The sequence below is a fragment of the Macaca mulatta genome, chromosome 8 (genome assembly GCF_049350105.2).
Source record: "Macaca mulatta isolate MMU2019108-1 chromosome 8, T2T-MMU8v2.0, whole genome shotgun sequence".
NCBI lineage: Eukaryota > Metazoa > Chordata > Mammalia > Primates > Cercopithecidae > Macaca > Macaca mulatta.
The window spans coordinates 127,023,821-127,167,999 of record NC_133413.1 but is presented as its reverse complement, the minus strand read 5'-3'; the positions used below and the strand labels follow the sequence as shown (position 1 = coordinate 127,167,999).

Sequence of the window (144,179 nt, the reverse complement as noted above, 5' to 3'; positions counted from 1 at the left end):
AGAGCCACTGCATTTGGCCCTCCCTCTTTCACCTAAGATGGTGCAACTATTCTTCATACAAATAAATCATTGTAGTGGGCCAGCGTGATGTTGTGTAGAATGTCAAGATGATCAAGATCTCTGTAGACTATATTATGGCTGAGAGCCTATGAGCCAACATATGCATGAAGCAAGACTGTGAAGGTGTACTGTTGACCTTGTCAAAGAAAAACAAAGTTTTATTTATTTATTTATTTATTTATTTTTATTTATTCGAAACACAGTCTCGCTCTTGTCACCCAGGCTGGAGTGCAATGGCATGATCTCAGCTCACTGCAACCTCTGCCTCCTGGGTTCCAATGATTCTTCTGCCTCAGCCTCCTGAGTAGCTGGGATTACAGGTGCCCACCACCATGCCAAGCTAATTTTTGTATTTTTAGTAGAGACCAGGTTTCACCATGTGGGCCAGGCTGGTATTGAACTCCTGACCTCGTGATCCACCAGCCTTGGCCTCCCAAAGTGCTGGGATTAAAGGCGTGAGCTACTGCACCCAACTGAAAAACAAAGTTCTTTCAGTCATCCTAGCACATTGATAAAGAGCAGGATATGGGGAAGGGGCCGAGGAGGGTGGGGGTGGGGGAGTGGTGCACATTTTTGTATCAGGTGTCAAGAGCTGTATTTATTGTTCCAGTAAAGACATTACATCTGAAAAAACTGCTGGAAATAAACCATGCCTGATTAACATTAAATATTCCAGTCATTGGTTTTAAGATCATCTACCTTCTGCAGAGGCCCAATAGATGCATTAAATGGAGATGTAATAGGAATGAACACTTCTATCTCATTCTAGCATTAAATGATAGTAGTGTTAATAATCTCTGCAAAGCCGGGCGCGGTGGCTCAAGCCTGTAATCCCAGCACTTTGGGAGGCAGAGACGGGCGGATCACGAGGTCAGGAGATCGAGACCATCCTGGCTAACACGGTGAAACCCCGTCTCTACTTAAAATACAAAAAAATTAGCCGGGCGAGGTGGCGGCGCCTGTAGTCCCAGCTACTCGGGAGGCTGAGGCAGGAGAATGGCGCGAACCCGGGAGCCGGAGCTTGCAGTGAGCGGAGATCGCGCCACGGTACTCCAGCCTGGGCGACAGAGTGAGACTCCGTCTCAAAAAAAAAATAATCTCTGCAATTCCTCCAATGATGTCCTATCTTTTGGTTTATTATACAGGCAGAAAAGAGAAATTCCAACAGCTTCTATTTGACCCTTCCTATCCTAATGACCCTTAGTCCATAAATGAGAGCCAATATGGGGACATGACCAGTTACCAAGTATGTTTTTAACAACTATACATTCTGAATTAGGAATAAACAGGATGGGCTCAAGTACCTGCTGAGCCCACCGGACTCAAATTTGACCTATAACTCAATTTTTCTGTCACTTCACCACCATAAACTCCCACTCTAAATGGTGGTCCAGTGGCATTTTGAGACCCTAGCAATTAGCATCAATTCACAGCCAGAAATACTCCCAAAGGTCTGAGTATTTCTATTCCCCAATACACAGTCCCTCTAGAAAGTGGCCACAGGTCCCTTTGGGGAAGGGGTAGAGGAAAAATTTTTATATACTGGGTTCTTTCTCAAGAGAACCCAGCCTCTCTTTAAATTAAGGGGCTCTGGCCCTTGAACTGTTTTAGTCTGGAAATTGGATGAGAGGTCATGACTCTCCCTTCTGGTAGACCTGACCTTATTTCATTTTCTTTGTTTGTTGAGACAGGGTCTTGCTCTGTCGCCCAGGCTGTAGTGCAGTAGCATGATCAAGACTCACTGCAATGTCAACCTCCCAGGCTCAAGCGATTCTCCCACCTCACCCTTCCATGTAGTTAGGACCACAGGCACGTTCCACCACACCCGGCACTTTTTCCATTATTTGTAAAGATGAGATCTCCCTATGTTGCTGAGGCTGGTCTCAAACTCCTGGGCTCAAGTGGTCCTACCACCTTGGCCTACCAAAATGTTGGGATTACAGACATAAGCCACCACACTTGGCTTTTATTTTCGTTCATTCAACAAGTATGTATTGACACATCTTACTCTTAGTACAAATTCATGTATTATACATTCTATATTCTTATATGGAATATGTATTTTCATAGAATATATTATATGGAATATATAGAATATATTCCTGTATGGAATATACATATAGGGATAGTATTCACAAAAAACAAAACAAAACAAAACAAAAAAACCTGAAGTACAAGGATATGAGACTTTTGTTAAATTATCTTTTAATTTTACTGGCAAAATACATCAATGACTAATATATTCCCGTATATAATATATACAGTATATTCTTATATGGAATATATTCTTATATAGAATATGTATATATACATATGTGTATATACCAAATACATATATCTTGGAGATATAAAACTAATTGGGAATAATGTCATATATATATAGAGAGAGTAAGCAAACATTTATAAAAACATTTTAAATATTCCAAACTATTCATTCTATCCACCCACAAAAATACTAGTAATTAGGGTTAGGCCAGGCATGGTGGCTCACACCTGTAATCCCAGCACTTTGGGAGGCCAAGGCAGGTGGATCACGAAGTCAGGAGATCAAGACCAGCCTGGCTAACACGGTGAAACCCCATCTCTACTAAAAATACAAAAAATTAGCCGGGCATGGTGGCGCACGCCTGTAGTCCCGCTACTCAGGAGGCTGAGGCAGGAGAATGGCATGAACCCGGGAGGTGGAGTTTGCAGTGAGCCGAGATCATGCCACTGCACTATAGCCTGGGTGACACAGCGAGACTCCATCTCAAAAAACAAAACAAAACAAAACAAAAACTAGTAATTAAACCTGTCAAATGACAGTCATCCTGCTTTACCCAGATTCAGAAACATGAAATCCTTTTACCTTTGAAACTCTAGTTTCAAAGCTGTTCTAAAGTGACTTGGTTTTAATTTATATACTCACAGGGATGAGAAGTAGATGCAGGGCTATAAAAATGTAAGGAATACAGTATCGTGCCCATACATCGTGCCCATACACAACCGCAAACACTTAAAAATAAGTTTCTGGTCTTCAGAAACACCCTTTTTCAGACTGGCAAACTTTCAGAGTTCAAAAGTGAATGTATTACACTTCTATCCCCAACAAAGCTAGTAGCTACCCTCTAAAACAGAGGTTAACATTTTCTTTTTCCAAACCACAGAATGGATATCCCATGTGCATACTCCCATGGTTCCCCTCCCCAAGTTGTATGAAAAAATAAAGCAAATAATTATGAGGATTTTAGGGGTAGTGGTGTAGGAACAGTATTCACACACAAAAAAACTGAAGCACAAGGATATGAGACTTTTGTTAAAATATCTTTTAAAGTAATTTTACTGGCAAAATACACAAATGACTAATCAGTTTTAAAATATTAAACATACTTTTTTTTTTCTTGGGATGGAGTTTCACTCTCACCAGGCTGGAGCACAGTGGCAAGATCTTGGCTTACTGCCACCTCTGCCTCCTGGGTTCAAGTGATTCTCCTGCCTCAGCCTCCCAAGTAGCTGGGACTACAGGCGTGCACCACCACACCCAGCTAATTTTTGTATTTTTAGTAGAGACAGGGTTTTACCATGTTGGCCAGGATGGTCTTGATCTCTTGATTTTGTGATCTGCCAGCCTTAGCCCTCCAAAGTACTGGGATTACAGGTGTGAGCCACCATGCCCTACCAAAATATTAAACATACTTTCTAATACATTGTAATTTTTAGTACTTCTATAATTACTGCTTCATAAAAAAGTGAATTTTTCCAGCTCTCCAGTTCAGATGCTTATTAACAGGTAATCAGATAGCACTGATTAAGTAGAAATAGATTGAGTAATACCTAAAATTAATGTATTTTAGCATATTGAAATGAGTATCATCAGTGTGTATTTCATTTGCTTTATCACTTTGTCTACACTTTATTAGGTGGCCTTAACGCTTGTCATTATTGACAAATGTTAACTTTCCTCACAAAAACTACAGTATTCAGTTTTTTCCAGTATTTTTGCCTTCCTTATTAAAAATGTTTCTACTGTCAAGAATTTAAAACAGAATCATGACACTGCAATCCAAACACTACCTTGGCTTGCCAGATTGAATAGTCTACGTCTTACTCTTTGGTGTAAAGCTCTAATTCCAATTTCCAACGAAGAAGTATCTCTGAATTCAACTGAGAATGACATTTCTATGGGAATAAATGTGAATTTTCTCACACTTAACCATTAAGAACTTACTCATACCTCATCATGATAACCTAATGTTAGACTGAGAATCACTGCTCTAGGGCAACTCCAGAAGTTGCCAGTCAGGAACTGTCTTGTCCAATAATTTTATACTTCCATCTTGTAGTACAAAAACTTTTTAATTTTGGCCTGATAAATGACTAAAACAATTGCTGGGGGAATTGAGAGAGACAGGTTTGATTATTCAATTCCTAACCGAATTGACCTTCATTGATCCTCAGACTCATTTAGACACTTTCCAATAATATTCACAGTCAATCTTAAAGAAAATATTATTTCTGAATTCTTGCTATTGAAGTTAACATTTACATCTAAAAGAAAATCATCATCCTTATTGGACAAGTGGAACTCAAACAAACAAAAAAACCCTAGTCATAATAATGAAAATACTGAGTTTCTGATGTAGAAAGAGTAAAATACTCATGTACTAGAAAAAATGGTGCAGTATAAATGGGCAAAATTTCATTCTTTCTAGTAGGAAGTCAATAAATAATAGATGTATCAAAAAGTAGCAGTATGATCATATAATTTGGAAATATAAATTCTTCAACTACTAGAATTGAAAGAGGAAGTTTCTTCTGTCACTGTGAAAGACGGACTGCCTCTTTTTTGTCATAAGCCTTTTAGAACTAACTATATGATTTTTTAAAACTGTTTGCACATGTTTGAAGGTGGGAATGGGACCAGAGAGGCGACAATTTTACCTGGAAAAACAACCCCCCAAAACCATTTAGTAAGTAAAGTGAATACCATCATACCTAAACCCATTCACTGTTTTTATTTTTATTTTTTTTGAGACAGGTTCTCACTCTGTTGCCCAGGTTGGAGTGTAATGGTGCAAACTCGGCTCACTGCAACCTCTGCCTCCCAGGTTCAAGCGATTCTCATGCCTCAGCCTCCTGGGTAGCTGGAATTACAACTGTGCACCATCATGCCCAGCTAATTTTTGTATTTTAGTAGAGACAGGGTTTTGCCGTGCTGCCTAGACTGGTCACTGTTTTTATTTTATAATTAATTTTAGCTAAAACATATGGGTTCATTTACAAAAACAAGTTTGGCCTTCTTATACAAATACTTCTAGTTGTAAAAAATTCATTTGCACACTTGAATGTCCTTAAAAGTATCTAAAGGCTTCATTCTCCTTCTGCATTCTGCTTCTCAGAAAGTACTTTTGAGTTAGATCTGTTCCGAATTCTTTTTCTTTTTCTTTTCTTTTCAGAAGCAGATGACTGTGTGTCCGGTGCCTTTTTCTTTTTCTTCAAACAGCTAAGAGGATTGGGACCACTTATTTTCTTGCGCTTTTTTCTTCTTCTCTGTTCAGGGTTTTTTACTAAACCCTGTTCCTCTTTGAGATGTTTGATACTTTCTTTCTCATGCACTGAGACAAGCTGACCTGACTCCACCGCTTTTACAAAGGCAATTGTTTTGGGAGAAGGCTTGTCCAAAACCATAGTGTTCTGAATAATAAACATGAGAGGAACTCCAGGCTCCTTCTTTACTTTCATAGACAAATTCTGATCCTATTTAAAAGAAAACAGAATTATTTAGTTCAAATGTCAATTAAGGTACCTTAAATAGGTTTTCAAGAACTGTATTAAAAATAAAAGAGATCACAGATTTTTTTTTTTTCCAAATGAGTAAGCTTCACTTATTCATTTGAGTAATGGGGGTATATTTTATGATAAATGAAGAAAAACATAAAATCTGAGCACAGTGTTAGTAGCAGCTGTGTGAATTGGATTTACTGATACTCTAGAGCCACAAATTACAAACTAATGCAAAGGTAAATGTGTTAGGTGGGTTTCTCCTGTTTCCACTCTAAGATATTCTTTGGAAAGGGTCAAGAATGCTTGAAGAGGTTAAAGGAAAAGAAAGTGTGTAGTAATTAGCTACTCAGATTCTAAATTCAGCTCTGCCTCTGTGTAATTTTATAATTCTGATAATCAAATCTGTATGTATGTGAACTTAATATCACCCACGAAAGTCTCTCTTCTCCTGCCTTCAATAAGATGGGAATGTTTTTCTTTAAAAGCCTGAAATATTTCATAGTGTTGGTACAGTCTTAAGCAGTATGAACCATGACTTTGAGAAACAGTATGAAATCCAGGAATATGAACAAACATTAACAGAATATAGGAACTTTGCTCTACTTATCTTCCCTTCAAGAATCCTACAACAAATCATCACATCTCATGTCAACAATTTCTCGTCTTAAAAAAAGAAACTTCTGGCCGGGCGCGGTGGCTCAAGCCTGTAATCCCAGCACTTTGGGAGGCCGAGACGGGCGGATCACGAGGTCAGGAGATCGAGACCATCCTGGCTGACACGGTGAAACCCCGTCTCTACTTTAAAAATACAAAAAAACTAGCCGGGCGAGGTGGCAGCGCCTGTAGTCCCAGCTACTCGGGAGGCTGAGGCAGGAGAATGGCGTGAACCCGGGAGGCGGAGCTTGCAGTGAGCTGAGATCCGGCCACTGCACTCCAGCCTGGGCGGCAGAGCGAGACTCCGTCTCAAAAAAAAAAAAAAAAAAAAGAAACTTCTGCCAGTGTCCAGCATGATGGCAAACACCTGTAATCCCAGGTACTCAGGAGCTGAGGTGGAGGAAGGATCACTTTAGCCCAGGGGTTCGAGACCAGCCTAGCTAACATAGTGAGACCCTCAAAGTCTCAAGAAACAAGCAAACAAAAAAAGCAAAACAAAGGAATCATTTAAAAACAAAAAATCAACCTTCCACTACTAAAAAGAATATCACATGCTTAAAGTTTTCCTCAAATTATCAAATGACAATTGCTTTTACTGACTGCAAATTAACTTAGAAGCCTGTATTTTTAAACGTCTAATCACTCTAACTTTTTTCTGATTATAAATAGCTGCATATGAAGTATAAATAGAAATGGTTAAAATTGCCTGTGGTTTTAAAAGTAGTATCACCTGTGTTGCCACAAAATAATGATGAGGATTTCCCTCTTCAACCATAGAAAGCAGACATTCTGATCCGCTCACTGCATTCTTGAAATGAGGACAATTTCGAACTTGGCATTTTTGTGCAATCAATTTTGCCCCATATAAGTCATTTCCCAACGTTTCTAACTCTTTTAATACACACCTGAAAAGAAAAATTACAGCAGATACATTTCAGTTGTTTACATAAAGTGTAAAAAACAATAGTCAATTTTTTTGTTAAAATAAAACTATGCTGTTACAATCTAAATTTGTCACCTGGTAACCATTTACTTTAAAAGATGACTTGAAAAATGCATTTACCAAGTAGGAAGAACAACAGTTAAAATTTACTGAGCACTTATTATGCTCCATGCAGCATGCAAATTGCTCTTCACATAATTCTTGCTTAATCTCAAAATAACCCTACGAAGTTAGGTTGCTTACCTTGAAATTATCCTTATTTTAGAGCACCTCATTCTGAGATTTCAAGTCACATGCCAAAGTTCAAGTAACTAGTAAGTGGTACTGAGACTCGTAGTTTGACAACAGCTCCCTTGTCCCAACCATAGCGTAATAAGCTTCTGCTTCAAGTACAAATTGGTACACTTTCAAAATATTTTCAATTCAGAACAGTAAAACTTCTCACGTCATCAAGTTGTTTTTAAAAAAACATTTAGTCATAAGAGTTCCTTGACCCTAGCCAGCCTTTGCCAGATTCTTTCTCGCCTCATCTCCTTTATCATCTTTCTGTTTTAAGATTTTGCTGCTTTAGTCATTAGGCTTGACCTCTATTTTGAGTACTGCCAGCCTGTGGGCATCCCGCCATCAACTCTTCAAATTCACCATGTCTAAGATCAAACCACTTTCCTGCATCCAAATTTATCCTCCAAGACTTGCTATCTCTTTGAAATTATTATTTTTCCAGACACCCTAGACAGAAATCAGAAATCACATTTGACCTTCCTGCCCTTCTTCACCCATACTCCTACGCCATCAGTTGCTCGACCTATCTATCTCAGTAACGTAACGTTTCTTTGGAGAACCCTTGAGTTCCTGCCTTTCCTCTCCCAGGTTTAGGTTCCCCTTACTTCTTGATTGAACAACCGCAATTCATGCCTTTGCTCTCCTGTTTCTCCTATTTACCCTTCACATCACTGCAGTTACCTTTTCTAAAATAAAACCCAGGCCTGATGACATTCTCCTGTTCTACTTCATCAGTTAACTCTACATATCTTCAAACCTTCTACCTCTGTAGAGACCTAACTACTAGTGGCTAAGGAATATATTCCACTGAAAAACGAACGACCTGATTTCTTAAAAACATAAATTGCAACATGTAAAGGGAGAGAAAACTGTTAATATACTTAAAAACTGCCTGGCGTGATGGCTCAGGTCTGTAATCCCTTCGCTTTGAGGGGCCGAGATGGGTGGATCACCTGCGGTCAGGAGTTCAAGACCTGCCTGGCCAACATGGTGCAATTCTGTCTCTGCTAAAAAATACAAAAATTAGTAGGGCATGGTGTCACACATCTGTAATCTCAGCTACTTGGGAGGCTGATGCAGGAGAATCGCTTGAACTCGGGAGGCGGAGGCTGCAGTTAGCCATGACTGCACCACTGCACTCCAGCCTGGGCAATAAAGTGAGACTCCATCTCAAAAATAATTTTTAAAAAAAAACATAAGCGACATATAAATCAAATGTAATATATGTATTTAGTTTGAATCCTGATTTTTAAAAGGCTTCTTTCTCTTTTCAAGATACATGCCAAAGAACTGATAGAATAATACACTCCAAAGTAACCCATCAGTAAGGAGAGGTGAGGGATTCAACAAGATTGGCCATGTTAGTAACTGCAAAAGCTGGAGAGAGATTTCATTATATTATTCTACTTTTGAGTTGTCTGAAAAATTCCAGAGTTAAAATAAATTTGTTAGAAAAATTGCTGTAGAACATAATTTTATGTGGCACTTCTCAACCTTTTTAATATCATAGCACTGTATTTAAAATGTTAATATTTCTATGGCACACAGGAGTATATGGACAAATTGCTTGTAGACAAAAGCAATCAATTGAGGGGCAAAGACTACTGAAGGATTTGTTAGCCCTAAAGACTAAGAGGATCAAAACTTTGGGGGTATCTGTAACCCAGCTGAGACACTGCTTGAGAAATTCTGAACAAATACAGAAAGCTGTTCATTAAGTAGTGGTATGTGAGAAAAGGAGACTATTAACACTGTATACACAGAAAAAGCCCATACGTTGTTATGGTTGTAGTTAGAGATGGGGGTTTCCCTATGTTGCTCAGGCTTACCTCAAACTCCTAGACTCAGGCAACCCTCCTGTCTCAGCCTCCTGTGTAGCTGGGATTACAAGTGTGAGCCACCTTGCCTGGCTTAAAAGTCCATTCTTGTGCTTGTGTGAGTGTGTATAAATAACTGGCTGGATGACACTGCACATGTTAACAGTGATTATTCGTGAGTAGTGGCATTATGACTCATTTTAATTTTCTTTTTTTGCTTTTTAAAAAGTAAATATTCTACAATGAAAAAACTACTAAATTTCTTAATAGTTCTTCATGGTCTAGCCTCAATTTGCCTTCCTCCTAGTTTCATTCTCAAATATATTCTGTGCTGCAACCTCTTTCCCAGGCATTTCACAACTCCATTCTGTGTGAAGAGGTCTCCACAAGAAGAAGTGTCATTCTCTTCTGTCATTCAAAATAGTTCTTCCCCTCAGAATTGAACAAGTGAATGGGCTCAAATGTTATCTGAAATTTGTCACAATTCTCTCCTCCCCACTCTTCATCCCCACAAGCTTCCATCCCACATTTCAATGAAGTGGGGAAACATCAGACCTAGAGTGAAAACACATCCACTGCAGACTGACCTATGCACTTTACTGACCATGAGGGAGCAGTGTGTGGCATATAGGGGGTACTTAATAAAACCAGTTGAATAAACAAATGTCCTTGTGCAGATTCCTTAATCTCAAGTACTGACTTTTTGCCTTGGACATCAAAGATGGTAACTCATAGGTTCACTGTGAGGCTTGAAGAGTTTTGGTTTAAACTAAGAAATGTTATGCAAATGACGGCAACCATTTGAAGAGGGGTACACTTTGGATACCGAAAAACGCTCTAGTACGCTATACTCCTTTGAGCTTACAGCGATCTTACAAGCAGTTACGATCTCTATTTTACAAATGAGGAATCCGAGGCTCAGAGAGGCTATATAATCACAGAGCTGGTAGGACTGGGATTAACATTCGAAGTCAGATCTTTCTGCTATAATGTGCTCTCATTCACCAGGCTAACGACACGTGATATTCACAGGGCACTGTCCAATCTGCCTCTATTATAGGTATTCGCCGGACCACCTTCACCTCTCCACTTAACTGTCAACTCCACGTGGGCGGGGCGTTTTGCCCCTCCTGAGCTCTCAGTGAAGGTCTGTGGGCAATGGCCTCGTCTCTACAACACCCGACGGATCCCCTTTGCCTCCTCCCCGGCCCCCCGGGCCCACCTTGTGGTGCACAGCTGTGTCTCCCCCATGAGGTAGCGGGGCAGCTGCTCCCGCAGCTGGATGCGGCCCCGCAGCGCCGCCTGACAGAAGGTGCCGTCCAGCAGGATCTGGTACGGCTCGCGGACTCCGAAATTGTTGCGGAAGAAGCCAAGATACTTCTTGGCATGTTTCTGCCTTGTGATCTTCATGCCTGGCTTACCGGGACCGAGGCCACCGGACCAGGAAGCATCAGCAAACGCCCTCACGGACAACCCAGTAACCTCTATGCTAGTTTCGCCCGGAAATGAAGTGCCTTTGGCGCCGGAAGCAAACGCCCCTGTCTTCCGGGCCTGCCCACTGGCTTACGTCATGTCCAGACTAGCGCGCGCTTCCACCGCGGTGCCCGCGCTTAAAGGGGCGGTCCTAGGGCGGAACTTATGCGTACGCGGGAAAATCGCTGGGTTGAGCGATTCCGCATGGGGGCGCACATGCGCAGTCTGGGGCCGCGGTAGAAGAAAATTACAGAATACATTTAGTGTGTTACCTACGATTCAGAGACACGTATCAAGAGCTTCTCTGAAAGACTGACAGTATCGTAGTAGTCAGTGATAATATTGAACCTTAATATGTTCCAGACACTGTCCTAAGTGATTTACCTTACATTATTCCCTTGAATGTTTATAATTCCCAAGTGAAAGAAGGAAATGATATATTGGATAGCTATGAGTGGGGAGGTTTGTACTGGCTGCTTTCCCATAAAGAAATTAAGCTCGTTCACGAAGAGCACGTAGTTTGTTAGTGTTTGGAACACATTTTTCGTGCCTGAAGTCCAAATGTTCTTGCTACACCACCATAGAAACTAATGTCACTCAGGAACCATTTGTCAGGGCAAGGGGTGCCACCATTTTGTATTTCCTCCTGCCTTAGGACTATCCTAAATCATTCGCACGGAGTGTTTTGAAAGAACTCTCAAGAGCTTCGTTTGCCTAGAGTCAGAATTCCTAACCTTGAGTCCTGGTTCTGCCACAAACCCAAGCCGTTTGATCTTGGGCAACTCCCCAAGAAAGCTGGGTTCAACTTCCTCACTGTCAAACTGGTTATAGGTCTAGATGAGTTTCAAGGACTCTTTTTATGGCTAGAGTCTCTGACATAGGAAGACTACATACTGGGCCAGTAACAGGAAGGCACAAAGCTGACTAAAGGTTTAAAAATTACTTGGTCAATTTGATTAATGAGGAGAATGAATCAGAAAATTTCAAGTTCTCCCATGGCTAACTGTCGAGTCTCTACTTCAAGGCAAAATAATCAAAGAATGGGGAGTATGGAATTTTGCATTTTTGTCCTGGCCTGGAATCTGTCCCAGATCTAGTTTTGGCTAAAGATCGAAAGAACCAGCACAGAAAATGATTTACAACGTGATTGAATGCATTGTTTGCATTTGGGGTTTTATTTCAATATATAGGTTTATGAAATTGGAACTAAGATCTATAATGTTAGCCCTGCCCTGAGTCCCAGCACATCACTTAGATGGTTGCTTTCATTTAAACTTAAAATAAATTTAGGAATTGGAAGCCATGAAAACTTTTGCAGGGTTGGATTCATGGTCTTTGAGTGTAATTGCTCAGTACTTTTCAATTTGAATCCTCTTTTTATCCCTGTATGCCAACTCTCTACTCCAACTATGCGCCTACCACAGACAGAGAAACGAGATACCACCTGAGTCTTGCAAAACAGTTAAAACATTTTTTCTTAAATAGTCTCGGATTTATCTACCAGCTCCTTGGCCACTTTTCTGTACTAAGAAAAATGTGGTGCAGCACTAGGGATTTTAGTCTTATCTTAGTTTTTTGTTGTTGTTTTTTAATTTACCAAACTACAGCACATTTTCCCCCCCAAGCTCCATGTATATGACAGTGCCAGTTTGCACCCTATCTTTATTATGAAAACATGAAGATGGTCTATAATGGTGATTATCAAGTTTAAAACAAAGTTTTCGGCGGGGCGTGGTGGCTTATGCCTGTAATACCAGAACTTTGGGAGCCCGTGGCAGGAGGATCACTTGAGCCCAGGAGTTTGAAACCAGCCTGGGCAACATAGGGAGCCCCTGTCTCTACTAAATTAAAAAAAGACGAAATGAGAAAAAAAAAAAAATAGAGTTTTGTATTATGGCAGTGTTTCTCAAAACATGGTCCTGAGATATGCAGAAAAAGCTTCGTGTGCTTGTTTAAAATGCCCATTTCTGATTCAGAATAAGTATTGAGGGAGAGGGGTACTGTTCAGAGAGGAAGTGACATTTATTACCATCTCCCCAAGTCATTATTATGCTCATTAGTGTTCCTGAAGGACCTTTTTTGTAATAAAGCATCGTTTAGTCAATAAGATATTTTTATTAATTGGTCCACTTAATATACTTTTGTTTAGATGCCAAATGATCTGTAATGGAAAATCAATATTTAGCCACAACCAAGGCGGAAGACAAATACTGCCATTATTGAATAAACTATTTGAATATAAATTTAAATCTGAAATTTTATTTTGAAAATTATGTCATTATTAAAATATTTAATATTCGTTGAAAAATTTTTGACTTTATACTGAAGGAACAATAATTCATAACAGCATTGCTGGCTTTTAGCTTTTTTCTCAGGTCAGTCCACTGGCCATTTTCCATGCCAAATAGAAATCCACATTCAGCTGGAGTAAGCAGGCGATTAATTTATTTTTCTTTATTTTTTATGTTCTTCATTTTATTATGTCTGGATCAAATATAGTTTTACAATATTATGCTGTTGTACATGATTTTGAAGTTTTTTTCTTCATGAAATTTTGATGAAGCCAAGTTGACATGAGAATAATTTATTTTTGAAATGTGTGACTAATTCCCAAATAGGACTTTCTCATGAAAGATTCATGGCCTAAATGGAATTAAAGAGGTAAACATTAAACATAATTCATAAAGGTTACTTTGTTGAATTTCATCAATGTTAGTAAAATTTTGTTTAATTTCATAAATGTTAGACAATTTAGCTAACATATCTATTGTAGTATTCTGCCTTATATTCATACCTAAATATTTATAAACATTTGTTAACATTCATTAGCTCAAAAAAAAAAATTTCTTCCTGACATTATCTAACATACTGTCTAAATAAATAATTTAGCTAAATAAATATTTTAAGACAACTTAGGTAAAGCACTTTGTATTGAGGTCCTATGAGGTTCTTCGTTAAGATCCTCTAGGACAGGCGCTGTCATGGAATGCCTTACTGCGAAATTTCATATATGTCAGAAGGTGTTATGAAGGTCAGATATGGAGGCTGTCACCTTTTTAAACAATCTTTAAAATAAAATAAAATAACAAAAAACTTTATGTATTTCAAATTACAAAAATAACATATGCCTCTTAAAACAAGTGGAACAACACGAAGATAGTAATTTCTTCTCCCCTTCCCAGATAACACCTTGATGATCTATTATGTATCTCTCTGCAATGTTTCCATATTCACATATTGATATATCATATACATATATATACAATTTAATATTTATGTAGAGATACTCTGTTATGCAAAATTGAATCATATTTTACAATTCTATACATTTGCTTTTCTCACCTAACAATCCTGTAGAAATCCCTACACACATCTCCCCAAAGTCAATTGGCAGAGTTCTCATTCATTATTTTTCATGGCTGCATGACATTTCTCACAAAATCACAAAGTATAACATAATAGATATGACACAGACTATGAATTTTCACCCAATATCTCTTCTCTTCTTTGTAGGAATAGACTCCTGATTGTATTCTGGAGTGTAATGTGCCCAGATAAGCAAATCCATTCCCCAGAATTCTTTTTTTTTTTTTTTCTTTTCTTTTTGAGACGGAGTCTCGCTCTGTCGCGCATGGTGGAATGCAGTGGCAGAATCTTGGCTTACTGCAACCTCCACCCCCTGGGTTCGAGCAATTCACCTGCCTCAGCCTTCCAAGGAGCTGCGATTATAGGTACGGGCCCCCATGCCCGGCTAATTTTTGTATTTTTATGCAGGGACCAGGTTTCACTATGCTGGCCAGGCTGGTCTCAAACTCCTAACCTCAAGTAGTCCGCCCAACTTGGCCTCCCAAAGTGCTGGGATTACAGGCATGAGCCACAGCACCTAGCCCATTCCCCAGCATTCTGTGCAGTTAGGTAGAACCATGGGATTAAGTTCTAGCCAAAGATATGTAAGTGTAAGTGTTGCATGGAATTCTGGGAAGCCGGCTTAAAGGAAGTCAACTTAGCTTGGCAGTGGACACTTTTGTGTTTTATATCTCCTTCTTTCCTACTCCCCGGAATTTGGATGGGATAGACTTAACTCCAGCAACCTATTTTAGACCATGAGGTTTTGAGAATGGAGGTCATTCGCTTAACACTGGCAAAGCAGATAAGAGGAGCTTGGATCGCTCGCAACTGTGAAACTGTCTTTCCAAATGTAGACTTTCTACTTCTGGACTTCTTTTACATGAGAAGAAAGATAAACTTCTACCTTGGTTTTTTATTAAAAAATGTCATAAGTTTATTTTATATGTAGCCAAACTCAATGCTAACTGATAGAGGAAGTTAAAACTACTTGCCAGAATTAGATAATTTTATATGGGCAAATATGTTTGATGAAACCTTGATGTTAGTTCATGTTAGTCAATACAATTGCCGTTCCTTTGAACAGGTTCAAAATACTAGTTTATACGTTTCCTCTAAAAGGGAGAAAGTCTTCAAAGTTAAATAAACCACATCTTTCTTTACATAGTATAGAAACTGTCTTGACATTTGTTTCTCTTGGAAGTATAAACAATTTAATTTGAATTTGGTATGTCAGTGGGATATATCTCCTGTTGAGGAAAGTTAGTTAAATGTGAAGAGCCCCAGCTGCTTGGGTAAGGAATATCAAGGAAATGTTAGTGTCACCCAGTTGTCAATTAACGAAAGCAAGCAGAATTCATGTATGTCAGTCCTGCCAGTATCAGTGAGCTCTTCTTTCAGGTCAAATGACAAAGGAGAAGCTGTCTCTTAGAAAAAGATTTCAAGAGATTTCTGTTTCTCGAGGATATTTCTAAACTAGACAGTAAACAGGAAGTGCCCATCATTAGTTATCAGATGACTATTGTCAGATCACTATAAAATTAGACTAGCAAGTTTGCTTTCTGTAATAATGTATTTGGATGAAATCATACTTAGAACAAATACTGCCATGTTAGGTAAATTGAAATATATCTGTTTCTCTAACAGATATATGTATGTATGTATGTATGTATGTATTTATTTGAGACAGAGTGTCACTCTGTTGCCCCAGCTGAAGTGCAGTGGTGCAGTCTCGGCTCACTGCAAACTCTGTCTCTCAGATTCAAGCGATTCTCTTGCCTCAGCCTCCAGAGTAGCTGGGATTACAGGTGCCCACCACCACATCTGGCTGATTTTTGTATTTTTAGTAGAAACAGGTTTTTACCATGTTGACCATGTTGGTCTCAAACTCCTGACCTGAAGTGATCTGCCCACCTCGGCCTCCCAAAGTGCTGGGATTACAGGTGTGAGCCACCTCACCCAGCCTGTCTCTAACAGATTTAAATAGTGCTCTCCATTGGCATTTTACTACAAAATGTTTAATAGCATTAATTTAAATGGTTAAAAAATAAAAACTAGTAGAGCAGAGCAAAAAGTTAAGTAGTAGTACCAATGGCAAACATGTTTTAGTGTAATGCAAAGCAAACTGCCATTTGATATTTAATTACATTATTATTGAAACTGATAGAGAAGTTCACACTAAATGGGTCTTTCATTTTAATCTATCAAAGCACTTTAGAAGACTAATGAATCCTTACAAAATTACTGTAGGTAACCAAATATTATTACTGTTACTTAAAGAAGTTTAAAGATTAGAAATTATGTCAGATTACAGCTTTAAAAGGATTTTCTAAAAAACACTATTTATATTTAACAAAATGTTGAAGACAACTGTTTCACACATGGTTTTGTATATATTTTTAAGCAGCAGGAGGACTCAGGGCAGAAACTGAACTGATGGCAAGAAATTAAGCATGCTTTCAATGATTCAATAGAATATTATTTCAAAATCTAGTACTTATAATTGAATTACACCAATATGAAGTATTAATTGCATGATATTATACAAAATAAAAGTAACTCTTAGAATCCTCTCAAATTGCTTTTTTTTTTTTTACTGCAAGATTATTTTGTCTAAATATTAGTTGGTAAGTGATGAATCAAAATACTGGGATGAAAAGTCCAATGTCATTTTAAAAATTATTATTATTTTAGCAAACATATAGAAAATGCCCACATGCTAATTCTTATGTCTAAATGAATATTATTTTCTTTTTATTGGCTCCGACTTTATACTCTCTATTGTTTCTTTCATAACATTGAACAAATTACTTAGCTCTTCAAAGTATAACCTCCCATAGTCTCGTTTCACATGTGTACACAAAAGGACGCCTATGACTTAAATTGATCTCAATAAGGCTAATGAGAAAGACCTTTTTTCTATGGCTGGGGGAGAAGTTTTCTTGAAATAAACAAAACAAAAAGTGTATTGTTTCCATTGCTACTGAGAGCTTGAGATTATAGTGGTAGCCAGTCTGCGGTCAGCACCCAAACATGGCAGGAGACAGAGTCCAGAGAGTCATCAAGTAATAAACTGGAGTCTTTATGCTGCTTCACTTGGAATATGCCCTTCTCTAGACATCCAGATCCATGATAGCATATATTTCCCTCTTGTTTAAAATAATTAAAATTGGCAGGCTGAGCATGATGGCTCACACCTATAATCCTAGCACTTTGGGAAACCAAGGCAGGAGGATCACTTGAGCCCAGGAGTTTGAGGCCAGCCTGAGCAACATTGAGGAACTGGTTCTCTACAAAAAGTATAAAAATTATTCAAGTATGGTGCTCTGTGCCTGGAGTCCCAGCTATTTGAAAGGCTGAGGTGGGAAGATCACCTGAGCCCGGGGAGGTTGAGGCTGCTGTGAGCCGAGATCGTGTCATTGCACTCCAGCCTGGGCAACAGAGTAAGACACGGCAAGCGCTTACACACACACACACACACACACACACACACACACACATCTTTTGGCTCATCTGAATATAGAACGAGACAGATGAACCCCCAAATTTATATTCTCTGTTGTAAGTGAACGCTCTGTATCATAATAAAATGACATTTAACAACATTTAGGGGTTCATCTTTGGTGTCCTGACTCTCATTTTACTGCATTGAAAGGGGTTTAAGTGTCTTAGCCAAGTGAGGGAAAGCAGCTCCAATACTGGGTGGTTCTGAGGCATGGAATGGTCACAGCCTGACTTTTACTGGGCTGTGTTTTTCTAGTGGGTAGAGTTATTATGCCACAAAAGCTGAACTAGTTAGACTGTTTATTTTTTATTTGCTCACTCAGGTGTGACAGGCTGTCCTCTGCTTCCTGTCCTCATGCAGTAATCACACATGGGCAGCACACACAGCTTAGTTTGGAAGGCCCTCATCAGCCTCTCTTTTTGCCTGTAACTAAATTAGAAATATTTCCAGCAATTGGAGAAGTATGCTAAAAACATTAGTTTCTGTGACAAAGAGAATGAAGAACATCTTGTTGTGAATACAGGATAAATTTATTTTATATAATAAATAAATGTCCACAATGAAATTAATATCTACAATATTGAACTTCCTTATGGGAGGCCAGAAAGACAATTTTATGGTTGTGACCAACCATCTTTAAGTGATTAAATATATTTAGTTTCTTCTACAATCTGTTATTTACTTTCTTATGCATACTTCAGGTTTATTTTGTTCTTATTTGTCTAGGATGTTAGAGAGTTTAGATGATGGATTTGACACATTTCCTTTTTCTAATGTGGGCAGGTAGCTATAAACTTCTTTCTCAGCACTGATGTATCTGTGCCCCACACATTTTAATATTTTATATTTTCATATTCATCTAGTTCAGTTTGTGTGTATGTTTTAAAATTTTCCTGGAGACTTCCTCTTTGATCTGTGGATTAATATTACTAGAAGTATGTTGTTTAGTTTCCAAATACTCAGAAAATTTTGTTATCCTATGTTTTAATTCCCTGTTTAAATATATTGTGATTTGAGAACATACTATGAATAATTTCAATTCAGAAATCATTAAATTTGGTGAGGTTTAAGCTTGCTGAGGTTTGTTTATGGTTCAGGATATGACCTATATGTTCCATGGACACTCGAAAAAAGTATGTATTTTGTACTTTGAGGGTTCCATAAATACTGATTCGATCCTGTTGGTTGATAGTATTGTTGAGATCCTTATATCCTTATTGATTTTCTCCATAGTTGCTCTATCCATTGTTGACAGAGGGAGTTGACATCTCCAACTATAATTATGGATTTGCCCATTTTTTCCTTTCAGCTCTATGAGATTTTTCTTCACATAAGTTCTGATTTCTGTAGGGGCATACACATTGAGAATTCTCAAGTGTTGTTTGTGATTGACCATTCAATTATTGTTTGTTGTCTCCTTCTGTCTCTGATTATTTTCTTTTTTCTGAATTTTGCCTTATTTGATATTAATATAGCCACTCCTGCTTTCTTTTGATTAGTGGTTACATGATGTATTTTTTCCATCGTTTTACTTTCTTTGTACTTATATTACTATGTTTGAAGTGAATTTCTTATAGACAGCCTACAGATAGATCATGTTTTTATCCGTTTATTCATTCATTCAATTGTTTTCCTTTTACTAGTATATTTAAAACATTTATATTGGCTGGGCGCGGTGGCTCATGCCTATAATCCCAGCACTTTGGGAAGCTGAGGTGGGCAGATCACCTGAGGTCAGGAGTTCGAAACCAACCTGGCCAACATGGCAAAAGACTGTCTCTACTAAAAATACAAAAATTAGCTGGGTGGGGTGGTAGGTGCCTGAAATCCCAGCTACTCGAGAGGCTGAGGCAAGAGAATCGCTTGAACCCAGGAGGTGGAGGTTGCAGTGAGCCAAGATCACGCCATTGCACTCCAAGCCTGGGTGACAGAGGGAGACTCTGTCCCCCCCAAAAAAAGAAAAAAATTAACATAACTATTAATATATTTGGGCTTAAGATTGCCATTTAAGTTATTTTTTATTCATTCTCTCTGTTTTCATTTCTCTCTTTGCTTTTTCTTCATTCTTCTGGGTTATTTGAACATTTTAAATCATATATTGATTTATTTATGTTATTTTGAGTGTATCTCTTTGTAAAGCTTTTTAGTGGTTTCTCTAGAGTTTACATTATATTTAAATAATTTATCACGGTTCAGCGCTTTGTCATTTTACCAGTATGAGTGACATGTAGAAACTTTACCTCTTAGCCAAGTGAGGGAAAGCAGCTGAATTTCAATGCAGACATGTAGAAGAAACTAAGAAACTTACTTTAAGGGCCACATAGGCCCTTAAACATGTCCATTTAGATGTAATTGTCTTAACTATTTCTTCCACAGACATTTAGAACCATGCTGGACAATCTCATGATTTTTGCTTTAACCATAAAAAATAATTTAGAAAACTCAAGAGGAGAAGGAAAGGCTACTATAATTATCTGTATTTTAATATACTGTGTTCTTTCTTCTTTAAGAATAGTTCAATGTTTGGTTTGTTTGTTTTTTGTTCTTGTCCTTTCCTTTCTTTATAACTTCTTTTAGCTGTTCTTCCAGGGTAGGTATGCTAGTGACAAATCCTCTCAATGTTTTTTCATCTGAGAATGTCTTGATTTCCCTTTTATTCTTAAAGGATATTTTTGCTGAATATTTGCTTCTCGATTGACATTTTTTTCTTCCAGCAGTTGAAAAATGTGTAACTTCCTTCTGACTTCTGTGGTTTCTAATGAGAAACTCACTTTAATTCTAATTGTTTTTCCTGTATAAGTAAGGTGTTATTTCTTTCTTCTGCTATCAAGATTTTTTCTTTGTTTCCAGAAGTTTGACTTTGATATGTGTTGGTGTAAATTTCTTTAGGGGGTGTCCCTTTTGGAGTTTGCTAAGCTTCTTGAATTTGTAGGTTATGACTTTTGCCCTATTTGGAATGCTTTCAGTCATTATTTGTTCAAATACTTTTTTATCCCTGTTCTTTTTTTCTTCTCCTTTTGAGGTTTGTATGATAGGATTGTTCGATTTTTTTTCATTTTTTTTTTCTTTTTTTAAGTTAGGGTCTCACTTTGTCACCCAGGCTGGAGTACAGTGGCATGATATTGCCTCACTGCAACCTCTGCCTCCGAGGCTCAAGTGATCCTCCTGCCTCAGCCTCCCTAGTAGCTGGAACCATAGGCACACGCCACCACCACCCAGCTAATTTTTTGTATTTTTGGTAGGAATGTTTTTTCACATGTTGCCCAGGCTGGTCTCAAACTCCTGAGTTCAAGCAATCCACCTGCCTCAGCGTCCCAAAGTGCTGAGATTATAGGTGTGAGCCACTGCACCTGGCCTGATTTTTTTTCTTACAGTTCCACAGTTTCCCAAGGCTCTGTTCATTTTTTGTACCAGCCTATTTTTTTTATTATGGTAAGATACATGTAACATTTAATCTGTCATGAAACTAGAATAAAATTTAGAAAAATCAAAAAAAGTATATGTAGCATAAATGTTAACATTTAAACCCCTGAGTGTATGATTCAGTGCCATTAAGTACATTTACATTGTTGTTCAACATTATCACTATCCATCTCCAGAACTTTTCCATCATCCCAAACTGAAACTTGGTACCCATTAAATAATAACTCCTAGTTCTCCCTCATCCCAGGTGCTGGTAGACACTATTCTACTTTCTTGATGAATTTGACTATTATGGAAATCTCATAAGTGGAATAATACAGCATTTGTTCTATTGTGTCCAACTTATTTCAATTAGCATAATGTATTCAAGGTTCATCTATGTTGTAGCATGCATTAGAATTTAATTCCTTTTAAGGCTGTATGATATTCCATTGTACGTTGTATTAGTCTGTTCTCAGGCTGCTGTAAAGAACTGCCCGAGACTGGGTAATTTATAAAGGAAAGAAGTTCGACATGACTGGGGAGGCCTCAGGAAACTTACAATCATAGTGGAAGGGGAAGCAAACACATGATGGCAGGAGAGAGAAGTGGTGAGCAAAAGGGGAAAGCCTCTTATAAAACTGTCAGTTCTCATGAGAACTCACTCACTATCATGAGAACAGCATGGGGTAACTGCCCCCATGATTCAATTACATCCCACTGGGTCCCTCCCATGACACATGGGGATTATGGGAACTACAATTCAGGATGAGATTTGGGTGGGGACACAGCCAAACCATATCATATGTATATACCAAATTTTGTTTATCCATTCATCAGCAGATGAACATGTGAATTGTTTCCATTTTTGGCTATTGTGAATAATGATGTTATAAACATTGATGTACAAATATGTTTGAATTTCTGCTTTCAATTCTTTTGGATGTATACCTGAAAGGGAAATGCTGGATCATTTGGTAATGCTATGCTTAATTTTTGAGGAACTGCCATATTGTTTTCCACAATGGTGCATCATTTTACATTCTGTTAAGCTGCTGTACAGACTAGGTCATTTCTATCATTCTATCTCTATTTTACTGACCTTTTTCTTTTTTCCTTTTGATTCTGCTGTTAAGCCCATTCATTTAGCTTTTGGTTTCGGTTATTGTACTTTTTAGGTTCTAAATTTCCATTGGCATTTGGTTCTTTTTTTTTTTTCCTTTCCTTTCCAACTTTTATTTTAGGTTTAAGGGTTACATGCACAGGTTTGTTACATGGGAAAATAGCGTGTTGTGGAGGTTTGGTGTACAGATAATTTTGTCATCCAGGTAATCTGTATAATACCTGATAGGTAGTTTTTCAATCTTCGTTCTCCTCCCATCCTCCACCCTCAAATAGGCCCCAGTTATTGTTCCTTTCTTTGTCATGTGTACGCAATGTTTAGCTCCCACTTATAAATGAGAACATGTGGTATTTGGTTTTCTGTTTCTATGTTAATTTACTTAGGAAATATCCTCCAGCTCCATCCATGTTGCTGTAAGGTCATGATCTCATTTCTTGTATAGCTGCACAGTATTGCATGCTATATATGTGCCACATTTCTTTATCCAATCCACCACTGATGGGCATCCAGGTTGATTCCAAGTCTTTGCTATTGTGAATAATGCTGTGATGAACAGATATGTGCATGTGTCTTTATGGAGAATGATTTATATTCCTTTGACCATATATACGTAATAAGATTGCTGGGTCAAATGATAGTTCTATTGTAAGTTCTTTCAGAAATCTCCAGACTGCTTTCCGTAGTGGCTAAACTAATTTACCTTCCTACCAGCAGTGTACAAGTGTTCTCATTTCTCTGAAACCTCACCAACATGTTATTTTTTGACTTTTTAATTATAGTCGTCCTGACCAGTGTGAGATGGTATTTCATTGTGGTTTTGATTTGCATTTCCCTAATGATTAGTGATATTGAGCATTTTTTCATATGCTTGTTGGCCACGTGTGTGTCTTCTTTTGTGAAGTGTCTATTTATGTCCTTTGCTGGTCCTTATTTACATCTTGTGTATCTTAGATAAGCTGAATTTGTTTGTTGAGACTTTATTTGTTTCAAGCATGTTCGTAATTGTTTATTGAAACATTTTATGAGGGCTGCTTTAAAATCTTTGTCAGCTAATTCTAACTTCTCTGTCATTTCAGCAGCATCTCTTGATTGTCTTGTTTCATCTAGTTTGAAATCTTCTAGTGCATGTACATCCTGGTTCTTGAGGAGATGAAAGATTTTTAATTGAAACTTGGACATTTGGGTATTTTTTTTTTTTTTAATGAACTCTGGATCCTATGTTGTAGGATAAAGCAATAAATAAATGTGTTATTGTTCATAAGTAGCCTAGCTGTTTTCTAATGCTCATCATTCCAGCTACCTAGTGGTAGGCAAAAACCTCCAGTCTGTTCTTCCATGAGAGATTTTCTTTCTTCTTTTTTTTCTTTTTGTTAATGTTCTATTACCAAATTCTAGTGTAGTTCTATGTGGATCAACCTTTAGCACCTCTAAATTTGTGGACTTTCTCTGTGACCTAGGATGTAGTCTATTTTGATAAATATTTCATATACACTCGAAATGAGTGGATATTAACTTTTCATTTTGTAGTGTTAAGAATTTGTAACATGTAATTATTTCTTCTCCCAGATTGAAATATAACACCAGATCCCAATGATAAAACAACAAAAAACTTCAGGGCAGGATATGTCGTTTACTGATTTAACTATTTCATCAGTTCTGTATATATACTGATTGAATGAATAAACATTTCAAAAATAAGGGATAGGAAAAAAGTCATCTGGAAGTAGAAAAGAATGTTTTAAATTACTTATCTAAAATGGCTTCTTACAGTTGTCACATATTCTTTTAAGGACTTGAGATGTGTATTTCAGAGTAATGTGTCATAAATCAGCATGATTTTTAGAAAATATGTTCTGTATCATCCTTCAACAATACCTAAAATAACTTCTTTGGTACTTTACTCATGTAAATCTCTACATGAAACTAATAGCAGAAGGCTACTATTTCTGGTAATTCTGATAAAAGTTTCCATGTCTTAATTTCTGTATAATCTAAGTGGTTACAAGTAGCTATCTAAAATTACATAAAACAAGTTGACCAATACTGGCTCACCGCTAATTAACAGAATAATGTCGGACAAAACACTCCTCAGTTTTCTAATATGCATAATGCGAGTTAGTACAGCACTTCATTGCGAGATCAGAAATGAAAGCATTTTTACATAAGAGACACTACAGAAATAATGTGAACTGTAATGCTATTATGACCGTTTGCCTAATGGTGAATGATTAAACATTTAAAAAGTTTATTTTCATCTTAGATCATTCCATTGGAAAGAGGTCGAAAATGTACAGTAGGCATGCACAAAGGATAACGCCTGGAAATAAGGTAAAACTAGAGAAGAGGAGGGAGGCGGGGCCCAATTTTGGCTTCTCCTTCCATCTCCGCCCCTCGAACGCCGGCCTGCGAGTGACGTCACGCGAGACTTGTACTTCCGCTTCCGGTAACTCACGTTTCTCTTTCTTCCTGTCAGCCTGGAAAGATGGCGTCCCGCAAGGAAGGCACCGGCTCTACTGCCACCTCTTCCAGCTCCACCACCGGCGGAGCAGGGAAAGGTAAAGGCAAAGGCGGCTCCGGAGATTCAGCCGTGAAGCAAGTGCAGATAGATGGCCTCGTGAGTGCTGTTCCGTTTCCTCTGGCCCACGTGGGGAGCGCAGTTCCCAACCCCGTCCCACCAGCCGTACTTTTCAGCATTCTCTCCCCCGGGCTTGGTGTGGCTGGGCCAAAGTTTTTCCCTAGTACTTTTCTCTTTCATCTTCACTTTTTGTTCAGGAGAGGCGAGAACCTTCTTTTGTCTTCTAACGGGGCAGTTGGGGCTTCAGGAAGGGGACTGAGAATAGGGGTGTGAGTGACAGGTTCCTGGGGTCTTGTTTCGAGATGCCCGGTGGGGGGATTTGGAGAAAGACTCCTGGAGACAAGCAGCTAACAAAGGTGTCGAGTAGGATTTAGGGACCTAGTAGGGCTCTGGGAAGGAGAGAGTAAGGAAACTCCACTGCTTTCCTGCTGGGATCTGACATCTATAACTTCCCAAGTGGAGGTGTACCTTGTAGCCCCTCTTTTGAGCCTGTACTTCGGCGCTTTATCTGAAACCGCATAATTTAAAATAGACTCTTTTGTAGTGTTCATTCTGAAAAACAAAAGAATATCAAAGAGAAGGGCCTTAGATGTGTTTAGTAGTTAAGGTTCGTGAACTAGGACATCCAAGGAAATTCTGGATAAGGAAATGGACTTAGCTGGCAAAAGGAAAATCTAGAATGAGAAATTTTATTTCTGTTGTTTCGAAGCAAAATGCATTTGTACGACGTTCTAGTTTTAAAAGCATCCTTCCTGCCTCTCTTTTTAAAAAGCATCCTCTCTTCTTTTGATTGTTTTTTAAAGGTTATTTCCTATTAATGCAGATCTTAGATATTTGTAATAAGGAAGTACTTTTAAATTCATGTGAAAATTGTAATTGCAAGGGGGTATTTTTAAGTGGAAACTATTGATAATTTAAACCCAGCGTATAACTGAATCAGTTGAACTGACTTAGTTAAACTGGATACCAAAGTGTAGCCTGGTGATTAAGAGCTCATTCAGTCTTCTAGGCTCTTCCACTTTAACCAGCTCTGTGACTTTAGGCAAGTTAGCCTTTCCAAGCTTTGCTTTCCTCATCTGTCAAGTGGGAATGATAAGTATCTATATCATAGAGTTGTTTGGATTAAATGAAAAAAATTATGTGGTGACCTGTAGTACAATGTAATCATTTAATGTTAGTTATGGTTACTATTATGAGTTTAATGTCTGTGGTTAGCAGAGTTTGAAAGATGCAGGCAAGAGATTAACTTTGGAATGTTTTGTTCTAAATGCCACTTGTGTAATACTTTGAAAATGCAGACCGGGCGCGGTGGCTCAGGGCTGTAATCCCAGCACTTTGGGAGGCCGAGGCGGGTGGATCACGAGGTCAGGAGTTCGAGACCAGCCTGACCAACATGGTGAAACCCCGTCTCTACTAAAAATACAAAAATTAGCCGGGCATGCTGGCGAGCGCCTGTTATCCCAGCTACTCAGGAGGCTGAGGCAAGAGAATCACTTGAACCTGGGAGGCGGAGGTTGCAGTGAGCCGAGATTGTGCCACTGCACTCCAGCCAGGGCAATAGAGCGAGACTGCGTCTCAAAAAACAAAAACAAAAACAAAAAACAGAAAAGAAAATGGCGTACTGTTTGGTCTGTGTACTGGCACTCTGGCTTTCCCTGGCTCATGGGAGGCAGATGTGTGTTCAGGAATAAATGACGTGTCTTTAGAGACTGCAAATCTCTAAAGTTAGTGGGTGAACTTAGATTACACTTGTTAAAATAAGTGCCACTTGGCCGGGTGCGGTGGCTCACGCCTGTAATCCCAGCACTTTGGGAAGCCAAGGCGGGTGGATTGCGAGGTCAGGCGATGGAAACTATCCTGGCTAACACGGTGAAACCCCTTCTCTACTAAAAGTACAAAAAATTAGCCGGGCGTGGTGGCGGGCGCCCGTAGTCCCAGCTACTTGGGAGGCTGAGGCAGGATAATGGCGTGAACCCGGGAGGCGGAGCTTGTAGTGAGCCGAGATCGCGCCACTGCACTCCAGCCTGGGTGACAGAGTGAGACTCCGTCTCAAAAACCAAAAAAATAAAAAAATAAAAAGAATAAAATAAATACCACTTATACACTTGGGAAATGTTTATTTCTTAGAAACATATTTCTTATTAAATTTGCTATGTCACAACAGTACTCTTTGAATCACTTAGTTTCCAGAGTTGAAAAAGGCAACAGGTCGGTGGCATAAATCTATTTGGAGGTCATTTATTCAGCAAATATTTTAGGACATTCTTTTAAGCGCCAAATACTGTCTAACATAGGGCAGTGATAAAAGCACTTCCATAACAATGTCCTGGCAGCTTTAAGAGGGATTGTTGAATTAAAAAGAGACCTCTGCAGGTGGAGATGGACTGGATCACTTCAAGTTTCACAAATAGGCAGTGGGCTTAGGAAGGTTAAGAAACTGGTTCTCAATTTTGTGGTTTCACAAATTGCTTTTTTTTTTTTTTATCAGCTCTCTCAGAATTGATTAATGCTAAGGAACCGATTAATCCTTCTCACAGGAGATTGGTTTATATACATGTAAATGTTGATTTACTCATTTACTGTGGAAGACATACCTTTTCAGTGGTGAAAATGCTCATATCTACCACCAAAAAGACCCTTTTTGATTACCAAAGCACCTTGGAAATCGGATAAAAAATCAGAAGCTTACTAGTGACTCCAAAATCAATCATAATAAGAGCAGCTAAAGGATTATTTTACTTGAGGGTTATTTATATCCAGATTCTTGATGAACTTAGTGAATTATCTCTCATTCACAGTAGTGGGTACCTCTCTGCTTTTTTCTCCACCGGTTGGGTAGATATTAACAAAATAAATTCCTAACAACTTTCCCTATCTTTGGACATCTGCTTTTCTGTCGTTTATATAATTTTAGGCAGCTAGATTATAATGCAGTTGCAAGGTTCTTTTATCTTGGTTGCTCATATTTTAATTGTGAATGTTTTCCAGTTACCATAAATCATGTAGGGAACATTGAAATGGTATGTTCTTTATGCCTTATACATTATTAGACACAAGGAGTACTGGTTACTCTAAATTTTATTAATGGATGATTGTACTTGGAGTGACCAAGAATCATCCATCTTTAATACTGTCTCCACATGGATATCTTATAAGTATACCTACCTTTGCCCAGATACAATTTAAAAAAACTCTTACACCCTCCCCTGCCCTCCCCTCCCCTCTCTCCCTCACTCCCTCCCTCCCTCTCTCTCTCTCTCTTTCTCTCTTTCTCTCTTTCTCTCTCTTTCTTTCTTTCATCTTGATTAACAGTGTTACTCTTAGGAAAGCGGTATTATATATTAGCCAAGAGAATCCTGAAGACAGTCTTGGATTCAGATCTTTATTCCAGCAGTAAGCATGACCTTGGGGAAGTTATTAATTTTTCTAGGCCTCAGGCTTATCCTTTATAAAATGGGGATGATGATAACGTAGTAACTCATAGGCTTGTGAGAATGAAATTCTGAGGTATTTAAAGTGTTTAGTACCTGTATCGTCGTAAACAGTCAGATTACTGTCAGTGTCTTTGCCACTCTCATCCTTATTAATGTTCCTCAAATCATTCCGAAAGCTAACTTTGCTAATGTAGATTAGAATTGTAGAAAGAGCACTGAACTGGTAATCAGGAGACATGCGTTCCAGTCTGCAACCACCAGTAACTAACAACACTTCTATGATTGTTTTACTCCAAAGGTACATGATTTCTTTCTTTTGCTTTCATACCTAAATCCTGAGGGTTCTTACTGGTGTATGACCCCAGTCAATCACTATCCTTCCTTTTAGGCCACTTACTCCTCACCTTTTATGTTTCTTCCCTATCTGTGCATGTTGGAATGCCTCATGGTTTAGGTTTTGGCTTTTCTTTTAGTCTCTGCTTGACATAGGTAGTGTAATGAAGTTAATACAAGTACATGCTCTGCAGCCAGACTGCTTGGGTTTGATTCCCAGCTCTGAAATTCGCTGAATGACATTGGGCAAGTGTTTGTGCCTCATTCTCCTCATCTGAATTGTTTTGAGACTTTAAATGGACTGAATATATGTCAATAAGTAGAACAATGTCCGGGACAGAATAAGTCACCATTTAGGTGTAGCTGCTGCTTTATTTGCAGTAATTATAGTAGTATTTTTTAAGGTATTCTTATCTGTGCTCATGGCTTTAAATATTATTTATGTGCTGGTAAGTCCCAGATTTATATTTCTGCCAGTAATGGCTCTTGAATGCTTCTCTTGATTACCCATTGCCTGTTTGATGTCACTATTTGGATATCTCATAGGCATCTCGTGTTTAACATGTCCAAAATAGAATTATAGACTACTTGTTCTCCTTACTTTTCCATCACAGCACCCTGTATTTCTGTCTAGGATTTTCCGCAGCCTGTAACTATCTTGTTTGTTTTCTTCTTTGTTTTCTCCATCAGAATATATGCTACTGAGGGCAGGGACTATGCTTTTTCACCTGTTTTATCTCGAATGCTGAACCTGTTAATTGACAGAGTAGGGTAAATGAATGAGTATGTATTCCATTTTTTTATTTATACTACTCCTAGTTTATGTTCTAGTATCTTATATAGCTTATTTTAATATTGTTTTCCCCTGCCCTCTTCAGTCTCTACCATTCATACTTTTTAGTTCATTTAATGTGAACATTCAGATTTTAACTTCTTTCCTTAGATGTTTGCAGTGACTTTCCATTGAATTTAAAGCCCACCAAAATGTTGTTCTTGTTTCTTGCATTTATGATCAGGTTTATTTCCTTTCTTTCCAAGCTTTGTAGGAACTGTAAATTCCAGCCACTCAGACTACTTGTTGTTTTCTTTAATAAGTCATGCTAAAGGCCGGGCATGGTGGCTCACGCCTGTAATCCCAGCACTTTGGGAGGCTGAAGCAGGTGTATCACGAGGTCAGGAGATCAAGACCATCCTGGTTAACATGGTGAAACCCCGTCTCTATTAAAAATACAAAAAATTAGCCGGGTGTGGTGGGCGCCTGTAGTCCCAGCTACTCGGGAGGCTGAGGCAGGAGGAGGGCATGAACCTGGGAGGCGGAGCTTGCAGTGAGCCGAGATCGCGCCGCTGCACTCCAGCCTGGGCGACAGAGCGAGACTCCATCTCAAAATAAATAAATAAATAAATAAATAAATAAATAAATAAATAAAGTCAGTCATGCTAAAGACAGACCTAGATTCACATCCTTATTCAAGCAGTAAGCATGACCTTGCTTTTGGTTCATGAAGTTCCTTCTCTTTGAAATTCCTCTCCTCATCATCACATATTGAATAAAAAATGTTGACTTAATCGACTTACTGTTTTTTAAAAAATCCTCCATATAGTTTAACTTGAATCTGTAGATGTATTCTGTTCTTCATTCATGTAACAAATATTTATTGATTGCCGACCATATACCAGGTCTAGCTCTGCTACATGCTGGGATGTATTACAATAACCTATATGAGATATTATATAGGTGAGCAAGGTAGAGCACAGTCCCGACTCTCATGACCATTCTCAGCCATATGTAGATGTAGATGAACCCAGAGATTAGTCTCATCCTGTGTTTAGCCTGATGTTTTAACACATTTCTTCCTTCCTGGCACATTGATAGTGGCCAAGACCGATTTTTCTTATATTCTTGAACCCTTCCTTTCCTATCTTAGACCTATTTCATCAATTCCTCTGTCTCTGTAATATAGCAGTCTCTCAGTATCCACAGGGAAACCAGGACCCCTGTGTATACAAAATCTGTACATACTGAAGTCTTACAGTTGGCCATGTGGATCCCTGTGGAACTCACATATAGGAAAAGTTGGCCTTTCCTATATGCAAGGTTCACTCCCTGAACCTGTGCAGTTCAAGTCCATATTGTTTAAGGTCAACTGTATGTTCCCTTAGCACATAAACATCATCAGGACTTTTCCATATTAAAATTTTCAGCATTGTCTCTTTTAGCTCCCTGTGTTCCATTTTTTTTGCCCTGACTTTTTTTCCTCTTTAAGTTAATAGTTAAAGGACTATTTTATATTTGTAGTCTTTCATACTTTCTGAACCTCTATTGCTGTTAGAATCTGCCACCACAGACTCCCCAAATTATTATTACTTTTTAAAGATTATTGATAACATCAGCAAAGAACTGTAAAATACATCAAAATGTTATACATGGAAGATAGTGTCTAAACATCCAGTTACCCACTGTTCAACTTGAGAAATAGAACATAAGAAGTATCTTTGAAACCCCTTCCTCTTTTTCATCCCTTCCTCCAATCCCTTCTCCCCCTATATGAATCACTATTGGTGAGCTTTGTTTTAATGATTCTTTTGTGGCTTTACCACATGGAGTATTAAACAGTTTGATTGTTTTCACCTGTCTATATGAATAAATATGAATTAAATCATAGTTTATATTCTCCTGTGTTTTGAGTCTTGATATGTCTGTCTCACACCATGATTGGTAGGACTTAGGGATGCTCCTCGACAGTTATACTAAGTACCATAATGTCAAATTATTTTCCTAAGTATTTGTACCATTTCACATTTGTCCTAGCACTTTATGAGGAATCCCATTGCTTCACATCTCTTTTATCTTTAGTATGGATAGATACCCATTTTTGTCAGTCCACTAAGTTGAAATGTTCTCTCTCAATAATCTTTTAATTGTCCATTCCAATAGACTTGTCAATGTGTCTCTTACTGTGTACTTTGCAAGAGTCAGTGCTTGGGTACTTCCTTGTGAAATGGGAGAATGGTTTAAACTGAAGGAACTTGATGGAAGGAACTCTCCAGAGGGCTTGTTTTCCAAATAAAAGTATCATTTGGAGGAGCAAAGTTATAAGCCTACCTAAGCATATCATAAAGCTGTTCAAAAGTAACTCAGAGCTAGTCTTGTGGATGGAAATGTAGTGCCTGAGTCACATTCTGCTTAAAGTTGTAGCAAATACAGATGAGTTAAAAGAAAAAACCAAAAAAAAAAAAAAAAAAAAAACCAAAGATAAATGAAAGAATGGGTCTTCATTCTGTCAGGTGGTCTCATTGTTCCTAGACAAGATCAAGCTAATTCTTTCCATTAAACTTTTCATGTGGAACCCACTTTGTTCCCTAGAACATTTGAATTTTACTTTTCTTATGTTCATGAGATTCTTGCTATTCAAAGTATGATCCATGATCATCAGTAAGATGAGCAATGCTAGCTACACTTGAGTTTGTTAGAAATGCAGACATACAGTATCACAGAGTCTCAGGCCCCTCTCCTGACCTACACAGTCAGGTGATTTATAGCATATTAATGTTTGAGAAGAAACATTGCTGTCTTTCTTTCTCTGAACTTTTTGATGACAGCTCCTATCATTCACCTTAGTATGTGATCCATACTGTTAGTATATTTTCCCCTTCTCATTGAGATAATAACCCTTTCGAAGGCTAAAATATAAAACATTTGTCTCCTCCACAAGTCAGTGCTTGAAACTCATTGCTATTGAAATTTCTTACCTTTTAAATTTTGTTTTCCCCTTTATGTAAGTTATCTTATTAGATGCCTTGTTCCCCTGGTTTTGTAAGTAAGGTAGAGTATGTTATTAATAAATGGAAAAGTGTGAGTTACATATACAGTCAACTCTCCATATCTGTGGGTTCTGAATCCAGCAATCTCACATCCATGGATTCAACCAACCATGAATTGAAAATACTAGGAAAAAACAATTAAAAATACAAATAACCAATACAGTATAATTATTTACATAACATTTATATTGTATTAAATGTTATACACAGTCTAGGGATGATATATAGGAAGATATGCCTAGGTTACATGCAATTACTAATACCATACCATTTTATATAAAGGACTTGAGCATCTGCAAATTGTGGTATCCAGTTTCGTCCTTGTTTCTGTCTAAAACTCTTTTTACTTGTTGTTTATTTCTTCACTAGAATATCAGCTTCCTGAGAGTGGCACCCACGTCAGATTTGTTTGCTGCAGTATTTCCAAGTATCTAGAATAGTACGTTGTGTATAGAAGGCACTCAGATGTTGTGAATGAATGAATATACTGCTGTTGTGTGGAAATTTTCTTGAAAATCAAAAGAAACTGGATTAGTAAATGCTTTGTAGAAATTAATAGAGTGTTGGCAAGAAAAGAGCACACAGTTGAGGATAAACTAGTTAGCTTTCTGGGCTTGTTCGTATGTCTCCATCTTTTTGTTGATTTCTTATCTGTTTGAAAAATCACTAACATTAATTGAGCACCTATTATAAGACCCTGTACAGGGATGTTTGGTTAAACTTTGTGTTGTTTGGTTAAATTTTGTGTTAAATTTTAGATGTTGTGATCCTCACAACAACTTTGGGGATAAATGTTATTGCTACCTTACCTACCTGATGGTTATTCAAATCTAATGGAAAAATTTTGGTAGAAGTACTTTGTTTTTTTTTTTTTTTTTTTGAGACAGAGTTTTGCTCTTGTTGCCCAGGCTGGAGTGCAATGGTGCGATCTTGGGGACTGCAACCTCTGCCTCCCAGGTTCAAGCGATTCTCGTGCCTCAGCCTCCCAAGTAGCTGGGATTACAGGCACGCGCCACCACGCCTGGCTAACTTTTTGTATTTGTAGTAGAGACGGGATTTCGCCATGTTGGTCTGGCTGGTCTCGAACTCCTGGCCTCAGGTGACCCACCTACCTTGGCCTCCCAAAATGTTGGGATTACAGTCGTGAGCCACTGCAGTGGGCTGGTGGGAGTGCTTTGTGACCTGAATCCAGTAATGTGGATTTGTAATGCCAGGCTATCACATGTGTCACTGTAGATTTTTTGTGATACTCTTAGGAAGTTAAAGAGACTAGACAACAGCTTGTTAAATTCCATTGAAATGGAAGCTTTTGTCTGAGATCCTGTTCTGAAGTAAAATATAGTTTGGCCTTTTAATGTTTTAACAGCAAAACAATTATATGACTCTTGGCCTCTTCTTTCAGTTTTCTGACTTGAGTGGTACATACGTAAGTTGTTTCACATGTGAGATAATGTTTTCAGTCAGATAATTTTTTCAGTCAGATAATTTGAAATCCTTTCAAGCACTAAAACTTGCATATTTTAGCTATTTTAATTATATGTCTTTCTGAATTGTAATACATAATTTTCTGCTGCTTTAGTCAGAAAATATTGAACACAACCTAACCACGTTTTGATTGCATAGTATTATCATTAAGAACATGTTATTGGGCTGGGCTCCTGCCTGTAATCCCAGCACTTTTGGAGGCTGAGGTGGGCGGATCACCTGAGGTCAGGAGTTTGAGACCAACCTGGCCAACATGGTGAAACCCTGTCTCTACTAAAAATACAAAACAAATTAGCCGGGTGTGATGGCGGATGCCTGTAATCCCAGCTACTCAGGAGGCTGAGGTAGGAGAATTGCTTGAACCCGGGAGGCAGAGGTTGCAGTAAGCCAAGACCACTGCACTCCAGCCTGGACGACAGATGGAGACTGTCTCAAAAAAAAAAAAAAAAAAAAAAAAGAAAGAACATGTTATTGAACCAGACGAGACAGTAGATCTGTCAAGAAATCCCTTCAGGTAGCCTGTTACATCTATAATAAATGTCCCCTGTCATTTAATTTTAGGTGCCTTGAGTAGTTTATATTTCTAGTTGGTGGCTTTTTTGGTTGTTAAGTTTATCTGTTTCTTATCCCCTTGCTTTTCAGGTTTTTATTTGCTGTGAGTGAAAAACCAGTTATGCAGGATTATCTCTAACCTGAGTATTTGTGAGTGAGGATTAAATTCATTATGCAGTCTGACATTTTGATCGCTTAGTTATGTTTTTTGCTTAGGCAAGTAAGATATTATTGCTTACAAATAGTGACTTTTTATAATAGAAAAATCATTTAGCATACATTGTTATATCTTGGTAGCTCCAGGAACTGGGCAGACTAGTATTATCTGGATTATACATGTGATTCTCCCACTGCAGGAAGCTGAATGGCTTTTCAAAGACGTAGAGTGAATATATCCTAGAACTTGAATTCAGATCACATCCAGCCATCCTTGACTCATTTTCTTTTACATTTTATAGCAGCTTCATACACTTTAAGATCCCAGTAGTTGTTACGTGTTATGTGACAGGTACTGTTTTAAGTATTGTGTATTTATTAGGGCATTGAAGCAATACAACAACTCATTGATACATCCCTATTTTATCAATGAGGAAACGTCGGTACAAATAGTTTATGTGATTTCATTAATATCTAGTTGGAGGAAATAGAAGTTAAGGTGTGTATAGAATAGTTAATCTAGTGCTTCTTGTTTGAGCATTGGGAAATACATTTTTCAAAACTCAGGTGTCTTACAGACTTCTAACTTTAAAATGCATGAGAAAACAGATATTAGAATGTTTATGTTTAATAGTCAGTCATATTGTAAAAGATTTGTAGCTTTAAGAAGTCAATTTAGTAAATATTCTCAAGTTTGGAAAAATGCAACCTTAAACTGCTGAGTTCATATATTAAGATACTGGGGATCAATAGTAAAGAAAATCAGTATATTAAGGGGCATTGGAAAGAGTACTGGTAGGTGTTCCTAAGTAAGGTAATTTACCTACATTAGGTAGGTGGTAATTCTTAGTCCATCTGACTTTTCCTTTTTTTTCCTTTGAGACAGAGTCTCGCTCCGTCGACCGGGCTGGAGTGCAGTGGCCCGATCTTGGCTCACTGCAATTTCCACCTCCCAGGTTCAAGTGATTCTCATGCTTCAGCCTCCCAAGTAGCTATGTGCCACCACACCCAGCTAATTTTTGTGTTTTTAGTAGAGATGGCGTGTTGCCATGTTGGCCAGACTGGTCTAGAACTTCTGGCCTCAAGCGATCCACCCACCCCGGCCTCTGAAAGTACTGAGATTATAGGGATGAGCCACCTCACTGGGCCAGACTTTTCCATTTTTATGTTCCTCCCAAGATTTGGATAAACCTGCAAACATCCTGGGCCATTGGTCCTTTCCCTTAGGGTCAGACACTTTATTGAAATTCATTGCAGTTTGCTTTTTGACAGTGCTTACTTTGTTTGTGACATATATGCTAGTGATGACAATCTGTCATTTGTTTCTTGTAGCTGTCTTCTTGGGTATAATTTAAGGCAGCATACACAGTACTTCTCATGGGGGAGATAACTTAAATCAGTTATGATCTCTAGGTTTGATATGAAACCTAGATATGTTTGATATGAAGATAGTGAATGACCTTTCTACTGTAATAAACAGAACCTGAATGGGTAATTTCTTACATTGTTGATATGATTTTTAGTAGTAGATATTGATTTTAATAGTTGGTAATAGTTACTGTTGAATTCCAAACTGGATGGTTTCCCAAGTAAATGGAATATGATTAAAAAATTTTAACTTTAGTTGTTACAGCAAATCTGGCCTGGATTTATATGGTTAACACCCCAAATACCTATTTAACATTAAAAGGTGTGGGTGTACTATAAGCATTTTTTATCTTTTGCCTTCTTGTCACTTTTTGCTTCACCTGGTTTCTGTATATGATAAATTCGGATCTTTTGTTCAATATCTCAGACTTCATTGGTTTGGCTGAGCAACTCCAGGTATTTTAAGTCTTGGCAGCAATGCTCTGGACTTGCAGCTCAGTCCTAACCCACACCTTGGAGAAAAAAGCCTCTACAAAGCATGAAGCTTTGAAAAGAATCTTTGCAAGTTCTTATTTTTGTGTAAAGATTTTCTTATTTTTACTTCAAGTCTACCATAGGTCATTTCTTAGATAAAACCTCCTAATTTTAGCACTTACAGAAAACTTGGTTGCATTTGCTTTCTTTTCAAAATTAGTTTATAATTTTTTTGGTAAAATATTTAATTTATGGTACTTGGATGTTATTTTATTTGGCAGGGTTTTAGATAATATCTTAAAGAGAATATAACTTCCTTTTTTGTAAACTACTACTGGTAGGTAGATCATTCTTTAAAATGGTTATATCCAGTAAAGATTAGGTTTAATAGCAAAGTGTAGTGTAATTTACTTGGCTGTTTGATGACCAACTGTACTTGTTTCTTCAAAACTGAAAGGGCTGAAGTGGATACTTAAATTTGCTGGACTAGTATGCCATATTCTTGATAATGTTGGTACCATGCTAAGGCATAGAAGAAAAAAAATTGGATTCGGGAAAAGTAGTGATAACTCAGTATTAACTTAGTCAAAAAATATGTATTTTTAATCCTTTGAGTCTTTGACCCTTTAAACATCAGCTGCATTTTGGCATAAAATTTTAAGATTTTCTTAATAGTACCTAAACTAGCACTTAAGTGCCACAGATGTTTGTTGTATCTTGAGGCTTACTATGAATCTTTTAAAAAATACTTTTTATATTTCCACCTCTCCCCGTCACCATCTAATTTTATTTCCTGTCCATTAGTGATACCACTGTCTACCCAAGTCATGCAGCCTTCTGGTATCGTCTTTGACTGTTTCTTGAGGTTTTCCTAAGATCACTTACTTAGTTCTTTGAGTTTATAACTACATTGTCTGTACTGTTCAGTTCTTGCTGCCTTTCTCAACTATCACCAAAGCCTGTATAACTGGTCTTAACAGCTTTTATTTTGTACTTGTACAGTGCTGCTAAGTTATCTTCTCAATGGACAGCTGTAGTCCTAAAACTCAACCCTTTGGAAAATCACTATTACACACAAAATAAAATCAAACTTTAATTCCCAACTTATTATTTATATATGTGTGTATGTGTGTATGTGCGTGTGTGTGTGCGTGTGTGTGTGTATATATATGTATGTATGTATTTTTGAGATGGTATTGCTCTGTCGCCCAGGCTGGAGTGCAGTGGTATGATCTCGGCTCACTGCAGCCTCTACCTCTTGGACTCAAGCAATCCTCCCACCTCAGCCTCCTTAGTAGCTGGGACCATAGGTGCATGTTACCACACCTAGCTAATTTTTGTTTTTGTTTTCTATTTTTAGTAGAGGTAGGATTTCGCCATGTTGGCCAGGCTAGTCTTGAACTCCTGGCCTCGAATGATTCTCCTTCCTCAGCCTCCCAAAGTGCTGAGATTATAGGCATGAGCCACTGTGCCTGGCCTATTATTGTTTTTTGAGGCAGGATCTCGCTGTGTTGCCCAGACTGGAGTGTAGTGGTGCGGTCGTGGCTCATAGCAGCTTTACACTCCTGGGCTTGAGTGATCCTCCTCCTCAGCCTTCTAGTAGCTGGGACTACAGGTGTGGGCAACTTGCCTGGCTAATTTTTTTATTATTCTTTTGTAGAGATGGGGCATCTCTATATTGATCAGGCTGGTTTTGAACTCCTGGCCTTAAGGTGATCCTCCTGCCTTGGCCTCCCAAAGCGCTAGTATTACAGGTGTGAGCCACCACCACCTGGCCTTGCCTGCCACCTTTTGTTTTCATCCTCCAAACGAGGGCTTGTAGATAGTGTTTTCAAGTGTGGTTTACTGGTAGCCTTTAAAACAAAATAGAAGTATTTTCCTTTTGGAGAGAAGAAAACTCCCATTTTACATTTTACACAGAAATGCATCAGCTTCGTTTTCATTCTGAAGGCCCTCTTGACCAGAAAGAAGATGAATAACCACCTTGTGGACTTACTGTGGTGCGCTTTTTATACAGGAAAATGGAAACCCTTTTAATTTATTAAGCCTGTTTAAACACAACCATTAAACTGGTAATACGTGCCTATGGCACACAAATCAAAGACAAAGTAAAAGTATATAGTGAAAAGAAACTCTCACTGTCATCCCTGTCTTCCAACCACCCTCTTCCCAGAGGCAATCATAGTTACTTTTCACGTGTTTCCTTCTGCATCAGGAGGCAGGAACAAATTATAATGAGAGTGCCCCCAAATCACCTAAAGTCCTGCCTTCTATTTAAGCAGTGGCCAGTGCTCCTGAATGTAATAAACTTGATTGTAACAAACTTAGAATGTGTTAGAAGGTAGATAGTTCATAACAATTCTGAACAGTTTTTTTGTTTTATGAGAAAGGAAATGAATTTTGTTTCAGCTAAGCTTTTTAATCACTCATTTTATTTTAGAAAAATTACCAACCAGGTACATGTGGGAAAATTTGCAGGTTGGTTATATATATTGAATTGGTAAAGCAGAAACTTATAAATTAAACATCTTATCAGTTAATTCTTAATTATGATTGTATATTTGTACATTTGATTGCATCATTATACTTATGTGTGACTAATTTTTATAAGATTATTACCATTCTTTTGAATTTCTTGAGGCTAAATTCTCTACCTTCTCTTTTTCCCAACAATTATTAGTTGATTTAACTTTAAAAATGTGGACCGTCAGTGAGCATTAGATCCAAGAGAATAATAATGAATTATGCCCTTTCAAACTGAAATATTATAGAGGTTGATATTGATTAAGTGTATTGGAGCATTGTAACTAATCCCATATGTGTCAGAAGCAAAAAATCTTTTTTTTCCCCCTATTGAAGTAACTTAAATTTCTTTCACATCAAAACTTAACAGCAGTGATTTAAATCCCATTTATTGTTTGACTCAGCCAGTTATGAAATGGAACCCTATCCCACTTGAGCCATAAAATGTGTTAAATTTAAGACTAATGCAGCTTTCTGCTTTTTGAATTTACATTTTGGCAATAACTACCATCTTTGTTCAGTGTTAGAAAAAATGATCTAGGCTTAACCAAATAAGAAAACTGCCAAGTTCACGATCAGTCAGTGAAAGAAGCCAGAATTAAATGAAAGTCTAGATACTGACTTTGCAGAATATGCTAAAGGGAGATTTTACAGCATTACAGTTTCTTTGAGAATAAAAATCTTCTACAGCAATAGCTGTTCTTTGACTGTGATTGATGTGAGAAATTCAGGCTGTGGGACTTACCTCCCAGAAGCTACAAAACTGTAATAAAGCCAAGTAGGAATTGTGCATCCTGCCTGACCTCTTCTTCAACTAGGCAGTGACTGGTACAGTTTGAGCTTTGTCTTTTTTATTTCAGACTTTTAAGAAACTTATGGACTGTACTTTGTCTTTAATGATGTTTTAAGGGAAAATTACATACAGATAAACACACGTATACAGAATATTTTGAGTAAATTTAATTGAACTCTTGACTTTTTAATGCAGATTTAAAGCATCTTGTTGTAAAACTTTGTGGTATGGGTTGTTATAAGGATAGCATGTCCAGGTGATTGATGCGTCTTAAAAAAAATGGAAGTTTGGCATCAGTTGGGTTAATAAGTTATAATTCACCTCTTATTAGGCTGAAAAAAACCTCTCTGCGGAATGAACTGTAAACATTCTGGGGAGAGAAGTGTCTGTACCATAAGGGTAACTAGGCATATTTTAGTCACTGAATATTCCTTGGATGGACAGATGGATAGATGAATGAATGAGAGTAGGTGAAATATGACAATTCTAAAAAAAAGATAGAAAAAAATTAAATCAGACTCAATGATTCTAAAAAATAAAAAGGGAGAAAAAAGAGAAGAGGTGAAATGTTTGTTTTAATAGTTGTTATAATAGTAGCTAACATTTACTGAAGACTTACTAGTAATTGTGTGCTGGGTAGTTTGAGTGTATTATTTTTTAATTTTTGCAACAGTGCTTGAGATTGGTACTGTCTTTATCTCTGTAGGAGGAAGGTGTGGCTAGGGTAGATAGGTAACTTACCTAAGGCCGCAGAGCTGGCACTCAAACTGTATTTTGGATTCTGGTTCCCAGCCCCTCAACTACTATGCTATAGGATTTTTGTGTTTGTGTAGACTACAGGGTTGGGGAGTCAGTCACACTGGTGTATACATTCATAAGAATTCATGTTTAAGCTTTTACTAAAGTTTTTTTTCTTTTACTCAAACATTACATTTTTACAAAGAAATAAAGATTTCTAGAATTACTGTGTACTAGACAACAAATGGAAGACAACAGTGAGAGGTTTGAATGTTGGGGTTTCAGCTGGGCTTACTCAATAAATAAATCACTGTCTTATAGAAGTTGTGATTCAAAGTGGGCCCTGCGGCTGAAACAAGTTTTTTTTTTTTTTTTTTTTTTTTTTTTTTTTTTTTAACCATTCTTAAAAATACAATGTTCAGAATAGAATTGGAGCTAAGGGAGTTGTGATTTGACCTCAGTGGAGGAGTATGCCTGTCATCTCCTGTAGAAGCAGCAAGGAGTGGCAGAGAAAACTATTTCTTACTGTCTTCTCAACTGTTGCCACAGTCTTATGCTACTGGGCTTACAGTTACATAAGTGCTTGATATTACACAGTTTGGAGCTCACGTCTATTGTGTTCATGTATTTTGAGAGACTTCGTGACATAAATGTGTTTGATTCTGTAGTCTAAATGCTCAATTTTGGGAGTTGGGAAAGAACTGTTTACCTGCTTAATGTTACGGATTCTGTAAACCAGTGCTGTTCAAAGTACGAGGAATGGTTTGGGAACACTGGCCTGCACAGAATAAACACAGGGTTAAGACTGAGTGTTTAGAAACTTTTATTATAGTAGTTTGACACTGCTGTGATATCCAAGTGATATCCCTGGACTTCTGTGTGTGTGTGTGTGTGTGTGTGTGTTTTAAATTTTCATCTTTCTAGTAAGTAATTTTTATTGTAATTTACTAAAGTATTGGTCTGTGATAGATTGGGGGAAAATGGGTTCTTCACCACTGATAACTTGAGAAGCATTGTTGTAAACTATTTTCGTGTCTGTTTTGGCTAATAGCATCTTTCTGTAACCAGAGTTGCTGAGACCAGCTCTGTCAGGGAGACCCTAACCCAGTGGTGCTAGAGGAATTAGACACACATGCAGAAACATGAAGTGTGGAGTGGGAAATCAGGGGTCTCACAGCCTTCAGAGCTGAGAACCCAGAACAGAGATTTACCCACATGTTTATTGACAGCAAGCCAGTGATAAACATTGTTTCTATAGGTTATAGATTAACTAAAAGTGTTCCTTAAGGGAAATAAAGGGATGGGCGGAAATAAAGGGATGGGTCTGGCTAGTTATCTGCAGCAGGAGCATGTCCTTAAGGCACAGATCGCTCATGCTGTTGTTTGTGTCTAAGCATGCCTTAAGGGGTTAATGCCTTAAGGGGTTTTCCGCCCTGGGTGGTCCAGGTATTCTTTGCTGTCATTCCAGTAAAATGACTACCTTCCAGTGTCAAGGCCATCAGAAGCATGTCACAGTGCTGCAGAAGTTTTGTTTATGGCCAGTTTTGGGGCCAGTTTATGGCCAGATTTTGGGGCCTATTCCCAGCAAGAGTAGTAATTTAAGAATTTAATTGAACTGTATTTAAAATAGTATTGTGACCACTGAATACCATTAGATTTACTTAATTTTTAAATTAGTTTTAGTGGTAAAACATTTTAATAATTCAGTGTTTTTGAATACTGTGAACTGTTTAAAAAGATCAACAGGTTGTAACCTCAGCATTCCGTAGCTCAGCTTTATAAAGCAGGCTTAAAAATGATAGGTGGTATGGTTCTAACAGTTTAAAGTTACTTCTGTCCCTAATTATTTTAGTAGGGCTTTTCAGCAGATCCTTATCGTGTCTGTTACAAAGATGATGGGAAGCCTGCTTTTCCTGGTGAAGGTTTATTGTAATAAATTTGGACAAATTGTTCAATTGTTGAAGCATAGGTTAGGCTTCTCTTAAACAGGCCTCTGCTTGTTGAAAACCAGGCCAGATGTTAGTTACCTCTTTAAGTTGATGGTGTGTGTATGTGTGCATATTTTCTGGCAATTTGTATATGTGTGTGCAGTGATATTCACAGAGTTGAAGAGGAGTCAGGTTAACAAGAGATGAGAATTTAAAATCAGCAGGTGCTTTGGCTTGTAGTGTGTGGGCTTCTTTTTCTTATCCTTTCAAGTCTTAACTGCTTCATTCAGCTCATATTTTACAGATGTAAAGGGACCTGCTAAAATCAAGATATATTATGTCTCCATCATTGTCAACCTCAGTAGCACTGTCAGAAAAAAATGAAACATTAGTTTGTTCTATTTTGTGAAACTCCACATAGCAAATCACAGTTATTGCTGTATTTTAAAAATCTTTTTCCTTAGTTTTTTTATTTGATGCTTTTTGAATTAAAAACAAACACATGCTCAATTCTATTATAACTAAAATACAGATATATAAAGGAACAAGTATGTCCATCCATACCCATTCTTTTTTTTTTTTTGAGATGGAGCCTCACTCTGGAGTCGCCCAGGCTGGAGTGTAATGGCGTGATCTCGGCTCACTGCAACCTCCGCTTCCTGGGTTCAAGCGATTCTCCTGCCTCAGCCTACAGAGTAGCTGGTGCACACCACCAGGCCTGGCTAATTTTGTGTGTGTTAGTAGAGATGGGGTTTTACCATGTTGCCCAGGCTGGTCTTGAATTTCTGAGCTCAGGCAGTCTGCCCAATTGGACCTTCCAAAGTGCTAGGATTACAGGCATGAGCCACCCACATCCGGCATCATTCTTCTTCATTCAAACACGTAACTACATGTAGGTAATAAGTTTTTATTACCGTTAATTTTTTTTTTTTTTTGGTTGAGACAGAGTCTTGCTCTGTTGCCCAGGCTAGAGTACAGTGGCGGGATCTCGGCTCTCTGCAGCCTCCGCCTCCCAGGTTCAAGTGATTCTCCTGCATTCAGCTTCCTGCGTAGCTGGGGTTACAGGTGCCAGCCATCATGCCCGGCCAGTATTTTGTATTTTTAGTAGAGATGGGTTTTACCATGTTGGTCAGACTGGTCTGGAACTCCTGACCTCAGGTAATCGGCCCGCCTCAGCCTCCCAGAGTGCTGGGATTACAGACACCAGCCACTGCACTCGGCCCTATTAATTTTTAAAACTTTCTTTTTGGGTTATGGGCTTTTTTGGGAATTTGAAGAATGACAAAGTCTTTTTTTTTCCCCCCAGGGAAATGCCTTCAAGTACATATATAGAAAATATTGCTGATGATTTTAAGAGTTTCATAGATCTTTTCAAGCACATATCTGCCCTTCAGGTTTGAATGTTTGCTTTTAGGGCTTGCATACTTTGAGAAGTATGCTTTTTGATATAGAATATTGGGTAGTGTGAATTTAAAAAAAATCATGTCTTTTTGGGCAGGGGGATGGTAAGTATTTTAACGTTTTCCAGTTTCTCTGAATTTGTTTTACATAAGCAGGCTTTTCTAGGAACAAATTATCTATTGTCTAAATAATCTCATTAAATTCCGAAATACTGTAAACAGGAAAATTCTAAGTAGCATACTTTGTCTTCTACAATAATACAATTTATTTTTGGTGACCTAGGTTTATTAAAAACATGAGTCAATAGATATTTATTTTATATTATACATAATAGGTGGGGTTGTAGTTGTGGTTTTTAGCTTAGCTCTTTGGGTATTATAGCATCTCAGGGGATCTTTGAATTCTGAAATTGAGAGTAAAATTGGGAGTCAGCGCATGTATGAATTGTTTCTTCATCAGACTTTTAAAGTGTGTATGATTTTGCTCAGTTACGGTATTATTTATACACAACAAATTCCACTTTTTTTTTTTTTTTTTTTTGGTGAGACGGAGTCTCGCTCTGTCGCCCAGGCTGGAGTGCAAAGGTGCAACCTCCACCTCCCCGGTTCAAGCGATTCATCTGCCTCAGCCTCCCAAGTAGCTGAAACTATAGGCACGTGCCACCACGCACAGATAATTTTTTTGTATTTTTTGTAGAGATGGGGTTTCACTGTGTTAGTCAGGATGGTCTCAATCTCCTGTCCCTGTGATCCTCTGGCCTCAGCCTCCCGAAGTGCTGGGATTACAGGCATGAGCCCCTGCGCCTGGCAATTCCACTCATTTTAAATGCATAGTTGGATGAACTTTAGTAATTGTAAACAATTGCTTAACTGCTACCACAATCAAGATGTATTAATAGAATAGTTTCCCACTTGGAGAGTTTCCTGGTATCCTTCTGCAGTCGGTATTTGCCTTCTCACCTTGGCCCTAGGCAACCACTTATCTATCAGCTTCCTGTTACTATTGTTTTGCCTTTTCTAGAATTTCATAGAAATGAAATTATATGCGTAGTACATAACATTTTGTTTAACTTCTTTCACTTGGTATGTTTTTGAGATTCCTCCCTGTTTTGTCTATTGATATTTTATTCCTTTTTATTGTTGAGTGTAATTCCATAGAATAGATATACAGGTTGAACATCCCTAATTGGAAAATCCAGAGTTTGAAAAGTTCCAAAATGTGAGACTTTTTCAGCGCTGACATGATGCCACATTGGAAAATTCTATACATCACTTCATGTGATGGGTCGTTGTCAAAACACAGGTGCACACCACACAGTTTATTCGGGGTCTCCAAGGGGAAAGAGATGCTCCCAGTCTCCTTCAGCTATGTTACGAAGTTTTTTTTTCCTGTATGCCCAAATTGCCCCCTGCAAGCATACCTGCAGAGCATGATAAAGTGGGGGCTTGATACATCAACAGCAGATTCCCCATAATAATCCACATGGGGCCAAGACGACCTGTCTGCATTACTCACTGTGTGGTGGTGGTGGTGTTGTTTTTGCTTGTTCTCTGCCCTGTGGTGTAAAGATAGGATTGAAAATGCAAATATTCCAAAATCTGGAACACGTGTGGTCCCAAGCATTTTGGGTGAGGGATATTCAACCTGTGCTGAAGTTTATTTATTCATCTGCATTTGGTGGTTTGGGTTGCTTCCAGTTTTTAGCTCTTATGAATGTCTACCATGAACATTTGTATGTTTTTATGTCTTTGGATGTTTTTATTTCTCTTGGGTAGATTCCTGGGACTAGGTATAGTCATTTGGTGCGTTTATGTTTAGCTAATAAGATATTGTAGTTACTGTTTTCTGCTTCCACACTAGCAATTTTCATAGAGTTGAAGCTTTTTAGAAAGGTCTCAGTTTCTACTTTCGTGGCTCAGACAAGTTCAAAACTCCATATCCTGGCCCAAGAACAGAGATTGGATTATTACTCGGCTCCTGGATTTTGCTGATTGTATCTAGTCTGATGTATTTTAGGGTGTGACAGCATCAACATGCAGGTCCTGAAAGTCCCATATGTTTCTTAAATCGTTTTCTTTTTACCTCTGAACTTTATTGGAGTTGCAGCCTTTATTAGAGGAATTCTGGTGTTAGCTTCATAGACATGCCTACTAGGTAAAGATTGACCCTGACCCTGGCATCAGGAATACACATATTGCTAATTGAAAGCTATAGTAACTTTTCCTGAAAGGGTTTTACTAGTATATTGTATTTTATAATTCATTAACAAAACATAAATGAAATTGGTAGTTTTGAATTACTTAATGTTATTTTAAGATATAACTATTCCTGCTTGGCATGGTGGCTCACGCCTGTAATCCCAGCATTTTTGGAGGCCCCGGGCGGGTAGATTACTTGAGGCCAGGAGTATGAGACCAGCCTGGCCAATATGGTGAAACCCCGTCTCCCCTAAAAATATGAAGCAAACTTAGCTGGGTGTGGTGGCAGGCACCTGTAATTCCAGCTACTAGGGAGGCTGAGGCAGGAGAATCGCTTGAACCTGGGAGGCAGAAGTTGCAATGAGTCGGAATTGTGCCACTGCCCTCCAGCCTGGGTGACAGAGCGAGATCCTGTCTCGAAAACACACAACTTTATGCAAGTAAGTGGGGCTATTATTTATCTAGCAGTTCCTTTAGTAAAAATGTGAATGTGTATCACTCCCACGCTAGTGCTTATCCGTCTAGAGACCTTTTTCTTCCCTTAAAATACAACTTGTGTGCTTTATGAAATGTAAATATTAGCATTTTTATTTAAAAGATTAAAAATCCATAGTCATCAAGTATTCTCTTCTCCCAAGTTTTCATAGGGCTGATGGCTTGTTCTTCAGTTCTCTGGTCAGGTATCCTCTCAGAAGCCCTTCCTGGATTCCCCTCAGTTAAGGCTGCCTCCCTGCCCCTCCTCATTACATTTCTCCTTTTCTTCTTAGCAATTTCCACAATCTGTAATCACACTAATTTTCCTAATTGTCATTCTAGAATAGTGGTTCCTAAAGTGTGAGGATCTTGGACACCCTTTTAGAGAGTCTCCAAGGTCAAAACTTACTTTCATAATAACACATAAGTTGTCATTTTTACTCTCATTCTTTCATGACTGTTTGATGGAGGTTTCCAGATGCTACATGATATGTGTGATATCATAAAGGATTGACTACAAGAACAGATATGATTATCCATCTGTTTTCTATTAAAACAGATATTAAAAAGATTTACAAAAATGTAAAACTACGTCTCTCCTCTCCTGGATTAAATTTTTTTTTGAAAATGGAAATTTTTTACAAAAATGTGAAACGTTGTTGTTCTTATATCCTGATAAAATTACCTTGTTTTATAAAATATTTTTTCATTAAAACATAGTCTATATTAGCATGTAATGCATTTATTTTTATTTTTTTCAAAACTTCCAATAGAAGTTATTTTTAAGAGAAATAAATATTTCAGACATTTCTTGGTCTGAATTTCTGATATGCAGATATCAATGTATAAGATTTTTGAGGGGTCCATGAAAATTTTAGGGATTTTTAAAATGTTTTAAGAGTTTTTTTTTTTTTTTAATTTTAAAGGGCCTTGAAATAACATGAAATATCTTTAGTCTTTGTTCTTGTTCCTGTCACACTGTTCCCCAAACCTTTAGGATTTCCTGAGTGATAGGACTGTCTTTTATTCATAATGCTTCCCCTTTGGTCACACCTGAGTTAATGCTGATGAGGGGGTCAAGCCCCTCAGGATGGGGCTAGTCACCCAAAAGAGCAAGTGATTAGCGGGTTGGAACCTTCAGCCCCACTGACCTCTGGAAAGGAGGGTAGCTGGGCTGGAGATTAAGCTCCATCCATTAAGCTCTGTAAAAACTCTTGTACAAGATTTAATGAGCTTTTAGGTTTCCAAACACTTGGAGGAGCTGGGAGGATGGAGGCCCAGAGAAGCTCTGCCCCCTAACCTCAAATACTTTGTCCTGTGCATCTCTTCATCTGGCTTTTCATTTGTATCCTTTGTCATGTCCTTTATAATAAACTGATAAATGCAAGTAAAGTGTTTCTCTGAATTCTGTGAGTCATTCTAGCAAATTATTGAATCTGAGGAGGGTTTTGTGGTAACTCCCGATTTATCGCTGGTTGGTCAGACGTACTGGAGGCCTGGATTTGGAATTGGCATCTGAAGTGAGGGCAGTCTTGTAGGACTGTGCCCTTAACTTTTGGAATCTGACACTAACTTCAGGAAGATAGTGTCAAAAATTGAATTAAATTGTAAGATACCCAGCTGGTGTTTGGCGAATTGAAGAATTACATGGTATAGAAAGAACCCACACATCTGGTGTCAGCAGTTGTGTGAGAGTAAAGAGAAACAGTGTGTTTGAGACTTGCTGTTCTAAAAAATATGAGCCCCATGAAAGTAAGACCTATGTGTTTGATTTAGTTTCATATTTCCAGGGCCTGGCAGAGGTGACTGATCTGAAAAGTTACTCAGTAAATATCTAAGTGAATGAATGAATGAATGGATGAAGGAATGAAAGAAGTCAAAATAACAGAAGCCTAGTGATTCTATGCAGAAAGATTTCAAATCTTTCTGTAGTTACTGGTCTATGCAGACGTTATGTTTGATGGGAAATTACTCTAGTTCATCAAAAAACTATAATATTTATTTTGGTCAAATTTGAACTGTTCCCTGCCATGGAACTGAGTCTTTGATATGATTTTGATAGGGAGGTCTTAGAGATTCTGTTAAATCTTTTCCTTTAGGAAGGATGGAAGATTTTACCTGCCATTCTTAACTCTTCTAAATTTTAGATTTATTGAATTAATAGTGTTATTTATTTGGCTATTTTAGATTGGCATTTATATTTTATCCTATAATACAGAGAATACTTGTCAGAGAAGTTAAATCCTTTCTTGCTTTTAGATTTTCAGGCAAAAATCTAAAAATCTAATCTAATAGGTTTAGATTTTTAGATTTAAAAATCTAAAATCTAATCTAATAGGTTTAGATTTTTAGATTTAAAAATCTAAAATCTAATAGGTTTTCTTTTCTTTTTCTTTTTTTTTTTTTAAAGCCAGACACTTTAAAAAATAGCTTTGTGTTCATTAGAGATTGCGTAATAGTCTGCTTTGCTTTTTCAAATAGTTTCACTGAATAATGAACAATAGTAGAAAACTGTTCCCTTCAGGGTAATTTCTTTTTTTTTTTTTTTTTTTTTTTTTTGAGACGGAGTCTCACGCTGTTGCCCAGGCTGGAGTGCAGTGGCGCGATCTCGGCTCACTGCAAGCTCCGCCTCCCGGGTTCCCAGACAGGACATCTGTTTACTGTCTTGCAGGTTGGGATTCCTTGAAGATCTGCCCAACTTGAGACTGTGTAAACTTCAGAAATCTGGGAAACGGTTTGAGAGGCAACTGACCTAATCAAAGAACAATACTTACTGTTTAGGGCGCATAGAGTACGTTAAGCATTTAGACCCAGAACGTGACAAAGTTTCAGAAGGTGTAGAAGAATTTGATGAGTTAGGTTTCTACTGGCAAGTTTGCTTCTGTCCCTTGAGGCATATCATAGTAGAATCCTCATTTACCCACTAATTTATAGGATAAACAAATCTAGTCAGCAACGGTTCATAACAGTCTTAGATATGGGGTCAGATCCTAAGGTGTCTTACTGTGCTGCAGAAAACATGAATATTTCAAGATGGGTTGCTGGTATTACCTTCCCTCTTGTTTATATGTTGTAGAGATTCTTCCAAGTATGGCTTGAATTCCTCTTATTAGGGTAATATTTATGCTTATTTATAAACAACATATTCACTTTTGGGTCTGTATTTCTCAGTGCCTTCACTTTTCAGCACCCCACAAAGTCTTAAAACAGAGGAAAGGAAATTGGGGTTTGACCAGCAGTGTATTGTAGTCACCTGAGGAGTTACAACAAAACAAAAACAAAGGAAAGCTAGGCCGTACAACTTCATTAAAAGTTAGAATTAAATAGGATGTTAGAGTAAGTTGGAGAAACTGAAAACAGACACTGCCCACCAAACCCAGTATAGGAACCCACCCCATATCAGTTAGCTGAATTTCAGGAGTGTGCTCAGGCATTAGTATACGTTAAAGCTCCCCAGATGGCTCTAATGTGTATCCAGAATGAGGACCCCTCTTCATTTATCTAAAAAAAGCTCTTTAGGTGATTTTGCTTAGCTGAGAATGAGTAAATAGGGCTCGTGAGTGTATATGTATCACAAATGCGGGGTCATTTGTGATACATGTAAGCAAAATATAACAGGAGAGTGTTTTTGTTTTGAAGAATGGTTAAGCTTTCCATGTGTCTTTTTCAGCCTTTGCTGTTATCACCATGTTTGGTGCGCTCAGCTTGGTGTCACTAATTTATTGTGAAGTAATTAGAAGTGCTTTGGACTCAGAAGTCAGATCTCACTTCCCTGGCTGGATTCCCTGTCAGCTTATCTCTGTTTCCTTATGTAAAATGGGAAAATAATATAACTGACTTCATGGGGTGGTTGTAAGGATTCATTGAGTCATTGCGTGTAAGACACTTAGTGGTCTTAACTTGACATATCATAAGTGATTGATAAGTGTTTGCTGTTCATTCCTTCAGCAAAATATGTTTTGAGTATCTTTTATGTGCCAGTATCTGTGTTAGGTGTTGAAGACGTGGTGAGTAAATCATCCTTTCATTTTTATGGGAACCTTTACAAGGGGAGACAATGAGCGCATTGATTCTGTCTCTTATTAAAGATACTTCAAATCTATGAAACTTTGAAATACATATACATGGGAAATTCTTGGTTATCTATGTAGAGTAGCAGAAGTATGTATGTCATTTAGTTCTATTGAATCAGGAATTTCCTTTCCTTTTAACATCTAAATCAATGTCCACAACCTTTCTGGCACCAGGGACTAGTTTCGTGAAAGACAATTTTTCCACGCAGGGATAGTTGTGGGGAGATGAGAGGGTGGTTTCTGGACGACACTGTTCCACCTCAGATCGTCAGGCATTAGATTCTCCAAAGGAGCGTGCAACCTAGATCCCTCGCATGTGCAGTTCACAATAAAGGTTTGTGCTTCTATGAGAATCAGTGCCACTGGTCACCTGACAGGAGACGAGCTTAGGCAGTTTACCTCCCGCTGTGCAGCCAGGTTGCTATCAGGACACGGAGCAGTACCCGAGCAGTACCCGTCTGTGGCCTGGGGGTTGGGAACCCCTGCTCCAAATGAATCCTCCTCTAAGGCATCTCCACAACATTACTTCTTGAACTAAAGAATTGAGGTTTTAGTGTGTATGTAGGAAGTAGGACGATCATAAAATGTCACAATGAAGAATGAGCTAGCTTAGTTTTGATAATAATGGTTTTTTTTCCTGAGTACTTTATCGGATTATATTAAAATGACAAGATCATAAATATTAAAGTTGGAAATTATTTTAGTGATCGAGTCTTTCCTGAATGCTTTCTTTTTTGGACAGCCTTAGAGTTGAAATCTTCTTTCCAGAAACTATCACCTGTGGTCCTTAGGTTTTACCTTCAAAGTAAGACTAATCCTCTAGCAACCAAAGAGCTCTTCAGTGTTTGGAAAGTGCTTTTTTTGAGTGTCCCTTGCGTAGAGAGAGATTTGCATTAATTTTACTGGTTCTCATCATAGGATTTTAAGCTTTCTCTCTTGTAATTACCCTTTTCTGTGGATTCTTACTCATACTGATTGTTTTTTGTGTTTTTCTCATTTCTTAGTTGGGTACTGTTACTGGTAAATTTTCTCTTGGGTCATTGTGAAGAACTGAGGATAACAGTTCAGTGATGTTGAAAGAGTGAGATAATTATTTCTTTTACTTGGAGCACTGTATTCTATTGATAATACATAAAATTGCATTGGCTCTTTGGCAAGCATGTCAAGCCTGGTGTGCTGTTTGGTTACGTTATCCTTACTGATCCCTTTAGAATTCACTTTTGTTAGAGTTAAGACAGTTTTCAATATAGTTTGAACTGTAAAAACTTGTTTTAAAATATATTAATTTTTTTGTTGCTATTTTCTTCGTTACTGGAAATGAGGTTATTTTCACCTGGCTTCTTTATGAAACGGTGCTGGTACTAGTCACCAGTATTCTCTTTTGCATATGTAGGAATCAGCTGTTTAGGAATCACTTCTAGAATTTGTCTGAAGAACTGTGTTAAGCTCATATATATCTTCTAGTATCTCTTGTTTACTTTGATTTCAGTAGTGGTTCAGCAATCTCATTAGTAGGGGTTAGTATAAAGGAATCTAGGTAACCTAGATGAATTGGTAGATGTGTTTGTAATAACTATCAGTTTAGTTTATCCCTTCTTAATCATCTGGGTTTGTTCTGTTTTTTAAGTGTAAAAATGATTTTTCTTGGCAGAGAGGTATGTTGAATAAGCATTAGTTATTGACAAAAATCAACAATATTGGTCATTTATTGAGCACTTAGTAAGTATGTGGCAGACTCTGCAAAGAACTCTATACTGTGTCATTTTTAGTAGTGTCGGTAATGATATGAATAGTGCTATTTTGCAAATTAGAATCTAAGGCTTGAGAAGATTAAATAGCTTTCTCAAGGTCACAGCTAGTAAATGCTGGAGCTGGAACTCGTACCCATACTTGTATGACTCATCAAGTCCATTTTTGTGCCTTTCAAGAAGTGGAGAGGTCTTTCATACAGGAATGTGTAGGTTGTGTACTTCTTTCATTTCATAGTATTGAAGGTCTGCCAGTCTTATTAGTTGGTGTTAATCCATTTTGAGCTCTTTTCTCTGCTGACTGCTTGCTCTCCTTTGGAGTTCCGTATCTTACTGGTGTAGTCTTTTTGGATCTATTCATAACACAGTTTTTACTGCATGTCTGTTGTCTATTACTAACCGGTTATTTTAATTATCAATTTAGTAATATGAAAATCATCTCCTTGTTATTAAAGTATACGCACAAGCTTTGAACTTCAACTAGGTTTAAATCTTGGCTCCACTACTTCCTAGATGTGTGACCATTAGCCGTTTACTTAATTTCTCTCTGCCTCAGTTTTCTTATCTATAAAATGAGTATAACTGTACCTTTCCCCTAAGGTTGTTGTGAAAATTACATGATAGGGTAATACATGCAAAATAATTAGGTGATTGCCTATTATATAATGTTTAGTAAATGTAATGTGCTGTTATTAACTGGTCATTAATTAGTTTCTTTTTTTCTTTCATAATTGGTTTATTGGTTGTGTTGAGGATCAGTACACAGACATTTCAATTTGTTTGCAATTCTTAACATATATACTGAAAATCTAAAAAGCCATGTGTTATAATTTTTAAAGTTATTTCAGTAACTTTCCAGCTTAAAATTGGGAAGCAAATTTTCCATAAGAGGCTATCAAGTGCCAGTATCTTCACATGTTAGTAAGCTGTTACATAGATCTCACCAATTCACAATATAATAATATGGACTACATACTCAAATTTTCCGTCTTCCACAGCACATTAACAAAGTTAATTAGAAAAGCAGGACTCCTACTACCAAAGATGTTACAGTGCATACAATTATGACAGGGAGAGTCATGATCAAAGAGTGTGTTTCTTTAGGAAATAGTTCTACTAAAAATAATGTGGGAGTGAAAGTAATTTAAACTGTTCAGGACATTAAATGCAGGACCGTAACTCCATATTGCCATTTAATATGCTTTGTATTATGGGATATAAAAACTAACCCCCAACTATGGAATGTTAAGCTGACAAGACAGTCAAACTCTCCCATAATTCAATATCTCACACAAACTTGTGTTTACAAAATAGTTGATAACAGTATTCCTCTGGGTTGTACAAGAAGGGAAATAGGGACTACTGATAAGATGCAATGTATTATGATATTAGTTAAACTTGGCTTCTTTATCTCTGGTGTCATCAGAGGCTGGACTTTTCTCAGTTTTGGTTTCTTCGTTTTGTGCAGGTAAATTTCTTTAGTTTCCTGGTTGGCCACTTTGGCCTGTTTTCCCTTTGCTCCCCTTTTCCCTTTGCACTTTTTTGTCTGAAGATTTATCCTTTCCTGCTGCCTTTTTTAGCTTTGTTTCCACTTTTGCGGGAGCAAGTTTAGCTGACAACCTCATTGATTCCCTCTTAGGCTGTTTCTTCACCACCCCTGTGGCTGAGCTGACCTGTGGACTCAGGCTGCGCACAGAAGTAGCTGCCCGCCCTGTGTGTGCCTGGCCCACCCATTACTTAATTTCTAACAGTAATACATTTGTTTTAATGGAGCACTAATAACGTACAAATAAATTGTCATTTTCTTGTTAGACTTCTTTTCCCTCTGAGAACTTTACATTACAATTTTGAATGTGTTGCCTTTTGGGTCTTCAGGCCATGGGCTTATATGAAATATTAATGTTATTAATATGTGTCAGGCACTATAAAAAGCACTTTACATATATTAAGCCCATGTTGTAGGAATTATTAGTATTATTATTATTGCAGACTTTAATTGCTTGTCCACCTATGCACGGTGTTACCTCTTCTATCTTTATGGGAATATTAAAGGAGAGAGTAGTATAAGATCCGGTTATTCCATGAGAGGTTGTTTAGTGAATCCTTCTGGTTGAGGAAAACTAGATCATGCTGGAGACTGTACCAACCAGATTCCCGTTGTTGCATCCTCTGACTGTGGAGATGATCTGTTGAGAAAGACAAAATGAGAATTTATCAGAAGGCTCTGCTTTCAGGTGTCCCAATAATTGAGACCTTTATCTCTGTATCTTATTGATTTTTGTCATTTACGTGTCTATTAACATGATCACTTTCTCAATAATAGCCGCAGGTTGAGGGGAGTATTTATTGTTTGATTTGGCTGAAGGAACTCCTAGATGCCAGACCATGGGGGAGCTTTGATTTAAGAGCACAAATGCTGTACATGGACGTTTTTGACATGTAGTCCAATTCCTGGAGTTTCAGATCTACATTTAGATTATGTGAGCTTTATTATTTATGTAAGGGTAAAGGAAAGGATTTGTAAGACATTTATTTACTCCTCTTATTTAATTTTGTGGTTTTGCAAACCTAGTGCAGTTTATTTTGTTTTTTTTTCTTAGAAATAAAGGAAATAATAAACTAGGATGGTTGTTAAGCTCCTTTCTGTGTGTGTGTGTGTTTTAGGTGGTATTAAAGATAATCAAACATTATCAAGAAGAAGGACAAGGAACTGAAGTTGTTCAAGGAGTGCTTTTGGGCCTGGTTGTAGAAGATCGGCTTGAAATTACCAACTGCTTTCCTTTCCCTCAGCACACAGAGGATGATGCTGACTTTGATGAAGGTAAGGGTGTTCATCACAAGTGTGTCTTTGCAGTGCATACAAATGGATATTAACACAGGTCTCACCATAACTTTTGATAAAGTTATGTGAGCTGAGAGTCTGTCAGGCCAGCCTACTTCACTTGATATCTGATACTTTGGGAAAATTATATAAATTCTGGGAAATGAGGGTTTATACCATAGACATCATTAGTTTGGCCTTTACTTATTTGGAATTTGTGATTCCGATTTGTAATAGATTGGATAGGAACTCTGCTGGTGTTGACTTTGTCAACCTGAAATCAGCTTACTAAATAAAGATTTGAGGGACAAAGATCATCCTTATGTGTCTGGTATCCATTCCCTTCTATCTTCTTTTGATTAAGTCAGTGTTTAGAAAGAGATGGAGTCATTTTCTGCTTCAGAAAGAAGATACTCCTCAAGCATTTCAGAAATATTCTGTTTTTGTACTATGGGTGTAATTGTTTCATTAGCAAAGGCTGAGAGTAGTTAAAAGCTCACATCAAAGGCTAAAGTCAGCATCTAAAAGATTTTTTAAAAAATCACGTTGAAAATAACTTCTCACTTATTTGAACTCTCAGGTTTCATTTTCTGTGTAACTTTTTATTGTGGTAAAAAGCACATAAAAATTTTAAGTATACGTTACAGTAGTGTTAAGTATATGCATATTGTGCAGTAGGTTTCTAGAACTATTTCATCTTGCAAAACTCAAACTGTGTATCCATTGAACAATCCTTTTTCCACCTCTTTCATCCCTTCATCCCCTATTCTACTTTTGTGTTTCCAAGAGTCTGACCATAGGTACTTCATGTTAGTGGAATCATGTGGCATTTATTGTTTTGTGAGTGGCTTATTTAGCATAATGTCCTAAAAGTTCATGCATGTTGTAGCAATGACAGGATTTTCTTCTTTTTACTTAACGCTGAATAATAATTCATCATCTGTATATACCACTTTTCCTTATCCAGCCATCTGTCGATGGAAGTTTAGGTTACTCCCACCTATTGGCTATTGTGAATAATGCTGCAGTGAACATGGTTGTGCAAATATCTCTTCAAGATCCTGTTCCCATTTTCTTTTGGATATGTACCCAGAAGTGGTATTACATAGTAATTCTATTTTTAATTTTTTGAGGAACTTCTGTATGTTTTTTAGTAGCAGCTGCACCATTTTACATTTCCAACCTTGCACAAGGGTTCCAATTTCTTAATATCCTTGTCAACACTTGTTGTTTTCTGTGTGTTTGATAATGGCCATTTTAACAGATGTGAGGTGATCATCTCATTGTGGTTTTGATTTGCACTTCTGATGATTACTGATGTTGAGGATCTTTTCATATGCTTGTTGGTGATTTGTATATCTTTGAAAAAATGTCTATTCAAGTCCTTTGCCTATTTTAAAATTGGAAGCTTTTTTTTTTCCTGTTGAGTTGAAGGAGTTCTTTATATTCTGGATATTAACCTCTTATCAGATATGTGGTTTGCAATATGTATTTTCTCCCGTTTTGTAGATTGCCTTTTTACTATATTGATTGTTTGCTGGGCAGGAGTTTTTACATTTGATGTACTCAATTTATTTGCATCATCTTTTAGCAGCGTTTTGTAGTTAACCAAAGTGTTTTACCTCTTTGGTTAAGTTTATTCCTAAGTATTTTATTCTTCATGATGCTATTGTAAATTGGATTTTTCTTAATTTCCTTTTTGTCATTTTCGATATGACTTTTAACTGATCACTTTAACTTTGATAGAATGTTACTTACTTCATTTGACTTCATACCTTCATAATACCTTGAGCATATGATAGACACAAAGTATATGCTTGCTAAAGTGAAATACCTTGCAATTTGTCTGCAAAACAGTTTTTCATTAACGAATTCCTCTGGAAACTAACCAGGGCTACTTTTGTTCTAGGCACCTGAATACTAGCATACTTGGATTTTTTAAGCCTTTATGCAGTGTGCATCTTTTTTTTTTTTTTTTCTTTAAAAAAAACTGGCTGTGCTCTCCCTATTTCATCTGAATTACCTCCCACAGAATTAAGGTTGAGATTTCTCTGCAGTTCATTCTGGCAGTATTAGAATATCTCTTTCTCTATACATGTACATATCTGGGGGTACTTAATTATATTTAAATAATCACTAGGGCTGGAAAAGAAGAGATTGTTAATGCAGTTTCTTTGGTTTACAAGTGAGGAGTTTGAGAGGTTTAAGTTTTTTGTTTGGTTATTGGGTTGGTGACACAGTTGAGAATAAAATCTATTCCAGAACAGTTAACACTGTCACACAGTTTTTTCAGGTAATTAATTTTTTAAATAATATTCTTGGTTTAGAATATGAAGAAATAATATTCATTGCAATTATGGTAGGCAAATGAAACAAAATATATTACTAATGCTAGATCATTGGAAACCAACTTCTTTTATGAGCCTGAAATACTTGAATTGACCAGTATGTTATTTCACGAACATGCACTTGATTTTTAAAATTTCTATAAGCTCTTTATTTTCAAACTCTTAAAAGAATGTTTATTTCAAAAGTTTCACATGGAGTAAGAAGCACAGATTATTATCCTAATTTTACAAATTGGAAAACAGAGAACAGAAGAATAACTGTGTGGATTTACGTAGGAAGACTTTGTGAGAATAGATTTTTTTAAAAAAATGATCATTTAGGGCCTTTTAACTGATAAGAAAAACAAAACCTCAATTCTTTGGTTTTCCTGCCAGTTTTCTCTGCTTCTTGGGTTAGAGAAAAAGCAAGTTCCAGAATATGTACTACATGCTGCTATTTGTGTGAAATTTTAAAAAATATAATACTACATACTGATAAAAGATACACATGTAGTAAGAGTATAAACATGTATGAGAATAATAAACACCAAATTCAGGATAATAGTTACCTCTGGAAGGGGAGGTATAGAGGGGACACAGAGGACTTCAGCTTTATTGGTAAAATTACTTAAGTTGGGTAGCAAGGACACAAGTGTATGTTATTTGTGTTAGTCCATTTTCATGCTGCTGATAAAGACATACCCCACACTGGGTAAGTTACAAAGAAAAAGAGGTTTAATGGACTCACAGTTCCACATGGCTGGGAGGGCCTCACAATCACGATGGAACGTGAAAGGCACGTCTTACATGGCAGCAGGCAAGAAATAAAATGAGAACCAAGCGAAGAGGGTTTCCCCTTATGAAATCATCAGATTTTGCAAGACTTACTCATTACCATGAGAACAGTATGGGGGCAACCGCCCCTATGATTCAGTTATCTCCCACTACGCCCCCTCCCACAACATGTGGGAATTATGGGAGCCACAATTCAAGATGAGATTTGGGTGGCGACACAGCCAAACTGTATCATGCCACCCCTGCTCTTCCCAAATCTCATGTCCCCACATTTCAAAACCAGTCATGCCTTCCCAACTGTCCCCCAGAGTCTTAACTCAGTTCAGCATTAACTCAAAAGTCCACAGTCCAAAGTCTCATCTGAAACAAGGCAAGTTCCTTCTACCTGTGATCCTGTAAAATCAAAAGCAAGTTAGTTCTTCCTAGATATGACGGGGCTACAGGCATTGGATAAATACACCCATTTCAAATGGGAGAAATGAGCCAAAATGAAAGGGCAGAATGCCCCAGGCAAATCTTGAAATCCAGTGGGGCAGTCAAATCTTAAAGCTCCAGAAGTGATCTCCTTTGACTCCATGTCTCACATTCAGGTCAAGCTAATGCGAGAAGTGGGCAGCTCTGCCCCTGTGTCTTTGCAGGGTACAGCCTTCCTCCCGGCTGCTTTCATGGGCTGGTGTTGAGTGTCTGCGGCTTTTCCAGGTGCATGGTGCAAGCTGTTGGTGGATCTACCATTCTGGGGTCTGGAGGACAGTGGCCTTCTTCTCACAGTTCCACTAGGCAGTACTGCAGTGGGGACTCTGTGTGGGGGCTTCAACCCCACATTTCCCTTTTGCGCTGCCCTAGCAGAGGTTCTACATGAGAGCCCTGCACCTGCAGCAAACTTCTGCCTGGACATCCAGGCATTTCCATACATCCTCTGAAATTTAGGCAGAGGTTCCCAAACCTCAATTCTTGACTTATGGGTACCTGCAGGCTCAACACCACATGGAAGCTGCCAAGACTTGGGGCTTGCACCCTCTGAAGCCACAGCCCGAGCTGTATCTTGGCTCCTTTTAGCAATGGCTAGAGTGGCTAGGTGCAGGCCACCGAGTCCCTAGGCTACACACAGCAGGAGGGCCCACAAAACCTTTTTTTCCTTCTAGGCCTCTAGGCCTGTTATGGGAGCTGCAGCTGTGAAGGTCTCCGACATGCCCTGGAGACATTTTCCCCACTGTCTTGGAGATTCGCATTTGGCTTCTCATTACGCAAATTTCTGCTTGAATTTCTCCTCTGAAAGTGGGCTTTTCTTTTCTATTGCATTGTTAGGCTGCAAATTTTCTGAACTTTATTCTGTGTTTCCCTTTTAAAACTGAATGATTTTAACAGTACCCAAGTCACCTCTTCAATGCTGTGCTGCTTAGAAATTTTTTCCACCAGATACCCTAAATCATCTCTCTCAAGTTCAGAGTTCCACAAATCATTTAGCAGTCTCTTTGCTAAAACATAGCAAGAATCATTTTTATTGCAGTTCCCAGCAAGTACCTCATCTCCATCTGAGATCACCTCAGCTTAGATTTCGTTATCCATGTCATTATTAGCATTTTGGTCAAAACCATTCAACAAGTCTCTGGGAAGTTCCACACTTTCCTACAGTTTTTCTGTCTTCTGAGCCCTTTCAACTGTTTCAGCCTTTGCCTACTATCTGGTTCCAAAGTTGCTTCCACATTTTTGGATATTTACAGTGGCACCCAACTCTTGGTACCAATTTACTGTATTAGTCCGTTTTCATGCCACTGATAAAGACATACCCGAGACCTGGCAATTTATAAAGATAAAGAGATTTAAATGGTTCTACGTGGATGGGGAGGCCTCACAATCATGGCAGAAGGCAAAAGGCATGTCTTAGATGGTGGCAGGCAAGAGAGAAAATGAGCATGAACATGTACATTAAACATTTAAATGAAAACATTTAATATTTGTCAGTGTAAAAATTTAAATTTAAGAACACTACAACAATTCAAGTTTTTAAAATTTCAATTAAAATATATTTTAAATTTAAATCAAACAGTTGTAAATGTAGAAAAATATTTTAGCCCTGAGATAGAGACTTATGTTTATCATTAAATAATAAAAAATAGGCATTGTATTCTGTGTACTGTATATAAATTGCCTATGATTAGTTGTTAATCTGCACAGTTGAAGGTCTTTTCAGTCCCATTTTCTGAAATTAGGATACTGATGTTTAGTGACATAAATAACTTATCAGAAATCTTAACTAGAAATTGGTAATATAGGGATTATAACCAGTAGCTGGCTGAGTTCCAAATACCATGGTTTTTCTACTATAATATGTTGCTCTTAGACTCTTAGTGAAGTGTATGCCAGAAGTTAAAGGGTGTTGAGTGTAGGTCATTATTCCGTATGTGAAATCCACTTTTTGTGTAAAACAAGTAAATAAGTTTTTCTTGGTCTACCTTTGGAAATTAATGGGAATTGTCATTTTTCTTATACATGTGAAAAATCTAAGATAATAGTATTCTTTAGTTTTTCATAACCTCATGTGATAGATTTAAATTTTAGGTTCTTTCACCTAACCCATATATTCTTTTTGAAAAAATACTTGCATTGATCTCTCCATTTTATTTTTCATGAGAATTTAAAAAATATTCATAAATTTTTCTGACAACTATTTACTCCTCAACCCTTTAGAATGACTGTGTACTTGGTGATGGTAACATTCCCTCCTTTTTATTTGTGTGCTGTCCTCTGGCCTTTTTCCTGGGTGACTGTGCTTTCCATTCAAACATTTTTGAGGGTAGACTTTCCCATATTACATTCTCTCCATTTAAGTTTCCCTTCTTCTATCCTTTCCTCTTTTTCTTTTTCATCTTAGATTATTCATTCCCTATAAAAATTTAGTTTTTCTGTCTTCCAGAGCCTTGCCATAGTTTCTCTAAGAAGTTGGTGAGATGACAGGCTTGATGGTGATAGCCACAGTTTCCATTCTAACTATAATTCTGAAAAAATGCAAAGTTAGGAACTCTTTTATTCAGAATTAAAAGGCCCATAATTATGCAGTTGATATTTCACCCAACTCTGAGTTGAGAGATTACAAACTTGCCAAGTGCTGTTTCTCAATCCATTGTCCTCACAAAAACAATGAATTCTGATATGATCCAATGGTCAGTTATTAAACTAAGGCTTATTTCCTCCTGGCCTTGAATGTACTGTTCACGTATCTAGATATACAGATATTGGACATAATTATTTCTGTCTTCATTTTCTTTCCCACCATAGTAATTTTTATTTATTCTTTTGTGTTTTTATTACAATTAGCATTTTCAATACAATGTAACTCCTAACATTTTTTTTTCTTTTTTGGGGGAAGCAGGTTTTATTACTAATTTTAATATATATATTTTTATTTCAGTAGGTTTTTGGGGAATGGGTGGTGTTTGGTTACATGAATAAGTTCTTTTTCTGAGATTTTGGTGCACCCATCACCTGAGCAATGTACACTGTATGCAGTGTGCAGTCTTTCAACCCTTACCACCCCCCAACCCTTTCCCCCAATTCCTCAAAGCCTGTTGTATCCTTCTTATGCCTTTGCATCCTCATAGCTTCACTCCAACTTATGAATGAGAACATATGATACTCGGTTTTCCATTCCCGAGTTACTTCACTTAGAATAATCGTTTCTAATTCCATCAAGGTTGCTGCAAATGCCATTATTTTGTTACTTTTTATGCCTGAATAGCATTCCATAATATATGTATGCATCACATTTTCTTTATCCACTGATTGATTGATGAGCATTTGTGCTGGTTCCATATTTTTGCAATTGCAAATTGTGCTGCTATAAACATACGTGTACAACTATCTTTTTCGCATAGTGACTTCTTTTCTTCTTGGTAGATACCCAGGAGTGGAATTGCTGGATCAGATGGTAGATCTACTTTTAGTTCTTTAAGGAATTGCCACACACTGTTTTCCATAGTGGTTGTACTAGTTTACATTCCCACCAAAAGTGTTTTCTTTTCACCCCATCCACACCAACATCTATAATTTTGTTTTTTGGTTTTTTTTTGATTGTGGACATTCTAGCTAGGAGTAAGGTGGCATTGCACTGTGGTTTTGATTTGCATTTCCCTGATCATTAGTGATGTTGAGCATTTTTTCGTATGTTTGTTGACCATTTGTGTATCTTCTTTCATGTCCTTAGCTCACTTTTTGATGCAGTTGTTTTTTTCTTGCTGACTTGTTTGAGTTTGTTGTAGATTCTGGATATTAGTCCTTTGTCGTTTATATAGATTGTGAAGATTTTTCCTACTCTGTGGGTTGTCTGTTTACTCTGCTGATTATTTCTTTTGCTGTGCAGAAGCTTTTTAGTTTAATTAAGTCCCATCTATTTATCTTTGTTTTGTTGCGTTTACTTTTGGGTTCTTGGTTATGAAGTCTGCCTAAGCCAGTGTACTGAAGGGGTTCTCCAATGTTAGCTTCTAGAATTTTTATGGTTTCAGGTTTTAGATTTAAGTCTTTGATCCATCTTGAGTTGATTTTTGTATAAGGTGAGAGATGAGGATCCAGTTTCATTCTTCTACATGTGGATTGCCCATTATCTCAGCACCATTTGTTGAATTGGGTGTCATTTCCCCACTTTATGTTTTTGTTTGCTTTGTCAAAGTCAGTTAACTGTAAGTATTTGGCATTATTTCTGGGTTCTCTATTCTGTTCCATTGGACTATATACATGTTTTTATACCACTACCATACTGTTTGGTGACTATGGCCTTACAGTAGTTTAAAGTTGGGTAATATAATTCCTCCAGATTTGTTTTTTTGCTTAGTCTTCTTTTGGCTATGCAGGCTCTTTTTTGGTTCCATATGAATTTTAGGATTGTTTTTTCTAGTTCTGTGAAGAATGAGGTGGTATTTTGAGAGGGGACTGCATTGAATTTGTAGATTGCTTTTGGCAGTATGGTCATTTTCACAACATTGATTCTACCCATCCATGAGCATGGATGTGTTTCCATTTGTTTGTGTCATGTATGATTTCTTTGAGCAGTGTTTTGTAGTTTTCCTGGTAGAGGTTTTTCACTTCCGTGCTAACTCATATACTCATTAATATAAATGGGCATTAAAATGTAGTCACCAGTAGATTTTTGTTAAACTTAGATAAAAACTATAATTTTCTGTTATATGGAATAGTCCTGTATGTTGATTTTTTAAAATCATGGTAAAGACCCATTGCATTTCTTACTGCTTTTCTATTGTTTTGTGCTCTCTAAAACTAGCATTTATTCAGAGAAAGGTCTTTTTTTGTGCCATCTGCCTCAGGGAGGTAATATACCAAATATTTCAAAATTTTAATGAGTATATATTTCAGGTGTTTTGTTTGTTTGTTTTGGTGTCTCATGTAAAGAGGATATTTTTAATCTGTTGTCCAAAAGTGAAATATTAATAAATGGTTTAAGTCAGAGATTGACAAACAATGATCTGATTTGTAAATAAAGTTTTGTAGGGACACTGCGATGCCCATTCACATATTTTTTTGTGGCTTCGTTCCCGATACAGTGGCACAGTTGAGTAGTTGTGACTGAGACCATATGGGTCCTAAGCCTGACATATTTACTGTCTGATCCTTAAAGAAATTTTGACCACCTGTAATTTATATAACTTCATGTCTCATTGTTCTCCCTCTCCTGTAAAGTTAAAGAATAAGGCAATAAATCCTCTCTTTCATCATAAATTGATAATTTTTTGTGCGATATTTGTTCTTGATGTTACTTTTAATCTTGGCTGAGCTCAGAATGTATTTTGAGCACTGAAACAAACATACTGATACTATAGGATGTTTGTTTCACTGGCACACCTAGAAAGTATCAGAATAGGTAGTTTTTGCTTTAGTTTTAGTGCCTTTTTCATGAAAAAGAAAACACATATGAAGTTGTAATTCGTGGTTGCTGACCTGTGACTAGGCATTGTGGGAAGATAATGGTATGAGGCCAGAAAACCTGGGTGGAAATCTTAGCTTTATACTTTGGAGCTGTGCAACATAGAATAACTTCTGAACCAATTTTTTTTGACTCTGGTATCTTTTATTTAGCACGTATTAATTGCTCACTTGAGTCCTAGAAACAATGAGAATGATAATTTCCTTATGAGAGTAATGTTTTGTATTGTGCTGTGTTAGATTATGTTACTGGATGATTCAAAACCTAGAAAACTTTTGTTATAAGTTTTCTATTTGTTTCTCTTAATTCACAATTTGTTTTTTTGTACATGTGGTAACTCCTTTGAGTGGATTCAGTCTTCATAAACTTTTGTATTACAGAATTTACCTTCTAGTTGAAAGTGAGATAATTTGATCATATTAGAGAATATATGCTTTTTCAAAACAAAACAAAAAAAGAGTAGAAAAACTCATACTAAAATTCCCATTAGGGGGCACTATTATCAAGCTTAGCAGAACTGAAGACTAATTTGTTTTCTCAAACATGCAACCCAAGGCTTGCTAAAAGGGAAAAATATTTTCATCTGATAAGATTCAGATACTGTTTTATACAACTGAATTCCTTAAATATGTTATAAAGTGCACTGAATTAAACACAGATTCAATAACTCACTGCCTTGCTTTTCAGCAGACTAAATTGATTTAATATTTCAGGTGCTGTAAGAAGCTTACTTTATTTTGCATCAGAGCCAAATCCATAATTTTCATATTTGGAGTGGCCAATTTTGCTTATTACACACAAAGGATGATCCTTAGCCTTCAAAATAGGTTGATTTCAAAACGAAGCACGAAGAGTGCACTGTATTCCTAAAATTCAGTTAGGGGAATAAAATAATGTCTTTTTACTCAGACACTATTCATGTGTGCACCATGTATAATTATTAAAGTGATAATACGCATTGTAGTGATAAATACAACACATAGCTTTTATCTGTTTTTGTTCATTTTCAGTAGGAGAAAATTGTTACTTAAATTATTTGCTCTTGTATTAATCAAGTTTGGTGTTGCAGTAAGAAATACTGGCGTCAACTGTTTACATATTTTGTTTATGTTTTCAAAAGAAAAGCAGAGTTGTAGAATCAGTCCTTTCAGAGGCTAAAATATGAATTGACAAAAATGTAATTAAAATATTGATGTATTTAGAGTAATTTTTCCCAGCATAGGGTTATTTTTGTGTGACTGAGTTTGGAGAGAATAAATTTGTATGGTGATGTTATTTGCAGTGCTCTCTGTGCGAGTTAGTCATATTTTACATTGGAGAAAATCTCTGCTTAGTTACTTGCTTCCTCAAATTTCACCTTCCTTCTCTTCTTAGTTTTCCTGCAGCCCACACCCAGGGTAAAACTGCTGGAAACCTAGTCTGTAGTTACTACTTTGCCTTTGTATTGCTTTTAAGCTCAGGGAAGAATTGAATTTGGACAGAGAAAGCATTTGATATTTTTTAGACAGATGGGGACATTTTGTGAATAGACATGTGTTTACTTATTATTTTGTCTTACCCCCATCTGTATGAATAGTCAGTGATCATTGTGGTCTGTTTGACACATTCCTTTTTTGAAAACTTCTGTTTCTTTTGTTACATTTTTTTTAAAATGATATATTTTTGGTAGAAATGTTAGAAATGATATGTAGACAATTTCGGGGTATGTTTTGAAATTTACTGGAGAAATAGCATGTTTACCTAGTGACCTCATATCATTGTGGTCAGGTGTGGAGGTATGATAAAATGTTTCAAATATCCAGAAAAAAAATTAGTCCACCCTAATTCACTTCAGCATTTAGCCAGCAAATTACTTGAGTGGGAAGTAAAAAAGATACAAAGACACCAAATCTGGTTACTGCCTCAAAAGATTTTAAGTGGGAGAGACAAGTGCGTACATAAAAAAATTGTAAAACAGAATTGATGTAAGTCTAGACTACAAGAGGAAAAAATGATGGGAACACCCAGCTATCAGCCACTAATTCCTTTTGGGGGATGACATCACAGGAGAGGTGAAGTTTGATTCTATAGATAGATGTCAGTTGCAATTTTAAGTAACTGTTAAACAAGAAAGTTGTGTCCTTTGAATGTGTTCTGATTATTTGTTTATCTGGGTCCTCATAAGTGGCACACACACCTCTAGAAATCAAGAACAAACTGATATGTATATATTTTTAATTTGACATCTTTATTGTTCAGATTCCTTGAAAATACTTTTCAGATATTGCTGTTGCTTTAGTGTTCAGTTAGAGAAGTTGTTTTTGACGTTTGTTTTTATACATGAAAGTTCTCCTAATAATGATGTTAGTGTCATGTTTATAGAACCTTGGGGCCCATATTGCAGTTCTATTTAAAATATTTAGTAAAATACTTAATAGATACTTGATTTTAGAAGCATTATGTAAGCAGGTAACTAGAGAGAATCTGTACACTGAATTATATAATTCCTCTTGGTACTCATCTTTTTGTTGCTCACATAGTATTTTGAAAATGTTAAACTGTTCACATTTAGTGATTTACTGCTAAATAATCAGGGCAATGAACTTTAGATTTCTGCTCACTTACATTTATTTGAATCACTCAGAAAAGCCTGATTTGTGAGGTGAAACTTTAATGTAAAAACCTAAATTTACTTTATGTGTTTGGCTTTTGGTTTATTAAGGTGATTAGAATATACGAGAAGCAAAATCCGAATCGGAAGCATCAGTTCCCGTATTTTCATGGCTTTTTGGTTCTTTCAGTTTGAGTGTCTCAAGATTTTAAATACAATAGTAGGAACAAAGTCTAGCTTCATTTTGAAAGCTTGAAAAATATTTTTGCATTTACTTCGTGTTTTACAATTTAGTTCTTTTTCTTTTCTTTTTTAAAAATAAGTTGAGAAACTCTTGTGCGTGGAAGGATAAACTTTTGAAAATGTAGTCAAGGTAAAAGATTTTTCTGCTTAAAGAAATTAAAGCGCTTTACACTCTATTCTCCCTTAGTCCCCAAAGCGTAAGTGCTATGGTTTGGAAAGAAGCCAAGTAAAACCTGTTCAAATTTTGTGCAGACTTAAAGTAATACTGTAAGATTTGAAAATTACAGGTGGATACAGTACTTAAATAGTATTTAAAATTCCTAAGTTTCCCAAGTCTAAAAATGTAATCCTTAAATTATTGTTCCCAGTGGTTTAAATTTTAATTAAATAAAAACTGTCTTACTTTTGACCCACAACAACTTTAGGTAGAGATATTTGAATTTATTACTAAACTTTAAGGTAATAACCATTAAAATGAACTGCTTTAGTACTAATTAAAATGTCAAAAAGTCACAATTACAGTATGTAACCAAAGATCCTTGCTATTTCTGTTTTTTTCAAGTTCAGAGTTGCTTCCTATCTTGCCCAGGAGAAATGGTACTCAGTTTCATTCCCCCAATTAAATATATTACCTAATGTATGTTTTACAAGTCAATAATTAATTATAATTACATTTGATGTTTTGGTGCTAATACTGAGTTTTCCAAATTGCCCTTTATCCTAATAGAGTGCTATCTTAGTTATGCCAGTAAAGTGTTCTGTTTGCTTTATATTCATCTCTCTCCAGGTGAAATTTTCAGTTTGTGGAGCTTTTATCTGTTTTGAGATTGTTCTTTTATCTGTTTGAGATTATTCTTCATGGCTTACCTATTAGCAGTTTCAGAATTGTGTTTTCATACCATTAACGTTTCTCCACCATGAGTATTATTTAATGCTTTTTTCTACCAGTAATTTTTACTCAGTACGTTTTAGATGCTTTCTGATATAGTTGAAAACAAAGGCAGTATTTATTTTGACTTTAAGTAATAATGTTATGATATAGGTTTATAATGAAACCCGACATCTCCCTCTTTCCTTACCCCATATACGTATTTACCGTTTTTTTTTTTTTTTGCCCTCTAACATCTAACCTACAGACATCATCGTTTGATATACAAACAGCCCTTCTTTCCTATGTGACGGATGACAGGGCCATACGGTTCTTCCAGTGGTCTTTGCAGAAATGTATTCATCTTTTTTCTGGTTTATAGAATTGAATGGGCTTGTGGAGACATACTTTGGCGGTAGGCTACTAACCTCACAAACAAGCAACTGTGGTAGAAGGAGTTTGGCAGCAGAGCCCTTGATGGGGCTCCCTAGACTTGTGGCATGCTGTTATCCTCAGCAGACAGCAGTGACAGCAGCAGCAGCAGCGGCGGCAGCAGCAGCAGCAACAGCAACAGTCCTACGAATTCCAGTTGCTCTCAAGTCACTGTAGATTCCAGGCTCATCTGCTCTCACTTCAGTGTCTCCTTTTTGCTTTTCTTTGTTTCTTCTTTTGTTGTTTATTCATCACACCAATATTTGAGTGGAAACTGTGTGCTGGGCACTTTGGCCTTTGCTAACTTACATTTCTGCTACAGATATTTTTTGAAATGTTTGTTATTTATAGAACTTAGCGGTTTTAAGCAGTGTATTTGACTTGAACATGAGAAGCATGAGGAGACTTGTTTTAGTGCATTATGTTAGTGAATCAGATTATTGAAAGGTGAATATTATGTTAATATGCAGGTGAACATGTCTGGAACATATTTTTGTTTAGCTGGAGGATGTCTTGGGGTTATAAACACGTATTTACAAAACTATGAGTCTCCAAGTTTGTAATTCAAAGTGATTCTGAATGTATGTGTTTCATACGATACTTTTGTTCTTGAAAATTTATAAGTTGATCATCTTTATTTCTTTGTCATATTAGAAGTATTTTATTTTCATTTTTGATTCATTGTCATTTGGTAGCAACTCCCAATACTTTAAATGTACTCAGTTTTTAAAAAAGTATTACCAGGATTGTTGGTAATGTGGATTGTTTCTTCTTAATATTTTAATTTCTCTTCTTCCTCCAACTACCAGCCTCACCAACCCCATGAAAAAAGATAAAACATTAAAAAGATTCAGTACTAGAAGAGGATGAGGGGTTGTATAAAGGATAATAAAATACCTTGATGGGTATGAGCTATTTTCTCTGTTGATAAAATGGAAAATGGGGTGGTATAGACTTTATATGCAGTGTTAAGCTGTGTATGGTTTGCCTCCCTGCCCCTTTCGGAGATATTTGATGTGACCAACAGTGAGACTCTGATGTTTTTTTCATAATCCAGATTTACATTTCTGTCTTAAATTGTCTCCTCATCTTCTGGGCAACCTGAAAAGATGCTAGTATCCAATTATGGAAGCAATGTGTATACACGTATACCGTTACAGTTCTTAGTTGAGAAAATTTCTAAAATAGAATATATTTCTAAAATGTATATATAGCAAATATTATATATTTCTTATATATGGGAAGCTTTCAGATAGGCATAACAGGAAATCTAGACTGACTTCTGGCTACTGACAAAGTTCTGGCTTTACTGCTAATTGGAATCTTGAGTCTCTACAGCTTTACTTTTCATATTTACAAAGAGAATCACAGGAGGAACTTTTGCAATTATTTTAGCAGATGGGAAACTGAGTCCCAGAGATGCCCAAGTTTAAAATTAATGGCAAATGCAGAACCAGAAACCCCAGTATGCCCATCTAATATATAATCCATCACAATTTAGGGAGGTGGCAGTAATTCCAGTATGTTTTCAGAAGCACAGCGAGTGATGCAGTTGCCTGCAGTTGTGACTTGTAGACATATTGTATTTACTTAAAAGGCTGCTTCTTGACATTATCATTTATTATCAACACAAATGAAATCAAACGAGTATTAAATTTAACGCCAGATTTTTAGAAAGTTAAGTTTGTGGGCGTACACTGGGTATTATATTAAGTAAAAATGAAGGTCAACAGAAGATTAGCGGTGGTTAAATATATACAGACACTAAACCCATTTCACTGCTGAAAGTCAGCACAGCCTCTACTATTTTGCTACATGGAATGGAGAAACTAACCGAAAGTACAGACCAAGCTGGGTGGGGTAGGGGAAGAAAAATATGTTCTTATTAAATATCACAATGCAATTACAAATAATAGTTTGAATAGATGGTTTAATTTGACTTAGGAAATCAGTGCCTGACTGATGACACAGGAAGACCTTCTAGAATACATTGCTTTGCAGATGACTTAAACAGACAATACTGATAAAACCTGTCATGTGAATTTCCTTCTTTACTGAGTACACAGTATGGTTAAGTAGTATGTTGTGCAATGCTTCCAATCTGCTGTGGCTGCCATCTGGGCAAGCAGAATGAAAGAGAAGAGAGCATGGAAAGGAAATGGATCAGTTAGCTGTAAGGAATCTGTGTGAACGCTGGGTGCCACTCATGAAACACTGAGCAGTTAGTGACTCCTTTGTAACCAGTCCAACTAGCTCTTTGTAAAAAATGGAGGTGTGCACCGTGAACAACTCTCACAATTCATCTTTTCAATGTCCTGGTACCTGTGGCTGAGACAGACCAGTAAATCCAGTGACAGTAATCATGATCACACTGCCCTTTTCTTATGTATCTCTTTGTATTTTTTGATTTAGTTTTTTGCTGCTTCAGTGTTTGGTACAAGTGTTGAGGTAGATTTAATAATCCTAGCATTTTTACTTTGCCTAAATGGAGTCTTTTTGGAAACAAATTATGTGTAAAAACAAGTTCCTAAGAAACATTTAATTACTTAAAGGCAGTAAGATCTATAGCTTCAAAATCTTACAAGTTGTAACCAACAAGGATCTACATGAGTGATGGAGAAGTTCTGTATGGATAAGAGGACGGGCTAGCAGAATCTAACCTGTATACCTTTGTCAGTGGATACATCTCTTACTTGAATTTTAACAATTTGTAGAATAGTTCTTTTTGCATACGTGCATATGGTTACCTTTTTGATAAAACATGTGATCCCTTACAAAATTGTGTTAACCATGAGTCATCTATTACCTCCATAGAAATCGACATACCCTTATGTAGATGGCTAATAATACAAAGCCACCGTGGTTTCTGTGGTTTTACTAACCGGGGTTCCATTTCTTTTTTTTTTTTTTTTTTTTTTTTTGTTTTTTGAGACGGAGTCTCGCTCTGTCGCCCAGGCTGGAGTGCAGTGGCGCGATCTCGGCTCATTGCAAGCTCCGCCTCCTGGGTTTACGCCATTCTCCTGCCTCAGCCTCCTGAGTAGCTGGGACTACAGGCGCCCACCACCGCGCCCGGCTAATTTTTTGTATTTTTAGTAGAGACGGGGTTTCACCGTGGTCTCGATCTCCTGACCTTGTGATCCGCCCGCCTCGGCCTCCCAAAGTGCTGGGATTACAGGCGTGAGCCACCGCGCCCGGCCCCGGGGTTCCATTTCTAAAACATTTAAAATAAGACCTGCTCCTTTTTAAAAAATTTTTTGGACAGAGAGTTGTCTTATCAGAAAGTGCAATAATTTAAGCAGATCCATAACTGGGAGGAATTAATAACAAAGTTTTTGTTGACACCAGGAAGTAGATTAAATAGTGAAATTGTGGTAATGAGTACCATATATGATAAGCCTGAGCCAGCTGGGTTTTATTAGGCTGCTTGATACTTTGATCACAGTATTATTTCAAGGCTTGTCTATTTAAATTGCTAAGGTTTCTTGTCATCTTTGCGGTTTAGACCATAATTTCTTTTATTGCAAATTTTTTTTTTTTTTTTAAAGAAAGCCTCTGGCTTAACCAAAATTCTAAGGAGGTACAAGTTCAACATCTAGGCAAACCTTAGAACTAGAAAACCTGTTCAACATAAAAAAATGGAAAGCTTGAAAGTACAGCAGTTGAATATTAAGTTCATCCGACCTTGCTTTTCTTTAGTTTTTTGCTTGGATCATGATTATCATATGGTAGTGAGTACCATAAGGATGTTTGGTATAATTCAATTAGTTACCGTTTGATATAAATATGTGCATTTAAAATGTATATTTCATGTTTTAAGAATAAAGTACTGCTCTCGGTTTCCCTTCAACTGGTATTAAGTGGTTTTGATGAACATCTTTGAGAATTAGGAAAGATTTTTAACTACTTTACCCATAGTGAATGAATTATACTAATCACAGAATTTAATTTGCTTGGTAAATTATCTCACTTGGACTTTAAACTTGAAATCTTTACATTTTAATTAGCCTAATATAATTGAATGAAATTTATAGTCATCAATATCAACACTTTTACTAATTTTATTTACTATAGAAATAGTCTTTTACAGGTATTTATTGGTATCTTTGTGATGTATTTAAGTGACTGTTTTGTCTTGGAAAAATAGTCATTTTGACTAGTAAATGGAAGACTATGAACGTTTATAATTTTAAGATACTGTTGTCCTTAGCATAATAATAATAATAATAATGAGGTGACATCTTGAAAATTTACAAATAAGTTGCTTTGTATTTTTATTCATGTGCCCATTACTTTTTGCTGTTTTGATTTTTGAGTACTCTGTTATACTGTTGTGATTTGGCTTGAAGTTTCCAAATTCCAGTGTAACTTAAAGACACCTAAGAATGTAGTAGTCTTTTTGGAAGTGAGCATCAACAGCCTTTTTGCTTCTCCTGATAAAACAAAGGAGAAGAGTATTTTAAAAAGGAAAAGATTTGAATAATGCAAATACTGCTTACCAAGAGTTTGTAATATTATTTTTTTGAGAGTAGGACTGTACTCAAAGTTTTAGAAATTCGTGACTGATTGAATCAGGAAACATGAACTTATATGAGACAAAGGTATGGAATTAGAAACAAGCATGTATTATAAGCATAGAAAAATGAGATTAGTTAGATCAGAGACTTAGTTTGGGAAATGGTCTGAAGTAATAGGATCAGATTATGGAAAACTTTGAACTCTCGAAAATGAAGCTTAGATTTGAAGTAGTTGTGAATCATTCTGGGTTTTCTGGCAGAGGTGTGTTGATATAAAACCAATATTTTGTGACTGAAGGTGGGAAAAACATAATGAGGGCTTTACTGAAATATGAACAGTAGCAATGAGAATGAAAGGATGAACACTAGAGAGAAGTGGAAGAAATGACAAAAGATTGAGTAGACGAGTACACTCATGTTTTGGGGGCTTGACTGAATAATATTATTAAATAACTTTAATATCTCACATAAGAGATATTTGACTGAATATTATCAAATAACTTTAATACTTCACACATAGAGAATTAAATTCCTGTTTACCTTCCCTTCCATCTTGAATACTTTGTGAAAAGCACCTGTTCTGTGATGATAGTATGTATTACAGAGCAGATGAATTTAGTAAATGTAAGCTGCTGATAACCAGCAGGGGAATTCCTGTACTTGTAACAATATCAGCTTCACTAAAATATGAAATATTTAAGGTTTTTCAATTCAGAAATTATTGGTATCTTTTTGGATCATTTAAAAAGTACATTCATTATGTGGAGTAGTGAGTCAGTGTAATACGTATGCGGACTGATATTTTTTAGGCCTGTTTTCTGGAGAGAGGATTAATTTTTACTATCAAGCTCCAAAAGACAGAACTAAGATTACTAAAAGAGAAATAAGATACTTTTTCAACAAAATATTCCCTTTATAGGATGGGATTCCATGGATAATTCTGCCTTGTCTCCAGAATAACATGATGAAAACGTAGAGGAGAGAGACATTAGTTAACCCAATAATATACAGGTGCTCCTCAACTTATGATGGGGTCACATCCTGATAAACCCAGCATTTATTACACCTAACCTACCAAACGTCGTAGCTTAGCCTATCCCACTTTAAGTGTATTCAGAACACTTACATTAGCCTATAGTTGTGCAAAATCATCTGACACAGAACTTGTTTTATAATAAAGTATTGGCTGGGTGTGGTGGCTCTTGCCTGTATTCCCAGCATTTTGGGAGCCTGAGGCGGGCAGATAACATGAGGCCAGGAGTTCAAGACTAGTCTGACCAACATGACAAAACCCCTGGTGAAACTCCGTCTCTTAAAAATACAAAAATTAGCCAGGTGTGGTGGCATTCACCTGTAGTCTCAGCTACTCGTGAGGCTGAGACACAAGAATCGCTTGAAACCGGAAAGTGGAGGTTGCAGCGAGCCGAGATCGTGCCTCTGCACTCCAGCCTGGGTGATAGAGTGAGACCCAGTCTCTAAATAAATTAATTAATAAGTAGTTAAATATCTCATGTAATTTATTGAAACATGAAAAACAGAGTGGTTATATGGAGTGTTTAGGTAGTCCCTGGAATGGGGATATGCTCAACTGAAAGATAAGAAGAAACTGGCTGTGTGAAGAGACAGATGAGGAAAACCAAGTGCTAAAGGCCCTGAGGTGGGAATGAGCTTGACATTGTTCAGGAACTTTCAGAAGGTTAATCTGTCTGAGTAAATCCTGCTGAATGAAAACCAAGTGGCTGTGTTCTTCAGAGCTTATAGGAGTTTAGGTTTTATTCTGTAAACTGTAAGAGACTACTAAAAGCTTTAAGCTATCTGTAGTAATCTAGTTGAATTGATGACTGTCATCAACTGTCATCAGTGTCTTCATAATTCTGTGACTTAATCTAGGACTTTTCACTTGACATTTGAAATATTTATGGGAACTCAGCTTGGTGATTGGATTTATTGGTGGTAGTGTTTACTCCAAGAAAGTTTATCCATGGCTACTAGATAACCTTTGTAAACAAGTGTGTCTGGAGTCTTTTTTTTTTTTTTTTTTAATAAACTTTGTTTTGGAATAATTTTAGATTTTACTGAAACGTTGCAAAGATAGTACAGAGAGTTCCCCTATATCATTCAACCAGTTTTCCCTTAGTATTCCCATCTTATATTACTGAGATACATTAGTTTAAGAAACGAACATTGACATCTTACTGCTAACTTTATCTGGATTTCACCAGTTTTTCCAGTAATGTCCTTTTCTTTTCCAGGATCCAGTCTAGAATACCACATTGTGCTGGTTGTCATGTCCCCTTAGGCCCCTCTGGTCTGTGACTGTCTCAGTCTTTTCTTGTTTCCCACGATTTAGGCAGTTTTAAAGAGTGCTGGTGAAGTATTTTGTAAAATGTTCCTCAGTTTGGATATGCTGGATGTGTTTTCATGATTAAACTGAAGTTGCAGATTTTTGAGGAGGACTCTCAGTGCTGAAGTGCCCCTTTCATTGCATTCTTGCCGGGTGGAGGGGTGTGTGGTGTAACATGATACCCACATGACATCACTGGTGATGCTAACCTTGGTCACTTGGTGAAGGTAGTGTCTAATGTCTTTCTGAGTTACCTTACTATCTTGTGGATCTTTATAACCTAAGGAAGCATTAGGACATGAATCTTTTGGTTAAGAAATTAGAAATTCGGCCAGGCGCGGTGGCTCAAGCCTGTAATCCCAGCACTTTGGGAGGCCGAGACAGGTGGATCACGAGGTCAGGAGATTGAGACCATCCTGGCTAACCCGGTGAAACCCCGTCTCTACTAAAAAATACAAAAAACTAGCCGGGTGAGGTGGCGGGCGTCTGTAGTCCCAGCTACTTGGGAGGCTGAGGCAGGAGAATGGCGTAAACCCGGGAGGCGGAGCTTGCAGTGAGCTGAGATCCAGCCACTGCGCTCCAGCCTGGGCGACAGAGCAAGACTCTGTCTCAAAAAAAAAAAAAAAAAAAAAAAAATTAGCAATTCATCTCTTGGATAAAACAGCTTGAACAACTTTTCTCCTTATACTGATTCTTGCTATAAATATATTCTGTGTCTTAATCTATAACTTTTCATAAATATCATATGAAAATATGTATATAGGTAGTATCTTGGTCATACTGTTGATTATCTAAATTCATATGGGTGGATTAGGATCCATCTCTTACCAAGTATGAATTAGATGTTGAAGAACATTCTTTGTAGATAATAAGCACTTCAGCATCAGGAATGTTGGATACAGCGGTTAGTGTTTCCTGTGGGCAGTGCTACAAAGTGTTATTGGCATAGTTGGTTTCTACTGCAAAGTACCTTTTGTACAGAGGAACTCTCTAGACTTTTACATTTGGTATAATGTACCTTTGGCCACCATCATAGAGTACGTTATCAACGTGAGAGCTACACATTGCATACAATCTACGAAATTATTTAAATAGTTGAAGAAAAAAAATGGTTGAAATAAGTTGCTTTAAAATAGCCATAAGTAGTTTGTGTTTTAGGTATTTGACATGTATTAGCTTGACCTCTTTTAAACTGTTGAAGTTAAAAATGTTAGTAGGAAAGGAAACAGTAAAATTTTAGGGCTGTTCCTTTGTTTTCCCTTTTATGCAGTTGTTCTTCAACGTTTATTTGATTATTGACGCCAAGGATATCTTCCTGTTTGTCGATTAACCTTACTCTTCTGTATGTGGAATAAAACACCAACTGTACATGAAGATTTTACTTTTAGTAAAATAGATATTTTTACTAGCTTTTAGGAAGAACACAGCAACAAGGAATTTTTCCCCTCTATCTTTTAAACTAGAGAAGGTGATTAAAAAGTAAAAGACTTAGAAGTGAGCAATGGCAAGGCAGTACTCTTGAATGGTATCATCGTCCTCACCATTATTATAGTGGTGATGATAACATTACAGTCACAGTTGTAATTGCTAACATTCGTTGAGCACTTGTCATGTGTCAAACATTGATTGTGTTGAAGACTTGCGTGCATTGAATCCAATGGTTCTTTTAAGAGTTGAGTACTGTTACTGTTCCCATTTTACTGAAGGCTAGAGAAGCTAAGTACTTTGTCCAAGAACCTTTGCTATAGTGTATGGAATCAGGATTCAAAGCCTGGGTTCTTAACCACTTTATAGGACACCTTTTTGTTGATTGTTAATTGTCAGGAGGTAGAATGGAGCAGAGTATCAGAATGATAGGCAGAAATGATGTTATGTGGAACAGTTTTTATCTTCTTAGTCCTTAAGTCCTGTAAGGCAGGAGTCCCCAATGCCCAGGCCATGGACCAGTACTGGTCTGTTAGGAACCAGGAATGCTGCCTCCTGTCAGAAAAGCTGTTGGATTAGATTCTCATAGGAGCACTAATAAGGGTCCAGCCCTCCTGGGCCTGTGGATTTTTCTCTTCGTGTGCGGAGACGAGAGATTGTAGAAATAAAGACACAAGACAGAGAGATAGAAGGAAAGACAGCTGGGCCTGGGGGGACCACTACCACCTAGATGTGGAGAAGTGGTAGTGGCCCCGAATGCCTGGCTGCGCTGTTATTTATTGTGTACAAGACAAGGGGGCAGGGTAAGGAGTGTAAGCCATCTCCAATGATAGGTAAGGTCACGCGAGCCACATGTCCGCTGGACAGGGGTCCCTTCCCTGTTTGGTAGCCGAGGCGGAGAGAGAGAGAGAGAGAGGACAGCTTACGTCATTATTTCTTCTATGTATTTCAAAGACTTTAGTATTTTCACTAATTCTGCTACTGCTATCTAGAACTAGGCCTCGGAGCCCAGGTGTACAGGGTGGAACATGAACGTGGCCCAGGAGCGTGACCGCTGAAGTACAGCATCAAAGGGAGATGTCAGGCCTCTGGTGGGTGGGCCCGACTGATGTCAGGCCTTCCACAAGAGGTGGTGGAGCAGAATCTTTTCTGACTCCCCCGGGGAAAGGGAGACTCCCTTTTCCGGTCTGCTAAGTAGTGGGTGCTTCCCAGGCCCTGGTGCTACCGCTAGACCAAGGTCTGCTAAGTAAGGGGCGCGTTCCCAGGCACTGGTGTTACTGCTAGACCAGGGAGCCCTCTAGTGGCCCTGTCTGAGCATGACATGGCTCACGCTTTTGTCTTCTCGTAACTTCTCACCGTGTCCCTTCAGCTCCTATCTCTGCATGCCCTGGTTTTTCTTAGATTATAATTGTAGAACAGAGATTATTATAATACTGGAATAAAGAGTAATACTATAAACTAATGATTAGTAATATTTATATATAATCATATCTATATGTCTAATATAACTATTCTGATTTTAAGTGTTTTCTTTATTATACTCAAACAGCCTGTGCCGTCAGTCTCTTGCCTTGGCACCTGGATGGCTTGCTGGCCACACGCTAACCTTGTTGTGAGTTGCGCATGTGAGTGATCTAGGTTGCACCTTCCTTATGAGAATCTAATGCCTGATGATCTGAGGTGGAACAGTTTCATTCCAAAATCACCGCCGCTGCCGTCACCCCCGCAACCCCCCCACCTTCCATGGAAACATCGTCCTCCAGGAAACTGATCACTGGTGCCATAAAGATTGGGGACCACTGCCCTAAAATGATTTCTAAGGTTTTTAGTACGTTGTCCTTTGTTATTCGTACTCGATTTTGGAAATATCTGTACCGTTGTTCCCTGTGCACCCTCCCCCTCCCCAGTGAATCAGCTTATGATGATTAAAATCAGCTTCTCATTGATACCATATTCTTCAGATTAATTCTCATGACCAGTTTATATTATATATTGCTCATCCATTGAGTCCCTACTATGCTAGACAGTGTCTAAGGCATGATATAAGGTAGAAACCAGTAAAGTGAATTTCAGGGGGTGTGTGAAGCTTGGTTCCTACTCTCTCACTCTGTGGAGTAAGATTTAAATTGGGAAAAGTAAAATAATAGGACAAACTTAACACAAGGCGATACCTGGTTATGGCCAAATGACTGGTATAGAAAATGATGTCAGGAGAGGAAGTCACTTCAGCACTAGATTGATATGATATATGTGGGATTTGAGGCTGGATCTTGAAGACAGGTAATTCCGGCTTTTCTCTCTGACCTTATTTCTTGATGCTACTTCTCCCATTCTCGATTTCTTCTCCCATTTTGCCAGCCATACTGAATCATTTCTTAATTACACAAACCAAAAACCGCCTTGTTCCTGGATAGTGGATTATTCTGTTTTTTTCTACCCCCTTCCTCATTCCAGCTGATCAACTCCTTCCCATATTTCAAGAGTAAGTTGAGACATTATTCTCAGATTTCACACACATAACCCTTGATGCTGACTGACCCTGGCTGCATGTCTCGTAGATCATATGCTTATCTCATGATGATTCTTATCAGACTGTATATATTTAAATCTTTTATTTAAGAAAATTTTTAGATTTACAGAACTTGGAAAGACCATTAACATGTAACCATGGTGTATTTGTCAAAAGTAAGAAATTAGAATTGGTACAGTACCATTAACTAAAATGCAGAATTTATTCACATTTCTCCAGTTTTTACTCATGTTCTTTTTCTGTTGATACAGGATGTAGTCCAGGATGCCACGTTCAATTTCATGTATCTCTTTAGTCTGTTCCAGTCTGTTTCTTTTTCTAGTTTTTCCTGGCCATGACACTTTTGAAGAGTGCTTGTCAGCTGTTTATACATTATCTATCAATTTGGGTTTGTCTGATGTTTTCTCATGATTATGTGGAAGAATAATCACCATGATTTGGGAAAGTATACAAGTGAACTGGCCCTTTCATTGCATCATCTCAACATGTCTTAATGATGATGATGTTAACCTTGGTTACTTGGTTTAGGTGGTGACTGCCAGGTTTCTTCACTGAAAAGTTACTTTTTATTCCTTCCCCTACTCTTTTCCTTAGAATTGAGTCACTAAGTCCAGCCCATAAGGGGAGTTAAATTCTGTTGCTTGGTGGGAGGAACAACAAAGAATTTCCGGAGATATATGAAAAGCACCCTAGCAATTAATATTATGGGGACTATCACACTATATCATCAATTATTATTCACTTCTGCTAGACTGGATGCTCACTGAGCTCAGGGACTGAGATTTATCCCCAATATTTATTGTTAGAATAGTGGAATATAATACATGCCCAATAAAATATTTGTTGAATGGATTAAATGGAGATTGTGAATTGCATACAAAGCTAAAGTAGCTACATTTAATCCTGTACGTATAGAACAATATTAACTGAATGATGTGACCCCCCCAACCCCCCAAAAAATTACTGTGTCAAATTTGTTTGAAATTAAGGAATATATTATTTCCTAAATTTAGCACACTATTTAGAAAGTAATTTTTCTATCTGGCTTTGGAGAACTGATTAGAATAAAGTAATTTAACAATGTAAATTTAGACCCAGAAGTCTTACTTTATGATTAAAGATAGCTAGTTCAATGCTTTGAGTATACCCTGTATTTAGAAGGGTGGACTGACTTGGGAAAGCATATAATTTGTAAGTAAATTAGCAGTGATAGAAAAATTCTTTCCCATTTCTCAAAAAAGGTGTTTAAAAGTATCAATTTATTATGTTTACCCTAACTTTTGCATTACAAATGGACTCCGTGAACCCCAACCATGCTAAATTTAACTTTCATAGTAGTTGCCAGTTTTCAAACTGATAATCTTTTTCTTTTCTCTATGTTGCTTGACTTACTAGAAACAGGAACAGTAAGCCGTACTTGCATTTGATCTTTGCCTTTTTTTGCTAAGTAGTAGGTAAAAAGTAGAGAGGATTTTCCCTTAATAACTTGAAGACTTCAGGACAGAGACGTCCAATCTTTTGGCTTCCCTGGGCCACACTGGAAGAAAAAGAATCGTCTTGGGACACACATAAAATACACTAACACTGGTGATAGCTGATGAGCTAAAAAAAAAAAAAAAAAAGGAAAAAAAAATCTTATAATGTTTTAAGAAAGTTTACAAATTTGTGTTCGACTGCATTCAAAGCTGTCCTGGGCTGCAGGTTGTACACACTTGCTTTAGGAGGCGGATTTTAATATTTTGTTTCAGCTGCTGTTGCCACCATCCCAAGAAGATTGAGTTTTCTCTACCTCCATTTTTCCCTAGACAATTAATTTAAGGAGCTCTTGCTCCAGTGCCAGACTTCTGAGTGGCCACTTGGCACTGTTAAAAATACTGTCTTCTATTTTATTGTTTCCATTAAAAATAAAAATAAAAAACCTGTGGCCGGGCGCGGTGACTCACGCCTGTAATCCCAACACTTTGGGAGGCCGAGGCAGGCGGATCACCTGAGGTCGGGAGTTTGAGACCAGCCTGACCAACATGGAGAAACCGTGTCTCTACTAAAAAATGCAAAATTAGCCAGGTGTAGTGGTGCATGCCTGTAATCCCAGCTCTCAGAAGACTGAGGCAGGGGAGTCGCTTGAACTCAGGAGGCAGAGGTCGCAGTGAGCTGAGATCGCACTGTCGCACTCCAGCCTGGGCAACAAGAGCGAAACTCTGTCTTAAACAAACAGACAAAACAAAGAAAAAAAAAACCGGCTTGTCATTTGACATTAAGACCCTCTCTCTTGGAAGAGAATAATTAGAGCACCCATGCATTCATTTATATGTATATTTATGTTTATAATTTCAACTTCTAGATTCACAGGGTAAATGTCCAGATTTGCCACATGAGTATGTTGCATGATGCTGAGGTTTGGGATATGGATGATCCTGTTACCCATGTAGCCGTTATAGTACCCAACGGTTTCTCAATACTTGTCACCCTCCCTCCCTACCCCCTCTAGTAGTTCCTAGTGTCTTCTGTTCTCATCTTTATGTCCATAAGTACCCAATTTTTAGCTCCCACTTACAAGTGAGAACATGCAGTATTTGGTTTTCTGTCCCTACATTAATTTGCTTAGGATAATGGCATGCAGCAGCGTTCATGTAGATTACCTATTTTAGCAAGATTTAAATAAAAAGTTTGTTGAATTGAGTCAAATGTCTAAAATTCGTCTGACAAAAATTGTTGAGAAATTGAACTCTGAAATGGGTGAAGATTGAAATGTATGTCATGATATCAGTAATTTTTTGTAATTCATATGATACAGTTGGGTAGTTTAAGAATGGTGGACCTATATATAACTCAGTGGGTTTAGGCATGTACACCCAAGTAAATATGTGGATATATGTGTATTCAATTTTTTTTTTGACACAGGTTCCAGCTCTGTTGCCGCGGCATGATCTCAGCATGCTGCAACCTCCGCCTCCCGGGCTCAAACCATTCTCCCACGTCAGCCTTCAGAGTAACTAGGAATACTGGCACATGCCACTATGCCCAGCTAATTTTTGTATTTTTTTTTTGTAGAGATGGGGTTTTGCCATGTTGCCCAAGCTGGTCTCAAACTCCTAAGCTCAAAGATCTGCCCGTCTTGGCCTCCCAAAGTGCTGGGGTTACAGATGTCAGCCACTGCAGTCTGCCTATATATACTACATTTTTAACAGCGCCACCTCTATTTCTTGCTCTAATGAGCCACTGGTATTAACAGTGATTTATGTCTCAATAGAAGAAAAAACATCTTAAACAATGAAAGTTGGTAGTTGGCAGCATTAAGTTGGAGAAAGAGATTGGTAGTGGCAAGAGGTTTTGAAATAGAGGCTATGGCATGGGCAAAGATGCTGAGAGATGCAGGGTATATTAAAATTTATTCTTTCAGCTTCAGTTTCCTTATCTGTAAAACAGAGACAATTGATATCTACAGCATAACCTGTATTAGTTGTGATCATTTTGGTCAGGAGTTTGGCTTTTATATATTGACAGTGGGCAACCATGAAGACTTTTTGTAAGTATCATGACAATATTCAGATCTGTTTTAAGAAAAAAATAATAGTTGAATGCAAGAAGACAAGTTAGTGGTGGAGGGAATGAAGATGTGGTAGATATGAGAAATGTAGTGTCTACTGAGGAGATGGGTAATTTTCATTCATGAGTGACATCTAACTTGTCACTCATGACTTGCAGGCTAGGCTCATAAGTATCTGGAAAGTTGTACCTTATGCCCCTTTTGAATGAAATGTGTATGGTTTACTTCTTTGAGTAATCCATCTTGTGAAATTTATTTTACATCATATTGATCAGCCTGTTAAAGTCATGGTTAAAAAAAAAAAATGCTCTTATAATTACTTTCTTGTGAAATTGTAGCTACCTAGTAGCCATGATAACGGCCCTCTGATATAATGATCAAGACATAGTCTCTGGAGTTAAACAGACTTGGTGCATTTGAATCCAGTCTGATCCTGAGCATGATAATTCTGCCTACCCTTTAGAGTTGTTCTGAAGATTAAGAAAGAATGCATCTAATGCATTAAGGCAATGCCTGCCTTTTAGTAAGCACTTAATGTGTAGTAGATATTGTCATTGTTTTTCACAGAAGTCTTGGTACAGTTATTAGTTCATTGTGTGCCTGGAGGTATTTGAAGTATATAGGGTATGCCCCCCACTAAAGCATAATTTAACTTAATCAGTTGAGATGCTCATCAGATTTCAAAACCAATCTTTATTCAATAGACTAATTTGCATTGCATAATTCAAGGTAATCAGGGCAAGTTGAAATTTAGAAGCTTTTAAAACAGAATAATATTTAATAGGAACAAATAAAAGTTTAGGCCCTGAGGGAAGAAACATAAACCATTACTCAGTGTGAAGAGGACAGGCTCAGCTAGAGGTTTCTGGTAAGGGGGGTAAACATAAATTTGTAACATAATACAGTGGGAATCTCACCTCTTTATAGTGGCTTTAAGGAATATAGGGATAGCGGCTTGAGTACAGAGTAGGTTGTGGTCATCCCTACAATTTCAATTTAATTCAAAAGCTGACTGGTGAAAGGACTCGACTTCCCCTTTGTTCCCAGTCATTAAGAAGATGCAGGTAGTAAAACAGAGGAGGAAAGCAAGCAAGTTTGTCAGCACTGACACCAGCAATTGGGTTGGTGAAAGCAGCAATAGTTCTTCAGTATCCCATATGTTTGCAAGCAGGCATGCAATTTTTTTCTTTTTACACTTTTAAAAAAAACCCTAAAAATCTATTCTTTTTTTGTTTCTTCTGATTTCATCTAGGCCCAGTATTTCCTTTGGGGTGGTCTGCCAACCCCTTGGAAGAAAGGGACAAGCACACACAGGAGAGGAGGCACAAGTTTGGGAGGGAAGGGAAGCAGAATTCGGTTGGACACTGAGAGAGTGAAATTCACCAGGGACAGCAGGGTGGTGATGGAGACCTCTCAGGAGAGAGATCCCAGCTGGAGAGGTGAGCCAGGGCTGTCCACAGTGAGACTACTATTACCTCTGTGCCCTAATTGTATTAACATGTAATGTGGAGAGGGTTGGTGTCCTAGCTTTTTTTGTTTGCCTACATGTTCTGCCTTAACTGTTGGTTTTGTGTTGTTTTCTTTTACAAAAGTTTTGTCACCTGTGCTTTTGACTTTTTTGTGCATACAGGGCTGTTCTACCTCGTATGTTTTGTAGTCAAACTTGTACTTTATTATTTTGCCCATACAAATTATTTAGATTTTATTCCTCGAGAAGACTAAGCATGGTACAGGGATTAAATAAATGAGTATACAGTAGAGATTCAATATCACGCTAACAACAACAACAACAACAAAAAACCCCTGCTATTTTGTAAGTATTCTGAAGCCTTAGTCATTGAACTCTGTATTTTAGGCAGGAATAAATTATTTCATAAACAATATATTTAATGCATTGGAATCTGATCCTTGATGCAGTCATGAAGTATGCTTATCTTCTTTCAAACCTCAATCATTATTCCTAATTATTAGTTGTGTTATAGAGCTAGTAAACTTTAAGTAGTCTCAGGAGAGAACCATTCCCAAGTATTTTGTAGGGGAACTATAAATGTTCTATGTCTGTATATACTTATGGTTTCCTGTTTTATTCAGTGGGCTATTACAAGTTACTGTCATTATTTAGTGTTCAGTTTATCCCCAGTTTGATCAGTGGAATCCCATTCAAGGTAGCTTGTGCCCTTTTGCAATGTTTCCATCAATGACTTGAACATTCCTCCCTCTTTGGCATAATGTAATGTTCCAAGCTCATTTTGTACCTTCCCTGTCCCATTTCTGGATTCAGTCATTTCTCAAAGGAGCCCTAGATCCTCCAAGAGAAGAATGGTATTTAGATGCCAAGAACACCCTGAGTGTGCTCATTGCTCTTGGGATATTACTACTTGAAGGCCTTTTGAGCTGACTGAGCATGTATTTGAATATACAAATCACACACAGATAAACACATTTACATCTGTATTTCTGTATTTATTTATATTGAAAACCATGAGTTTACACTGATAACTCCAACTCCAGGTCATTACAACAGAGTTTATTCTACTTTTCTCCCTTTTCATATTTGTAATTCCCTTCTCCGATAGTGAAAACACATGTTCATATTATTCTTAATACATTTACTTATTTAGTTAATTTCTTTTTCATGTAACTAATTTATTTCTGCTCCCAAGCTTTTTCCTGTTCAGATGCCCTCCTCACCTTGCTCAGTCTCTGATTCCACGTACCATCCCACTTGGGCTCTGAAGTCCTGTGCCAGGGCACCCATGCATGGGTTGCCCTGCCTTCCTTATCCTGCTCAGATGCTGACTCCTTGTGCTATTCCTCTTCCTACCCACAATACCTTCCTCACTTTACTGAATCTCTGAATCCCCATGACAACCACCATCTTGTGGGGATTCCTTTCTTGCGTGGTCTGGTCTCTGACACTCTAAAATGGACAGGCCTCCTACTCTGATACCCTGCTTACCTAGTTGGGCTGCAACACTGCTCTGAGCCATTGTATTTTCCTCTCCCCTCAAGCTATAGACCTTTTCTTCAGAAAAAAATGTACCTGTGTTCCAAGTTATGCATAGGAATTCAGGAGTAGCGGGCATGGTGGCTGTGCAATACCAGCACTTTGGGAGGCCAAAGTGGGCGGATCCTTTGAGACCAGGAGTTCCAGGAGTTCAAGACTAGCCTGGTCAACATGGTGAAACCCCATCTCTACTAAGAAATACAAAAATTAGCCGGGCGTGGTGGTACATGCCTGTAAGCCCAGCTACTTGGATGGCTGAGGCATGAGAATTGCTTGAACATGGTGGTGGAGATTGCAGTGAGCCTAGATTGCTCCACCACACTCCAGCCTGGGCAACAGAGTGAGACGGTCTCAAAAAAAAAAAAAAAAAAAAAAGTCAGAAAGTTTACCTTAGTTTTTTTTGCACTACATCATTTTGTTGCTGCTGCTTTGTTTTGCTTTATTTTTAAAGACAGTGGGCAGGACCATGGGATAAACAGAGAAAGTATGGAGATACATTTTTATTTTCTTATTCTCTGTTGCTATGTTGGAATACAGCTATACAAGTCAGTTCTGGCTCATTCTTCCTTCTTCAAGGGATTACACTATCTGCCTTGCTAGTATATATCTCCATCTCCTGTAGTATGTATCTCCATCTCTCCTGAACATAATTTAGTTTTAAGAAAACTTCTTTTGGTAAAAGTTATAAATCTTTTCAAAAATAATTTACATGTAGGTCAAACATTTCAACATATGAAACAAAAAAATCGTGAAACAGTTAAAGGAAAACATGAATGAATGATTTCACTGCAGTGTGAGACTAGATACGACCTTTCTGTGTATGACACAGAACCCAGAAGGCACCAAATAAATGGTCTATACCTAAAACAAATAAAAATAAAAACAAATGGCAAAGTGAAAGAGAATATTAGCAATTCAGCACTGACAAAAGGCTGAATTTTTAATATATAAATGATTTTAACTAATCAAATCGAGAAGGAAAACAGACATACATACCAGTGGCCACAACAGGCCAAAGATGGTTTAGACAGTTCACAAGAAAAGATAGAAATGGCACTTACATATGCAAAATGATGCCCAACCTTATTCATAATGAAAGAAACACAGTTTCAAATTATAACAAAATATGACATTTCACACTTTAGATTTGCAAAGATTAAAAGTTTTATAGCATGATGAATTTGACAGACACTGGAGGGAAACGGGCACACTCACGTACTGCTGATTGCTGATAGGAGTGTCAGTTGGTACAAACTGTGTGAAGAGAAGTTTGGCAATGTAAAAAAAAAAAGTTTGCTCATAATTCTTGACCTTGCAGTTTCTCTGAAAGGAATTTAACTTACTCATATTCATATACATATGTGAAGTGATATACATACAAGAGTATTATAGGAATGTTTAATATCAAAAGAATGATTGAAATATGATACATCTGGCCAGGCGTGGCAGCTCATTCCTGTCATCCTAGCACTTTGGGGGAGACCAAGGCAGAAGGATCCCTTGAGGCCAGAAGCTCAAGGCTGGCCTGGGTAACACAGGGTGACCCTGACTCTACACAAAATAAATTAGCCACGTTGTGGTGCACTCCTATAGTCCCAGCTCTTTGGGGGGCCGAGGCGGGAGGATCCCTTAAGGAATTCAGAGCTGCAGTGAGCTATGACCATGTCACTGTACTCTAGCCTGGGAGACAGAGCAAGACACTGTCTCTTTAAAAAAAAAAAAAGAAAAAAGAAAAAAAAAAAGAAATATACATAAACTGGAAACCGTGGTTACCTCTGTATGAGAGAGATACCAGCGGGAGGGAGACCGAGTTTTCAGTCTGTACTGAATTTTGAAACAGGTTTCCATTTAAAGTGCCACAGTGGACTGTTGACATTAATAGATTTATCATTCTTACTTCCAGCATGGTGTCAGAATGTATAACCATTTGGTGAAATTAGCTTAGCATGCCTTCCAGTTCAACATTCAGCATCCACTTATCAATGCAGCAGTGTGTTTCTCTATTTGTTACCATGTAGGTGGTGCCATTTTCAAAGTGATTAAAACTTTATTTCTGGAAAAAGAAAGTCCCTGAAGAGTAGCACTCCTCACTCTTAGGGAGCTCTGTCTGTTGAGCTAACAAGCCGTTGCTAAAATTTTCTGATTTCAAATGATACTAACTTAGTTATAAAATTAAGAATGTAGTTTCCTAAAAATTGAACGTTCTTTATATTTCAGTTATACTTTAGGTCTATTTGATTATTTAATATAACCAAATTTAGTAATTTGACTTCCAGATATATTCCTGCTTTATTGTCACTGAAGGTGAAAAACTTACTTAGGGTTCAGGAAGGATAACATTTTTATTTAATTACATGCTTTTCAGAATATGAACTTTGCATATTTAAAGATTTGAGTTATAAGAAATCTTCTCTACAAAGTAAGTTACTCTGGTATATATAAACGAATTCCATTTTATTCCCAAGTAGAGAGAGCAGGAAGTATGGTATTGATACAAGATAAAATTAATTTATATTGATACAAAGATAAAATTAACTTAAGCTTTGTGCCAGTTAGAAGAACTTGGGGCTTATTAAGAAAATAGCTTCTCAACAGATTGTGAAAACCAGCCGAAGGCTTGTTTTCTTAGTGTCTCAAATTTGATATTAAACTCCTATTTTAATATTTTAGTTTGGAGAATAAACTCGTTGAACATTACGAATGTCTTTTAAAGTCTTTTAAAGTAAATGTCTGAGTGCCACAGTATAAGGTGAAAATATAATGTGAGTGGAAGGAAAGGGGTTTGCTTTCTGTAGGACAGACTGTACTTTTCCTGAGTGCTCTTTAATTGTGCTGTGAAATCCTGTCTTAATTAAGTAAGTCTCAGTCATTTATCATATGAAAGCATTCTCTATATGTTTTGCCCAAGTTCCAGTTAGGTTAGATTTTAAAACAGTATTTACCTTTATTCAAAGTTAATAAGCCAGGTGGTCTTCTCTCTAAATTAGAAGATTTAATTGGTCTTTATCATATTGATGCTTTTTTTTGTATAATCAAGGTCCTAGAAAAATATGCAGCTTGTATTTTTGTAAATGTATAATCTTTTAAATGTGCTGAGAATTTGCTCTTGAGAGGAATCTTGAGAAGGTCTTTATAAAGTGAATAGTAATGGTTCTTTTCTTCCAGTTTCTTCTGGGTTATTTCATATTACTGAAATTGTGGAATTATTGGACTTAGGGAGCCTTTCAGAGTGCCTGCAGAGTTGCATGTGTATCTGTCTATGCTTACCCCTGTAGTCTGTTAGATTTAGTTCAGTCCAATAAGTAAAAGAAGGTAGTGCCAGAGTGGGATCCTAGGAAGGATTTCTTGGGAGATTGGTAATCTAGAAAGCCGTACTTAAACTGACAACAATGTGAAACAGTGAGCATTTGGGAAGATGGAAGTTTATATTAGTGTTTGGACAAGCTGTCAGAAAACCTCTTTTCCAGGAGGAATAACATAAAAGGTAATTGTGTCTATAGAAACTTTAAATGTTGTACCTCCCTTTTTTTTTTTTTTTCTTTGAGACAGTCCTTCTCTGTCCCCTAGGCTGGAGTGCAGTGGCGTGATCTCTGCTTGCTGCATCCTCCGCCTCCCGGGTTCAAGCGATTCTCCTGTTTCAGCCTCCCAAGTAGCTGGCATTACAAGCGTGCACAAATAAACCTAGCTAATTTTTGTGTTTTTAGTAGGGATGGGCTTTCACCATGTTGGCCAGGCTGGTCTCGAACTCCTGGCCTCATGTGATCCTCCTGCCTCGTCCTCCTAAAGTGCTGGGATTACAGGTGTGAACCATTGTGCCCGGCCTAAAAGGGCGTTTCTTTTATAGGCCTCCCCCACCCCCAACTAAAATAGAGCTTTCTGTTGGTGGTATTTTGAGGCAAAATTTAGATGACTGAAGAACATGGTATGTCAGACAGAAAATGCATGGAGATTATGTAGTACATGTTAACTGACCAAAGGAAATAACACTTGAGAGTCCATATATTTGGGATGTCTTGGGGCTTTTTAGACAGAATCATACCCAGCACCTCCCCGCACTCCTCTTCCTCCAGGTTTGTAGGAGCTTGGGGAGTGAGTCAAAACCAAAAGGTGGCATTTGGTCTTGAACTGCAGTCAGCTGTTAGTACTGCTGGCAACATTTCTTTCAAAGTGTGGTATATGTGTGTTTCTCATGGATGCCGTCTACAAATGGATTGTTATTTATGAATGGTAAATTAAAGTTGTTTTTACATTTCCTAACTAAGTAGTTTAACCAATGTTTGCTCTCATTGGGAGTTGCCATCAAACTTAGTAACGCAGTAAAATGTGTTTGAGCTAGGTCTATAAAATGTGTTTGAGCTTAGGTCTTTGATCTAAGAATACCGAGGAGCAACAGAGTTGACTGAACAGTAAGCATTAGGGTTGAATGTATTCCCAGAGACACAGCAGCAGTATCACTGATTTTGGTGAAAATTAGTACAGACTTAGCCATGATAACATGTTCATTTTGCTTATCAGAGCCTTTAATATGTTGAGAATAATGGGTTTCTGATACATTTGCTTGATTTAACAAACAGAGGAAAAGTATTTTCTGCCTGTTTTTACTTTTTATTTAAATTGAGTGCAGAGAGCAGAGATAATCTTTGAATATTTGCTGTGTCTCATTATAGTAAGCATGTTTTCTTCTGCATTCTGAGAATTATAAGAAAAATACTTTATAATTAGATCCTAATGTAAATCACACCTGGAAATGGCAGTTAGGATCGAAGTAATGTTATAGCAGTCTACAAGGATTAATACATTCTATGCCCCTTTTCCTAGGCTTAAATGTCTGCTATTACAGCCTTTTCAGTAAGTGCCTTAGCTCAGTTAGAACTTCTTTTCAAATTGTTTTGTTTTGTTTATTTAGAGATGAGGTCTCACCATGTTGCCGTGGCTGGTCATGATCTCCTGGGCTCAAGCAGTCCTCACTCCTTGGCCTCCCAAAGTGCTGGAATTACAAGTGTGAGCCTCTCTGTCCAGCCCATTCTTTTCAAACTTTATGGCTTTTTTTTTTTTCTAGTTTATTTCCAATAACCATTATTACTGGTGGGGTTGAGGGATAAAGGAAGAGAGGAGCTGTTTTTCTTTTGAATTATATTAGCCCTTCAATCTGATAGTTTTATATTGCTGTATTTTCAGTAATAGAGCACGTGACTCTAGTAGTTTCTGTTGTGTGGTCCATCAGAGGTTTGTCATCTCTAAGATCTACCAGCTCTTTGCTTTCACTTAACACAAAAGAGTATAATAGTAGGAAACAGAAAAGAATAAACGGAGAGCCAGTATGGAGAAGGACCTGAAGCTTGGTATCCTCTGAAAAGACAGATGTGACTGACTTTTAGAAATAATTCTAAATGTAGAAATTATTTTAAGCAGATATTAAACTGATAGGGATTGTTATAGATATGAATATGTTATTATATATGGGAGGGGTAGATATGGCATTATCAGGCCACCAGCTGTCAAACCCCTTGCATCTTTTGGTTTGTGTTCGTATTATATATACTTTTCCTATTGTGCCATTCATTTTACTCATATTAGTTAACTAAAATCAAGGAAATCTGACCTTTCAATGGATAGAGCCTCTGACTACATTGGGGTTTTTAATAAATATAAACATGATTTCCAGAGTTCTTGATGATTTTGTAATAGCAATGCATTGGTTTTAGTACTTTCATTAATGAACTTACATACAACCCGTATTACTGAGCTCTTTTATATTACACTTATTTTCTTTGGCTTTAGTTTTTCTTGGTTCTTAAAAATAGTCAATTGTAATTAATTGTTAGATGAAAAGAATGAAACCTGTTTCTGCATTCAGCCCATGGATGCTTTTTATATAGTTAATTCAGAAATCTGTAGTTATTAAAATATATAATTTGAATTGCTCTATCTGCATTATTATTTCAAAACAGATGGGGCTAAAACATTACCCTCACTTCTATTGAAATATTTTACACATTAGTTTTTGATAATTTTATTGAGGTGTAATTCTTATACTCTATAGTTCACCCATTTAAAGCTTACAATTCTGTAGCTTTTAGTGTATTCACAGATAAGTGCATCCATCACTAGGGTCAATTCTAGAGTATTTTCAGCACCTTAAAAAGAAACCCTGTCATCCTTCCTTCCCAGTCTCTGGTATCCTCAAATCATCATTTTTTTTTTTTTTTTGAGTTTGCTCTTTCTAGATAACTCATGTAAGTGGAATCATTACAACATTTGTCCTTTTGTCTCTGACTTTTTTCACTAAAATAATATTTTCAAGGTTCATTCATAGTGCAGCATACATCAGAACTTCATTACTTGTTATCGCTGAGTACTATTCCATTAAATGTATGTAAGTAATACATTTTTGTTATTCATCTGAACATTTGCCTATTATGAATAATGCTGCTATAAATCTATGTGTACAAAATTGTGTGGACCTTGCTTTCATTTCTCTTGGGTATATTCCTAGGAGGGAATTGCTGGGTCATGTGATAACTCTCCATGCAATCCCTTGAGGAACTGCGAAGCTGTTTTCCAAAGCAGTTGCACCATTTACACGTTTTTATTATTTTTTAAATCAAGATACTACCCATTAGTTTTTATTACTTCCCGTATTTAAAAACTTTTTGTTACAAAAGATATTTGCAAGAGAAGTACATCAAACAGATGCACAACTTAATAATTATGAAGCAAATATCTATGTAACCATTACTTTGGTCAAGAAATGGAATATAGGTAGCACCATGGATTCTCCCTGAGTGTTCCTGTGCTACCCCTTATTTTCAGGTAGCCAGTATATTGACTTTTATGAAACTCAAGTTTTTCGTAGTTCTTGCAGCAGCATTTACATGCCTTATGAATTTAATTTTGTGGGTATTTAAAGTTTATAAATGTAATGACAGTGTATCTTTTATGTCTTGCTTCTTTTACACAGCATTGTTTGTGGGTTCATTTTCTCTAGTTCATTTTTCATTGCTATATCCTTTGGTATGGATATATCACATTTTATTTTTTCATTCTACTGTCAATAGGGATTTTAGCTGTTCCCACTTTTTATGTGAAATTTCTAGATTATTTTAAAGCCCTGTATATGTCAGAACATTTGTATGCTGAAATTGTCCTGTAAAGCTAGTCATTTTACAGCCCTTATCTAAGGTCTGAATACCAGTGAGATAAGACATCATTCTATGTTTCAAGCATATTGTGTATTCGGTAGAAGGTATTTCACTACTGTCTAGCTTGTGGTAAGTTTGTCAGTAGTGGCGTGTAGCAAAATTTTTGAAATGTTTCCCTTAGAATTCAGGTATGTTTCTTCAGTTTTCCCCAATAATGTATCTTATATAAGTGAAGGAAATTATGAGTTAAATTGGACTGTTCAATATGATATTTATCTTCAGATTGTTTCTTTGCATTGGTAGTAACACTTTATTTTGAACTTAAGCTGTGGTCAATATTTAGAAGGCCTGGACCTTCTAAAGTACTTTATTTTTTACAAATATTCTTAGCTTGTATCATTAAATATATGCTGACAGTAGTCAGAACTGATTCATTCTAGATGGGCATCTTGGACATTTCAGGTTCCTTATTTAAATGAGTGATTGCTTTCATGATACTGTTTCTAAGTATCTTTAAAAGGAATCGTGGAGTACACAAATAACTTAGCAACCCTCATTGTTAGAGGGTTTTTTTTTTTCTTTAAATTTAGATGGTTTACCATAGATTTGAAAATTATTTCAGAAATGAAAGCAGCATTGGAAATGATGCAGTTTTAAAATCCTATAAAAATGCCCCAAATTAAACAAATGTTTCCTGACCCTTCATAAAGTACGGACAAATAGACAAATCAATTTTTTGTGAATTCCTAGTTTTGTCGTTATGTGATAGAGTAATGAAACTCTGTAATTATACATTGTAGCAATTATTTAAAAATTTGGAGATTACACTGTTGATTTGTGAATTTAGTGCTATCAGTTTGTGATTTGCTTTTCTTTTGCTGGAGCTCCAAAAGTTTCAGCAAATAAGATGGAGATTTTTAGTCATTTTTGTGAATGTGTAAACTTTGTTGATGCTTACTAATTGAATTTGTTTTGGAATATTCCTTTAGTACTGTTATCTGGCCTAAAATTCTTTCTGGAATTTTGATGTTTTCTTGTTGAAGCACCTTTCCGTGAGCACCTTTTAAAGGTAACACATACAGTTCTTGCTTATGTTCCAGTTTTATTGCTGACTCTGTATTCACATTTCCTAACTCCAGGCTTTCATTGTCATCTTGTGCATGAATTACTGCCGTAGCCTCTTAATAGGTTTCCTTATCCAAGTCTTTTCCTTTTTAGTCCATCCTCTCCTCCTAGGTAATGTCTTACAGCAGAAGTTTGAGTGTCACTCTCCAACTAAACCCTTCGCTGACACCTCCTTGCTAGTTCAGTAAAGTCTAAGTTTCCCTGGCCTGTGGCCCTTTGAGATATGGCTCAGGCCTGCCTTCCCAGCTTTATTTTTTATTCTTTCTCCTGTATATAGTATAAGATTGTTTGAAGATTACCCTAAAAATTTATTTACATTTTTATGCCTTTGCACAGTGGTTTCCTCTGGCTGAAATACTGCTTTCCCTTTTTTTTTGGCCTGGCAAACTCTTGCCCATCCTGCAAAACCTACCAGAGGTATCATTTCCTCTGCAAAGCCTTTCCTAATTCCCCGTCCCCATAGTCATCCCCTTTGCATTAATTCTGTACCCTACAACCTGTTGATCACCTAGTATTGTTTATGTGACTTTTTTTTTTTTTTTTTTTAAACATACTCTGAACTGCTGGGAGGCAAGGAATATGCCTTAATTTAGCTGGCTGTGTCAGTTTTACCATAGATCCTAGAAACAGAGCTAAGCGCTCAGGAAATACTGGCAGAAATCAAGAACTGGAGTTAGGGACTGACTCTGTAATGACTGATGAATATCTTTCCACAACCTTTTTATTTTTATTGTAATATGGATAACTCGAGCACATTTAGTCTCCAGGGTATGTAGATTGTATTATTCTTTCTGATAAGTAGGTAGTCAGGATAGCCACAGACAGACAAAATTCATTCCATGGGGCTTATCATTGACTTGGAACTTGATGTAAAATCAACTCCTGATGAGATGCTTTTATATTTTAAGTAATAATGCTTTGATTCAGAATATGGAGCCCAAAATAAGCTTCATGAGTAACATTTGTAAACTGTTCTGTAAGGCTTTTGTGGTTAGTATAGTCCAGTAGGGAAGAGGTAGAAGTATTCTTTCTCTTCATTGATTACTTCCTATGTTTAATAACAGGATTGGTTTGTAATTGTATTTTCTCTTCTACTGTCAGTAAAGTTTATTGTATTAAAATGCTGGGTAAAATCCAGTGTCTTTTTCATGGGTACTAATGGAAGTAGCTGATAGTGTGAGGTGATGGAAACATTTTATTTCCAAACACTTTTCAGTTTGGGGTTGATTTCTATTACTGTAGGAGACTGATCCTTCACAGCTGTCAGAAAATCCAAGTAGGTTCTTCTCCTGCTGTGCAGATCTTTCCTTGTTTGGGAGCCTTTCATGATGCAGTAGGGGCTTTTAAAAATGTCACAGAAGTAAGGCAGTTTATACTGAAGTAAGTGTAGAATTTGGTTGTTGCTGTTTATGGTAGAAAATTGAAAGTTAAAAACAAATGGAGGAGCAAGGCTGCTGAGCATTATGTGCCTTTTTGAGTTAATAATGCCATCTCTCCTGGTCCCCTGGACTTGCTCAGCTTTTCATTCCTATTTCTTCTGCTCCAAATTCTTTTATTTGTGGGTTGAAAAATAAAAGCAGAATACATTGATGAATCACAGACAAGCAACAGCATACATCCTGTCTTGATGAATGCCTAGGTTAATATATTTGGGGAAAGGGATGTAATCAGCAGTCATATGAGAGAAGCAGTCTATTGAACAGCTACGTGTTCTGAACCAAAGTGTATACTTATTATGGATCTATTTCTCCAAATACTGTGTGAGGCTCAGTGTTAACACATTGCTGAGAAAAAGGAAGTATTCTCTGGCTGAAGAACAGGCTTCTTACTGCCTGGTTCTTTGTTATGCTTTTACTGTTTAACACGGAGACTGCAGCTCTCACATTGGACACTAACCTTAGTAGCAGACATAATCCTGAGGCATGTTACACATTTCACCAGATGTTCTGTTTCTCTGTAGGGTATCCTCCTGGTTAGTTTCTTACATCAGACATCATAAGAAATCAGAATTTGAAGTTTATCTTAAACAGACAGGAGAGCGAAAACACACAGTCTTTTATAACCTAAAGACTGAGTGATTTTCATAATATCAAATAAGTTGTGCTACAGCTACATTTTATAAATGTTTTTCTGATTCATATTGCATCTATACTCTGTATGAAAACGTTGGGGAAAAAATACCTTTTAAGAAGTACCCCTTACGAATAAATAGTAAATTAGTATTCTTTCTTGACTGTACAGCAAATATTTATGATTTACATATGCCTTCCAAAAAAGCATTTGAAGCAGATATGAGTTTCTTGTTAATATGACAATTTAAAACATTTTATAATTGAACAAATTGTGGATATTCCTAATGATAACATCTGCAGGATGTTGATTTATAAACACTGTAAAATACTGTGTTGTTTTGATGCTATGCATATTTCCTGTAGTGTATGTGTACAGTTCAAAAGAATTATTTTCTTATCTATTTCCTTCAATCTTTGAATTTTAGCACTGGTCATAATTCTGAGTCTGGAAAAGATTTCATGATATTCCAGATTTCTGTGTTTTTCCTTCCCATCAATAATTGTCTAGCGGTTTTATGTAACATTAAGGACTGTTGCTTTAAAAAAATAGCAGTAGTAGTTAAGGAGAAATGCATCATCTTGTTTCTTTGGAATAATAGGAATAGAATAGCTGCAAGGTGGTGATTTTAAAGTTTATATTAATTGAAGAAAGGGAAGAATCATGTGTCTTTTGGAAACTGCTTTAAAACTGTTCATTCTAGATCTTCACTCTGGGGGGATCCAAAAAGAACAGTTTTACAGTGGATATATTTTAGAAGATTCACTCTCTGTTTTTTCTACTTTCAATCAAATACTTTGGAAAAAGCCCTCACGTCTGCAGGACTTCCATCTGGGGAGAACTTGATCCTTTCTGCCCAGTTTCATCTTGGCCCTCTCCAGTGGTTGTATAAGAGCATCTCTTTGAGATTAAAACATAGAACAAAGACAGGCTCCTTTTATTAATAGTCAAATGAAAAGCTACAGATTTTTGACTAGTTCTTTTTGCAGAAATGGAATTATTAGTGACACGGCTTATTTTTCTCTTTTCTAAACTCTGTATTTTAAAGTTGTACTACTGTAGGAGACAATGCTTAGACTTCCTCATCTGTAAAATGGGGTCAGAAACAGTAGCCTTATTTTTGAACTATTGGGAAGATTAACATAAATACATGCTAAGTGGCTACTGTGTAGTGAACTATGAATAAATATGGGCTACTGTTAATCATGCCTGTGGCTTCAGAAAAAAATGATAGCTAGAATTAGAAAGAATTGAACGTATGTAACTTGCCTGGATTATATGAATCAGCAAGTACTAATGTGACCTTTAGCATTTATAAAATAGCATCTTCATAACCAGAGATTGTTTTTTGCTTTACCCAGCTTTGGTATTATTTTCTTATATAGTCTTTTTTTGTGAATATTGATATCAACCATTTCTTATTCCAAAATTTATGGTTTAAATAAAAAATTTTAATTTATGTCATCCACACAAGAGAGCGTGACTCTTCCTTTTGCCACCTGAGGACACAGTGAGAAAATGGCCGGCCATCTGCAAGCCAGGAAGGGTCTCTCAAAAGGAGTATAATTGGTTGGGAGCTTTGATCTTAGACTTCTCAGCCTCTAGAAATTGTAAGAAAATACAATCCTGTTATTTAAGCCACCTAGCCTATGGTGTTTTGTAATGGCAGCCAGAGCAGAGCAATACCCAAGTGAAATTGAAAATTGGAGCAAATATGTATGAAGCAGGCTGATCTCTGTCTATACGAAGGAGATAAATTCATTATATAGAACATGAAACAATGAAAGGCATTCTGCTTAATGTGTGGGGTATAGCTTTATCTGCCTTTATTCCTGATAGAAGAGCAGATGTCTATTGAAATTTTTGTTTTATGACACCATCTGTAAAATGTTATTGTTTAGTAGGTGGTAGGTAGCCTGAGATGTTTTGACCTTTAACATTCATGGAAATTTAATTGATCTTCTCTGGACAGGCACTTAATGTACTAGTCATAATTCAGTGTCAGATGATTATCATCTAAGCATACTTCTCTATGAAAAAGTTCATGGGTCACAACCATAGCAAACCACATATTACAACATTTCATTTTATATGTTCTCTTGATTAGGTTGTTGAAGTAACAGGCAATTGGAAAGTAAGACTTTTACCCCTCAAAAAACCAAACATTCCCAGCTTAAGTAGCTACATACTACTCTGTATAACCTTAATTCCATTTTAATTTTGGAAGCAAGGTAAATTTAATAGGTACAGACCACTTGGAATAATTTTTACTTTTTACCTATTGTGAGTAATTTAACCAGAGTATGCATCTTTTATCCTCTTGAAAGGTGATACAGACCTAGGAAGTGTTTTGTGAGGGCATTTGAACTGTACTGCCTCTGGAGACAGGAATATCTTTAGGAGTTTTTCATCTGGTTTTGAGAGGTTTTTGGAGGGAGCGTCTACAACATTATCTACAGCATTGCCTTTGTAAAAGTAAAGCAGGAGAGAGATGCTTGGAAAGGAAGGCATGATGATGGCAGCAAAAGCAAGTAAAATGGATCTATACGAATCACTGTTAGTAACTTTTTAAAGCTTCAAATGAGACATTATTGACTTAAATTATGCTTTTGACCTCTATGTATTGACCCGATTGCCAAGTTTCCGTTTACCAGTGAAATGTTTGAGGAAACAATCTTCTCATCTTTCCAGTACTTTCTTAATCAACAGCCTTCAGTTGATTTTAATTTTGGGTTTTGCTGAGAGCACAGAGTGGCCTGATCCTTTGAGTATAATGGACATTTCTGTAGTGGATGGACACTACTTTTATGCTCTTTGATCTGAGTACAGCTATTGACATTATGATTTTCTGTCTGCTGGATTCTGTGCTGCAATTCCATAGGAACATCTGGTTTACCTCTTGAAATGCTTCCGTTACTGAACTCCTTAAATTCTTGCATCTCTCATTTGCTTTTTCTCTCCCTATCTTATCTGTATCTTTAAACTTAACTATCACTTTTGTGAGCATGTGAATTTTGTTATGAATTAGAGAACAGAATGTACTCTCTCTGAACTTTCAGCCCTTGGTAAGTTTTTCTATTTTAAATGTTTTTTGAAAAATAAAATTATCAGAACAGTATTTTATAGAATTTAGAAAAGAATTGTTTATCTTGCGTCATCTTTAACACAGTAGTTATTAGGTTGGTATAATTCTTTCTAAATGTTTAAAATATGCTTTAAAATTTTAGAGTGGTTTTTTTTGTGTGTTTTTTGTTTTGTTTTGTTTTGTTTTTGTTTTTTGTTTCTGTTTTTTGAGACGGAGTTTCGCTCTTGTTGCCCAGGCTGGAGTGCAGTGGCACGATCTTGGATCACTACAACCTCTACCTCCTGGGTTCAAGCGATTCTCCTGCCTTAGCCTCCCTAGTAGCTGGGATTACAGGCATGTGCCACCACGCCCGGCTAATTTTGTAGTTTTAGTAGAGACGGAGTTTCTCCGTGTTGGTCAGACTGGTCTTGAACTCCCTACCTCAGGTGAGCCACCGCGCCCGGTCGTAGTGTTTGTACCTTTTCTTTTAGATAGAGTCTTGCTGTATTGCCCAGGCTGGAGTATAGTGGCCCAATCTCGGCTCACTTACAACCTCTGCCTCCCAGTTCAAGCAATTCTTGTGCCTCAGCCTCCTGAGTAGCTAGGACTACAGGCGTGTTCCACCACACCTGGCTAATTTTTGTATTTTTAGTAGAGACAGGGTTTCACCATGTTGTCCAGGCTGGTCTCGAACTCCTGACCTCAGGTGATCTGCCCACCTCGGCCTCCCAAAGTGCTGGGATTACAGGTGTGAGCCACTGCACCTGGCCAGTTTTTTTTACCTTATGTATGTATTTCAGATTAAGTACATTTTTGTATTATTGAATGATCTCATCACCATCATTATTTAAGCTGTACTGTAAACTCTTGAAGGTGTGAATATATTACATTTTACTTAGCATTTCCTGTCATAAGACCTGTTAGGTAATTTCTAATATTTTTATTAGTATACATAGTTTTTGGTAACCGTTTAAAAACAAATATTTTTTCTTTGAAATTAGAATTGTAACCTTATTCTAGATTTCTATCAACAGAATCAAAGAATCACAGGACATAAACATTTTATGGTATATTGAAAGGAACATGAGCTTGGTGACTGAGAAAGTCTAGCCTTGAGCTGTAGTTGTCACTATTATATGGGCAAGTTACACATATGATGATTGGAAAAACCTACCTACCTTACATACAATATGGAAACTATCAGATTTATTGATTGAAGTGTAATAAGTGCTCAGTAAATGGAAGCTATTATTGTTGGTGCCAGCATTTTTTCTTCAATGTTGTTGCTCTCAGTATATGAGAATGGCATTTAACTGTGACCATATAATTTACCACACAAACTGGAATGCCTTACTCCCAAGTAAATGCTAAATCATGTGGGACATCAGGACAAGTAAAAATGGGGATCCAGCCACATTAGAACATATGTCCCTCTATGGTTAAAACACATCTTAACCGCCATTGAACATTTTTTTTTCAGTTGCACATTTTTCAGGTGAAAATTACATGTTTTAGTTGAAAATGTATTTGATTGCAAAATACGTTGATTTGTAAGCTGCTTATTTGGATAAGCCCAATGGAGTAAGATTCTGAATTTAAACATCATCTAAAATATTATCTTTATTTTTGCACAGTGTATTTTTCTGCAAAAGACGTAAGTAAAATTAGCTATATAATTTCAGTTCACCCCTTCTTAAATATAACAACCGTTATACACAGAGCTCATTGAGATTTGTAAAAATTTGGAGTCTTTGCAATGTTTTAGATTGCTATCAGGAATTTCCCCCCTTGATATTCTTAATTATGCTGGATAAATTTGTATATGTTATTTCTTTTACATTACGTAAGGAGAGCTATCACAGTATTCATATGAATCTTTTTTTTTTTTTTTTTTTTTTAAGCAAGGACTTAGTAAAGCACCCACTGGTGCCAATCGCCTGCATGGTGCTGGGTTCACAATGGCTTATTTGGGAAAATGTAGACAAAACAAGACAATTATAGCATAAGGGGCTAAACTTATGAAAGCAGAAATACAGTGCACCAAGTGAAGGAACTGAACCTGAATTTTGGGGAACTAAGTACGTTTCTAGAAAGAAGAGACTTCTAAGCCAAGACCTGAAGGATGAGCATCCTATGTTTAACCTTTCTCTTCCTTGCCGTTTATATTAGTAGTACTGTCATACTAATTCAGGCTTGTGGTCTGATATGGTTAGGCTTTGTGACCCCATCCAGATCTCATCTTGAATTGTAATCTTCATAATCCCCACTTGTCAAGGGAGAGACCAGGTGGAGGTAATTGAATCATGGGGGACAGTTTTCCCCATGCTGTTCTCATGATAGTAAGTGAGTTCTCACGAGATCTGATGGTTTTATAAGAAGTTCTTCCCCCTTGCTCGGCACTTCATCCTGCCACCTTGTGAAGAAGGTGCCTTGCTTCTCCTTCACCTTCCTCCATGATTGTAAGTTTCCTCAGGGCTCCCCAGCCATGCTGAACTGTGAGTCAATTAAAAGGCCTTTCTAGATTACACAGTCTAGTCTCAGGCAGTTCTTTATAGCAGCATAAAAACAGACTAATACATGTTCTTCTCCAGCCTGTATTCTTTCTCTCATTAGTATTAGTAAATAGTATTATAACAAGAGACAAGTTTTATGAGAAGTCCTAATTGCTGCAGTTGACAACCAGCTTCAAGATCTTAACTGCGTATATGTAACTGTTGTTAGTTTATCTAACCTTTTAAAGGTTCCTGCATGTTCCTGGGCCTATATCACATTTTGATGGTAGTGAATTAGGTTAAATACTTATTATTTAAAATAGCAGTTAATTTTTTTTAACTTGGCCTTTACTTTCTAAAAGATCATCATATTTTGATGTTTTCAGAGGATAAGACATTGAAACAATCTTATTCATACACATTTTACACACTGAAATATAAGATTGGTTATGCATTTTCTAGAATGCTTTTTTATGTTCTTAGTAATTATTAACTTTTTAAAGGTTGTATGTGTACCATAAAGGATAGTAAGTTGGTTGCTATGTGTCAGATAATACTCAATTAATAGGGTAGTTTGTTTTGGTTAACATTTTTACATCAATTACATATTTTGTTGCATTCAGATGGTTCATTCTCTTTGTGTTGTAATCCCCTTTCAAAAGTGGATCAGCAGTAGATTATCCAATCATAAAAATAGTAACATAGCACTGTTTTATTTGACTGAAATAAATTTGACATTTAAACAGAATTCCAGTGCTTAAATCAGTGTTCAGGGCGGGAGCGGTATTGGGATTACTCCCCAGAGGACATCAGGAGGTGTTTGGAGACACTTTTGGTTGTCACAACTTGGGAAGAGGTGTGTGTGTGCTCATTACTGGCATACAGAGGATAGAGGCTGGGGCACTGTGAATGAAACATCTTACAATGCACAGGATAGTCCTCCACAACAAAAAATTAGCCTACCCGAAATACCATCATTAGTGGCCAGGATGGGAAAGTCTGGTCAAAATGGAATGTAGATCTGTATATACTGGGAATAAGAATCTAGGAGTTTGATGATTTACGCAGGCAGTTGAAAAAGAAGTGTGTAAATAGGAATTACAATGACCCATATCTGAAATAGGTTTTATTGGTTTCTTGAGTCATTTGATCCTAGTTCCAAGAATCTTTGTGTATTTATGACTTTATCAAGTGGTAGCACAATGCCATCAGAACATACGTGATTTAAAAATAAGTTACAAAGACATTTTTTGTAAGTCAATAAAGTTTTTGAGGACAGATGTAAAATGAGATATTTTATATTTTCTAAAGGATTATTTCCAAAAAGAATGAGTCTTGTCTTTAAAGATTGACAGGAGTCCCAACTACAGGAGCATTGTTCAAAGTAGCACTTTGTTTAACACAAAAAAGCAGAAGTCTCACTATAATAGCAGAGAACCTTGTAGAAACATCTCCAAAGTTATTGACCAATATTATTTGGAGAGAAAGTAGAGTAATTATATTTCCTTTACAAAATGACTGTCGGATAATACTGGTTAATATCAGTCACATACAATACGCAAAAGCACTTATTTTAATTGTGCACGTTACTAGATATTCAGGCTCATAGTTGATCTGCGCAGGAGCGTTCATTCTGAGCATGTGTGGGGTTCTTGTATGGAGAGGTACTAGGTGTTTTCTTTTTTCATTCATAATGGAAAATACCTGATTCAAGGGAAGAGACTTTGTATTTAACAGTTGTGTTGAGTTATGACATAGACTGGAAAAAGTGGGATGGGTAGAATGCATATGATAGAATGCAGCTGTGCTTCAAGAAAAGGCTATTGCTACCACAGTGCCTACCCATCCACTACTTCATTTGCTGGGAACAGCTTTATCTGTTTTAGAATCCCTTCCCCACCCCCACCTCCACCCCCAGGCCTCTTTTTTGCACCTGAACTCTATGAAATTGGGATGCATCTGTTAATCTGTGATGTCTTAGAATTAAAATTACCAGCTCTCTTTCCTTCTTCTACTCAGTAGAGTCTTGGGCTTTATGAAATAATGTATTATACTTTCTAATCTTAATTCATTGTGGAAGGAAGTAGTCAAAATAATAAATTTTAAATTTCCACCTTTAAGTATTCATCTTTATAGCGTGCTGAATGAAAAACATGTGTCATGAGCTTAAGTCTGACCCTGCTTTTCCATACTGCCTGTGAGGAGAGAGACTTGCATGAATCTTTGACGTTAGAGAAGAGATTACATTTTTACCCCTTCTTTATGACACAGTTAATGCCAATAAAGCTATTTCTATTTTTGTAAATAATTTGCCAAAGTGACATTCTTAGCTAAACATACAGTTTTCTGGGTAGCTTGACAGCATTATTTCTGAGCAAAAATATCACAGTTTTTAACATTGAGGTTATCATATTGGAGTTAGTAAGACGTTCTTACTTTACCAAGCTTTGATAATTTTATTAGAGGAAGAAATTGATGAGATTGCTGGGCATATTTTTGAAAACCACATCTAAATACCACAGTATGATATGAACAGCTTCCAGAGCTTTAAAGGATCAGAATCAAATCCCCATGATTGAAATATTAATTTTTAGATATAGCATGTTTCTTAGACATTTAGGGTGAAATCTTAATTTTGGAGTCTCTATTTTGTTTATATATCTGGGATCCTCCAGCAGTGACCAAATGCTTGCTGCTTTTGCTGATGTTTTAAAAGTCTGAGTAAAGAGCTTCTAATAGAGTAGAAATCGAGAAAATAAGCTTCCTAGACATGGAGGCTATAGTGCAAGCCATTGCCTCCTGGCTGTGTATTGAAACCCGGGGGAGAGGTACACATCATCTTTGTCCCTGTCATTGGCACATAGCAGTTTTTCGTGTTTCTTTTTTTTTTGTAATTTTATTAAAACTTTCAGTTACATAATTAAGACTGGGATAACTTAACTTTTTAAAACTTGAACTCAGTGGATTTCATGAATGCCATATGTCTGTTAAAGGGTCTGCAAATGATAAACATTTGAGAGAGACATTCTTGTTTGTTTGAAATAAAAATGAAAGTGTCAGGAGGAAAATCTGATGACACCTTTTGAGCCTTCTCCTTTTCAGATTAGCTTGAGGCCAGTTTTCTGTCAGGGAACCCACATAAGCTTTTTGGTGTCATCTTTAGACTAGAACTCTTGGCATTTCTTAAATTGTGATTCTTGTTGCTATCCCCCCTCTCCTGACCACTGACCACTGTTTCAGGTTTTTTTGTTCTTTCTTTCTTTTTTAAGAGACAGGGTTTCACTCTGTGGCCTAGGCTAGAGTGCAGTGGCATGATCATAGCTCACTGCAGCCTCGAACTCCTGGGCCCAAGTGATCCTCCCACCTTATTCTCCTGAATAGCTAGGACTACAGGCATGTGCCACCATGCCTGGCTAATTTAAAAAATTTTTTTTCTAAAGATGCTATGTCATCTGCACTGGTCTCGAACTCATAGCTTCAAGCTGTCCTCCCACCTTAGCCTTCCAAAGTGTTGGGGTTACAGGCATGAGCCTCTGTACCTGGCCTGTTTTGAGTCTTATTTTCTGTTCATTTCAGGTTATTAGGATTTCTAAACCATATTTTTAGTAAAGCTACCTTTTTCCACTTATCTCTATGGAATATAAGTTTTTGAACATACAGTAGAGATAATTGATTCTAATACCAAAACTTAGCAAAGACATACATGGAATTCTATTCATGGCAGATTTTTATCTGGTCTCTGCTTTAACTCTTTTGAAATGTCAGCTTTCTCTACCTAACAAGGATACTCGTTGCTGTTTTACTATTTTGTCTCCATACAATTGTAATAAACATTAAACCAGACAATTTTTTCATTTGGAATAAATTAAAAATTAGTTTATTTTTAAAGTGTTTTAAAGGGCATTTAGGTTTTGGGGAGGTTTTTCTCTGCTTTGGTTTATTACATGTAATGGCAGAGCCAAAATTACAATTCAGATCTTCTGTTTTCTCAGCCTGCAACTATTCTTTTACACTGTATTATTTTACAAGGTTTGAAGCCAGGCCTTTGACTTCCAAGCTTGATTTTTCGGTGGTTCTTGACAGAGATAGTTTGTTTAATTTAAAGGTGTGGAGAACTCTGTGGGATTACCCAAGTATTTTCTTTAGGGAACAAACATTAAGCATTTGCGTAGACCCTAGAATGCTGTCAGCCTGTGTGCCCTGTCTGCTGCTCTACACTACTGTGTCAGCTGCAGGAGCTTTCTCTGTCTTTACTGACCTATGCTGGACAGCACCTGGAAGGTCTGGCACAATTAGAACACAGAATAAATAATTCTCATGGGAATGAATGCATGAATTCATTCTTTCAGATTTTTCTCTCCCAAAATATAAGGAGAAAGCATGTAAGCCATTTAACACATTGGTCTAACTGAGCCTCATAATCTTTTCTGCAAGGAAAAGATATATGTTCTTCAGGGGAAAAGGAAGATTTTGTTGTTGTTAAGATGATATTATTACCTGCTTTGAAATGCTTTGAAACATTGCAAATACTCTGATTAAACTTAGCTCCCTATGCAGATATTGTTTGGTCTGCCTTTGACACATTCTCAAAAGCCTTGGGATACACTGCTGGCTTAGTATCAGTGGATGCTACATTGAAGGACAGTTTTTGTGCTGGGTTAGGGGATGACAAACAATCTGAAATAAGTTTAGGGAAAGTAAAACAAAGATAGTCCTTCCTAGGCAGTTATTTATGCTTTCCTAGATGTTTATTTATTTATAGTTGTACAGTTTGTTTCTATTAGTATAGCCCATAGAAGTTAATTCCATGTTAAACATCTGACAGGAGCCTGTTTGCCAATTGCAGAAGATAATTATTTGGCCTGTTTTGTAGCCTTCGGACATCTTTCTGTAGTAATGTTTTTGCCGTCCAATATTCTTTAATTCCCCTATATATACTGTGTTTCACCTTCCTCTAATCCTAGTGGCCCTCCATAGGAAAGTATCTTCATGAGCTTCAGATTACCTAATGACAGCTGGTAAGGCTGATCTCAGTAATGACTTCAAGAGATCTGTGTGTAAAAACTCCAAAAATTTTGTTTGTTTGATGGTTGCTTGAAGTTAGTATTTAGTATGTGACTGTAGAGCTCTTTATATCTAAGGTACATTTCTTAACATAGAATAAAATTTGTCCTGAGAGTATTTCAATAATGTGATAATGTGATATTTTTGCTAGAGACTAACTTCCCCCCAAATTATAAACATATATTCTTCTCAAATGTAGAAGTCTCTGGTCATATCACCTGGTGGGTAAGGGCGTGCACAGCTTTGTCTCTTTCTCCACCTTGGAAAGTAATAGTCTGGATCACAGAGTAGTTAGGTGAAACCTCCATCCAGCTTCCCTCATCACGCACTTTGTGTTTTTGGTAGGACGAGAGCAAGGGTAACAGTCACATTCTATTGACTCTCCTGCTGAAAGCTGGGGTTTTCTCTGAACCCTTGGTCTGTCATTTGTACTCATCCTGATAGTGTATCTTTGGTGATCTCAGTACTGATCCGTGCTACTTTGTAGCTGCCCCGGAACCAGATTGATAACTGCCTCACACCTAGCCTCACCTCAGCATTCTCCCCACATACTTGTGGGGCATTGGGAGTTCCAGGAGCACATTTGGTTTGTTCTCCATTGCATCTCAGTACTTGTTACCCTTTTAGATCTTGAGCCCCTTTGAGAATTTGGTGAAAGCTTTGGACTGTCTCCACAGTAGTGCATATGCATTTGATTATAGGAAATTCACAGATTCCTTGAAATCCCAGGATAAGGATTCCTGGGTTAGATATTGTCATAACAGGAAACGTAACGTGGCCCCATTTAAAAATACACCATAGGTTCCTAACCTCAGATTTGTCGTTTATCATGGGCTGCAATGAAGGTTTCTGCTTGGTCATTTTTCTTAGCTTGGAATGCTGTATTTCCTGTCCTACGAAAAGTGTTTGGAAGAAGCAGAGTGTGTAGGGAAAGAAGTGAGGAAGTGAGGGAGGACAAGAAAGGATGGATGGAGTGTGTGGTTATAAAAACTTCTATTTTTCTGGTTTAACTAAACCATAGGAAATTATTTGCTCTTCCTAACCTTGTCTATAACTCCTGTCACTTTCCATTCTTGGCAGCTTCCACTTTAGGTTGCAGTTAAGGATAGTCTTCAAAAATTATATTCCTCAGGCTTTTATAATGTCTTTAATACTATTTTTTAAAATCCAAATCATCCTGATGTTTGAAGGTAAAGGAGCTTATCTTTGGGCAGTTGAGGTTGCTAGAGTGGACCCTTCTCCTAAGCAATACATGGTGTATCATAAAGCTGTTTGCTGTATTTAACTGACTTTAGCTATTCACTTGGGTGGGCAGTTTTTCCAGATAGCCTTGACCCAGTCCCCTGAGTAAGCTGGCATTACTGCTCACTCCTCCTTCCCATCCCCACCCCTGTTCTCAATGTTTTTCTTTTTTTAAACGTCACCTGTTGGGGATAGGGGCAGGAAGCTTATTTCCTCTCTTTGGAAGAGTTATTAATGGAATCAGGAGATAGAAACTTATATGGCACAATGCAATTATATTGTTATATGCACAGTAATAATAGAACACCCAAGATTACCTTTTCTTGAAATCTAATTTCTGTAGCTTGTCTGTTTCTTTATTGAATCTGTTCTTTATTGTACTGAATATAATTAGCTTAGTGTTTTTAGTATCTTAGAAGTATTTTTTTCTCATGGTAGATTGTTTTTTGATCATATTCCTATTTGTACATATGAATTCTGTTTCATGACATGAATGTTAGAAATGCATAGACTTTGATTTTTGTAGTGACACATAAAGTCTCCAGTCCCCTTCCCCATTTTCCTGATTTCCCCCATCGCCAATATGGAGATGAGAAAAGGGGAACTTGCGTAACACTCCGTGGAGACCAAGTTAATCCAGTCCAATTCTACACATATATTTCCTTCTGACCTAGGTGAGTATCATAGTACCTGGGTTCTAAGTAACATTTCTGAATAATAGGTGATGGTGGTGTTTGAGCTCTTCCTGAGGATTCCAGTGCACCAAGCTTTTGATGTAAATGATTTCATTTAATCTTAACTGCCTTATGAAGTAGATAGTATTGTGCCCACCCCCTCAGCCCCCACATCCCCCACATTCCCCACATTTTCTCTTTTGGCAACAGAGGAGGCCAGTGTAGTTAATTTGTCGCCGGTCACACAATTAATGTGTGGTAAAGATGTTATTCAGACCAGGTTAGGTGCTTCAGATTCAGAGTAGTCTGGTACCCTATCCTGTTCCTTGCTCCCACAGTTTAGGAGCACTGGTAACCAGGCTATAGGTGACCATGGAAAAATCAGCAAGTTGGCAAGCAATAGAAAACTTTTGTCACTATGTATGTATGTATGGAAGTATGTATGTATGTACTTCTTTTAACATCGTATACATTGAATAATGCTTTTGCCAAAGAAACATGGGAAAATGATAAGAGTAAATGAGAAAGCAAAAACCTTGTATGATCTCACTCTTTGGAGAACAATTCCGTTACCATTTTAGCATATTTCTTTCCAGTCTTTCTCCTTAGGAGGAGACTGCAGTCCACATTGCTTACGTATTGGCATTTATAGATGGTTTACAGTTTTATATTCTGCTTTTTTTCTCTTAGCACCTCACGAGCATTTTATGTGCCATTTAAAATTTTTAGAAATATTCTAAATGATTTTGCCTTGAGGAAAACGAATTCTACTCAGAAGGTAGTTGACTGTTATAAGCCGGGTGGTGGAGAAGTAGTCACAACTGATGGCACAAATCTCCTACCTGAGGGAGAAAATATAGAAGTAGTAGAGTTTGAGGGTGGGGTTAATAAACTCAGTCTATACCTTTATGGTGTGTGGTACCTATGGGACTTTTGAAAATGCTCATTAAGCAAAGAGCCCTTGGGCTTGTAGGAAAGTTTTTTAAATTGCCATCATCATGTGTTTGGAAGTTGAAACGATTATTTTCTAGGTGAGGAAATGAAGGCCTAGAGAGACAAATGTGTTAACTACCACCAGTTCATTGGACAACCATATTGAAGAGGGTATCTTTTAGAAGATGAGGCCACTATAGCGTTATCAGGCTCCTAGTGCAAGCAGTGCCCAGTAAATGATTTCAGAACAAATAAAATGAAGTGATTTTGTGAGTCATTTATTATCACCACACTTTAGTGTGTACACTACAAACTGTACCTCCAAAAAGTGATTCATTTGTTCTCTTGAATGTTTAGTGCTCATTTCTTATACATCTTATTCTATTTTGTAAACACGTGGAGTTTGAAATTTACAGATTGTTTCTATAAATTTGATTACAGATTGTTTCTGTAGATAGAAAGAACCTGTTAATTCATTTTGTTAGCCCCTTAATCTTTTTTTTTTTTTTTTTTGTAAAATTGTGCAGTTTTCTGTGTTTACAAAAGTACTCAGGTCGTTCTCTCCTTGATTTACATTAGAAACTGAGATTTATAGGAAAGGCAAATCAAGCATGATTTTTCTATAACAGAAATGTCTTAAAATAGTTTTCATTGAAGCCCCACGTGAAAATTTCATTTTAGGGTTAAACTAATTTCATTTAGGGTTAAGTACTAGGAAATGTTTCACCTGCTTTAAGATCTGATATTTGTCTCCCTTTGGATATGAATGACCATGTTTTCCTTTTTGCTTTGATTTGGCTTGGAGCCGAATTGTATGTTTTAATCAGAATATCCATGGCCTGATTCACTTTGTTCAGGTCTCTCTCTGCCTCTCCTTCAGTTTCTACTTTCTATATTCTAATTTAGATGTTTTGTGGTTCTGGTACTACTTACCACTTGTATTGTTTAATGCAAGCTACCTCAGGTCCTTTGTGGATGGGGCAGAGTGTGCACACATGCACACAGGTGCATGCACACACACGTATACTTTCCCAATAGTTGTGACTTTTTTCAAGTACATTAACAGCAATCACGTTTTTGAAATATTCCATTCTTTGGGAATATTTTCAGCACCTCTGTCCTAACATTAATCTAGTACCTGGGAAATATGACAGGAGGTGTTACTTGTCCTCGTGAAAGAGCCTATTACATAGTGTAATATATTTTTTTTTTTTGTCTAACACTAAAGATTCTCATTTTGTCTTCTAACATACCATGCTCTTAATTGTAGCAAGAGGTAGCACTGGTCAGTAAGCTGTTCTTTATGTGAGAGTTCTTCATGGTGAGCCCTTCCAGGTAAATTCAGTTTGTTTGTATAAACACATCTCAAATGACACACAATTAACTTCCTGATGGCTCTCTATCTTCCACTGTGTATATGTGTTTTCATGACCAAGGCCATAAATATATTTATGTATTTCAGATTCATATAACCTCAAAGAAATAAGATCTCATGGTTTTATTTCATGATTTGGTTAAGAAGATAATATAAATTTGTTACAGGATGTAAGTGTTATTTTGTGTGAAGAATCCAATTTGTTTCATAGAAGACTTCTTGAGACACAGGAAAACCTCAAAATACCTGATTTCTAATAATTGTCAAAGTTATTGCTAGTTTTAAAGATAAAATAGGGCAACAGTGCCTGCCCCCACCCAGTTCCCATTCCATTATCCCCCAGCTTGGCATTAAAAAAAATTTTTTTTCAGAATTCATAAACACTTCAAAGAAGACATTAAACCACCCATGATTTTAAAAAATATTTCTGTAAGATTATTAAGAAAGGCAGTATTTTTGTTACTTCTTTTACAATACAACAGATTAGTATCTAGGTAGAATAGAACTTACATTGGACACTTCATTGTGAAAAATTGAACTGTTACTAAAATTTTTAAGCAGTCACAGGTTGGTATTAATAACATGTATTAATTGAAACGAGATGAATACGTGGTACAGACTGGATGCAGAGAATATGGACATTTTAAGAAATTTGTGTACTCCATAATTCTTTCCACCCAAAGTAGACTCTTATTTAATTCTTTTTTCAAATGCACATTCTGTTTGCCTAAGTCTACATCTGCTAGTAGCTTTGAATATTGCCTGAAACGTATGTGCAGCTTGGCAAAAAGTCTGATATGAAGAGGAAAGCACAGAATAAAGTTTGTCTTGTTAAATAATGGCACAGAGCCTTCACTGTTCACAGCCTAGTGCTCACTCGTGTCCCATGTTGCAGCTGGGAAGGAGGCCTCTAATTATATTCTTAAAAGTCCTACTTTGGTTAGCTCTCATGCCAGAACAGATAGGAGATTTTTATGCATTCCACCTCCCTGTCGTATTTGTTGAGATCATTGGTTTGTTTCTGGGACATTGTGGGGTTTTGTTTGTTTGCTTGCTTTTTAAGCTATTTGCATCTCCTGATTGAGCTTTGTTTTTTTGCTGCAAAAAAAAAAAAAAAAAAAAAAAAAAAAAAACTAGATCTGGTCTCTGTTCAGTCTATATACCTGTACAGGTCATCTTTGATCTAAGCCAGTATTTAGTTACAAAGTAGTCATGGCACAAGCCTCAAATAGTAACATAGAATGCAGCGTTTTAGGAGTTTGATTATGTATTTGTGATAATTATCAACTGTAGTATTTAACAATCTTTGGTGGTGGTTTTACCACTTAAAATTTTACTGGTACTGCTAAATTATTGATTAATTTAATGTCAAATATACACAAGATGTGATTTCTGAAAACCTAGAAATTTGTGTATTTCTCTTGTATTTGTGCTGTGCTTCAATGATTCAGAAATAATTTACTGTATACTTCACCAATAGGAAGTAATGAGGCTCTCAAAATGGGTGGCTGGTTAGCCTTTGGAGTCAGAGTCTGAAGTCATAGCTATGGGAAACAGCTTTTATAAAAGGATTTCAATAATCATGATTAGCTCATTAGAGTTATTGTGAGAAATACAAAGTTAGATAACATGTGGAACAGTTAGCAGGAAGTCTGACATAAGAAGTGTTCACTAAGTGGTAGTTTATTTCTCTGTGCCTAGCTCTACTCTTTCCCTGCAGGCTCTGTTTATTTTAGAAATAATTTTATTGTATTTTTAAATAATTTGGATTTATTTGGTAAAATATTAAGTCATTAGATGGTAGATTCTTAAATTGTTTTTAATTTTTAGAAGTTAAATGACTTTGTTCATTAAGAGTTCCCTAATAACATATCTGCAAAACACTTCTTTTTTCTTGATCTACTGGACATATCTTGAGTTTTTGAGTTTGAATAAGCTCCATTTTTAGTTTTCTACTTAATCCTCATCCCAGCCTATCCATCGGTGGCAATTCTTTGTTCCTGTTTTTCAGTGAGAAATTGTATTTCATGCGGGCTTACTTAAAATAATACAATAAAAAAGATGATTTTTTAAAAATGAGGATGAAGAATTGAAGGTGAGAAGAATGCTGGTTAGTTTTTCTGCTGAACTGAAAAGCGTCTACTCTGTTGTCCTTTCCAGTGATCTTCAGGAGCACTTGGATCTCATACTCTTGCTTGGTTGGTTGCCATTGCAACTCCAGATATATATAACATTTAAATGTAAGACAGCATATTATTTTCAATGTTTTCATATGTGACGGTCAAACAAGAGAAATCCCAACAAATGTGGTTGATATTTGAAAGGGATAGTTATTGGACAGTTCACCTCAGTTAAGACAGATTAGCTCTAGGCACTTTAAAATGGACTGTTTTGCAAAGAGGTTATCTGGAAAAACTGAATATGAATATACTGGTGCTGAACTTCAAGCAGTTATTCAGTGTTGTAAAGCAGGCTTTCCTTTGCTTGGGACATGCGTACCAATTAAAACAATTGCAGAAGTTGAAGAGATTTATAAAACTTCTCATTTTTATAATCCTTCCAAATTTTATAGCACCAGCTCAACTGCATCCAAGTGTGACTTTTTGTATTAGTAGTTTCAGTTGGCTTAATAGTAAAGACCAGTTTGTCTTTTTTGTTTGTTTGTTTGTTTGTTTTTTGAGACCGAATCTCGCGCTATCGCTCAGTGCACTGGTCATGATCTCGGCTTACTGCCAAGTATCGTGCAGTGGCGTGATCTTGGCTCACTGCAACGTCTGCCTTCTGGGCTCAAACAATTCTCCCACTTCAGCCTCTCAAGTAGCTGGAATTAACAAGCGCCTGCCACCATGCCCAGCTAATTTTTATATTTTTAGTAGAGATGGGTTTTCACCATGTTGGCCAGGCTGGTCTCAAACTCCTGACCTCAAGTAATCCACCTGCCTCGGCCTCCCAAAGTGCTGGGATTACAGGCATGAGCCACGGCCCAGCCGACCAGTTTGTCTTTGAAATTTATGTGTTGCATACTACTTTTCCTTAGTGGGGATGTTTGCTTTTTTGTACTAAGAATGCCTAAAAGGTTATTTTCTACGAAGTCCTTCTCTTAAACATTATGAATTTTAAAATAGTTCTCCCTCCCTAAAGGATTATCCTCTTGCCATTCATCTTTGGAAAATTTCTCCAGGAATATTTAGACATTAACTCAGAAGAGAATGTCATTGGTTGAAATTGCTCTTTTGACTTCCATTAAATATGAGAACTTTAGAACAAAAATTGAAGCTTGTCTAACCCTGGACCAACTCTGCAAATTTGCCAATCAGTGCCTGTTTCTTCATTGGTCTGCATTAACACAGCAGTAGGCAACTGGCACTTCGAGTCAAGGAGCCTTTTTTTCTTTTCCTCCTCCTTTTTCCTTTTGTTTCTTTGGACATGATTCTCTTCCTTCTGAGGTGTGAGCCACTCCTGAGCCTTATTTCTCAGGAGTGAAATACCCTCCTTTTAAAATCAGCCAGAAATGTGAGGACTGCCTGCATATGAAGAGGCAAAGAGCATTACCTCACAGTCACCAGTGCCTGTGGGCTGTGACATGGCATCATCATCACAAGACAATTCCAGGTAGGCAGAGGCTTCTCCCCTCCCTTGTTTTATCTGTTTTGTAGCCAGACTGGGTCTCTTGTGCTCACCTCACATACCCACCCAGTGTAACTCCTGAGAGAAACTAGCATAGCCGCAAAAGCAAGGGTGTTCATCCAGGAGATTGGAATCTGGAACGACCATTTCTTACTTCCTGTGTAAAACTTAACTGGCATGTCATCATTTCACGATTGTTCCCTTGTCCCTACCATAGTCCAGAGGGGTAAATACATGTCAGCTGGTGTGGCAGCTTAGCTCCATTGATGGTGCCTGCCAGGAGCATGGTTTTGACACAGGTCACTGGGACAGTTGCTGTTCATTTAGTATCCCTACTTAGGTTTACCAGGAAGCTTTTGCAGGAGTTGGCTTTCTACTTTTTGAAAATTTGAATGGGAAGAGGAGGAGAAACTGGGGGTGAAGGGAGATGGGATTCAAAGAATGGGGACACAGACCTGAAAGTCTACAGAGATAACGCAGTTCACATGGCTGTTTGTGAGTTGTGTCTCTTGTTCCTTGACTTATAATAAACAGAAACAGTATTATAATTTTTTTTTTACCTTATTAAATCAAAGTGAGCTCTTTTCTTCAAACATTGTATTTTTTGGCGCTTCATGTGAGCAGTCATGGTGAGAACTGGGCCTGTGTGCACTGTGGTTCATTTCGGAGCTCTAGCATCCACAGCCCCACCTTTTTAAGACTCACTTGCGGACTGTTTAGGTCCTTTCTTTATATAATGCCTCTGAGAGGGCACTTAAAAAAAAAGTTTTGTTTTAATTTTAAAACTGGAGTGGTAAGTCCAAACCAAGATAAAGAATCTCCTGGCACTTTACGTAGATTAGGCCAACACATACATTGTTTATTAGTGAAATTCTAGTACATTGTACATTTTTGAAGTGATTTTCTTAATTGACCAATCGTTGCTCTTAGCCCCTTTATTCTGATATTTAGGTGATATGAAAAACTCTTAACGACTTATAAATGTGTCCAAAATCTTGCAAAATGTTTTGTCATATTCTAAACCATGGAAGAGGAAATGGAAATGCTCACCTCATTCCTCCTAATAAAGAAGCTGATCTCTCTTTACTCCTCAGTCCCCAGAAATATGTTGGAGCAGTGGTATCTCCACATGGCTATAGGTTTTCTTGACTTTCTTCCCTAGTTTAGGGGAACACTTCATTTTCATTCTTATCCTTATCAGAGGTGCTGCAGAATAGGTAAGACTGTGGATAAAGAAGAAATTTGGAAGTTTGCTACTAATCTTGGAGATTTTACCTCATGTATCCTGAAATGCCGTTAGAGAATTTCTTGTATTCAAGCTGTTTGAGGAGAGACTTAGCAAGATTATAGAGTATTTTTCAGAGGAATGTATTTTTATTTTAAATCATAATACATGCTGGAAGCCCCTCTAGCTAATATAAAATTCTTTATTTATAATTAGTATATCCAATGAACAATGTGGAATAATAGCGTTTTGACTGGGATTGGGTTCTCAGATCTCTTTGGAGATGGAAAAATTAAATATCAGAGAAGAATTGTTAACTGTACAGCAAGATCCTCACAGGGGAAATCTCAGAGCTGGCATGAGAACCTCAACCTCTATATTCCAAGTCTTTCTTTTCTGCTATTACACGTTGGCAGACTCTAATCTCTGCTTATGTTGTAGCTAAATTGAATACTAATATGTTTCGTAAGTATTGATTTAAAAAAAAGATTTTTTAAAATCTTACTTGTTCTGTCAGTTGCTTAATAATCTCTCCTCTTCCCTTTCCCTTTAAAATAAATAGCAAATTTAGTTTCAGCTCCCATTTTACTTATAATAAACTGGGACTTTTCACTCATAAATTAAATTTAATTAAAATTTATTAGCCAAATCAGTGATTTTACTCTGATTTAAAAGAATTATGGAATTTCAAAACAGAAGGAGATCATAGCAATGATTCTGTCCCACTTGCCAAATTTATGTGGTTGATGTGAATCTGTTAAACTAGCTGGGGGGGCGGGGTGAGGTTCCTCTCACATGCTAGAGAAATAAAATATGAAGATAAAAAATAATTGGTGTAAGATTATCATATTTCATAGTGCTTTTTCAAGCTATCATATTATGTATAAAATAGATTTCTAAGGTAGAAATGGTGGTTTAGAGTATAGCATAGATTATATGACTTTGTTTTTGTATTTTATTCATAAATATACAGAAACACTGGCTTAGTATATAAAGTGTCTGGTGTATTAGTATCACCTTCTCCCCCATACTCTTGGTAGCCTGACTTCCTCTATATTAACACTGGTTTTTCTTTTTATGAATGAATGAGCCCACTTTCAAAACAGGCACTTAAACTGTGTGCATCTTGACAATAGTGCAGCTTCCAGCTCTATTGCAACATTGCCATAGGCTTAAGAAAGTCTCTTCAGATAGTGGCAAAATAACTTTTTTTTTTTTTTTTTTTTTTTTTTAGCTTTTCTACATAGCAAAAAAAAAAAAACCTCAAAAAACACACAATTCTTGAGCAGTTGATGAGTTGACTGCCATCTTTTAGCAGGAGAACTGTAACCTTCCTTGGGATAAGCAGATTTATAACTTCTTCCCCTACAAGTAATGAAAAATCAGACTGTGTCCATCTGAGGAACACTCTTTTATACTTTATGATCCTGAGTCTTGTTGGCTTTGTAAAACTATAGTGCTCTAACCAAAAGAATGACAGATGTATAACTTTACTTTTGCTAAAACTTGAGTAAGAATTTTGAAAATGAAACAGGTTTCAAGTTAAGCAAATACATTTACTCAGCATGGTCATGTGTTCATTATAATAGAAAGAGTTTGAGGCCGAATCCAGTGGCTCATGCCTATAATCCCAACACTTTGGGAGGCGGAGGTGGGTGGATCCTTTGATCCCAGGAGTTTGAGACCAGGCTGGGCAACGTGGTGAAACCCCATCTCTACAAAAATACAATACAAAAATTAGCTGGGTGTGGTGGTACCCACCTGTAGTTCCAGCTACTTGGGAGGTTAAGTCAAAAGAATCACTTGAGTCCGGGAGGCTCCAGCTACTTGGGAGAATAAGTCAAAAGAATCACTTGAGTCCGGGAGGCGGAGGCAGCAGTAAGCCAAGATCATGCCATTGTACTCCAGCCTGGGCAACGGGAGTGAAACCCTGTCTCATTAATAATTAATAATAATTAGAAACATATAACAAATAATAATAATATTAATTATTATTATTAATAATTAATAATAATAATAGAAGTAGCATGGCTATTATGTTGACTATAAAGCTTTCTCCTGTATTATATATTTGTTGTGCATTATTGTGCTATATTGCTTTTTAAAATGTCATTTATTATATTGTTTTAATCTGTTTTTCTGGTAATGCTGCTTTAATATAGTATACATTATAGTCATTATACATTGTAGTCATTAATTTGACAAAAAGTAAAAGTCACTAAAGCTTTTCATTCTATACATGGTCATTAAAATATAACTTTATTCTAAGGGAAAAATAGTGTCTGTTACTTAACAAAGGAACACACAAACAAGAAAAAATAATTCTTTAAAAAATTTAGCATATGCAGCAGGGGGCACCAGATGAAGGCAAAAATGTATTCTTGTATTTTGAATCAGCTGCAGCCTGTATCCTCTTCATATATAAGCAGTGTGGTTGGTAGTTAATTGTTTCCCCTTAGTTTTCCTAATGGTTTTAGTTTTTCAGCTCTAAAAGCTGTGTTGAACAAGAGATTAATAACTCTTCCTCTTTTATTCAAATGAAACTTCTTACAACCAACCAATTTAGTAATTATACAAATTTTTCTTAAACATTTACTATTTTGAGAGTTTCAAAAAGGGGAGTAGAAGCCACATTTAATAATTCTTTTGTTACAACAAGGCATTAATATTGTGTGTTATACATTTTCTGCAAAATATTTTTTCGTTAAAGAATAAAAGGAAACCCGATTATTTAAAAGCCTAATTTTGTTTTGCTTTATATATGAATTGAATGAATTTTAAATCTGGACTCCTGTTCCCTAATGCTAATAAATTGTTATGTAGACATTTGTTTCCAAAAAGGCTTGTTTTTAATGTTAGTAACATCATTAAAAAGTTTTTTCTTTTAATTTCCTCTTCCCCATCATCCAGTCCAATATCAGATGGAAATGATGCGGAGCCTTCGCCATGTAAACATTGATCATCTTCATGTGGGCTGGTACCAGTCCACATACTATGGCTCATTCGTTACCCGGGCGCTCCTGGACTCTCAGTTCAGTTACCAGCATGCCATTGAAGAATCTGTCGTTCTCATTTATGGTTAGTAGGAGGTTTATTATTCTTTTTTTCCCTTAATATTATTACTACTATTTTTGCTTTCTGTCTTTTTTGCCTCTATGAGCAGTCTGGCAGGCCTTCTCAAGTAAATACCAACCCTGTTTCTGCAGCAGCCTCAGCAGCAGCTCAGTCTAGACAGGGTTTCCTTCTTTCTGTTTATTTTTCTTGCTATCAGAGCCCTGATGTGTACATTTTGGAATGCTGGAGTAGCTGCTTCATTTTTATTCCTCCATCTCCCCTCCCTCATTGAAGGGGCTGGTGGAACTAGACCAGATGTCTTAACAAACCCCGATTGCTAGAGTGTCTGGCTCTGTACGTGACTGACCAATCATAATACAGTGTGCCAAGTTTTTTTTATACCTCTGACAACAGTGTACAAAACCTGGACTGTTTCTTAGCACAAAGATTTTTTTCTTTTCGGCCTATTTAATGGTGTTTCCTCAAGCTCTCCAGACCAGATGTTCTGTGCTGTATCAGAACTGTAGGCAATTTAACAGCTTTATAGCCTTCCCCCTCCCCAAACACTCACAGTTTGCCATATCTGGCAGACTTGCATATAGTTTCCAGCTGAGAAGTAAATGTAACGTCCTGAGTATCTGTCAGAAAAAATACTAATGAATACGATCAATCTTATGAGCTGCCCCAAAATTGTTTCAGTATGTTAACAATTGGATTACAGTAAAGAACAAGTTGTTAAAGTGTACTTATATTGGCTGGAAACATTGCATCATCAGACCTTGATGAATTTTCCACTTGTTTCAATCTATTTTGGTTTTCATTTTATCACCTATTGCAAAAAGTTTCACTGTGTTAAGTTTCAGACAACATGAATGTTAACACAGGTTTTAGGCGAATATTGGCATGCCAGAGCTGTTATCATGCAGCAAGTGCTAAGCTCCCTTACGCATGGAGTGTTTCAGCGGTTAGTTTTGACAAAATTAGTTTCTCCAAAAAGACACTTCTGTGATAGCAGTTTGACTTGAATGGTTTTTACAATCTGTTTTAACGAAGAAATGTGAACAGTGATTATTAGGATGGATACATTTTGTGTGCAGGGCTATTCATTTTAAGTTGAATGAAGAGCTACCCAAGTATATGCAGTGGATTTTCATGTTTAATATTTATCAGTGATTTCCTAATTATACAAGATGTCTAGAACATATGATACATTTAATTTTCAGCAAGATTACTGATTCTTGCTGAGGAATGAATTTGAAAATAACTCTTGTATGTTTAGTTTTTGACAGAGGAAATTATCATAAGTAGCATAGATAGAGGTATTCCTGCATTTTCGAGTGCTACTTGCTATATAGTGGTTTGAGTCGGCTTCAAATTGTGTTCTGGTTGTTTATTTTGATCTTTATTTTGCAAAGATTGTGTGATATGCAACAGAATGTGCCTAGAACCAATGCTCTTCAAGCATGGTAGTGACAAAATTCTTAGTAATTTGTTTCTCTTTCCTTGTTTGAGATCCCATAAAAACTGCCCAAGGGTCTCTCTCACTAAAGGCTTACAGACTGACTCCTAAACTGATGGAAGTTTGTAAAGAAAAGGATTTTTCCCCTGAAGCGTAAGTGTTTGGGGGCATCTGGTAAAGGGTTGGGTATTTTTCTGTTAAGATTTTTCTTTGCCACGTCTCTTGCATCCTCGGTTGTGGTGCAGTAATGCTTTTGCCATGTGGACTGTAGAAGTTTTCTGCATGCCAAGTGCTGCTTGCTCTATCCCTTTCCGTGTTTAAATTATTCTTTAGGGAATGTCTCATCTGTTGTTCTCAGCAAGGGTGAATTCAGTTAGAATGGGAATTAATTAGCTACTGGATTCGAAGAAATAAATGATTGAATAAAGGGAGGTGGAAAGAGTGATCAGTGGCTGTCCGATTGTAAGCTCTGTGTCAGACTGGTTGTGAGCTGTGTGTCTTATTTTCCGAACCCTTGTTTAATGAGGGGGTGGGAAAGATATAAATATTTTAAGAATTTGTTAAAGAATGTGGCTTATTGGCAATTTTATGGGTGACAGGTATGCAGAGAATTAATGGATGGAGCTGTTTTGGGATCCTATTCAATGGCATTGTAATATTTACTTTAAATCAATTAAATACTTAGAATTCTTCCATTTTCTGTTAATTATAGAAATTTTTAGTTCCTGTTGAATCAAAATTAATGGCTTTGACTTCATGCAGGACAGTTCATCTCTAGTTTCCCATTTGGCTCCTAAAAAGTTAAGGTACAGAGAATTTTAAAAGAAAAATCCTCATGGACAATTCCTGGATGTGGTAGCTATAACTAAACTATGAGAAACTGTGTTCTTGGCGTGTTCTAACTATTGTATCTGGAGTCTCCTTGAGTGTTCTGCTACTTGTTAAACTCTTAATTGAAGAGGCTTTTAAAATGAACTTTTCAAGAAATAGAGTATTTCTCATTTCTAGCTATTTTAAATTAAGTTGTAGATGTAGGTTGTGTAGCATAACTTACTGTGACATTTACATTTTAGTATCAGTGAAATTTTAAAGATACCTGATTACAAAGAATGAGTAGTTTCTTCTGCCAAGAATCTTATTTTCTGGGCTTTAGCTCAAATTCAGATCATTTTCAAAGTTACTCAAATGACCTAACTTATGTTTGACTCTGTAAAACTCTAGTTTCTCTACTTTTTTTTTTAAAGAGTGTTAATGAAACAAAGATCTTGGATAGGGCCTATAATTAGGTAAATTTTATGAAATAGTCAATTTAGCACCTACTTTTGACCATCAGACTAAAGTATTTTTAACATGCTTCACAGTTTGAAAAAAGCAAATATCACCTTTGAGTACATGTTTGAAGAAGTGCCGATTGTAATTAAAAATTCACATCTGATCAATGTCCTAATGTGGGAACTTGAAAAGAAGTCAGCTGTTGCAGATAAACATGAGTTGCTCAGCCTTGCCAGCAGGTAAGTGGCCCTGCCTAATCAAAAGTCCCATTTTTTAGAACTTTCTGCAAAAGATTCTTTCACATAAACTTTACCTGTGAAACAAGAAAACAATTACTTAAGAACATTTATAGGTTCTTAAAACCTGTATAACATGGAGTAATAGTGTGGCCTTGTTAGGATCTCAGGGAAAAACGCCAAACTGATCATATGAAACGACACATTGTTTGAATACCAATTGCTCATATTAGAAGAACCCTCTGCTGCCTTCTTTGCTGTATCATTTGTGCTTTGATAAGGTCAGTGCCCATGAGGGAGGGCTTTTTTATATGGCTCAGCTTTATTTCTTGTACACGATCCTAAGAGGCTTAGGGTATTATGTCTGGATGTTTAATAATGCTCAGGAAAAGAACAGAAATGCGTTTTTCTTTTACTGGCTGTACTTGCCCTTGTTCAGATGCAGACTCTTGCAGTTGTAAAGTTCCAGTTGTTTGAGTTTTCAACTAAAATTTGAATTTTCTGAACCTTATACTGGCTTCAGCTATTTTAGTTGGTGATACGATTTCCTCCAGCATAACTGCCTTAGCTATCTAGTTGCTGAGATAATGTTTATTATATTTGTAAAATGCAGACTGAGGTTTCCAAAAGGAAGTATTGTTCCCATTGTGAAATTAATGTTTATTTCCCCCTTCATCTATTACTCTTAACAGAAATGTGAATAGAGCCACATGTATAGCTCCTCTTAAATGCCCTTTGAGCGTTATGTTAGTGATTATTTTGTCTGTGGTGGAAGGAGGCTAGCAGCAGACCTGTGGAATGAAATTAAATGGTCAGAGTAGGTAACGAATCAATATATGCTTGTTGGCTGAAAGAAACAAGGTGTGTTTTCTTAAGCAACCAGTTTGGAGCAGACTAAATTATTTATCAGATTTCTAGTTATCTTAGAGACTTGTTAAAAAAAAAAAAAAGTGTACAGACGTTGTACTTCCTCGAGATAAGGCAAGTGGGATGAACCCAGAAGGGCCAGAGACATCAGTGTTCTTCTTCATGCTCTGGCATGGGTAGGACTGTGGGTGAAGCGCCACCTTCCATTGCATTAATTGATCAAAAGGCCACAAGAAAGTCTTAACAGGGCAGGGAGATGGACGATGAATGTAAATGGAGTGCTGAGTAACACAGCCAGGTTGCAAGGCTAATTTGGCACCGAAGAGTATACTGTTTGACTGCAAACATATATTCATAATAGTCCTTTAATTTGTCTATTTTAGAAGGTCATATTTTTCTTTATTGTTTTTACAAACACACTCGGCACACCTGTATTTAAAGTGTTTAGCTAAGAACCTTTTTCAGCATACAAGGTTATAATTTGATGTATTAAGTATATAGTTATATAATAATTTTAAATTTACTGCATGAAAGCTTTTGCTTACATAATTCATGTCTTCACCTTTTCCCAGGCTTCCTTTATTGAGCATACAAAAGAAATACATCCCTGATGGTGCTTTAACTTTACCAATGAGCTGGTCTGTAATGTCCGTTTGTCCAAAGCAGCATTTATAATAACCAAGAAAATGTTCTGAGTTTGCCCTAGCAACTGAGACCTAGACAAATATTTTATTATAGTTTTTGTCTTCTGTATTTTTATGTAAACGAGGAAAAGAGGCCCCATTTCTTTGCTTTCCATATGAAATTATTGAAAGTGTAAATTCGTGTTCTGTTAGGAGGAAGAAGAATGAAGCAACCTTGAAGCAGTGCGTTTTTGCTACTAGACTCTTACATTGAACCAAATCGATTATAGTATTTTAGAAGACAGAAAGATATGTTTTGTACATCTCAGTTTTTAATTTCTAACAGTAGTTGTGTGATGATGGCTCAGGCCAGTTGCCATTAAAGTTTTTATAAGAAACCTCATCAGAAATCTTTCTTATGCAGGTGCTTAAACTTGGTCTTTCCTTTCAGAGCCTATACATGGGCACTGGTTTCTTTGATGTGACTGATAAATTTGTTCTATGTGACAACTAAAACATACTGCATTTGCTTTTGTTGAAAAATTCTAATTTTTGATTTTCATTTTATTAGGTGGAAGTTCTAACAATAGTTATTCCATGACAGCCTTTATTAGTTTTTAAAAATGTGTAACACAGGCGTTCAGCTTTTCACACATATAAAACAATTCTGTTTTTATTTCCTCTTTTAAAAAAAGTAAACTAAGGGTGGGCATCGTACATTAAGGATTATAAGCATAAATTGATACTGTAGCCAGAGCAGACTTAACACTTCATGTGCTGGTTCACATCTGTTTAAGTTATCTGTTTTCAGTTCTTTATTTGCTTGGCAATAAAAGAAAAGGCAATGTTACTGAAACTCCTAACAGTAAGTCCCTGTTTCAGCATCCTGGTTAAACTGGTACTGAAAAGATTCTCACAAAGTTGGTCTTGGTAGTGGTCTGATTTTCTGTCAGTGTTAATTTCTGATGCCACTTTAAGGCCTGTAGTACACAGATTTGTGTGTGTGTGTGTGTGTGTGTGTGTGTGTTTCTGATTTGTTTTTTCCGAAGAGCATTATCATAATATAAAAGTTATGAAATACATAAAGTCCACATATTTGTGCTTGTGGCAGTGTTCTTTCACAATAACTTCATATACTTGCAGCAGATAGTATTAGTACTTTATATTAAAGACTTTTCTGGTAGAAACAGTGGGTCTGTTTTAGTAGTGCCTTTCTCATTACTGTAAACAACCTCCAAGAGTTAAGGTCTGGGTATAAATAATAGATTTTTCTCTGCATATGACAGTACCTCTCCTGTGCTGTTATTTTTTCCCTACTGTCACTGCTTTCCCCTTAACCTCCCAGCCACAGCATTGGTGACGATCTTTTCTTTCTTTGATTTCCTTTTGCAATTAATGACATAAATGACTTAACAACTAATCACATAGCTAATGACATTTCTTATACTTAACATAGCCCTTTGGGCTTCACGTTCCGCATTGGTAAAAATGAAAGGATCAGAAATCTGAAGCCGGTGCCCCCCGTCTTCTTGCGTTCTCAGGACCTCATTAGATTGATGTACTCCTTCCTTCTTCATAGATTTTCAGTTTCTTTCTATACTAGTTTTTTTTTTTTTTTAAATCTTTATAGGCTTGTTTTTCCAATTAAAAATTTATTTTTAAATTTTCAACTCTTTAGACAATTTGAAAGAAAAACACTGTGAACATCCATCCATAAACCTTTCATTTAGATTCACCAATTGTATATGATGCCACATTTGCACTCTATCTACATACATAAACACCACTTTTTCTTTCTGAACCATCTGAAAGTAAATTGTAGACATGACTTTTAACCCCTAAATACTTCAGCATGCATCTCCTAAAAACAAAGACATTTAAACTTGTTTATGTCCCCCATCTCAAAAGAAAACTTATGAAAAGAATACTTTTTGATCTCATGCCATTAGTGTCCATCTCCTTTTGTCTTCTGCTGAATTTTTCTATTTGTTTCATAATCAAACTTCTCGATAGAATTTTGATGTCACTGTTTCCTCATTTCCCACTGATTTCCCAGTGATTGACAACAGTTTGTAGTGTTCCACCCATTGTATGTAGTAAGACCTCCCTCCAAAGTCACAAAAGACTTTGATGTCACTACATCACTGAGTAGTTTAGACTCTTCAGCACGTAATATGTTGATAAGGCCTTCTTCCTGAGATCCTTTCCTAGGAGCCTGTGAAACTATAGCTCTTCTGGGTTTCCCCTCATTTTCCACAGTGAACCCTCCGCTCATCTCTGTCCGTGTCCCTCAGGGTCTGTCTTCTCACACATGTACTCATGGGACGATTTTGTCTTACTCCTGTGACTTTTAACGCCTTAGTCTAGGACCTTATTTCTCTTCCTCATTACTTTCACAGTTTCCTGACTTCATGTTCTTGACCTTTTCCTCTTTCAAAATTGTAATGATCTTGCTAAATGCAAATTAGATGCTCATGTTACTCCTTTGCTTAAAATCTTTAGCTGGTTTCCCACTGTCCTGAAGATAGATTCCAGACTTGTAGTATGTTTTTAAGTCATTGCACTTTGACCGCTGTCTGCCTCTCTTTTCCCCAGCCTTGCCCAATTCAAATACTTAAGTCTGAGTGAATTTAAATCAACTATTTAGAAATTAGGGTAAAACAGAAGCAAATACACTGTATCCAGAGAAGAATTGTTTTGAAGTTAAAAGTGATTTTAAAAATTACAACACAATAAAATAAATAAGAAAGAAGCACTTGATTCCTCAACAGGTGAAGTCATCAGACCATTTACTGGACGAAAGTTATCTAGGTAGTGCCAGGCTGGGATTAAAAGGTAAATTTACGGCCGGGCGCGGTGGCTCACGCCTGTAATCCCAGCCCTTTATCCTTCTCGGTAAATGTAATAACCAGCTGCCAGAAGACTGGGAGTCACCCTCCATTCCTCTCTTGTGCCCCCTAGCAAATAAAGATTGCCTGCTCTGCCTCCAGAATCTCTCTCAGTTCTGCTCACTTTTCTCTATGCTCACTGCCACCATCCTAGTTCAAGTCACCACAATTTCTCTCTGTAATATCACGATAGATTGTTTGCCAGAGGTGCAGTTTTTAAAATAGAGAAAAAATTGACCATTTAAACCCTTTTCAAACGTACACTTTAGTCGTTTTTAGTATATTCACAATGTTGTTCAACCATTACTAGCTCTAGAACATTCTCATCACCCTGAACAGGAACCCAAACCCATTAAGCTGTCATTCCCATTCCCCTAAGTCCTGGCAGCCTCTAGTCACTTTCTATCTCTACAGATTTGCCAATTCTGTATATTTTATAAAACAGAGTCCTGGCCAGGAGCAGTGGCTCATGTCTGTAATCCCAGCACTTCGGGAAGCCGAGGTGGGAGGATCTCTTGCGGTCAGGAGTTCCTGGCGGAACCCCATCTCTATTGAAAATAGAAAAAATCTAGCCAGGTGTGGTGGCACATACCTGTAGTCCCAGCTACTCGAGAGGCTGAGGCACAAGAATTGCTTGAGCCTGGGAGGTGAAGGTCGCCCCGCTGCACTCCAGCCTGGATGATGAGTGAAACTGTCTCCAAAAAAAAAAATTTTGTCTACCTTCTTTCCCATAGCAGATGTTTTCAAGGTTCATCCATATTGTGGGGTGTATCAGTACTTTATTCATTTTTAAGGCCAAATAACATTCTACTGTATGGATGTATAATATTCATCATTCGATGGAATTTTACATTGTTTCTAGTTTTGACTATTAAGAATAATGTAGCTATTAACATACATGTATAAGTTTTTGTGTGAGTATATATTTTTAATTCCCTAGGGTATATACATATTCATAGGGTATATTCGTAAGAGTGGAATTGCTGGGTTATTTGGTAATTTGGTTTAGCTTTTTGAGGAACCACCAAACTGTTTTCCACAGTAGCTGTATCACTTTACCTTCCCACCCCAATGTATGAGTGTTTTCATTTTTCCACATCCTCGCCAACACCCTACAGTAGACTTTTAACTAACCTCCTGGTTTCTCCTCTCCAGTCTATTTGCATAGCAGCAAAATGATCATTTTAAAATTTAGGCAAAATGTGTCATAAACATGTGCAACTCCAGGGTATCATTAACATTGCAGTTGTGAGGTCTCATTCACAACAAACTACATTGCTGGGGAGCTGTATGGTGCTAATGAGCTTCCCACATGTGCTTGTCTGGTCTTCCTGACCCAATCACTGTGCTCTAGCCATGCCAGGCCTCTTCTTTTTATCAAATCTGCCTAATTCTTGCTCATCTCAGGCATTCAGGACTTGTACTTTCTTTTGCTTAGAATATTTTTGGCATAGCTGGCTCATCTTTCACTTTCAGTCTGTCATCTCCTCAAAGAGATATTCTGATTGTGCTATCTAAAGTAAGTGTCTCTTCACCTCCCCCTTCTCTTTCTCCTCCATCCCTAATCAGTTATAAGATCAATGAAGATACAGAACATGTAATGTATGTCTTATTCACTGTTGTCTCCCTGTTTTCTAGTACTAAGGCTGGCACATAATAGGAGTTTAGTAAATATCTCTTGGCAGTTAATGAATGGGCACTACTCTTTAGAAGCTCGCTATTTTAAAAATATAGTAGCTGTCCAGGCGTTACCATGGTAGGAGGTAAGTTGCAGGCAGAAATCAATGAATATGCTGGTCATTGTGTCAATCATTACATCACTTTATAAAGCGATGTTGGTAACTGAGCTGCAATAGAAATTTCTGGAGAGAATAAGAAATATGAAAGACTGTACTACAGATTCTGGGAAAGGTAAGAGGAAAGGAGCCTGTTCATCAGGTTTTGTAGAATAAAGCTTGCCATTGCTCATTTAAAACCTTCTAGATAGAGAAATCATGTGCCAGATGTCATAATCTGTATGGTTCTTTCCTGTGACTACTGATTTAAATGTTATGGAATGCATTTGGGCAGGGGTAAGTTAATGAAAAGAGTTTGGGAATACTGAACTTGGTGTAAGAAATATGTATTATAGATGGCTCACTAAGTATGTTTCACAGTTCCTACCCTCACATACCTATGCTCTCTCAATAAGAAACTCAGCTATTTCAGGTATCCCTGAGATTATAGTTGGAAGTTCGGTATGGAAAGTTTAGTAACAAGTTGACTCAGATTTTTTCCTCTGCCCTTGCTCTTATGCATATGTGTGCTCTCATTCTTTTAGCAAAAGCCAGTTCAAGTTCATATCTTAAAACTGTTTAGAGCAGTAGCAAAGCTATAACTTAAAGTAAGACCTGTCAGTATGTTTACTTTACATTTCAGCAATCATTTGGGGAAGAATCTACAGTTGCTGATGGACAGAGTGGATGAAATGAGCCAAGATATAGTTAAGTACAATACATACATGAGGAATACTAGTAAACAACAGCAGCAGAAACATCAGGTTGGTATTGTGGAAAAATTCAACAAACATGTATTTCTAAGTTTCATGTATTTCAAGAGTCATGTTCAAAATGGCCTAAATTATCTTTGGTAAAGCACTGACTGTTAGCTAGTTACTCTATATTATATTTTTAAAAGATTATTATTTATATGGCATGTTCGTAACATGTTATTTACATGTTATACTTAAACATACCTGTGTTAAAAAGAGCTATTATATTAAACTCAGATTGTAATGCCAAGGTTGTGCAAATAAGAGGTACATTTATTGAGAAAATAGAAGCAAAGAGATTCCAGAATGTCACAGCACATTTCTTTACTAACTATAATTGGTATGGCAGTGGCTTATTGCGGCATAGTTAGCAATCTTCAGTTCATTTAAAAAACTGAGCAATTGTGATTAAGAGCAAGCAATTTTGATAGGAAATAATAGACCAACTGCTGTGAAGTAGATAGTATAATACAGACAAAAACCCTGGAATTATCCGAATATTCTCATATGCACACATCTATGGCTGTGGCCATTTAACCTTTATTCATATTGCCTGCAGGCCACATGGTTTTCACAGTTCCTGGAATATTGTATTTGGACTATACTGCTCTAAAGTGTTCTTAGCATTTGATTCATAGATAAGTTGATTCCAGAATGTTTATCTGTGAAAGTAGTATTTATATATGACTACTCTGTTCATTACAATGTACTTTAAACAGAGCATTGTTAAATATAGAATTCTAAGCACAACTAAGTGATTCTGAGAATGTTGTATTTTAATTTTTTCTTAATATCAGAGTTCATATATAATATATAGTGAAATTTAAAGTACTTTGTTTCTGCCAGCTTAGAATTGAGAAAACATGTAAATCAGTATATATATATATATATATTTTTTTTTAACTGAAAAGATGGGAGTGGTTACAAATGTCTGATAAACTGAGAAGGAAAACAATCATCTCAGCTGGATTTCATTTTCCTGCTGGTTTTTCCTGTAGGTGAAGGACTCACCCAGGGTATCAAATTGAATATTTGTTTCCTATGAGTTACCCCATAATGAATACAGGAATCTTCACAAAGCAAGTTACTTTCCTTCACTAGAAAGAATTGTTGTTTCCCTTGATTTTCTTAGGAATCCAAAGACTAAATTTTTACTAGCCCACCTTGGTTTCTCATTACCTGACATTTTAAGGTTGTGTATGGGATATTATGTGCTTCACTGTTGCGAGCAGTCGTAGCTATTAGCTCTTATTGTAGTTGATCTATAAGTTTATAGTAAAAGTTTATATATATCCCTACTTTCTCTTCAGCGAATCATAGGAATCCAGAGTTTGAAAGTATTTGAAGCATTATCTGAGCTATTAATAGTATCCATCCTTAGCTATGGAGCTAAGGTACAGACGATTATCTGTTAAGAGTAGTAACGTATTATAGGCCAGGAGTGGTGGCTCTTGCCTGTAATCCCAGCACTTTGGGAGGTTGAGGTGGGTGGATCATGAAGTCAGGAATTCAAGACCAGCCTAGCCAACATAGTGAAACCCCATCTCTACCAAAAATACAAAAATTAGCCGGGTGTGGTGGTGGGCGCCTGTAAACCCAACTACTAGGGAGACTGAGGCAGGAAAATTGCTTGAACCTGGGAGGCGGAGGTTGCAGTGAGCCAAGATTGTGCCACTACCCTCCAGCCTGGGTGACAGAGTGAGACTCTGTCAAAAAGAAAAAAAAGTTGTAACAGTAGTGAACATAGCAGTCTATATTGTTATTTTAGGTCAATAGGAGTAAAGGTGAAAGAATTTCCAGTTCATTACTTAGTCATTAAAATTAGGATGAATCATTTATTACCCCATTGTCATAAATGGTAAAGAAACTCCCTTTACCTTACTAATCATGAGCTTTCCCTTTAAGCCCCCTGTTACTTACATAACTAGTTTTGTTTTCTGAATCATTAGTTATAGACTCTGAGAGCTCAGAGTGAAAACTCAAGACACTAGAGTTTTCAGCAAAGGAATTTTCTTCTACTATTGGCGTATTTAACTTCTTACACGTAAGTTACCAAGTGTTGCCGCTGATAAAAACTGAGGTTGTAATTCAGAGCAGTAGGGTTCTGTTGGTTGTGTAGCGGAAGGACGTCTTTTTTTTTCTCCTCAGAGAAATATAACCAAATCCTTTTCCCTTTGAATTTCAGTATCAGCAGCGTCGCCAGCAGGAGAATATGCAGCGCCAGAGCCGAGGAGAACCCCCGCTCCCTGAGGAGGACCTGTCCAAACTCTTCAAACCGCCACAGCCCCCTGCCAGGATGGACTCGCTGCTCATTGCAGGTATTGTTGCCCCGTGCAAAACCTGGCTGGTTTTGTTCATTGCTTGGGAAGCAGAAGACAGTGAGAAATTTACAAACAGAAAAGCACGCCATAAAAGCTAGTATATTTGAAATAGTTGCAGGATGAATTTGAATCTAGCACCTGTAATATCTGAAATCTAAGAACTTCTAAGAGTTTGTTATTTTGTCCAGATCCTTTCAGTGCTTCACTCCATGTTTCTAAACATTTTTGAGATGGCATTGTAAACTTTGTAAAATGAGTCCTTTTTCAGGGAAAGCCAGAAAAATTGTTTACAGTCTTAATGCAGAAGATCACTTAGCTCAGGCCTCTTACTATTCCTCTTCCAGCCCTGCCCTGTACAGTTGGTACTTGACTTGAATTTAGGAAATTATTTCCCTTATTTGGACTTAAATTGTGGCAGCACGAATATATTTCTGGATGAACTTTTTCTGGTTATACTTAATGTTTAATAGCACCTTTAAGCAGTAGCGGTCCTGTGTCCTGTGCTAGGACTTGATTTTGAATGTATGGCATTCATGCCCTTATTTGGCTATAATCTTATAGAAATGCTAAATGCCATTTGATTCAATCAGACTTAACCTGTGAGAAGATTTTATCAAAGTGAAAATCCTACTCAAAAGCTCATTGGCAGTTTCTCAATTCTACTAATACGTTTGTAATGTGGGAGGAAATTCCAAATTCCTTAACATTTTCTAATGTACATACAAATTAAATTTGGAAATGAGACACAATTCCTTCCCAAAGGTCCAATTCAAACAGAATTGAAATCCTTATATTTTGAAGAAGCGTGTAACTGATGTAACTGTTGGATGGATTAGATCATTAAAGACATAAAAAGCAATGATGGAGCCCTTTCTTCAAGTGAACTCTCTACTCTTACTCTGTCTTGACTCATAGGAAAACTCCTTAACATACTCAAAGCACAAACTGAAAACCTAACCATACTTGTTCACATCTGGGTCCAGTGGGTCTGGCTGGTTTGCAGCTCTGTGATGTATTGTTAGTATCTCCTTTCTATCTGTGAAGGCTAGTCAATGCTGTTTTCTCTGTTTTCTCAGTTGTACAGCATTGGTTTGATCTACTTAGTCAGTCCTTTTGACTGACAGCTCTTATGTCCTTAGGGCTGATAAGCTTTTGAGGAGTAGTTTGAGAACTTGTATTTCTTATCCCTTATGGAAAAATAAACTCTGGATTCAAAACAATATACAGGTGATTCTGTTTTATGCTGATTTTTCTGTTTGACTAGCTTTCTGGATCATTTTACAATTTGTGGAACATTATGGCTCTATCTCTTTCTCAAATGCGCAGGCCAGATAAACACTTACTGCCAGAACATCAAGGAGTTCACTGCCCAAAACTTAGGCAAGCTCTTCATGGCCCAGGCTCTTCAAGAATACAACAACTAAGAAAAGGAAGTTTCCAGAAAAGAAGTTGACATGAACTCTTGAAATCACACCAGGGCAACTCTTGGAAGAAATATATTTGCATATTGAAAAGCACAGAGGATTTCTTTAGTGTCATTGCCGATTTTGGCTCTAACAGTGTCTTTCTAGCCATAATAAAATAAAACAAAATCTTGACTGCTTGCTCATTTGATTTTAGATGTATTTTCTCTTTTTCTCTAGCTTACTTTTGTTTGCTTATACTTAATTTCTGAAAGCTAAAACAAGCCTTGACCAGAAGTTTCACCACTTTTGCTGCCTCTCAGGTGCCACCTTTCAATCCACTTCTCCCAACTACTTATCCCAGCTCCTGACTCAGAGACCCTGGCACCTATTGTGAATTTTTTTTTTTTTTTGGATTTTTATACTTCGCTGCTCCCAAATGAGCACCCCAAGAGATGTCCATGCTTCCTGTACTTGCCCAGGAATTCCTTGTCTCCGGACCTGGAATCACCTGGCGTAATTCCGGTCATTCTGCCTTTTCATTTCTGCAGGTGATGGTCAACCAGTCTCCGTACTCATAGGCCATGGGACACAAGATATTTTTTTTTTAAAGACAGAGTCTCACTTTGTCTCTCGGGCTGGAGTGTAGTGGCGTGATCTCAGCTCGCTGCAACCTCCGCCTTCCGAGTTCAAGCGATTCTCCCACTTCAGCCTCCAGAGTAGCTGGGACTACAGGCATGTGCCACCACGCCTGGCTAATTTTTGTATTTTTAGTAGAGATGGGATTTCACCATGTTGGCCAGGCTGGTCTGCATCTCCTGACCTCAAGTGATTCGCCTGCTTCTGTCTCCCAAAGTGCTGGGATTATAGGCATGAGCCACCACTCCCGGACAGGACACAGAAATTTTAATGAAAAGAATCATGTCACCGCAAGTAAACTTCATCTTGTTTATATTATTTAGGACTTCACATTTGTCTTCCCAAACCATGAAATATAATTCTGCTAACAGCAAGTGTTGTGAATGAGGAATGAGGAGAATAGTAGTACACTGGGAAAAATATATTTTAGTAATTTTTCTATTTTAAAGATTATCACAGATTTTGCTGTTTGTGCACCGCCAAATCAGTGAGACCTGCCAGCTGGTGGTGGTGTGCCTTTGAGAATTTTAGATGATGGTCCCCTAGGAGGGTTATCAAAAAAGGAGATGGGTGAAAGATCAGGAGAGTCGAGAAATCCATTTTTTGGACAACATTGTTTTGAAGGCACTACTGGGTCTCTAGGATCAGGCAGCCAGATTGAAACCTGGCTCCTCCTTTTCATGAGTTACTTAACCTCCCTGGCCCTCACTTTTTGTCAACCAGATGAGATGAGAAATGGGAGCAGGTCTCTTACCTCACAAGGTAGCTGCGAGTGTTGAAGACGTTTGTTGGGAGCTGGGGTGAAGCGTGCAGAACTCTGGTTGGTATGCGGCAGCCACTCAGCATGTATTCATGATGAGGGAGGCACTCCAGGCACCCTATCCAGGATATTGGGTTGTTAGCTGGGTTTTACTTTAAAAAGCTCAGGACCTAGAACATTCTAGAATCCAAGCACTTGCTCACATACATAATTATTTCTTTAGGATAATCTTTGATGTAGACTTGGAGCCAAAGGGTATGTAAAATGTCAGCCCTTTTACCTGTATTGCCAAATTGCCTTGAAGAGTTTCTGCTCTTTTGCCCTCCTACCCATGGTGATACCTTAAATTGGAGTCAACACAAATTTGAAGGTGACTATGTTAGATGGAAGGGATATATTAACAGGTAAAACTGACCATGGCCCCTGCCCTTGTGGAGTGTATGCTCTGTTGGTTCATTTCCTCTGCATTCTAATTTTCTAGACTTGGGATCTTACTGTGGAGTTACAGCATTCTTAAAGTAGCAAGCAAGCAAAATAAAAGCAAGGAAAATCAGTTTGAACATAACCTACGTATTTTTTAGGATGTAAGAGTAATTTAACTGAATCAATTCAACTATGTTGTTAGAGGTGTGATTTGTAAATTCTTTATGATTGTTTAGATTTCTATAACTTAGTAACGTGAATACACACTTAATGAAAGATTTCAGTAATTTTTGATTGGGGGATTAATCATAGTGGGAAAAACTGTTTAGGAAAACATGTCAGTGGAAATTAAATCGCCACAGTATGTAGTGTTAGGGAATAGCTTCTGTTCGGCATTTAATTTGAGTGCTGTATTCTGACATTTTTCAGGAACAAATACATGTGATTCATCTTCTATAAATATTTGCAGTTTCTTCAAGTTGAAATGAGAAAAGCCCGTAAATTGAGCACCAGGTCTAATAAATCATTCACTTATGCAAGAACGAAAAGACAGGAAAAGCTAACATGTTAATCTAATGAATCGAATGTTAAAACACCAAGAAAATAGAAGATATTTGACATTAACTTTATAGTCATTGATGATAATCTAATAGTCATAACATTATTCTTAAAACCTGAAAGAATGGATTCCTGCTCCCAATGCATTATTCTTTTTAATATCAAACTAAAATAATTTTTTTTACCTATTTTTGGAAGCTTGGAAATTGAGATGTCGTTATCTAATGTTAACCCAATTAAGAGAGCTTGGTGTGATTTCTCATATACAGCATCTAAATATTTAAGTTTTAGTGTCTTCTAAAACATTATTACATTCTTCATACTATAGTTTTTTAACATCCTTTACAAAACTTGTATCAGCTTCACTTTCAAACCATGCTGGCATCAAACTCAGGTGTAGTGGTATCAGAATGTTATGAAATAATTTTTTATTTTCATTATAAACTCCATTTTTACAATAAACATTTCTCAACCAAATTAAGTATGTAATACACTGTCATTTTGAAAAAAAATTCTTACTGGGCATCTTTTTCTATGCTAGTTCTGTACTTTTTAAAATTCTCTCCCTTTTTTTTTTTTAAATTTAACAAGTATTTATCAGATACCTACTATGTCAAGCACTCTTGATGTTCCAAAGCAGACAGGACACAGATTCTGCCTCTGAGCTTATTAATCAGCATATGACCCAAGAGGGGAACATGAAGTCCTACAAGCCGATAGAGTATGAAGTCATAAGTGCCTTGGAGAATGCTTTGGGCCATCTCAACAGAGGATCCTTCTGCAATTGGGGTGTACAGAAGGGGTGACAGTGGTTAGTAGTCATTGTGGTAAGAGGATAAAGATCTGAGTCTATTATTGAAAAGTGGTGATTCCCAAGTTGGAGTCAGAACCTCTTTGGATGGATTGGAAGAGGGGTTCATTTGACTCCAAATTACCTGAGACGGAGTGAGAAATGGGAAGCCAGAGCTATTGGGAAATTACAGTTTGCTGGAGCAAACTGCTGTGGCCTAGTACTTACTGCCTTTAGACTTCATTTTACATAAATAGACACTTCCCTGTAATGCACTTTGAGCCTGCTTGGCTCCACGGCTCCTGGCAGAACCTGAACTGGCTTTGCGTAAGCCTCAATGGTGATTTTAGGGATATAGTCCAGGTATGCAAGGAATGCTTTCTAAAGTGCTATACCCCTGCTCCAATGTGGGGAGTTTGGGCCATTCGGTAGGAGTTTGGTGTTTCCCAGACATTGCTTTGTCTGAGTACCTGCATTCTTGTTCTTATCAGCTGTTAAGCCCTCATGTAGTTGCCATGTGATCAATTTATTAGACTCAAAATTTGATTTCTACACCATAGAATACCACTCTGCCGTAAAAAAGAATGAAATAATGACTTTTACAACAACTCGGATGGCTCTGGAGGCCATTATTCTAAGTGAACCTGTGGGCACACGAAGAGTATAATGAACTTTGGAGACTCAGAAGGGAAGAGAGTAGGGGGGCATGAGGGATAAAAACTGAATATTGGGTATAAAGTACACTACTCAGGTGAAGGGTGCACTAAAATGTCAGACTTCACTATACAGATTACCCATGTAACCAAAAACCCCTTATATTCCCAAAAGCTATTGACTTTTTTTTTTTTTTTTTTTTTTAAAGGCTAGCCTGGGTAGCATAGTAAAGACTGCATCTCTATACATTTTTCTTTTCTTTTTTCTTTTTGAGAATCTCACTCAGTCACCCAGGCTGGAGCGTAGTGGGCACAATCACCGCTCACTGCCGCCTCGATCTCCCAGGCTCAGCTGATCCATCTCTGCCTCCCGAATAGCTGGAACCCTAGGCACATATCTTCACACCTGGCTAATTTTTTTGTGTGTTTTGTAGAGATGGAGTTTCACCATGTTGCCCTGGCTGGTTTGGCTCCTGTCTTGGCTTCCTAAGGAGCTGGGATTACAGATGTGAGCCACTGCACCTATCCCTAAAAAATGTTTGATTCCATGAGATCAGATGTTGAGGCCAATTGCATTTTTGTATGAGTTAGGCAACCAATTTTCAATCTTTTCATTGAATCAATGGCAAGCAGTCTGCTACAGATTGAATACATCCTCAGAGTCTTACTAACTTGAGTATTCCCTGGAACCATCGTGAGTTGAGGGGATAGGAGATGGACTGCTGAATTCATGCTTATTCTAGGACTTGCTTGAAGTCATTTAAAATAGGATTCAGGTACATGTTTGCTTTCTTTTCCTAAGCATTCCCTACCCCCCCACCCCCCCACCCCCCAAAATAGGTCTCATTGTCTGATGTTGTCTGCAAAGAAAATATATGCTCCTTTAATCCACAGATTACTGTTTTTACATTCGAACGAAAGTGAAGGACTCTGCCACTTCTTCCTCAGACCCTTAACAATGCAGAATGGCCAGTTTCCAAGTGTCCTTGTTTAACGTTGATTGCAGTAGGAAAATACTGCTTCTGGCATTTGTGTCAACCTCAAGACAAACTCAGGTGTCACTTTTATTTCCCTCAGTAATATTTTATTTCATTGACCCTTCTTCAGGGCACAGCCATTTCTGGCATCTTCCATCTTCCTTTGTGGACATGGAAGCAAAGGATTTGTTTAACTTTCAGCAGTGTTTACTGCTTCTGACAGCAAATGGTCCTTGCCGTCTCTTCTTGGACTGTAGTCTCTCTTGCCAGTGTCTTACTTTGTGTGTACTGGAAACAGTTCTTATTTTGTCAAATCCCCTGGGTGATCTTTCTCTACCTTTGTTTATCTTGTCATTTGGCTTTCATTTACTTAACTCATTCCTAATTTCAATATGCCTGTGATTCTTTAGTGTTGATTCTTGACCTCCATTTTGAGGTTTTAAAATTGCATTTTTTAATTTAAACAGTTTAAACAAATTAAACAAAGATTTAACTTTTTCCATGATCTAATCATGCATCTCTGAATGTCATAATTCTCCAATCAGGCAAACAAGTGTCAACCTCATCTCCTAGATCACAATGGAGAAGGTCTATTTTTCCCTTTGATGCGTGCAGCTCCCATTATTGCTAATGAAAGGTCTTCATGTGCATTAAGGGGAAACTAGACCTCTAATGAGATACAGAGAGGAATTGCAGCTGATGACTTCTACTTCTAGCCCACTGTACTATAACAAATGCACACTCAGGAGGCAATGGGCCAAAGAAACCAAAATGCATGTGCTGCTTATATAAAATATCTCACCTAGTCTTAATGTAGGTATTGTTTTGGCTTATAGTGTCTGATATTCCATACCTGCTGAAGGGGGCCCTCATTATGGTGGCAAGAGACCCAGGTACTTGGAGAAGAAAATGAGTAGACAAATTATATTTCAAGTAGCTTTTTAAGAGCAATCTCCAAATTAATATTTTACAGTTCACAAAGTACTTGCTCATGTATCTTCTCATTTGGAATTAGAGAAGAGTAAAATGCATTATGAAGCCAGTGCATTTGATACAGAAAATACTAAGGGTTTGACACAGTAACGGCCTAGGAATGATGAAACCAAACTTCAAAAAGGTTGTGATTGACTAAAGCTAACCCACCCCGAGGTGGCAGGACCGGGACTGGAGCTCAAGGCTTGGGTGTCAGTGCCATCGTACTCTTACCAATATGTGGCACAACCTCCCTTCTCAACAGGACTGGAAAAATAGTTCTTGTTTCGAGATATCTTCCTATTTATGTGATATCATCTCTTCTGTGGTGAGTTACTCTCTCTCCTTCCCCACCAATTTCTGGGAACTGTTTCACCTCCTAATTCACCCTGATTCCAAGATTCACAGGATCCCAGTAGTGAGCTCCCAGTGTCTGTGTTTATAACTGGACCAAGGTGAACATCTTAGTCAGTTACCCTCTTCAGATAAACAACAATTAAGGGATGCTAGTGTCCATCCAGGCTCATTTCTTGAGTAGAGGTGGTCTAACCTCTTGACTACTTTGTAATTCAGGGCTGAGTAGCAGAGCACAGGGGAAGAATCAGCTGGAGCAAGAATAAAAGAATGTTGCCTGGGTTCCTAACACTGGCGTTTTCTGTTTCCAGTATCTTTCTGAGGCCTGTTTAGAATCTTGCCTTTGAACCTCATGAAAACATTTGAGTCTTCTTAATAACACTGCCTTTTTTTTTTCTTCAGCATGTAGGAATTGGTTTCTGTTGCTTTCAACCTAAAAAAAAAAAGACAAAAAAAAGAAAACCTAACCCAACTCATGTAAATGCCAAGGCTTATTTGCTATTAGGCCTCAAAAGATTTTAGAAGGTGCAGCCTTAAGTGGGAATTGGAGAATAAAAGCTATTGTATTTTGCAAATATTTTAACAGAACTTTAGAGCAAGAGAGGACCTAGCCCTATCTCTCTGTGACCACTAATGCCCCCATTCACAGATGTGGAAGGAGGTACTAAGAGCTTTAAGTATTGTTTCCAAAATAGCCTATTCACCATTCTTTTGTACTGTTCTGTGCCTCAACATTTCCTGCAGAATGTTGTCCCTTATATGACTGAGGGTTTCTGTTTGCAAAGATGATCCCTGATGTACTCTGGAGTTGAAGTGTGTAGCATTTGGAGCTCAAGGGTAGCACATTGTCTCAGAAATGAACAAGGAGTTGGAGGCTAATTTAAAACATCTCACAACTCCCATCACCTTGACTGTTCCAGCTGGGAAGTGAATCGAAGAGGTGAGCTTTTGCCGCTTTGCTGGAGATTGGTATAAACAGGTGGTGGGTATTCTAAATTTGGTCTGAGATGAAAACATTTCAAGCAAACAAAATTAAGCTAGATTCTTTTGACAGTGAAGTATTTCTTTAGAGATGCAGATGTCAGTTTATTAGAGTACAAATCAGCACTGGAAAAATAATATTTGAGGTTGTGTGTCTTTAAAAGCTATCCCTGACCAAAAAGAAAAAAAAACTTTGGAAAACTATATCTTACCTTTGCCTCTGGCTTCTAAACGTACGGTGATTTTGCAATGGTAATGTGAAGTCCCTTCCCTCCCACTCCCAGACTTACGGAAGAAGGGAAAACTGGAGTAATTTGTTAGGAACAAAGACATTTGCATTTGTAATGTTCGTGTCATTCTGTTCATGCTTCTGTGAATTAACAAATGTACAGAAATTCAGAAATCATCTGGAGTAGGAGAGAGAGAAAGGGAAGGTGTTGATTTTGCATTTTGATGAATCCCTGATGTGGCAAATCTCAGATGACAATCTCCCATTTTGTATTGACGGACTGTAGCAATTTTGGGGTACTCTGCTGAGAAGTGATTAGAGGCTGGCAATGCAAAGCCTCTGTGAATTCCAAATATATTTGGTGTTAGCAGTAAATCATTGCTCCTGATTTAAAGCACACTTGGACAAAAAGATTATCTTCTGCTGATGCTCTTACGTACTGGATGCTTGCGTTTCATTGCCTCTAGGAAAAAAAGACTAGCCGGTCAACCAACAGAAGTGGCACTTTTCCATCTAAAGAAGTATGTGTTGCTTACTTTGGCAGTTCAGCCCTTCTGAATCTCTATCTCTGATTTGATGAGCGGGTTTTAGCTTTGCAAATGGAGCACACTGTAGGGGAAAGTAGAATTGCAAACTTACACTTTCAGAATGGTGATCGTGGTGGTGGTTCTTCTTCTGTAGTGTTAGAGCACCTTTTGGTGTTCATTCAACAAACAAATGTGCCAAACACTGCTCAACACAGGGTGAAAAGACAGTCAGTCCTGGCCCACATGGGACTTAACTAAGCGCAGTGGTTCCCAAAGTATAGTCCCTGGGTAAGCATCATCTGCAAACTTGTTAGAAATGCAAATTTTCAGGCCTCAACCCAGACTTAAACTGAAGCAAGAGCTTTGAGGATGAAGCTTAACCAAGCACCTGTCTTCACCAGCACCCCAGGCGAGTCTATTGCTTGGTGAAGTTTGCTCTAGTATAGATGCTCCTTGACTTGAGGTGCAGTTCCATCCAGATAAATCCATTGTAAGTGGAAAATATTGTATGTTAAAAATGCGTTGAATACACCTAACCTACACCATAGCATAACCTAGCCTACCTTAAACATGCTCAGAACGCTTATATTATTAGCCTACAATTGGGCAAAATAACACAAAGCCTATTTTGTAATAAAGTGGTAAACATCTCATGTGATTTGTTGAATACAATACACTGTATCTGTTGTTCACCTTGTGACTGGGTGGCTGATTGGGAGCTGTAACTTGGCTGCTGCTGCCAGCATCATGAAAAAGTATTACACTGCCTATTACTAGCCAAGAAAAAGATCAAAATTGAAAATTCAGGCTGGGTGCAGTGGTTCATGCCTTTACTCCCAGCACGTTGGGAGGCCAAGGCGGGAGGATTGCTTGAGCCCAGGAGTTTGAGATCAACCTGGAAAACAGCGAGACCCTGCTTCTACAAAAAAAAAAAAAAAAAAAAAAAAAAGAAAAGGCAACCATGAAACAAAATTCTACTGAATGTGCATTGCTTTTGTACCATCGTAAAGTTGAAAAATTCTAAGTTAAGCCATCCTAAGTCAGGAGTTATCCATACAGTGGTTCCTGAATCTGACTGTATTGCCAAGGGAGTTTTTTTTTTTTTGCTGTTTGTTTGTTTGTTTGTTTTTTGTTGTTGTTGTTTTGAGATGGAGTCTCTGTTGCTCAGGCTGGAGTGCAGTGGCATTATCTCAGCTCACTGCAACCTCCACCTCCTGGGTTCAAGCGATTCTCCTGCCTCAGCCTCCTGAGTAGCTGGGATTACAGGTGCATGCCACCACACCCAGCTAATTTTTTTATATTTAGTAGAGACTGGGTTTTACCATGTTGGCCAGGCTGGTCTCATATTCCTGACCTCAGGTGATCACCCACCTTAGCCTCCCAAAGTGCTAGGATTATAGGTGTGAGCCACCGCAACCAGCCGAGTTTTTTCTTTTAAACTAAATGTTGCAATAACGCCTGGACTTTTTTTTTAAGTTACCAGATGATATTGGGAAGACATAATTTAATAGCTCATTATAGAGTAGCCAGCTCTATGGAGAGGTTAAGAGTAATAGTTATGTCGGGCTGTGGAAGAATAGGACAAGGACAGGGAGGAGGAGGAACAGGGACACAGAAGGCTGGAAGGATCCAGGTCCAGAAAGCCTCATATGCCATAAGCCTGAGATAATAGTGGAGCGTTGTTTACCTGGCTGTGCTGATTGCAGCAGCCACCGTGCAGCAGTAGTGTAGGTACCGCATCCGAAAGGACAGCAAGTGTGTTCCACTTCAGAACCTTGCACTGAAAAAAGCCTCAGTGACGTAAGTTGTATTTTGAAATCTATGTTGGATCCTGGCAGTGGGAAGGAGAAATTGTGACAGTGGGCCTCCTACCCTCACCCTCAGCACCCCCTAATTAGGATCAAGGGGTCAGATGAAAAATGAAAACAGAGATTAGAAAATGTGTTATTTTTCTAGCAAAAATATAATTTCTAAGCACCAACCTCATAATTTAAGGTGAAAAGCATGTTGATGTTGGAAAAAAAAATAATTACACTGTTCTCCGCCTTGCTGTTCAATTGGAATCATGTGCAATTTTGTTTGAATTGGTATCTCCAAAATATGACCTATTAAGGCTTTTGAGAGATTTCTTGTGTATTTAAACACCATTGATAGAGTGGTACAGCAGAGAATATTTAACATTTGGTGAAGGAATTTCTTCTTGGGCATCTTTACAAAATTGCAGGGAAAAGTACATTTTTAGCAAACTGCGAAGTCTCAGCTCTAAGAGCCTATGTAGAATGGAGAAGATTTGGATCACTTAGGGGTCAGCATATCTGCATACCTTAAGGCAAATGAAATAAATCATTGGAGGCACTGAGAATAAAGTCCTCTGTCTTGCCGCCAATATTCCTTTTTTCCTCTCTATAACTTTTTTTTTTTTGCAGTATTTTCTGAAAGTCTTTTATTTTTTAAAAGAGAATATAGAAATTTAGATTTAATTTGTTACAGCTTGCATTTAAGTCTCTGGAAAAATGAGAAGTAATTGGAAGATAACAGTAGCAGCTGCCTAACCAGTTGTTTCAAAATATGGCAGTAAAATATTAAATTCGAGACTTGCTATTTTTGTGCACAGATGTCTGTCATTGGTTGTGATAGATTTCCAACTTCCCTACCAAGTTAATACTTTAGGAGGGGGTAGGGAGGAGGATTATGACAAATTATGGACTTGTATTACTCCTAAGGAAAATAGGAATCAAGGGAACCTTGACGGTAAGCTTTATATATATAAGCAATTGTTCTCTCTTTTAAAAAAGAAGAAAAAGCACAGTTAAGCATGTATTATGTTGCTTAATAGACCTGGGCTAGAGGGCAGCCTCAGATTTTGGACACTACTACTGAGAAAAAGTCTACGACTGATTTGGCACATAAATCGTAAGAACCATGAGCTTAGAGGGAGAGCAAGCAGTCTTGATGGAACATGCAGTTTATTTGTATCACAAATGGGAGGTATGGGATGGGTCAAGTGTATGAAATTGACATCTGAGGCCACACAAGGATAGAGCTTCGTTATTCCTGTAAATGGAATTAGCCTGCAGCAGTAGCATGGACTATTCAGGTTATTTCAGTGAAAATGGAGTTTCACTTGCCAGTGGAGCAAGGTACAGTGTGTTTCAAATTGGGCATGTGTGGGTGTTCTGGGGAGGCAGGAGATGACTGCAGCCAGGGGGACAGAGGTGGCAGCACCTATGAAATGCTGCGGGCAATTCGAGGGGGATGAAGGAAGAGGAGGTATTTTCCAAAGTCTGTTGGTTTTTTTTTTTTTTTTTTTTTGAGACAGAGTTGGAGTCTCATTCTGTCGCCCAGGCTGGAAGGCAATGACACGTGATCTCAGCTCAATGCAACCTCCACCTCCTGGGTTCAAGCGATTCTCCTGCCTCAGCCTCCCAAGTAGCTGGGATTACAGGCACATGCCACTAGGCCTGGCTAATTTTTTGTATTTTTAGTAGAGACGAGGTTTCACTGTGTTAACCGAGAGCAGTGACTCACGCCTGTAATCCCAGCACTTTGGGAGGCCGAGGCGGGTGGATCATGAGGTCAGGAGATCGAGACCATCCTGGCTAACACGGTGAAACCCCAAAGTCTGTCCTAAGGAACTGTAGTTTTGTGGAATATTCATAGGTACTACTTGGCGATAAAAAGACAAACAGAAAACTTTTCTAAAATAAATTTTGGGAAAGGCTTGCTTAAGCATCATTGGACTGAGTTTTTTTACTTCAAAATTAGCAAAACTTTGAATAAATAAAGTGGAGTGTAAAGTTTTAAGAAGAAAAA

At 37.3% G+C, this 144,179-nt stretch overlaps 2 protein-coding genes across 2 annotated transcripts; one reads left to right on the top strand and one right to left on the bottom strand.

The window, feature by feature from the left end:
- Positions 1-5,210: 5,210 nt before the first annotated feature.
- Positions 5,211-11,024, bottom strand: UTP23 (UTP23 small subunit processome component). The gene is given in 3 exon segments (NM_001193908.2): positions 5,211-5,796; positions 7,208-7,382; positions 10,742-11,024. Coding segments are annotated over 3 exon segments (750 nt in total). The 5' UTR covers positions 10,930-11,024; the 3' UTR covers positions 5,211-5,409.
- A 13,808-nt stretch (positions 11,025-24,832) lies between these two features.
- Positions 24,833-132,698, top strand: EIF3H (eukaryotic translation initiation factor 3 subunit H). Its single transcript, XM_001093853.5, has 8 exons — positions 24,833-24,981; positions 55,107-55,263; positions 118,761-118,928; positions 120,417-120,516; positions 121,725-121,874; positions 128,668-128,788; positions 130,965-131,097; positions 132,427-132,698. The coding sequence occupies exons 1-8, from the start codon at positions 24,850-24,852 to the stop codon at positions 132,522-132,524; spliced, it is 1,059 nt and encodes a 352-aa protein (XP_001093853.1). The 5' UTR covers positions 24,833-24,849; the 3' UTR covers positions 132,525-132,698.
- Positions 132,699-144,179: the final 11,481 nt, after the last annotated feature.

Excerpts from the sequence above, each read along its gene's own strand:
- EIF3H (XM_001093853.5), top strand. The coding sequence starts at position 24,850 with ATGGCGTCCCGCAAGGAAGGCACCGGCTCTACTGCCACCTCTTCCAGC. Across the intron at positions 55,264-118,760 it reads TGATGCTGACTTTGATGAAG|TCCAATATCAGATGGAAATG; the intron begins GTAAGGGTGTTC and ends CCCATCATCCAG. Across the intron at positions 131,098-132,426 it reads GGACTCGCTGCTCATTGCAG|GCCAGATAAACACTTACTGC; the intron begins GTATTGTTGCCC and ends TCAAATGCGCAG.